Below are 124,982 nucleotides of genomic sequence, written 5' to 3' on the forward strand. Positions count from 1 at the left end.
TGAGAGTTCATATCAGTGCAGAAAAAAAAAAAAAAAATACAGAAATGGCTGAATATCCCAACCAAGGGGAAAAGAATTTAAGTATTTTAAGAGTATTGACAGCACTATTTTGGTGTCTATTGCAATGTGCAACAAAAGGATTAGTGAAGACATTTGTTTAATCATAGCTAATGTTACTGGAGTTTGGTAGCTGACATTTTATACCGTTCAAAATTCTTTCAGATTAGAGGCAACAGAAAAATAATGACAACATTACTGAAAACAGTCTGTAAGCTATCAGGGCATATCAGGGCCCTGTATTGTGAGTACATAAGGTTTGCATGGAGGAAATATCTTACATCAGAACCATGAGGGCTACACAGGAATTCCCACTCTCCAAATACTTCAGGTCCAATACAGACCACTTCCAAACGTCATTCATAAGGGAACTGGGATGTATAACACAAAGCATCTTCCATGTTCTATACAAACTGAACTTACTAAAGCGAAATCCTCTTAACAGTGCAGAAAATGCATTAACAGAACCAGTGTCTAAAATAACTTCCTGCAGCACCAGAAGAGGTATGCTATACAGTGTTTTGGAGTTTTCCCAAAGCATCTCACCAATTCCTCTTTTCTGACTTGCTGCAAAAGCCTGGAGGAAAAGGCATCCTTCACATGCCATGTCCCATTCAATGCTTAGTCTCCCTCCCAAGACTACAGTTCAGCATCCCTTGTGGTGCTCAATGACAGGCACAGCTGCCCAGCAGTCTTTGCAATACAATCAACTCAATTTGCAGTAGTGCACTGCACAGCTCACAGATTTTTCTTCTCCCTGATCCCAGCAAACCTGGGCTGAGTATGAACAGACTTGGAAGCAGAACAGTTCCTCTCAAGGACAAACCTCACCTGAACAATCAGTTCTGACATTACTTTTAGGACAGCTGGCATGGCAAATACATTTTGAATGCTCTTCTTCAAGAGGTGCAATGCTTTAACACATGGGAACAGCTCTGATAAGTAACCATATCATGATGGAATTTGAAACCCTTTCTACAAGGGCTAGTTGAGCACAGGAAAATTTTTACTGGGCCGGAACTGTAACAGAGCAATTCAAAGACCTTTTGTAAAAAAGTAGAAAACCCTTTGTAACTAGAAATCAGCTTAAGAATGAAGCACAAGATTTAGTATCTTCTTCAAATTAATACTCAGCTGAAACTGCTGCCAAGTTAAACCAAAATTTCCACAGCCCATGTGCTATTTGAGGAGACCAGAGTAGCAGTTTCTAGAGTTTTGTTGGCCTTTAGCTTAACCAGAACAAAAAGCCAACTTGTGTCTTTATGACTTACCACCAAGGTGCATGATTCATGGGCAAATGTTTCCTCCAGACAGATATCTCATTCTCCAAGTATGGACGGGAACTTTACTCACATTCATTGCAGCAAAACTTTCTTACAAGGAATAAACTTTGGGGCAAAGCATCACAAACAAGCAGACTCTTTGTATCTCTTTTTTTTTTTTTTTTAGTTGACTTATATGTTCCAAAGTAGAGTATTTTTTCCAAGACCAAGGCAAATACAGCAGAAGCAGTACAGATAAATAGATCTATTAAGCCAAACACAATTCTTTGAAAATTTGCAGTAGTTATTCTAAAGACTGAATATAATTGGCTTTCAAGAAATCAGACCATAGTCTAGACAAAGCAAACTGCGCTATTAGCCAGCTGTTAGGTGGAATAATCTGACCTCTGGCAATGACAGATTTTATTCACTGACTTGATCACCACCTGTTTTTTCTGCAGGTAAAAAATTCAGTCACTACCATTGTGGAAACGAAGGTGTTTAACAATCCTGGCTGTATCAGGAGGAGTAACAATACCATTATGGTTTTACAGTTTCAGTCTTCATTAATTTTTGGCTTGAGACAGCTGACATTACTTACCAGCACTAAAAGTGTTATTTTAAGAGCTCCCAAGACAAATACTTCTACACAAAGAAAAACCTAAGTTTCTACAGAAACTAACACTCAGCATGATTGACTTCACCATATTCCTGCTATTAGTCAGGTTTCAATCAATCCAAAGTTCCACCTAAACAGAACGAACTAGAAAAGGTTTGGTTGAGCATGTTAACCAATGAGCCGCCACCACAAAAGCTTCACAACTTAAGCAGGTCAGGACAAGCCCTCTGGACAGAGGTGAACTTTACTAAATGTAGAGAAATGAAAAGCCAGTCTGTAGGCACTTCACATGTGGGTACTTCACCTCAAACACAGCAGAATACTGTTAAAACCCAAAATCAGTCGCTTTAGTCTTCAGACACCAAGAAAGGTATCTTGTTCATTCCCTGACTTTAGAAATTCAATTCTTTTGCCGGATTAGGTAGCCTTGATATCTTTAAAATCCACCTGTCCTTCAGGAAAGAAGGTAAGTATTTCCCCATCCTCTGCAAACAGAAAAGCAGAAGACCAGAAACTCTGACTTTTAATGAAAATATGGCTCCAGCTGCTGAAGGCTATCCAGTAGCATTTAAAGCAGCACTTAAGATATGTTTTCCAGTGTATTATCCTGTCATTCATTAAACAGCTGAGACAGAAAAAAAAACCAAACCTCTGAAGTGTAGCTGGCAAAAAAGAAAAGGGCAAATAGTGTAGTTGCTTGTGTAGGTTTTTATATGGGTATGAAACTTGTATTGGTGGCCCACTGAGGAGCTCTCCTAAGTCTATCACTTTAAGACCAAAACATAACTATGAGCAGTGAGTTGAGTGTGACAAATCCAGATGAGTGATGGAAATGCATAGGCTGTAGCATTGCTCTTCAATCACAGTGATTAAGACCTTTTCAAAATATGCAGTTGCTCTGGCAGACAAACAGCTCTTTCGGATCCTTGGCAAACCCTGGGCTAACCAAATTTAAAATCAGTTTTAACACATTAATTGAAAAGATGTAAAAGAATCTCAAAATACAACGGGAACAGATATCTGAATGTATAAATAGTTTATCATCAACCTCTCTACCTGACTCATGATTTTTCCCTCCACTCAAATGAAATTTATTTTTTGAACAGCATGGAAGTTTCTGCTCCCCAAATCTGCAACATTATCATGTTTCAAACTTTAGGCCACGAAACTTCCTAGTTTGTCATGGGTTTTTAACTGCTCCATTAAGCAGTACATGGTTTGATGAGGTCAGCATTCTTGTTCTTTTTCTGTAAAGCACCTGGCACAATTAAGTCAACGAACAGATCTTCTAGTCATTACAGTCAACCGTAATTTCTCTGTAAACTAAAAGCCAGGCTAAGAAGCAAACCTGAACAGCTCAATGGGATGCTGATATCAAACTCTTTTACCACTTAATTCTGCAAATGCCACTGGTGCATCATTTATCTCAGGCTCCCATGAACGGCCCTCAGCACATCACTGCAGAAGCTCAGTGGGGCAAAAGAACTTTTTTACTTTGGGCTTTACACCAAGCTGCAGGGTGGGGCAGCAATGCTTGCATCATCCCCTTGGGAAGCACCCACATGCAAACGCTGCACTGCCACAGGAGGCAGAATAGGGAGCACCGGCGGCTGCAAACCAGATGATGGTGTCTGGAGGGGAAAACCAGCAGGGAAGTCCGCCAGGACAAAAGTAACTATGGCTAAGCATATGTAAGTGTGAAAGAGAAAGCTCTTCTTCCAGAAACTGCACACACTTCAAGGAAAAAGAAAAAACCAAAACAAGCAATAAATCAAAAGCTGAGTCAGCCATAAGTAGCATGAGACAAACCTGAACAAAAACCAAGAGCAAGAATACAAAAATACCATTTGACATCCTTCTTACAGATCTAGATATGATAATATGATGAATCACAAACACTTCCATCTCCTTTTTTTATATTAGAATTCAAAAAGAATATACACATCTTCACAAAATGCATTTAGTCACCATATAATAAGTGGATTGAAACTAAATTTGCACTTCGAAAAAATTTAAGAAAAAAAAAAGGTATGAGAATATTCCCTCACATTTCTCCACAAATTTCTTCTTTAAAATGTGACAAGCAAAGGGCACAGAGATTGAACCTAGAAATGCATTTTTTTTCTGATGATATTATGTACATTTTACTGTATTTACACTGAAGTAAATGAGCAGAAGTCTGAAGAAATTAAACACTTTCGAGTGCTAAAATCAAAACATAAGCATACAATTTTTTAATTTCAGTATTTTAAAGTACAGAAAGTGGAAACTATGAATATCAAATACAAATTTAAACAAAGCCACTTGTTCTCCCCTAGAATAATCCATGTGAACTACTTATAGAAACTTACAAATTTAAAGTAAAATCAGAACAAAATAAATACTGTACATACACTTTCCCTGCCTGCAGGCAAAAGAGGATGGGAAATACTGTTATGAATTGAAAAAAATGCTCTTAAAGCTGCAGCATCCCATTTCCCAGCCAAATACTTAACACAGTAGTGCGTTTCTGTAAAAAGGAAGACACACATACACCGACCCCTACTGAGCAGACAAGCTAATATTTTCAGAAACATTAAGAAGGAAAGATAGAAATTAGACTATGAGAGTAGAAAAAGGAGGAAAAGACAAATGGGCCAGCAAAACATTACTACAAAACTAGTAAATATAGCCAAGAACTAGCCCCGTTTTTTTTTGTTTGTTTTTTTTTTTTTTCAAATTCCGTGTTCGTTTTTTAAAAAAAATTCACCAAAGCATTGGCAGCAATAGACATTTCCCAGCAGAAGTGACAATACATATCAATATAATCTCTTAAAGTGATCCCTTTCATTCCCTTCCCACAGCATGAAACTCTTATGGCTTAATTTATATTAAAAGTAGAAAAAGTCCTTTTTATTCCAAACAGAAATGCAGCCTGTGAAGAACGTGCATCTCCTTATCAGTGCTACTTTCATTTCCCATCCACTGCATGACTTATCATTCATACTCTCCCACAAAGAGGGTTACCAGGGTGGTTTTTTTTGTTGGGTTTATTTTTTGGAAAAATGGATGTTGCAGCTTTTCATCTTGTTTCACGATAAACAGTAAGGCCCTTGGTTCCATTTATAATTCTTCTGTCAAAGAGTAGTGCTGGGCTCACTCAGCCCCAGAACCACAGACAGCTTTTAATGGTCTGGAAGTGTTATGTGAATGACACTCTGGAAAGACAAGGCTTGGGGGTCGTGGTGGGAGTGTGAAGGACAGGTGGGCATGTGGAGCCTAAAGAGGACACCAGTCACTGGGTCATTCTAGTTTCAGTTCTGCTTAGTCTCCACAGCTACCAAAAAGGGGTAGGCAAAATTCTTACCAGCTCCGGCTTTCAAATCCTGCAAAAAAAATTTCAGCACTTGCAACTTTATGATCTTGTGAGTGAAGGTAGCTTATGCCTTAGAGCAAAGCCCAGGGAAAGCTGAAGCGTCTAAAATGTGGTCATGACACTGTGCTCTTACATCTCTACCAAAGGTAACAGAAGCACCTCAACCACCAAAAATAATAAAAAAATCAAAACCCCAACCCCTCCCCCAGGTGATCAGAAAACAACAATTTTAACTCCCAACATCTAACCCTTCCAAAATTCTTTCTAAGAATGAATTAATGTAGAGTATTATAGGTTGCATAGGTAATCTACCTCAGAGGTCAACAAAGGCTACCCTGTAGCCAGGGTTTATCAGCAAGTATAGTAGGAGAAGAAAAGGGAAAGTTGCTGGAAGAGTCTTTGATATAGTTTCTAGGTGGTCTTTCCATTTTCATGTTTGTTTCTTTTTTTGCTATTGTAGGAATATGAGAACTTTAGAGAGTTGGAAAATCCCTACAACATTTCATTTCTTATTGTTCTGCAACAACAACAATTTTTTTTTAAAAAAAAAAAAGAGTTTTACGCCAAATGCAAGTTCTCTGACTTTTCAAAAAAAGATTATCCTTGAAAACAAGTTCCCATAGCAGGTGTAATTTGCTGTTGTCCAGACAGTGTTTCCTACTCCCTCCCTCTTCCACCCCAAGTGAGACAGCAAGGAAAAAAACTGGGCTTTTTCTCTCCACTACAACAACACAAGGTTCAGTCCATCCACACGAAGATTGGTGCAGACGTGATTTCAGCTAGAACACAATAAATATATCTCTACATACAAGTACACAAAACAAGTGAGGTCACCACATCCTCTTCATGAGCTACCAGGAGATTTTTTTTGTTTTCTCTTTGTTGTTTTTGTTTGTAATACTGCTCAACATGGCAATTTCTTCTGAATTACTTGTTCTGAGTTGGAACATCAGATTTAATTTCTGCTGGAAGCATGGATATTTGAAGAAAATGGGAATGAACCTCTGCCTGTTGACAGCCTGTGAAGAGACTACTACATAAATTCATAACAGTGGAGAGCCACTTGGAAAAAAAAAAAAAGCTAGAAAATTAGGTAAAGGAACGGATAAAACCAAGAAGAATTATATATATGGGTCCAGCCATATCTATGTTTCAACAGTAAGATACAGATAAATAGCATGGATAGTCAGAAAAGAGACTTTGCATAAATCAATCACATGTACAACAAAGCATACTCTGTATTTTAAAATTCCTTACTCCAGATTCTATTCTGGCATACTTTTACTTCAGATAAAAATCTGTCTTTAAGGAGAGCAAACTCATTCTTTATTCTGCTCTGAATCCGATTGCTGCCCTAAACCAGAATTTTCTATCATTAGAAATTGTACAGCCAGCAGGAAGGAAACAGTTTGGTTCGATAGGCTAAAGCTACAACAGCTTCCAAAGCCTGGCATGCATTAATCCATCTGCTCGTTTAAATGAAGAGAAAATTTATATGCGTATATTATTTTAACTAATATGGACAACATAGTTTATTTCTTTGACTTACTTTGGTGAGAACATATTAGAAGATAGTTAAAATATTCTCTTTTAACTATTTCCATCTAGAAAACATAGCACCTGAGAACAGCAAGTCCTTATAGTCATTTTCAGCACCTGTAGAATACTTTTTAGCTTATCTTCTGCTTTTTGAAATCCTTGACTACCTCCATTCCCAATATTCTAAAGGTTGATAACTTGTGTTAAATTAAAAAAAAAATAAAAAGACTAAAAACTTTAGTTTTGTGAAACATTAATTAGCAAACAAAAAAAAAGCTTAAAAATTCATCCATGCAAGTCACAAAACAAGTCAAGTCGTCATAATGTAAAAGTAGGGCTTCAAAAAACACTCCTAAACTGTAATTTTCAAGCTCCAGACAAAGTAAAGCTAAGAAAGCTACCTGACTTTTTTGCAGTGGCATTATATTTTGATGTGTCTCCATTTAGAAACAGGATAACATAGTGCTAACTGGTTCTGACCCTGCAGCAATAAAGAACACCTGACATCAGAACTATTTCCACAAATTTCTAAAGGCATTCATAATCTAGCCTAAATAAAAATAACTCTGCACAAAGATTCTGGAAAATAAAACTGACTTTGTTTTTAAACCACAAGAGAAAATTATTCCAGTATAGGATATGGAGGAAGGAAAAATTGGTGTGGAAAATTAAAATCAAGGTTTGTGGAAAATTAAAACCAGGCTTGATGACCTGGACAGCTATGCGGGAGTATTTTTACTCTCACCATTCAAAAAAAATCCCAAAAAACAAACCCCAACCAACCAACAATATTGTTGTCACTACCATATTAATGCTTACATTTCGGCTGGACCCGGCAAAATGCCCTTTTTCCAGAATCAAGTAAAAGTATTCCCCCTTCTGCCTTCATCCCCGTCCCTCAAAAGTTAAATATTTAATTTTATATTACAGAAAAATACAGATTTTAAATCAAAATTATTTACAATAATTCAGAATTGGCATTTGCTATCAGTTCTGTATGAAGCCTGACACAAATGATCCTTCTGATACCAGTAAGCTACTTAAATGCTTATATATATGGACCAGTTAAGACTTTGATTTTGCTGTCTTGCCCAGCTTTGAAAGCAACACATGTTCTCCTGCTTTCATGACTCTCCAGTAAAATGTGTTTAACATACAATAACAACTTTAATGCTTCTTCCATGCTACATTAAGTAAAACGCCAAATCTTTTGACTGCAATGTGTATCTTATGAGTTATTTGAGAGCAAGTGCTCTGAAGAAATATTTATCTAAACTGATGTCCCTGTTCCTCCAAAAGATATATTGGGTCTTCCTCCTTTGTACCAACTCTGAAACAACTTGAATTTGTACAAATACAATTTCAGGGAGTCTTTTAACAGAAGAAAACCATCACAGGTGGATCATCAGGAGAAAAATATGTACTCAGATTTGGAGGAAAGAGCTGCAGTTTAAAACAAGTTAGCTACTGGACTGACATAAGAAAATTCTTGTCTTTAGGAGTCTCTTCTAGTCCATTAAATAAATAAATCTGATATTAAAAAGGACAGGTCAAAAAATAGTCAAGCTGGCAGAGAATAAGCAACTTGCAAGTCAACAGAAGCCCAGCCAACAGCTTACAAAAAGCAGGAAAAAAAATAAAAAGATTCCTTATGCCTTAATTTAAAAAATAATTAATAATGCATCTCACCCCTATTTAAGACTATAACCTGAATATCAAATTTAGGAGTCCAGACTAATCACAATTAATGTGGCTCTCCACTGCACCAAACACACATTATCAAAACAATTTAAAACTTTCACATTATTAAATCTAAATTAATAACCCCCCCCACAGAAAAAGTCTTCCAAATAAATAGTTTCTTAAATGAATTTTAAAGTTGTGAAAAATCTATCAGAAATAAATTATTGATAAACCACCTTCATCATCTTCCCCTCATTAATTTAGGTCAGAAACTACCAGCAACAAATGATATTCAAGCCCTGATGAGAGACTATTTCTCACAGTCCATGTCTCTCTGAAGATTTCCCCGTTCCCGTATGGTTATTGCTGAGCAGGTGTGGCACAGTGAAAATGCAGCATTGGGTTGGGTTTTTTTTTTTTGTGTGTGTGGGTTTTTTGTTTTTGTTTTTTTTTCTTTTTTTTTTTTTTTTTTTTTTCTTTCTTTCGTTCATCAGGCAGTGTTTTCTATGGTACATGCAAGTCTGCTTCAAGCAGAGGAATAACAGCAGCTCCAGGCTCTGTTGCCCTCAATACTGGTCTGTGTAGGAAAGACAGCAGTAGTAGAAGTAGCAGCTACATTAAACAAAGAAGCGTGCATGGCCATTCCGGTTCAGCTTCAGGATCTTCCCAAGGCGCTGTTTAGCAGTTGCCATTCCTTTCTTTGGACGTTTGCCTGAAAAACCCAAGCAGGGACTTCAGTCAGGAACTTCAAAATGAATTTTAATCATTCTAGAATAACGGTGAAAGCCAGCTTTCGAGCTGAAGCGGGCAAAATTTTCATCAGAATCAGTTCGAAAAACAAAGAGGGAATCAGAACAGTTAAAAAAAACAACCCCGAGAACTGTTTTCCTTGAACTCTGGCTAGAATTATCACAAATAAAATGAATATATTATTTACAAATATTTCCAGTCTATGAAGGGTGTAGTAGGGGAGAATGTAAACTGAGCTTCCTGAATTTTACTCAAGTTATTCCCTCGAGTGAATTACAGAATATAAAGCAGAAGCTAAAACCTACATAGTATGCTCATCAGACTACTTCTGAAGGGTTAGAGTTTCTAAAACCTTCATTGCAATAAGCAAATGCGACTCAGGCCAGTTAGATCTCTCTTAATTCCACCTCCCCATATTCTGTGCCAAAACGTTGAGTGTCCACAGCGTGCTCACTGCCTATTTTTCCCCAAGGTCTAATCCTGTCCTTTACCTAGTTTGTGCTTTCAGCCTTTTACCTCCCTCCCCCGGCCCGCTCTGGCAAGGGGATGGAGATCAGCGTTACCTTTAGTTGCCTGGTTGCTGATAGGGGGTGGATTTGATGCCGGCCTCTTTGTTGGGTGCAGTGGGACAGACAAGGACGTTTCACCGTAAGGCCTGTCAGGGCTAAGGCTGCCGTCACTCAGCTGACAATCTGCTTGCATCAGGCTGGAATCTCGCGTATATTTGCCATGCTGAAAACTCAAGCTGCTGCTGTGGACTAGGCTTCTGTTTTCCTGAACCTTAAGACTGCCTTCTGATGCACCCTCCTTCTTGATATATTTTTGAGTTTTATTTGCATCCTAGTATGGAAATGAGAAGAAAACATGTTCAAGTTAGCAGCTTCAGGCTACAGGTTCACTCCGATTTTTCTGATTATACTACTGTGTCTTTGAAACAGGTATTTCTGTTCCACCAGTATCTGGTCATTTTATGAGCCACCATTTCTTTTAGAATAGATACTTCTTAAAGATAACATACTACACAGTCTCTGTGCAAGCTTTTCCATATGCACCTAAGGGCAATGCTACACTTTAAGTACACACACTAATGTACTCAATTCCTCTACTTTTTGTTTTCAGTTTGCAGTGAGCAAAACAAATGCAATTGTTCTTGATTAAGCCAGCCACTATAGCAAGTCATACCATGATCAATGACGACTTTAATAGGTAATTTGTTTTCAATATTCAGCTGGTGAAAGAATAAATCCTAAATTTGGAATTACAAACTGTAAAGGAGCACCATGTAGTCAGATATTCTTACAAAGCAAACACCACAAAGCATGCAGTTAAAAACAGTGCTATTTAATGGCCGTAGTTTTGCAACTTTAGTTATTCTCGTTAATTAATTATTCTAATTCTTCTAACACAGACAAGTTCAGAAATATATTTAAAGTTCACAGTGTAGAAAAGCTCAGAGTGTAAGACACACAGCCTTTCATACCTTGCTGTATTCCATGTGGACATCAGAAAACAAAAATATTCCTGACTGCTAGCTGTTGCAATCTATCAGTTTAGCAGTACCAATTTCCTAAGCAAGAAACTTTGCTATACACACTATCAACATGTTCCACTTGCTCTGATTTTCTGGTTGGGAATAATAATGAATAAGCAACAAAGTGCTTCCCCAGTTAGAATTAACAAAAATTCACACATTTTTAATGCAGTACTTTTTTACTTTTCAAGATTGCCCTGAACACCTTAATACTAAGCATTATGAGAGAGAATAATTTGAAAGGAAAAATCCCAAAACAACAGTGAAAAAATGCATGACAAAAATAACCCAGTTACCAGAACCAGAAGTATCTGTCAGATACGCAATATGTAAAGACCTGTCCACCATGCCTTCAGAATTTAAAATTTCATGATCTCTTCTCCTATAAAAATGTGTTCAATATGTTCTAAGTATTACTTTACCTGAGGGCTAATCCTCGAAGCTTCATTCAGGTGTCTAGTCCATGCTGAAGTTCCCAAGTCTCCTTCCTCTTCCTTCACAGACATACCTAAAGAGAAGTTCAACAAGCTTAAATTTTAATACTTTCAATCTAGCCTTAACTTTCCCATTCTTGTAAGAATGCCACAAAACTTTTAGATGGAAATATTTAGAAGGGGTATTCTGATGACAAGCTAAGTTTGTCCTGGTTTTCAGAAGCAGTATTTACTTTTTATAGGAAAAAACCAACAACAAAGCAAAACCACAAAATACACCTTTTTAAATGTCAGTCTGATTTATTTAAATGCTACTAATCTAATAACTACAAATGTAAAAATGTAACTTTAAGTGATTATTCTGAGCACCATGTCCAAAAGCAGGGAGCTGCAGTATCCTCAGTTCAGACACCTACCACATTCTATGGTTTTGTGGCTCTGAGACGGCTGTCTGTCTTTATGCCGACTCCTGGGGTAGCTTCTGTGTTCCTGAAGAGAGGTTCTTTTATTTGTGCAGTCTGTGCTTTGAGTGTGACCTGGTAAACATGTAGTATAGTGCAATCCTGCCATAGAAAGCATGCCCTGAATAGCTTCTTCTTCTGTACTTGTCGAGGTAGGACATTCCCTAGGAAAATCAAGGGAATAGTAAGCAGCTCAAAACAGAACCCTTTGAATGACTGATTTTTAGATTGCTATAAAGGAGAACCATAAATAAATGCTAAAAGGTCTAACAGTTTACAAGAAGTGCCCACAATGTGCTTACTTTTTACTGGGAGTTTCATTTCTGGATGGCTTCTGGGTGTTTTGACAAAGGTCTCTTGTGACCTTAGATTCCTCTTTGAAATTTGATGTTACTTCCTGCTTCTCTTCATCACCTGAGCTTTCTGACTCCTCTGTGGAGGAATCCTTCTGCTGAAACAAGAGGAAACAGTATGCAGAATCGTCACCAGACCTCTTAAGTGGAGACTCTACCTTAGTTTATACTAAATAAAGAATTCAAAACCTTCAAGGTTGAACTTTTTTGATACTCACAGTATCCAGAATGCAGGTAATCTGAATACAGCAGCTGAGATAAGTTCAAATTTTGTAATACTGATAAGTACATGTTCCACAATACAGAAAGCATCTCCAAAACCCAGTTTTTACAAAGCACCACACATATTACACCATACTCCAATCACTGCATCCTCCTTAATAAGAGCATTAATTATTCTTATCTTCAATATTCAAAGTACATTAAAAAAATACAGAAGTATGGCTCCAAGCAGCAGACAGAATTGATGCCTATTATATATAACAGGACATATTCTGCCCCAGAAAACTGCTTCTGGTTCCTGCTCTCACAAAAATATAACTTTCAACAGCACCATCTCTGATGAATGACAGATGCTCTCAGGTAAATCCAGAAGACAGCAGGAACAGAGACACAACAGCTGTTGCCCCTCTTACAGAGGCATTTTCATGAATGAAAGAGCTTTTCAGCTCCTGCTGAGATTACAGCTTGTATGGGCAGGAGCTTCTCAAAGGTGGAGCAACCATATGTGACTCAATATGCCTTTACAGGAAGCAAGGGCTGCAGTACATATGTTCCATCTTGGTAATTCAGACTAATCTATTTTCAACAAGTACAGAGAACATCACAATTATTTTTTTCAAGCTAAGGAATATATGTGACAAGGAACAGAAGCTTTGAAAACAGAAGATCAGAACATGGAGGAGTCATAATCTTTCAAGACTGACACACCATTATCCCCATCATCAAAAACAGAACTGGAATGAATGAAGAGCCTTTTATCACCAAGAGGTTTTTTATACAATAGTTTCATTCACACGAGCAGATTCCTTATCTTTGACCCTTAGAAAGTGACACAAATGGGCAATTAAATGATAACTATGAAACTAGTGTTAGTAATAAAGGTATTATTTTGTTAAGAACCTCTTCAGTACCATATAAAGACATTTAAAGGATTTACAAGTGCTAGTAAGAGAATTAATTTTGGATATGTCATTCCAAAAGACAAATTTCAACATGCAGAAAAGTTACCCCATTAGATACTATTAGAAATTAAAAAGCAGGAGAATATGGAAAGAACTAAGAGAGTAAGTATAGCATAAATATAAAGCATTCACTCATTTACAAAGTCATGCAAAACTGGCTATATTCTCCTGTGAAGATGAAATGTATCACTTGAGTAACTACTGATTCTGTGTCTTAGAAAATGAAACCTGAGCCAAAATTGCTGGCAATGCAGTTTAGGAAACCAGAAGAAACTACACCATGAAGGTTCCTATCACTTACTTCAACATTTAGATTAGGTAATGATGAAATACAGCAAGTATCAAAAAAAAAAAAAAAAATCTTGACTATCATGAAAAAAGTAGGAATTTGAAGACTTCTTGGAAAGTCATACAATAGGCTGATAACTGAAAGAAAGATGAAGGCCTTCCAGAAGCATGAAACAAAAAACTGAGGTAATCACTTCACCTTACTGCTACCCAATAAAAATTTAAATTCCTAAGTACAAACCCAGGAAGAATTGGGTCTGCACTTAGGAATAAGTGCAAATGAAATAAGAATTGAAATACTTATAGACATATACACACATTTCTAAATTCTAGAAGTTGTATTAAAAAATATGTTTGTAAATATCTATACATATGTGTGCATTCATACTTTATTTAATTCTGAGGAGATCACCACAATCTGGACCCTCAAATGGAGGATTCCCATCTATTCCCAATAGTCTAAATCCCTGAACAGGATTTAGCTACTTCAGGTTGTTTATAAAAATGAATGTGTGTAAGATTGTTTCCTATTAACCATGCTCTAAAATGAAACTGTGTGGTAAAGACTCATAATTCAAATGATGAAATTTAGACTTGTTATTAAAGAAATAAATAAAGGAACTAGGATCTGACTTTTCTCAGACTTCGCTTGTTCCAGAGCAGGGCCCATCCTCTGCCAGTCCCACCTCAATGACAAAGAAGGTAAAATTTGGAAAGACAGCACATCTTATCTTTTTCTCAACACTAGAATAAATGAAGAATGAAGCACCATATTGTTTCAGATATTAATGTGAACAAGAATTAAATACTTTGTTATTACTGCCTTAACACAAACTTTGATCAGATAAATCTGAAGTACGTAAGCAAAATTACACTTAATTGCTTCATTAATTTCTGAGACTTTTTTCTGGATGTACCTGTGTAGTGCAATCAGGCTCAGATTCTTCTGAATCAGAAATATCAGAGTACTCTGAGGATCCATTCCTGAGTTCTGATTTCACACTTTCAAAGAACACTGCAGAGAGAAGAATTAAAATAGAAGATACAACATTTACTAGGTTAATATTTAACAATTATGTTTGAAGCAAAACCCAAGAAGCACATATTTCATTTTTAAGTCTGTAAACAAAGGCAAATGCACCCACAGATCTTGTTCATGAGTTTGCTTAGGACGACAGTGAGTGGCCCAATGCTGACCAATGGACTCCTCAAGCAATTGAGCAGATGAAGACAGGAAATCAGGTGCAGCAGGAGTTTATATTTCTTCCTTCCCATAGAGCACCCACCCCAGAGATGGCACCTTAGGCAGTTTCTGCTTTTTTGTACAGGCTGGAGTCAGAGCAGTTCTCACCAGCATGTACCCTAAAAAGACTGCATTTGTCCCAAAGCTCCACAAGCAGGAAACACATTTCTAAGTGCTTGGATTCCAAGGCTCAAGGCCAGGGAGCTGTCTGCATACCTGTGTCAAGGCTGCTGGCAAAAATCTTGATTAAGTACAAATTCGTTAAAGATGACAACGTGCAGGTAGCACAAGATTTTGAAGAAGAGCAAAATGGGGTTAAAAAATGATGACTGAGTGTCAAGAAAATAGAGTCTAAAAAAGAAACATCACTTTAAAAGTATTTATAGTTTCATACAAAACAATGCTGAAAGCAAAGCTGCAGTAATCGGAAATTAACTCTAGAATGAAGACAAGTAAAATTGAAATATTGGTTTGTTTTCAGCATATTTTTGTATGAAACCACAAAGAAGAACATAATTCTTCCTCACTATAATTATGCAAGAATAAAGGATGTACCTGTAACTATGTATACGCTACAATTCTCGTTGAGGTTTGCTCCTATTGAAGACTGTGGCAAAGATCACAATTAGGCATCAAATATATTTCAATTTCAAGGGATATTATTGATTTCTAATTATCACTGCACAGTGATAATTACTTTTAGAGTCAGAAGAAAGCTAACATAAGACTTGTCATCAGAAAATGAGTAAATTGAACAGCTGGGACCAAAAGTTTAGGTTGTCTTCTTTAGTTTAAGATAGTATTAGAACGAACCATGAGGAATAACCAAGCACATTAAATAAGCAACACCACTCTATAGGAAATTAAGCTATATAAAGTAATCTAAACCGGTAACAATAAAATTAATGTTTTTAATTACTGCATCTCGAAACAACCCAAGGGATTTCTGACGATAACTCATGCCGTTGGCTCATTTCAAAAAGGCAATTAAGATTCTAGGATAAGCAACAGCATGAACAATACAGAAAATATGATTTTTAGAGATCAAAAGAATCTTCCTTTAGACTACTGTCTTTTCCAAGAAAATATACGGCTCTGTATGCCTCCAGAGACAAGGAGGAATATTCCCAAAATCGGTGAATGAGAGTAGCCATTATCTGTGAGATCAGGCTAAGACATTGTGAATTAAGAAAAATCTCAAACCACCTTCCCTTAATCCACACAAAGTACCTTGCTCAGTTAAGGACAGCACTTGATCTTTGTCCCTCTACTAACACGGGGTCACCATTTAAAACCAGGATCTCGGCATGACACAAAGCGAGATGGAGCTTGTTCTGTTTAAAGGCATCTGTCTGTGGACATTCCTCTTGGCCTCAGTCCCAGTAAGAACAATGGAAGTTGGCAGCTGTTATAGGAACAGGTAGTTCCTCTTCTGGAATTCTCTGTGGACAATGCCCTTCCCCCTCTCTCTCTAGGGTCTCAGTTAAGGTAGAATAATCACACACAGGTAACAGGGAAGTCTGAAGATGCTCAATGTTCAGTTAAAAATATCAGCAAGAGTCCTGAGTACTCAATTTTTGGAAGAAAAATCTCAACATTCACTTCCAGTTTTAAGTACATTTAATACATTTGGATACTCACTGCCATATTCATTCTGTATCAAATAAGAGCAATGATTTTGAAGAAAAGTTACCGTTTCTCTGTATAATTTAATCTTTGATTCAAGTGTAAAATTTAGTTTGGTTTACTTAGTTTAATTTTGGAAGTGGAAAACCACTACAGTAAGCCTTCACTCAACAAGCTGTTTGCCCTGTTTCAAGAAAACTCGAGAGGGAATTCTTTCATGTGCAGGTTTTCTAATACTGTCCTCTGTGATATCTGGAAGCACAGTCAACAGGGATTATCATTTGCTTTGTTAATGAAAATAATTAAATATTTTATTCATGCTGACAGCAGAGTCAAATGTTATAGACTTTTGTGCAGGAAACTAAGTCTCCAGAGGAGTCTTATCATCTTTTAAATGCTGACTTCAGTTTCCTAGTACACACTTTCTGAGCCCTTTTAAGCTGTACTGTGAAAGGATGTGATTATAATTAAGCAGAGAGCTGAACAGCTACGTCAAGGTAATTCTATCTGCACACAGATAGTGCTATTAAAGTAGGCATTGGCAACAGGCATTCAATATTGACACTTTATTAATACACTGCAATCATCACTGCTGAATACCTGGGAGGAGGGCTTGAGGCTACCAAAAGACCAAAAAAGATTAGTTCCTAGTGAAGGGTCATTTAACTCCACTGGTTACCTAAATTCTTTCCTAACCTTACAGATTACAAAGGCTGAATGTATAAGATTTTATTAATTTTAAATTATGTCTTATAACTTGTGTGGAATAAAGCAATTCATTAGTAAAACATACAAATTTGTATGATCAACTATGAAATTGGCAAACTGAACAGAAAAAGTAAAATATAAGAGAGATTTAAAATTAGCTACCAATTATGATCTTTCATTCTCTACAGTGAAATGATGTGATGAGCTTTTCACAATGAGGTATATTTTGGTTTTAAAAACAAAATCAATTCAGCATTCTTACACCATGAAGCAGACCTAGAGTAACAAATACTCATCAAAAACACTAGTTAAATCTCCACTGTGAAAAATGCTGTCCATAGCATTCAAGACAACACTAACATAAAAATGTGTTTTACTTTTCATCTCTATCCTGTTAGCTTCTCCAGTAGACAGATAACATTTAAAATATTTAAATATTTAAAATGTGTAACTTCTAATACTACTCCTCGGATTTATTTATCCTTTTTATACTTAGTCTGACTGAAATATTACAAACAGTAGTTAGGCCCTCATTGAGACAATCAAAATGTTCATCTGATAGGACTTGGAGACAATCTTACTGTTCAGTGGTTTCTGGGTATCTGCATTCCCTTCTCCTTCAAATCCTGAGGGCTGGTCTTCTACCTTAACAGCTGTCTTTTTCGACCTTGTCCTGTCATCTTCATCTTCACTGTCTGCTGTGTAAAGACTTCGATCTGTAAATGGACGTCTCTCATCTCTTCTCACAAGAAGAAAAATAAGTCAGTTTTTACTCTTAAAAACCTGAAGCAATTGTTTTCCTTTCATTATTTATAACACACTCTCAAGATATGACAGTAATATTCTCTTATGCTCATCTCTTCATTCTGAATTGTAGGTATTTCCATTTACTTCCTATATAACTGTCATTTCCATAAAGATGCAAAGTTTAACACCAGAGTACTTTTAATGAGAAGCACTCTTATAGATGGACACAAACCAGCTTTTTCAGAACCTACTGAGCACGTGAATGAAATGCTGTAACAAAGGAACATGCAAAGAATCCCTTCCTCTTGACTCCCTAACTGTGGCTCCACTAGGGGACAGCAGACACAGACATTCCTTCTGTATTCCTAACCTGACTCTTACTGGTAAGAAGTTAAGAAGCTCTACAAATAGAAATATGAACAACTAGCATACTCCAGACCATAATAACGAGGAAAAAGTATCCACAAGCAATCCTTTATACCTAATGATTCTTCCATTCGACAGCAGAAGGCGAAGATCATTGTCTTTTGTTCTCCATTCAGGTACTGTAGAAGAAGGCTGAAAGGGCTTGTTAAACCTCCCATTCAGTTTTGAGCTTGAGATATCCTAAAGAAGTAAAAGCAATTTTGATTATTGTTTATTCTTATGAACTCAATTGTTTTTTCTGCACTCTGTAAAAGATTAAATTCACTTCTAGGATGGCTACCACCTGGATAACCAACTGAAAAAAGCTCAAACAAAACATGTTTGGATGTAAAGGAGATGACTGCACCTTCTCCTTCCTTGAATCATCTATACTCTCCTGAAGCACCTGAAACAAATACAACTTTCCTAAAATACTTTCATGCTTCCCTTGGAGAAATACCAACAGCAAGCCAGAAGCTGGGCTTGGAAATGCTACAGCAACTGCTGGATTGGGTATGTACTCCCCAATGTTAGTATCTCAGAACTGATTTAAGGAACACAAAACATCAGTAATGGAAAGTAACCTGCCTTAAGCAGAACTTCCTAGCCTAGAGCAATTTACATTTGACATATACTCAAACAGTCTATCTTTATCTCACATGACAAAGAGTTCTAGTCTGTACTCTTACGCATCCATAAACCACTGTCCTTTCAACAGACATTACAAAACGACTCTGGTTTTGTTTTCCCTTGCACGTAACTTAATACTTGCCTCTTCCCACGGCGACATCTCCAGCCTTTTCAGCACCTCCCTAGTGTGGAGTTCCAGGATGTCCAGATTAGAAGGAGTTTTGGTAGCATGGTCTCGCAGCTTCCTCACCCTTCGTCTGGAGTGGTGAGGGGAAGCTGTTTCATGCGAAGATCGTGAAGTCGGAGACACACCAAGAATTCCCTGAGTTTTAACTAATTTGCTGTTTTCCTCCTGTAATTAAAAGCACTTTTCAGAATACTCTCAGAGGAATAAATCCACATATTTAAGTGCTGCTTCTTATTCATCTAATTAAATATAAATTATGTAAGGAAAACTGACAGACCTTTTAGAGAAATAACTACATGTTTCATTTGGATTTGATGTACAAAGTTAGGGTCTAGTGCACCCCTTTCTGATTTAAGGCTTTTATGCTATTCCAAAAGAATAATGCCACCAAAACATGTGGCTTTATTCAGGAATGTAGCACAGGGAAGACATGTATTGTACACAACAGATCATATCCCCTCAGGTCCATTCTCTTCACATGGAAATGTGACAATTTTTCCAGAATCAATAACCAGTGAAGAATAAAGGAGCAAAACACTGATATGGGAAAGAAGAAAAAAAGAAAGGGAAGTCCTCCTGCACTGACTATATAGCACACAGACACAAAACAGAAGTGAAGGTTACAACTGGACCAGAACTAACTAACAAGTAGATAGAAGAATGGAATATGCACAGAATATTAAATTAAAGTCTTTAACAACACAAAAATAATTATTTTAAGTAGTTATAAGTAACTACACTTTAGTAGTTTTAAGTAACTACATTTTAGAAATACTAACCTACAAATAATTTTACCATTAAAATCTAAAAATAAACAAAACATACATAAAGGACTCACTATCCATTTTCTTTATCTGAAATACCCATAGCTTAGTATTTCAAACAGTTCTCCTCTTGATGTTCTATTATTAAACGAATGGTAAATCAATTAAAAGGTGAATATGGTCAATCAGAACCATAACTGTGATGGGAGTTCCCTGCTTCAAAGATTTATTTTCTGGAGACTTACATAGGGCTGTCTCTGTTCTTACCTCTACAGAACGAATCACTTTAGAGAGCTCTTTGATGAGATGCCCAGGCCTAATGTTGTCTGGAATTTCAAAGGCATGCTCTGTTACAAGCTGTATGCAAAGAGGGGAAAAAAAAGATATTTAGTTCTTTTTTTCCTTTTTTTTTTTTTTTCCCCCCCAGATAAAAGCAGAAATAGTCTTAAATAAACAAAACTACAAGGAAAAAAATAAAAGAAAAAACAGACTCATTTCTGTAGTAATGACCACAAACTGCCAGGACTGATACATACACACAGTAGCTTCCATTCCAAGCTTTAGTAGACAGCAGATATCTTCCAATGTCTCCAAGAATCCAAAGAAGAGATAACACAAAGCCATACTGACAGTCACTTAATTTTTTTTTTTTTATCCTCAGTACAGTAATCACCTTTTTTCCCTTTACCCTGGTCAGTATAGAGTAATATTTCTGACATTCATTAGAGTCACGACTTTAAAAACACCTTAAGACTAAGGGAAATTCACCATGACAAAAATTTAATCTCAAGAGCAAATCAAGAATAATCATGGGTAATCAAGATGCAGATTTTGACATCTTCCTGACAACCAATTCTAAAAAATTACCTTCTTAGCTTATTTAAAATCTATCAGGTTGAAAAATGCAACTCAGAAAAAAACCCTAATCCTTACAAAAAACATAGAAAGCCGTAAGAGTTTATGTTCCCTTTAATCCTCTGAAACCGCATCAGAGACAGATTTCATATATATACACACATAACAGAAGTCCAAACACTCTACAGTTAGATTTAGCAAAAAATATTTCATATGGAGTTTAAATGCCCCTCAGAACAGTTCTAGTTAGAATCAAACAGATAAAACATCACTTAACACACAGGCTAGAATGACCGACACGAATTCCTGTTATCAACTATTCAAATGGAAAAACATCCCAAACGCTTTCAGTTACCCACACTTCTAAAATGAGATTCAGCAGCAAAATGATTTCTAGAAGCAATTCAATACTCTGTGTGCATTTCATTGGACCTGGCTTCCTCTCAGTCTTTAAAATGAATGCTTTCTCCCCCTCCCAAAAAAACTCCCAACACCAACATATAATCACGGTATGATTACTCATTTCAGTGCCCCTAATTCTACAGGGAAGATTAAATCACCTGCTATTATTTACCATTGTTCATTCTTTGAATGTATCATACTTCTATGCATTCACCCTGGAGAAAAAAGCAGCTCTGTCACTAAACTGTGTAATTTTTCCATCAAGTTACTGGTCATTTTAGGACCATTCAACTCTTCCTACTTCCCTCTCTCAAAAGAGGATGAGTTTGAAATTCTCTAGAAGATGGCACAAAACAATCCTCTAAGATGATTCACCTATGTTGAAAAGACACGCTCCATGACACAAACGCGAAAGCTCTTGAGAGGGGTTCTCATTTGAGGAGCATGCATTTGCCATTTTTCAGTCACTGTCTTGAAATCCTCAGCATGAGCAGATCAAGCAGCAAGGTATAAAGCTCCTCTCGTCCCCACCTGCCTCTAACTCCAAACCTATCGCACACATGGCCTGCTGCACAGGAAGACTGCCTCAAGGATGAAGCAGTAGCCAGAAAAGATGGATGCAAGGATGAAACAGCATAGCTGGTGGACAGCAGACAACACTGTGGCTAAATCACTGATGCTCTGCGCCTCCCTTACAAATGAGTAAGTCTGTTCATCCAGGATTTGGGAATACTCACAAGTCTCATTAATCAGCATTCAGAATACAGCAAGTGCAATTGATCTTTCTTCCCCAGATAAGAAGAAAACTTATCACATTCCACATGAATCAAAATACTTAATGACCTACTACACAAATGCTACAATACTACACTACAGCAATCTAGAAAAAAGGAACTTGAATCCAATTTCAAACCAAAGTAAGGATTTATATAGGCTATGCTTGATCTCAGTTCAGTAGCCTGATCACTTGGCTTGCTTATTATCCATGCCAGAGATGCAGAGACGGCTTAGATTCACGTGTGGTTTAACAGCTTAGACCTAACATCCTGTAAACACTGCCACATTGCTTGCTAACAAGTGTTCACCTAGAACAGCAGAGACCAAGAGACGATGGAGAACCAACTCAGAGGGCCAGCAGAGCTTCATCTGGGATCAGGAATGCTACACAGGCTGGACCCCAGCACATTCCACACAGTAAAACCACTTCTGAATTTGGACCTTATGCTCACTTCCACAGAGCTCATACTGCTAGATGCAGCATTGTGCAATTATCATACATGTTGCATAGTTAGTACTCTTTGAAGTAGAAGCTGTGAGCAGAAAGAGATCTCAAAGAGCCCGTCCAAGTCTGGCTTGCAATAAGGCAACATCACAGGCAGCAACAAACTAGGATTAACACCCTCAGTCAGAACCAAACTGCCTGTCAGTGAATAGCACTTCCCAAGGAGCACTGGTTGCAAGGGAGCTTTTTAGCACAGGCACATGAAAAAACACATGGAATTAGACCAGATCCAGTTCTGTGCCAAAACAAACAAGCTTTCCTGGAGAGAAGAGCCCAGGAAAGCCATCACTGATGGCATACTTATGATTTTACAAGGGTCAATCAGTGTTGAGTAAGGACAGTATTCAGTTGACATTAATATTCCTCAATCTGAGCCTAAACCGACTCCTCAGCAGCTATAGCTGAAATGTGCTTTCCACACCACTGACATGCATGCAAACTGCTGAACACCATGGCATTCCATCCCTGCACTGCCTCAGACTAGGATTAATTGACCATATAAACACATTTCTTAGAAAAAGACCCACCTTATCCTCTGGCATTCTTATCCCATCCTGAGGTACAGCAAGATTCTACTTCCATCAGCCGCAATACTTGAGCTTATTAAATTGTCTAATAAACTTTATTATCATCATGGAATATAAAATTGTCATTATGATTCTTCCCCAAATCAGCAGTATAAACTTTTGATTGACTTTTTCAGTACTCATTAACAGATAAAAATAATCTTAAACTATAAAAGGGCACAGACCTTCACGAAGTTCTAAATCAAAACAGAGCTCACCAAAATAGCATGCAAAATCACTCATACTTACTTCTTTTTTCATCCATAATTTTAAAGCAGTGAGTAAAGCCTTCACTCCTTGCACTAAATAGCTTGGAGGCTGGAAACCATCTTCCCTCAGTTCTAAAAAGGATGCAGAAACCAATTTAGAAACATATCAAGAGGGAAAACAATAGAATGATACCTACCCTTCAGCCAATACAGTTGCCATTGTGCAAGAGCACAGTAAAGGAAAAATTGGGCAAGCAAATGAAACATGGCATCCTGCATTTATGTGCATACTGTAACAACAAGAATGACCACCAAAAAAAAAAAAAAAAAAAATCTAACCCTAAAGTGATTCTACATAAAACCTCCTTTTTTAAATTTATTCTTGTATGAATTAGAGTTAGTTTACAAAATGCTAAAGGTCATTTAGGGAAAAAGAACCCAGATCTAAAATACAGAACAAAAAATAACATTTGAGGAAAAAAATCACTTCTATTTCATTGAGAAATATTTTAGTCAAAGGGGACCAGCAGGATGTGGGATGTATCTCTAAATTAGAATTTGCATTGCTTATCCCCATACATATGCAAAAGGCTCAGACTAGCATACTTCCACTTCCCAAACATTTTTTGCCACCCTTCCAATTATCACAGTTCTCCCTCACATGGTTTACATCATTTTTACTCCCAAAATCAAAGGGACAGGGGGTGGAAAACACTGCTTCAGAAGCTTCTCTTCTTAGGGAAGCTGGTGTTCCCAACTGATTGCAATTCTTTTTATTCTCTCATTTGCTTCATGAGGGTAAAAAAAAGAAAAGAAGAATCCTCCATAAACAGACAAAAGTAGATTAAAACCTCTCCTCATGTTCCTTACAAATATTTCCACTTGTCAATAGCAAGTGGATCAACACTAAACCACTTGGCTCATTTTATTCCCTTAAAAGAATACACTACTAAAACACCATTCTTATGGATAATGTATTAGGAAGCTGGCAGAAAAAGGAAGGTTCTGTGAGGAAACAGCTGTTCTTCTCTCAAAGACCTCCTACTTGTCAGAGGGTATGAGAGGTACTGACAGCAGCAATCTTCCTGCCCATTAGCTGACTCAGTTAATAAAATTTTAAGAATACAGTGGAGTACCACAGGCTGAATTTTTTAGGCACAACAGAAAAAACTGCATGAACTAAAAGTAATTCAAATTAATGAGTACATCATACATTAACAACAGCACACATTGCCTATTTTGAAACTCCAAGAATTAAGAAAAATATTTAGGTGAATGCAATAATACATATCATGAAACACTTTCTGCCAATGAAAAGTCAAAATTAAAATGTTTGTGACCCTGTTACCAATTTATAAAAAGAAGCAGAAGAACATGCTGTGCTGATTTTGCTTACTGACCTGAATTTCGTAAAAAGTACTGATAACAGCTGGACATCACCATTACCCCATGAAACCAAACTTGTATCATCCTTTATTTATAAAACAATGGATTCTGACTAGCAAACACCTAATTCATATGAGTCTTGAGACCAAAATCAAATATAAATTTCACCCTAGCCATGGAAACACCAATTTTTATTTTTATAGTGTTTATAGGTCAGAGCATTGCTCAGTGACAAAACATCTGCTAAACCAAAGAATAAACATAACATGAGAATAAGCTTTACAGCCCTTCCCCAAGACACAAACCACAAGAGGCTCCTAGCCTATGAACCCAAGGAGCCATGGGACAAAAAGGGGAGAGGGAAGAGTGGGATGAACACACAGCTTAATAGGTAGCTAGATCTTAAAGAAGCGTACATGTTCCACTGCTTTTCCAGCAGGAATACAGTTCCTATGGTTTCTGATGAGCTTGTAAACATTAAATATGCATGAGTGAGACAAACCAAAGCTGTCAAGATAAAAATACTCTTTTTGGAAGGAAAAGTTTTCTGCAAGTTTGTTCTGTTTGGTAAGATTTCTGTGTTGCTCTACGGTCACCTCGAGACTTTAAATGTTCATTTAGGAATCAAGGGTTGTTCAATGCTTTAATCTGTTGAAAGGAGAAGAGATAATTTTCAATAATTTGTAACTGTTTCCACATTAGAAAAAGTTACATGGGATTCTGATCTCTTCCAAAATCGAAATTTAATTCAGCAGCCTCCTCTGAAGGTTGACTTCTGTTCTTCGAAATACATCATATTATTAAGATTAAACAGAGCAGGCAGAGTGCAAGATACTTGTAAAAAGAAGGTGAAGTCCGATAGGCACTCTATCAAACACAAATATACATGGGTACAAATATAGAATTAAGGAATGGATGAGGAAGTTTGGAGAACAGCAACTATTAAGAACTGGAGGTGGTTGAGACACCTCTTGGATAAACACTAACATATGTGATTTTAACACAGCTCATAGGAACCGATGCATCTTTTCTACAAAAGCCCTCACAGACATCTTTCCTTTCACAACCAGGAGCAGAGGACAACAGGCATCATGACTGGAAAGGTCAAAGAAAATTGTAGAAATGCAAGAAAACTTCTTTGTTTGGCTGTGAGGCCACCAAGAAGAAACCCATAGATATAAAACGGTGGGATCATTTCATTGAACTATTTGCTCAAAGTAAAGGCTATGTCAAAGGATATGCAAAGATCTTAAATTATATGAAAGAAGACTGGGAGAAAAAACTGATGCCACAGTCCTTTATCACTTAAGAGAAAAAGAATTATAAAAGCAGACACATGTGCATCTCTTAAAACAAAACAAGCATTACCTTTCAATGTTTCCAGTAAGTTTTTGGCCACAAACCAACAGATGGCTTCAAAGAAAGGAAATTTGAAAAGATCCGGGGTTTTTAGCCTCTTCTCCATTTCATAACACCTGAATAAATGCAAATATTACAAAACATTAACGGTTTAATTATCAAATTCATTATTCAACTATGTAATCATTCAAATTGACACAATGTCCAAAATAAAATGAAATAAAATAACCATGGCCATGATAAATAAAAGAAGTCAAGTACCACATAGTTAGACCACAGACAAGATTGAACTCTGGTCTCATTCAGGCTCTGACCTTATCAAGTTTGACTGCGGCACTTCTAAGAATAAAGTTGGACTTCATAAAACTAGGATACAAACCCAATGTGTGATCTTTTAACAGATGGAATTTTATCGGGATTCCACTGTAATAAATAAAAACAATATGTTTAGAAGACAGCTCTACATCTTGGACAAAAACTAAATATAGCTGCCCTTAGAGCAATGCTGACTTGAGGATGCTCATTTCAACTCTGTGTCGCACACCTGGGCTTCCTTAGTTTTGTTTGACTCACTTATACTAATCTCCAAAGTAGAATTTTTTCTTTTTTTTCTCCTTTTAGTCACTTAAATTCTTGCACAGCCTTCATTTTGCTTTTGAAACAAACTTTGCAGAAGTAAAGTAAGAGAATGTGCTTGATACAATCTAACTGAAAATGCCACTATTGTCTGTTAGAGAGCCTGTACCAATTTGATCCTGGTTAAGCGCATGAAGAAAAACCTCTATAAAAAGAATATCCTACTTACTGGGGAACGAGTACAGGAAGAGCTGAGACTAACCTGAGCTGCATGCCAATGTTGAGGTTGTGCAAAAAATTTCCTCCAAAAGCCATACAATCCTGAGATGTGAGCACAGCGTGAATCCAGCCTGAAATGACAGATTGTGAAACTTAATACAGACGTATGAATTATTCTAAGACTGTTTTTAAATACGCATATAAGTAAAAATGCTGTTCCTGAAAGGAAAAAAAGCAAACAGATTTGTATTCTGTGCTAGGAACAAGTAATCTAAACTTTAACAACATGTAAACTACTGTTTTTCAGAAATCTCGTTGAGCTGCAGTTTTCTGAAATAATTAAGCTTAAAACATTTATCAGTGGGAGAGGCGGTGAGGATACAAAGCCAACTTTTCAAGTAAAAATTCCAAAGGTTTTCACTCCAATCCACAAATATAAACAACTCAGGAGGGGAAAAATATACTGAACAAAAGATCAAGTCATAAAAATAAAATTGTATGCCTTTCAATATTTACAAGTTGCTTACAGTAACTGGGTTGTTTGCACAACATAAAGTCATTCAGCAATACTGAAGCTTCTCAAACAGGAATTCAGAAGTGGTCCCATAAATTATTCTAAATACAGTCATTCTAAGCCAAGTGAAATTATGATCAGCTTAAAACTCAGTCTAGACACGCTATAAAGTTCGTCACATAATTGAAATATTGTCCTTATGAAATCCACTATTCAACATGGTAGAGCATGGCCAACATTATGCTACCAATCTAGCTAATTACTACTGGATAATATCAACTAAGTATACAAAAGAACACATTACATGAGCTTCCTGATTAAAAACAGTTATCTGTGAAATTTATACTGTGGAGCTTTAGTGTAAGTAAACTACAAGTAGACTTTCTCTGTCAAGATCTTTTTTCTGATTCTGCATGCCTACAGATATCTTTGACACAAGGTGAGTTGGCCAGACATTTGCAGATTACTTCATGGTTTCATTGAGTGTAGGCACGATGGACAAACACAGGAAGCTTCCCAATCTGAGGAAATATCAGACCAAATCACAAACAACTACATATTACAAACTAGCATTAAATCCATGCCCTAATTCAGCTAATAAATGAGCAGTTTTATGGCACACCTACATCAACTTAGGATTTTAAATTTTTTACATTCCTGGTTGCTATTTTTATACTACACTTTTGATCAAGGTCTACATAACAAGGAATGAAAATCTTGCGTAGACCACACAGAATATTTTGAATAATATTTAAATAACTCTAAAGAGCCTCCCAGTAGATGCTATTCATCTACATGCAAGATTAATTTTCGATCAGAAAACTACTCTGAACATATTTACAAGACTATAAAATAATTATGATATCCACTGGTATCAGTGCAAGCAGAAACAGCAAGTGGTTTTCACCAGAGATCAGGGTTTCTTTTTCAAAGTCATTACTCAGTCTTAGAGAATTTTCCATTTTTCTAAACACCTGTCTTGAAACCGAGTTTAATTTATGGGTTCTTCCACTCTACTCCATCAGATGTATACGAATATGTATGTGTGTATACACATACATGCACACGTGTAGACACACATTTGTATTCGAAAGTATCTTTTTATGCGTACACACATTGAAATACATGTACACATGAGAAAGCATCATCTGATGATACTTTTGTTTGTGGCCACATTACAGTGATAGCTCAGATTCAGCTGATTACTTAGAATGCAGCAATTATTTTGTGTGAGTCACAATAAAGCTCTTAATTCTGTAATTCTGCTGTCTCTGTTCATAGATATATGAACTTACATGGACAATTAACGCTATCTCTAGCCACAAGTACATGGTTTTAAAAGCTCTGGCTGTTCAGGAATGTTAAGAGCACGTGGAGGGCCTCATCAGGTAGTACTTATTCTGCACAAGCTGTGAACTAGAACAATAAACACTGAACCTCACAGGTACAGAGCTGAGCTATGAAAAAAATGCAGTAGTCTAGAAAGTGCAGGATGGAGTAATGTACTGATCACAATCTTCAAGGCTTCTTCCAGAAGTAGAATTGTAAACCATTTTCTTGCTCCATATACTTAAAGCTTTCTTTCCCCCTCAAAAAAGAGAAGACAGCACCCAGTACAAATTTTTAATAAAAAAATAATAAAAAGCATTTATAGGGATAAGTTGAATAAGCAAAAATACCAAAGCCTGGCAAAATATGGTTTGATTTATTAAAGACTTGTAAGCTTATGGTACTTGGGAGCTTGGGTAGGGTGAGGTACTTTGTTTGAAGCATTTTTCTATTTTCTTCTTTAATAAAAGAAGTTGAATTGTTTTGGCATTTCTCACAACAAAAGCAAACCAAAAAACCCACCCAACTTGTATTCTTAATACTCTAGCCTACAGCATAAGAAGTCTGTGTGATGTTTCTGTAACAATTAGGCCTAGTAGGCCAAGCAATACTAAAAAATAAAGTAAATAAAGTAAATAAAGTAAATAAAGTAAATAAAGTAAATAAAGTAAATAAAGTAAATAAAGTAAATAAAGTAAATAAAGTAAATAAAGACTATGGTAAGAATTTAGTCTGGATACTTATTAAATAGTGAACAATCTGTGCTCTATTAATTGAAACTACTTCCCTGATAATCAAATTCAAATTGAATTTGTTGTCTTCTAATTGGGTAACAAATACCCTTTCATTTCCTGATAATTGTCATGATTGTCAGCCAATCTTAAAAGCTAGTTACTTGTTTTGAAAATCTAAATTTCTGATTTTTTTATTATTCTCTCTTATCCAGAATTTTAGAGGATACCAAATGTTGATAATGCAATTTTTTTATGATATTCATGATTCCTGGTGATTAAACATGCTAAATCCTAATAGCAAGAATAAAATCTTACCTGTTGGAACAAATAAAGTGTGTCCTTGCTTCACAACACACTTGTAACACTTGTCAACCTTGTCCCCAAAATACACTTCACTCTGGGTGACAGATGAACTCCAGGACTCGTAGAGAGCCAAATTTTCATCAGTGGGTTTGATCAAATAGAATATCTTCTCACCCTAGTAGAAAAACATACCAAATAAATAAATTAATATTTTCCTAGAGGTACACTACAACCTCTGAGTCACTTCTAATGAAGTAACAAATTGACCTAAATGTAAAGTATTCCATCTTCCCACTATAGCATGTTCAGGCTTCCCAGCCCAGTGTCTCACAAATGGAATCCACCAAGAGCTAAGATATAGCATATTAACCAGGTGGTGTCTTATGATTTAAAGGAAGCAAACAAATTAACCAGAACTTTTCACTGGAGTTCAAAAAAAATCCAGGTTTTATAAATAATTCATGGATATGCACACACCTACCAAAGGAGAAAATGGAAGACGAAACCACTTTGCCTCTTCTGCGATGTACACACGATGAAATTCGTCATAATAAAAAACTGAGTAAGCCAATGATTTTCAATCAATTATTTTTTTTCCTACTAAAACCTCACTATATCACCCACAAGTCTACTAAAGTAATCAGCCAACCAATTACAGTCTACAAGCCACCAACAGCATGCTAAAATAAAAGCATAAAAATGCAACACCAGAGATCAGTAATTCACTTTCAAGCTCCTCCCTTAGCATTGCAAGCACAAGATTTCATGCAGGTGATAATGCCACAACAGAAGGCTGCACACCGAATAACTTTTGTTTCACATAGTCATAAACATCCAAGGGATGGCTGGGCACTGGAACAGGCTCCCCAGGAAAGAGGTCATGGCATCAAGCCTGACAGAGTTCAAGAAGAATTTGGACAGCGCTCTCAGGCACATGGTGCGACCCTTGGGATGCCCTGGGCAGGGCCGGGTGTTGGATTTGATGATCCTGATGGGTTCCTTCCAACAGAGCATATTCTGTGATTCTGTAAATCAAGAAGCATTCATACCCAGAGAACGTGGTACCAAACTGATGTTCCTCCAAAATCAATATGAAAATCTGTATAGCTGTCCTGGACACCCATTAAGCAATACTTCTGAACAAAAGGCTTAGGGAAGACAGAATCATCTGGCCAATAATTTTCCACCCACGAAAGCTTTCTGGCAATGTCTGGTACTTCCACTAATTCAGACATCCTTTTAAAAAAGCAAACAAAAAAGAACTGTTAATATTAGCAGGAGTAAGCACACCTCTTTTTAAATGACAGCTTCCTACAAAGACATTACTTATGAACTAATAAATATATTTTATATCTACATTACGTGACAGTGGCTGTCTGCATAAAATACACCTCCTCCTGTCTTTCCCACTACAGGCATTATATTCCTACACATATTGCTCAGCTTATGAAAACCACTTCCTACATTCAAGGAATTGAAGTCAATACTCACTTTGTGTCCGAGAATTCCAGGCTGATCACATTCAATACTTTGGGTCGGTCAGGATTTGTGAAGTATTTAATGTAATTATGGAGCTTCATTTTACTGTCTGCTTGTCTTGCTACATCTATGACATCTATCACTTTGTCACCACCTGTGAAAAACAGGATGACTTTCTTAAGGCTATCACAAATAAAAGACATTTCAGGTATTAAGAGAAAATTAACTTTTTTCCAGTCTTTATCAAAACATTTCTGCAGAAAAACTCCACGACTATCTTCTCCTGGAAGAGAGACAGATCAGTATAAACCAACTTTTTATTAGGTTTAACTTTAATTACTATAATCAGCTAAGGACAGAACTGAAAACACTCTAAAAATAAATCATCTTTCCTGTGGTTAACCAAAATGAAAAGAGTAGTATAGAATGGCTGCATCTGTTAAAAAAAAAAAAAAAATTATGGCTGCAATTGCCAAGAGTAGCATGGAAAAAGTTATTAAGGCAGATCTCTTTCTCACTTTTCCTATCAACCACCCTCGAGCCCCCACCTTCCCTACATACATGTACAAGTTGCAATCTCACAGTAATTTCCCTGACTAATTATCAGGGGTGTGTTGCATTTCTGATGACGATAAAGAGGGGGTTACACACTGTATGTTCTGAAGTGATACATTTAGAGAACTAGACAAGCCAAGAGAAAGGACTAACACCACCACTATAAGAGCAATTGGTTTATGTCCTTTCAGATACACAATGGCCAAATTTGACACTTAATTTTGGAATGCTGGAAACATGCCTAGATGTACATTATAAACATATTCACTTTAAAACTGTAGGTTTGTATCATCTTGATAGGTTCCAGCTGAAATAGCACTTATTCAGTTTTCTTATTTTTAATTTCCATAATAGGAAGGTAAAGCTGTGGCATGCCAATTTTTTCCCTGAACTGGAAAACTTGGCAGGTCAAAATGTATGTACAAGGATGAGACAATCAACTTTCTATCTGAATACAAAGAGACTGTAATCCAAAAAAAAAGATTCAGAAACATCACCATGATAATTAATCTTTAAGGGAGAACACACATTATTATTTATCATCACAAACACGACAACACCGCATACTCTGGTGAACATTGATGGACAGAAAACCTACTTTTAGCACACATCATAACATTAGGCAATCCTGAGAACACACTCAGACTTCTCAGCTGTACCATGTGTTAGAGGAAATGTCCTGCTGCAATTGGCTCAGTCTCCCTCTGTACTGCACACTTACATGAGGCTGGCACAATTACAGACTGAGAAGAGATCTGATAAGAAAGAAGTGGTTCTTGGGAAACCTCTCCTGGCAAAGGATGCCAAAGTAGGAAACTTCTCAGGAAGATTTAATTCAGAAAGGCCTAATTACTGAGTCCAAAACATTAAGTTTTGCCATAGCCTAACCAATGATTCAACTTATTAATCCTAAGAGTGATTAATTCAATTCTCATTATCATTGGTTTACATGTAGCAGAAAAAAACCCCAGCATTTCATGTATAGCTTGCATTGAAATTAACAGGTTTGAAAGTCAAGACATAAGGCTGTAGTCCTATCACACATCTACCAAACAGACACACACACACAGAGAATTAATAAGAAAAAAGAGGAAGAAAAAAACCACTCCAAACCATAGCTTTGATTTCACTCTCTGCTAGTCTTGAATTTAGAATAAATATTTAGCACTCTGGAAGCTCTTATAATCATGCAAATATTTATTTTAATTTACAGACAGAATCACTTTAGTAAGTACTCCAGAGTGACTCTTACCTACATAGCGTTCCACATCTAAAACGGAGAAAGTTGGTGGAGGAAGTCTGAGACCCAGACCATCTAATTTAGGAACCATAATGGGAACGTCAAACCCATGCTTCTCCAGATATCTTTGTGTTAACTGGCTTCCATGCATTTTCAAAATTACTTCATCAGCACTGGTGGAAAGAAAGGATGGAGTATTAGCAGAAAAGTAACCTCCAAGCACTACTGAAATAAAAAAAAAGTCACAGTTTGGGGGAAGACAAATGGGAATGGCTACATCTGAATCCAAAAAGAAACACACAAGTACTGTTTTATTAAGCATTCAACTAAAAGACCAAGAAAACAACCACAACAAGCAAAGAATTTTTTTCTGTAATGCAGTGTCTGGAAACTCATAGCCCCTCTGTATGACTGAAGAGTGTAACTTAAAAGGATGGGGAAAAGGAATTCTCAGAGAAGGCATTAAAGTAAATTTTGCTAGCAACAACCACCAGCTGCTCTAAAAAATTTTAAGTCATTATGTTTCAGTGACATAGCCAACCAAGCTCGGGATTAAAGTATAATCATGTTTCTGCACTTTCTTCTAAAGCATGCGAGAATGGGTAGACTACCAGCTCATGTGAATGTTCTGTGTTACTTGGAACGAAACTGAGAACTGTTCTTGAACTAAAGGAATAGACAGACAATATTCTGACAGTTAAGAGCCCAAACACCAAACAAACAAAACCAAAACCCCACCCCAAAACTCAAAACCTCTCAGACCACCCTCAGCAGTCTCAACAGACAACCCATCCCAGCAAAACTGAACAGAGGAGGCTACTGCATGAAAAGGCAAACGTATCCATCTGAAACAGGGATGTGCTGGGAAGAATTCTGAAGGAGGAAGTCATCCTCAACCTTCACTATGTGAAGCAGAGAAATATTAGAGACTTCCTGTAGAACACACTCAGATGACATTTCACCGTGTTTTCCCACCCTAATATGTAAGGAAGGTTCTGTACCTCGGGAAAGATCGAGCCCGCAGCTGTTTAACAAAGGTCCGTGTTCCAGCCTGCACTGGTTTGGAGCCATCATCTGGCTCTGTGTAGTCATGTCTGTGCCAGTTTCTCCTCTTCTTCACTACAAGTTTCAGAAGGATTAAACATGGAATTAGTTAAATCAGACAGCTCAGATTAGCAGTCATCCCATCAGTGACACACATATGCCTCAATCACATTACTATGATCAACAAACCTTATTTTTTTAAACAAGTGACACGCCACCTATTTCCAACAAATGAAATCTGCAAGACACAGTAACTCTGTACTTTTATAGCTCCTTCCAAATGAGAATCTCAGTGCACACTACACACAGTTTAAGACTTCATATCCAGTCCAACAGAAGTAAACAGGTGCAGTCTGAAAGCTGTACAAACCCAAAAAGTCTGCTACAAAACAAACAATTGAACTTAAATTTCTTAAAGCTCTGACTTTTTTTTTTTTTTTAATAAACAAAAGAATCACACCTCTTGAACAGCCATTCATTTTACATATTCACACAAGGTTAACAAGACTTAATCCCAGTGTGCTATCATATCCCATAAGCATACGCATATCCAGGTCTGATAATATTACTGCTATTCACTACCATTTCTACTGCTCATGTCCCCATTACAGTTTTGTGTGCAGGTATGATCTTTACAATACACGTAACAAAAGCATTGCATTCCAAAACATGCAACTTCTTAACAGTTTGAAGCTTTTGAAGTTTGAATGCACTGTTACAGCATTTTAATAAACAACAAAGGATAAATTAAAGTTCTATTACAATTTTGGGAATCTGAAACTGATAGTTCAATAGTACCAAAACTGCATTTCTAACTACTCCTTATACTTAAAGGGCCAAGGAAATTGAAACACTAGAACTTCTCATAAACACTTGCGATCTCCCCATGACAAATGACAGATACCGAAATGAAGAAAAAGCATGCGTAAAAAATAGTGTATGTAGTTTGACAGAATCATAGAATGGTTTAGGGTGGAAGGGACATTAAAGGTCTTCATGGCATGAATGAACATCATCCTGGCAGGATGTTCACAGGGACACCTTCCACTATCCAGATTGCTCAAAGCCCCATCTGACCTAGCCTTGAACACTTCCAAGATGAGACACCCACCACTTCTCCAGGCAACCTGTGCCAGTGTTTAACCAATCTCCCAGTAAAAAAACCTCTTCTTTAATCTAAACTTACTCTCTTTCAGTTTAAAGCCATCACCCATTGTCCTATCGCTAAAGACCTCAGTACAAAGTAATCTCATTTCTTATAAGCCTATAAGCCCCTTTACTTATCGGAGAGCTGTTCTATAAAACATTGTAAGCTGTATGTAGCTTACATACAAAAGCTCCCCATTTCAATTTTTTGACCTTGAGTGAAGGAGAGGACAAAGTGACTTATGATATTGTGGTTAACTTAACTGCCTGTCTTCAAATTTTCATAATTTCACCACAAATCATTTCATAATGGATATTTCATTGATTCAGCTTCCTCAACCACACATTTTTCATCTTCATTTATAAAGAACACAAGCTTACAGCCTTGAGCAGAAGCCCTTGGCTGTATCATCTGTTTGTTAGTAAACTGCTCTTTGGAACACTTCCCCTCTAGACAAATAAACCTATATTTCTCATCCTCAAACTCTGAACAGGCTGAAAAGCACTATGAAATTATCAAGAGGTGCCTCTATGAAAGGGACCACCATCTCACTGTTTGGGAAACAAACTGCAAGAGTGCTGAACTTCCAACCTTTATCACTTACTGTACTAAGAAACACACTAAGGGCCCAGTAACTTTAAGGCTGCATTTCAGGTTCTCCTAAAAAAGCCAAACTCTGTTCCACAGCTAGACAGCTGCTACTGGAAGACTGACAGAAGATTTACTGACACCGGATCTGTAATTTAACCACTAATATTAAACAGAAATTTAGTTGCATATGCTGAGGAAACTCAGAAGAGGAAAAAGGTAGTGTTATTTGTCAACACAAATAGTGTTCTACAGTTGTCTGCCAAACAGCAGACAGTTGCCATACAACATCCAACAAAACCACTGCACTAATGCAAATTTTAACTTCATGGAAGAGCTCATTCTTAAATTCACCTAAGTCATGATGCACCCAAAATGTAAAAAAGCACTAGCAATACTGAAAACATAGCTCACTGTAACAGGAAGCTGAGGATGTAAAACAAGGGTGGAAATAGTTTCTAAAACTAAAAAAAAAATGCTGCTTCACCAGAAAAAAACAATTGGTTATACAGGAATAACAGACATCTAATAGTCATTATACATAAGAGGGAATAATTCCTATTGATGTGCTGTTTCCCACGGACATGACAACATGAACCCTTTAGAAGACTTTTAAGAGAATAAACTGACATTTATAGATCTTTGCTAACCTGAAAACTAGCGCTGCTTAATGAGCCAACTATCCAAATACTGTAAAACTTCATAAATAATGAAGACAGGTTTATTAAGTTTTCAAAGCTATTTTCTCAGTCATAAATAATAATACAAGAAATTAGTGGCTAATACTAATTTTCAACAGAGTAGTTTCCCATAAATTCACTGCTGTTACCACAGCTCATTAAAATTGTAAGATGATACAGCTGCTTAAGAGATTTTATAGCATAGACACACTTTTTAAAGTCTGTCTTTCCAACACTTACAAATCAGAAAATAAAATCATTCTTTCACTTGTACTTGGCAACATACAAAGCATCATCCTTTCATAAGAGAACACTGACAAAAAGGAAACAGTAATGAAAACTTCCTCTGCTTACATATCCCTTAACTCTAGAGCTTTATTAACCCCTTAAGACATTACAGAAACAACTGCAAAAAACCCCAGCATTTTAACTGAATGGATCCTAATGCTCAAATTAAGGAAGGAACCAGCGTTCACCCTTGGTGTTTCTAAGAATTGAGGTAAAACCTGCTGTGGTAACACTAAGAACTACACAAGACAGTAGCAGGGAGGGTGACAAACAGAAGAGCGTGCTGGAAGTTTTCATGAAAATTAAGTGGAAAGATTACTTTTTTTTTTTTTTTTTTTAATTGCATTCCTCCTACACTCAAAACAATGGGCCAATAACTGTCTCTACTTAGGCAAGCACTCCTCCCCGTCTTCACCCACTACTGGACTGTTTCTCTCAGAGACCACCACCTGCTAGGTTTCAAATGGAGACCACCAAGAGGTGGACATATGTACAATGAGGCCCCAGGTCTTGGAAGAGGTACTGGAGATTCCCAGTGACCAAAAAGGCAAGAGAAATGTTGGCACAGGAAGAGTGCAAAATTTTAAGGAGCACACAGTAAATCACAGCATACCTTGCTAAGGTCTGCTGCAACATCTCATTCTCAGCTCAGACCAAGCAGGGGCATGAATACCACAAACAAAAAGATACTGCTTGGAGGATAGTTTCGGAACTGAGAAGGGAAAACCAGATAAAGAAAGTAATGTCCTGACAACTACACTTTTATTAGTATTTACTGAACGTAGTGCTTTCTCAAAGCTCTGTACACGACAAGCTGGTGACGCATCTGACTCACAGCATTCATGCAAATAGAGCATTTTTAGACTTGAGGATCAGTGAGAAAACTTTGAAATTAACAAAATGAATACTCTAAATCAAATAATCCAAAAAAACCCCAAAACCTCCACAGTATATTACTATTTTTTAAACTGTTCTCTTACGATTTTAGGATTCATTATTTATCATTTTATACACACGGCTGCTTCCTAAAGCAGCCGTGTGTATAAAAAACTTATTGTAAAATGGTTGCAAAATTGTAAAACTGTTCTTTCAAATCATGAAGAGGAATTTAAAAAAAAAAAAATGAGAAGAAATTGATTTGTTAATTTCATCTTCCCATCTAACTATGCTGCAGCTTTCTTTTCATTACTGGAACTTTCACACAATTAATTTTGTAGGATACTGAAAGAAACCCCCCATTTGTACTGTAAAGTATGTGTTTCTTGTATATTTTAAATAATTTTTTTGCACTACCTCATTTGATTACATATTCTGTTGAAACCACAGATATACTTGCCCTCTTTAACAGCTGAGTTTTTGTCTCTTTGAAAACTCTTAGACAAAGTGATTTTAGAATATGAAGTTGTAAATAAAAATGCCTTTTTTTTTTTAAATTTACATATGTAATTTCATATGACTGAAGTACTCTGGAACATTTCTGCAATACCTGAAGTCATGAGACATTATCAGTCTCTTTAAAAACCGGAGGAAGTACAGCCCAAACCACAAACTACTATAGACTTGATTCTGACAGCTGAGAACAATTAATGAAACTCAGTGTGAAGACATATTTAATTATATCACCTCTGTTTGGGTTGGTAACTGACACGTCTGAAGCTTCTACTAAATCTACATTATCTACACACTTGAGGCAATATGAAATAACAAGGATAATTTTTACCACAGATTCTTGTCTTTTTGAAAAGACTTCCAAAACAAAAATCCCTCTTATCTCACTGTCTAATTGCTGCAGGTGAGACAGCACTTACAAGAAAGGTTATTTACAGGCATCAGGGTGAAGCAGACTAGTTCCCACTCATCAAGTAAAAAAAAAAAAGTTCTAAATTTACTAGTTTATTATTTTGAAAAGCCTGATATGATCTCTCATCTACCCCTCTTCCTAGTCCCTCTATTCCACAGGAAAAAAGAGACAGAAAGTTAAGGGGAAAAAAATGGCTGATTTGTATTCTGATTTATAAGACAAACATACAGATTTTGAACTGAAAATGATCTGGAGTACTTTGAGTACTGGAGTACTCAAAACTACAAGCACATAAACCAGCATTTATCTTACCTTTTGGCTGACAGACCATGAACTCACATATTACAGAAGCTACATATCATGCAACATGTATTAATTAAATCAGTAATTGATGTTTAATCACTTTGTTCATACTCCACAAGACTATCACTGAGGGTGATTTTAAATTTATTTCTAAATGTGAGGCAAATTCAGATTTGAAAATATTATTTAAGTTGACATTGACTATAAAACATTATGTGGTGTCTTCAAGGGAGAAAATCTGCAAAAAAACCCAAAACAACAACAAAAGAAACAAAAACCAACCAAACAAAAACCCCATCAAAACAAAAACACAAGAAACAAAATCAACAACAAAACCCACAACCCACAACCAAACCTGCACTGGAAAACACAAATGACCAAGCTCAGTGCTTGGAGGGTAAAGACACATTGCTTATATATACACTTTTGAGGTCTGAACATAGAAATTTAATTCATGGTTGGGAAAGTGAAATTTATTTTTAGATTTCTTACAATCCTGTTTTCATTTAAGAAGGGGACACAGAGAAAAATCTGGCGAATTGGATAAAGCAGTATCCTTTCAGTAGTTACCAAAAGAATGTATGTTTCATTTTTTCACTGCAGATCTCCACAGTAAATTTCTCTACTGAAAGGAGAACCAAAGAGATGTCTCCTGTTGCTCTGCATCAGACTCTTCTGGCAACTCATTTTGACCTTGGTGGAACCTCGTTTATAAATTAGAAACCTGAGATTTGGAATTGTGTAACTTTCAGAGACAGAAATGGGGGTGGGGAACAACAAACACAAACAAACAAACACCACTCACAAGATGTTCATATTCTACTGTCACTGGTGAAAAGTTATGTTTGACTACTGTGGCATATAACCTACAACCATCAAGAAAGGAAAGACATCTAACTTGTACATTTTTTCAAAGTTGCCTTCCTAGGTATTTATCAGAACTTTGATAATTAAAACAGGAACCTTGCAACCATCTCTTGTATTTTCCTTTTTTTTTTTTTTAAATGATGATTCCCTAATTTTCATTCTCTCACTCTCTGTCAAGTCCAGATTGTTCTCTACTAACTCTGTGCACTTTGATTTCTCCAATCTATAGTTGTGCCTTATATTTTATTCTATCTGCATCTCCACATCAGGGAATCTTTCAAGATGGTTTGTTTGTTTTGCAGGTTTTTAATCAGCTCAGAGTTAGTCATGTAGAACCAGTACCTTCTAAATAATCAAACTCATCTTGAATATTCTTCTCAACAGTCCTTTGCAGCTGTACATGGAGAGAAAACAGTCCAAACATGTAAGATGAAATTTGAATAACCCATACTTACTAAGAGAAGGTCCATGGAGAATTGCACAGTTGGGACAATGGTATAGATCAATGTCAACAGCATGGTGCTCCTCTACCCCAACGCAGCTGGAATAATATTTTTTACATGTTAATGAGAATGCACACAGGGTTTACTTTTCAAGCTAAAAAATAATTAAATCTTAGGTTTTAATAAAAACGTGCTTACTCTACAAAATGATAATGAGATACCAGATTATCTCAACTACTGGGCTGCCACATAAATTTTGAGTAATAATTTATCACTGAACACAGAATGCCATTAAAAAAATGATAAACAGGAAACAAGAATCAAATTCCTTTAAAAAGGAGCAAATCCGTAATATGTACACCATTACGCCCCAAAACCTTGATCCTAATTACAGGAAACAGTTTATACAAAATCATTCAAGCAATTTTCCTCACAGAAGCAATGAGTTAAAAAAAATTCCAAAGTTTATGTGCCGTTAATTTATAGAAGATGTAACGGATATTTTCCTTGTCTTTCTTTTTCTTTCTGCAAAAAAGCACGTAACTGACTCCTACTCCCCAAGACAAATTAATGAAGAATACTTTCATGTTATTCTTGAAATATTTACAATAGATCCAGCTTCATAAGCTACACAAGTGACCACACAAATAAATTAGTAGAACTGGTTTTGGTTTAAAATATCCACAGGTATTTTAAAGAGCATTTGATAGATGCAATGTTTTCTCGGTGCATATTTTTTTCCCAGTCAAAAACAGTCAAAATGTGATTAAAAACAAAATCTTTACAATAGTCAGGACAAGGCATCTGCTCTGCTGACACCTAAACAACACAATTTTAATGTACATTTTCTTAGAAGCTGAAACACTAGAGGTTAACTGGACAGCACGTGCTTTTGCACAAAGTTCTTAAGGAAAGAAAACAAGTAATCCCTGTTTGCTGGCCTGAATCCTGGCAGAGTTCTTCATTCTTCGTTCTCTGAAAAGTTCACTGACACAAAATTGCTGACTTTACAGTTAATACAGAAAAAAAGAGCACGACCCTGAATATTTACACCAAAATTAGGTATGTACTTTCAGTGCATTCTAGCAATGTAAGAACTGGAACAGTACCCCAGTCACGTAACCCATTTCATATCAAGTGTAATCAGTGCTTAAACACTGAAGCTTTGAAATGATCCAGCTACACAAAGTCTTTTCCTCAGCAGCCTTGTGCCAAAACTGCTGACACGCTCCAGCAAGTGTCAGTACATGCTGCCAAAACAATACAAGGAACAGTCTGGCACTGAAAGCACAATGAGCAAATCCCATCTGAAACTGAAGAGCATCTCCACATAACTATCAATGGGAAGTGCATTCTGAGTTCCCTCTAAATATTCAGCTAGTTCTACTTCCCCATTCCCTGCATACCACATAAAATACAGAAATTAGCTTTTCTTATGTGCATACTATTTTAAAATCTAAATACAAAACTCAGCTGCCATAGTTCATCGCAATTCTTGCAATATTTAGCATCTGCTTTAAGACCACAGTTACAAGAATCATTATTACATGAAAATCCAGCTGACATATAAACATAAAGGCAGGCAGAAACAGTCTTTAAAAATGCATATCCCATTTCCTTCTGCTTGTGTTCTCTCTCTTTTTATAGAATAGATGAATGACTCATAATCCTATGCATTTTAAGAAAATAGTTTTAAAATGTACACTCTAAAAGCCCCAAATCAGAAGGCTGGATTTATACATCTTTAGGAACCTCATTATTTTAGCTAAATTCCTAATTTTTGAACAGCTAAAGATGTCTATGTTGAACTGTATCTTGATCAAGTTTGCACTTCATTTATTCCCTTCCCTTTTTCTTGGTGATTATCTGATACATTCATCATCATTCCAATTAGATTATCTTGCTAACAGTAAGAACTTTGCATAAAAATACAGTAAAAATAGCTCTGACAACTATTTGTCCTATTCCGTTTAAAAATCTTAATTCTATTATTTCTCATAGAATGTTACAGATAACTGAATTTCTGCTTTATTTTCATGCTTAATACTAATGATTAACTCCATAACCTTTCATGAAGGCGCATGGGATTTTGTGTACAGAGACTGGAAAGGTATTATAATGGCAGGAATAGCCATTCAATAAGGGAAGCAAACATTTCCAGTCTACTATTTATGCTGTAAAGTCAGCACTGGAAACACAAAACACCAACTGGAGATCATGGAAGCGAATCCAGCAGCAGATGCCTGACTGAAGCAAAGGGCAAACAAGGTGCCATCACCTGCAAGAACAAGCATTGCCAAGGATGCCACAGAGCACATCAATCACACACAGCACCATTACAAGTCATTTCCCTGAGTCCCTTTCCCCAACATACGCAGATGAATCTGACATTAATCACTCTGGCGACTAGCAAGCAATCAATTACTGTGGTAAATGCAACTTCAGACCTCAAGCATCAAAACAAGGTCACCAAGAGGTAGCAGAGCCCGGAAAACATTAACATACTCAAACACTGCAACACTCCCAATCCACTGATGTTTTCCTGTATGAAATATTATTACCCTTCACCTTGCAATCAACCCAATCCATTTGGGTTGAAATGTCTTGAGTATATATTACGTAGTTTCTGAATTGCCCATCTCCTACAGGGAGGTCACAGACTAATCCCCAGGAACAGTGGAAGCTTACAGTATGAGACAATAAAATACAATAATGCTAATTAAAAAAGCAAAACAAAACAAAACAAAACAAAACACAAAAAACCCCCTGTGGTACAAGACTACGCAAAAATACACCTTTAATTCATGAAGTTCATGAAGGTGGAAAGGCTAACCAGGCCCAATTTCACTTGCAATGCTCTAGAAGGAGTAGCAAGGTAGAAAAAAGTTAGTTAAAAATAGATTCCATGACATCAGTCTCGGAGTGGTCAGACACTCCAAACTCCCCAAGGTACCACCAAGGTCAACAACTGGTAGTAGAAGATTTGGGAAGTGGTAGGTTTTTTCACACACAAGAACATGCCCATCCCTGGCATCTAAAGAAATCCCTTGCTACTACAAGTTCGAGGAACCCATTCCCCCAGCTTAACTCTCACTCGAAGGTGCATGCGCATGTTCTTCATCTAGTCTCAGCTTGCCATTCGATCATTACATTTGTAGCTACGTAAAATAGCAAGTGTAAATCAAAAACAATCAGAAGAGGGACTTCACCTTCTGACAAGTACCAGTAGACCTCCGCTTTTCAGTAAAGGGCAAATAAGGCTACTTTCACAGCACAGGACAAAGTCCTGCAGAGGCTGTTCTCTTCTTCAGTATTGTTATTAATTTAGATTTTAAGAGATGAGTACCGATAATTCAGAATGACAGACTGAACAACTATTTCACAGTTATGTTGGAATGTCTTGTACAAGGAGTTTGCAGAAGACCAAGACAGATACAGGAAGTATCCCTGGAGACTGCATGGCTGTACATTGTAAACCACCCGAGGTACCTGGCACATCTCTCCTAGAGCAGCAGAGTGTGAATAAATATTGGACCCATGTCAGTTACCACAGACCCGCTGCACCTTCTGCATCTAATGCCTGCTTGCTCTCAATCCAGCCGGGATTTCTCTTCCCTGCTTCCGATATTATCAGGCACAACCACAACATTTTAGGGACTGGTTAACTGCCTTTGCTGATACAACTGAAAGAATCCTGGTTTAAGAAAAAAATCCAAAGCACTCTTGATCAAAGGCCTTCTTTTCAGTGTTCTTAAAAGTATATGACTACTTTAAAAACTAATTTATAAAACAAGTAGTATATGATATGTACCCTACCATTATTCAAAATTCCCAAAATAAAAAGGAATGCTTACACAAAAAAGCACTACAAAAGTCAAGAGATGAGCCAAGTGTGGATGCCCATTTACCCAGTTTAATTCGTAGACTAAACCAGGAAGATATTCCTACTAGGAAAATTCCAAAATTTCCTGTATGCAAGGCATACTGAGAATAAAATCTTGAAAACTGAGAGATGTAAGCAATCCTCAATGACCTAATAAAAGGATGGCAGAAAACAGAAGAATCACCATCAACAGGGTAAAGAGCTAATTTGTCAAGAAGCTTGTTTGTACATGGGACAGGATCCTCTTAGATTCCCTCTTCTGTTCCTTTCCCTACTACTTCAATTCCATAAGGTCCTTTTCCACCTCTTTCAGCAGCATGCGCAAAACAATCGAACAGGCTCATTTTTCTAGATGCACTTGGACTTTTTAGGAAGTCTCCCATAACAGCTTCCACTCCTCTTCACACCAAGCCAATACTTTGCACCTATTCAGTTTCACCTAGCAGACGAGGAAACAGGACAGGCCATCACAGGCAGAGATACGGTTGGACAGATATTTTACAATTACATGTTGATTTACAGCTCAAAACTAAGCCATTTTTTTAAAAGTTTTTTATTTATTGTTGGGACACATGAAGTTCAGGCCCCAAGATCTCTTGCTTTTCTAGCGTCTGACCTGAATGGTCTGACTTTTTTTGTGGTCACTGTGCCGCAAAAATGAAGGTTAGGGGCTCTTGCTAGTATGATTAGTTAAGCACAAAACTTCGCATCTTTTCCAAGCTATAAAATAACTAAAAATTACATTTTGCAAGATCCCCTTATATCATCTCTGAATAAACACTGTGGACAACCTTCTTATTTCTCTACCATCCTGTTTCTGAGGAAGAACTCAGCGCATCCTCTTCATGTCCACGCTTGCATCAGCACTCAAAACCATCCCCTGATATACCTCAGTGAGCACTGCAGGCTTTATCCATAAATGGAGGAAAAAAGCACAGGTCTTGACATCCAGTAGGAAGAAAAAAAAAAAAAAAAAAAAAAAATCCTAGAAGAGTGGAAAAATACTAGGAGTATTAAAGCATGTTCCCCGTAACCAAGAATACAGGGCTATAGACAATTACTTGGGGTATAGGCATGTTTCCTATTATCTGACAGAGCGGATTGCCAAAATCCTTTTTCAATTTCCAGTCACCCACAGAACAGCCAAGATACATAGATAGTGACTCTCTGCTGTGTCTTAGCAGTGATGAGGACATGAAGGAGGCAATGCTGGAGGTAGCAAAGATTCATTAGTAACAGGGCCTTTATTGTCCCAAAACTGAAGTCACTACCGCAGGGTACAGTTTCTCATAGCATTAAACTGAACATAGCTGTTGCTGCTGAAAAAAGGTCCCACCCTCCTTCCTCCAACTGCCTGACCATGGGCTTCCATTGTTTCTCTCACCAGATCTAAACCATCAGGCAGCCACATGACAAGTCAGTTCAATAAGCTGATCCAAAAGAAAAAAAACTGCCACTCGACTCACTTTTTCAGATACGTTTTAGAAACCTTAAGAGTAAGATTCCGCAGATAAAAAATGAAACGGTCCAGGCTACACTTGTATGCAAATTACACTTGTTACACTTAACAAATATATAACAATGTTATTTTCAAGAAGACAAATTAAAGAAAATATTCTGTTACTTCATCTCTACTTTGTCTTTCTAAAAATGATTGCTAAACAGCCATCTCCTTATTGTGATAATATACATTTTACTATCAAGCCTTAATATTGAATTTCAAATCACCAAGGATGAGAGCTATTTCTTTTAACCATACTGAGCAAATAACTAAGTAGTAGGCACACATTATAGCAAACTTTTCATTTTACCTGTAACAAGGTCTGCAATTGCTTTCAGTCCTAATCTGTTTGAGCATAACAACCCCCAAAAAAGCTATTGTAATTATTGCCAAAATTAGTTAGTGTGCTTGCAAGTTAGGCGAAGAATAGCTTCTCCTACTCCATCCCCAGAATGCAAATAAAAGTATAGAGTAGGAAATCTGTGTGGCAGATTTTAAGGAATTCTGGTTAGTTGTTTCATTTAAGCCTATGCTTTCCAAGTGGGAAAAGGATGCCAAGTAGGCAATATTCACAGGTTAAAACAATGGAAGTACTAAAGATGCCACTGCCACAACCAAACAGCCACATCTGCCACTTGTTACGGGACAATATTAAAATGCTTAATTAGGAATAGAAAGACAAAGTCAGCATGACAATACTATTGACAGACTCCATACCATCCCAAAGCACAGATTAATAAATGAAATTTATTTGAAGAAGAGTTTAAAACTTAAAATAAGTGTTGTGAGCTTTTAAAACCTGGACTTTAAACTAGACGGATTTTCCCTCCAGCCCCTCTCCTCAAAATGCATGCAGTTACACCAAAGAAAAGAAAACAGACCAAAAGAAACCACAAAGTAACATGAGAAAGCTGGTGTTTCCTTTCAGTGTCTCTTCATCACACCATCATAAGCATGGTAACAGTTTTGGAATCACAATAAACTTACAAGGATTTACTTCAGAAATGAAACCATTTTTGAAAAGTGAGAAACTTCTATACACTAGATACTGAATTACTGCCTTAAATTACAAACAAAATTGTATTATAAATTTTTATAATACATAATATATATGTATTATAAAAATATTTGAGGTTTTGCTTTTGCCATATTATCTTTGCAAAACAAAATACCTTTTAAAAGGAAGCAACTGATATAAACACAACCCAAAGAACATGCATAACTGCAGTTATTCTGTTTTTCTATCTATAGTAATTTTTCCCCTCTCTCAAAGGTACCAATTTTCTCCATTAAAAAAAGGCAAAACAAAAAATATCCAAGCAACCAACCAAAAAAACCCCATAATGTTTTTAAGACATATATAGAATATATGCATGTTGACCCAATAGCTTACACAGTTTTTGTACACACTCACTCATAGACATTCTATGAAATTCTTAAGGACAGAAAAGTGACATGTAAGGACAACTCTCAAAACACGTAAAAATATACTAACTTATTAAATATTGCATCATCCTTCAACATAGATAAGAAACCCAAGAACAACAATGCTGCATGCAATAATATACATAAAACTCTGACCTTTGATTGCTCAGACACATCTGTTCTGATACTTCCAAAGTCCTAAGAGGCCTTGGTCTACTTATGATTAACCATCAAATAGCACATTAAAAATGTTAATGTTCATTACATAGGTTTAGACTTCCCTAATGTAATTCAACCCTACTGCTTTTAAATTATGTAATGTTTCTCTGAAATGAGGTATTGCAGTAACACAAACATGCAGACAGGTATATGATCTATTTTGAATTCCAAAGGACCTTCCAAAGGCTCAGATTTCCTGCACTTTCTGAAATAAAACTTACAAGTTTGATAGTAATGCTAGTGTTGTCCTTTCAGAAAATGTTTTTAACGGCAACTCTTGTAAACTTCTTCCATTGAGAAAGAAAATCCGTATACATAATTTCCTTCGCAAGTAACAGTGCTTTTCACTCCCTCAAAGCACAGAGGTTAAAATAAATAAAATCAGTATATGACATCTTGTCAATGAAAGCTTAATTCTAAAGAATGGATTTTGAAATGTAGAAACCTAAGAGGAAAATTATGGTCAATGGAACAAAGCTATCAAGTTACATAATGAAATAGATTCAGTTACAAATACAACAAGCCTTCTACCTGCATTGCGAAAGTAGCCACATCGCCAACGTAATCACCATGTCACCTCAAATCTCAGGGAAAGAACAGTGATGTAAACAGGGATGTACATTATTTGTAAACTGACTCTTCCATTCCACAATTCCAGTACAGTCTGAAAACAAACTGGTATGATTTTGAAACTCAACAATTTTTTTCCCAAGATCTGTTTTTTAAGTACAGTAAGCTCAAGTCATTGAAATTGCTAGAATGAAGGTAAAATAGAGTCATTACTTTTAGAAAATACTTTCACAACTGAATATTAGGCACAATCAACATGTTCTTATTTCTAATTATTGGTGAAAAGATTGTGTGGAAAGCTGATTTTCTACACAAGCATTTCATGTAACTATTAGGAATTTAAGCAGAATGCAATCAAATTACTGTTCAAACTGAAGTCAAATAATTACATGCTCAGAAAACCCCAACAGCTTTATATGCAAAAATACACACTGAGGTCAAACAACATTTCACTATAATGTATGACTTCTAGGAAGAGACACATAGTCCAGGTTAAACCATGATGGCAGCCACCATCATGTATTATGTGTAGCAGCTTTATGAGAAGTTACTTTTCCTATTGACCATTTCCTGATAGAGCCAAGTTAACATTACTGAAGTATACTTTTGATGTACTATTATCTCTTAAGCATATAGCAAATTCTTCATCCTTCCTATGCCAAATGAGATTTCTCTTATTCTTCCCAACCGGACTGACCGCATCAAGCTGCTTTAAAACAGTCTTACAATTAATTCTGTTTGGGTCATTTTAAAAATACTGTTTTACAGAAATGAAGGTCTGAAGGAATCTGAATCTTCTAGTATAGATTTGGCAAAATAAGCTGCCTCAAGACATTTTAAAACAATAACACTTAAGAAAGCTACAGAAGACCTCAAAACTTGTCAGTGAGAGCAGAGGGAAAAAAAAAAAAAAAAAAAAAAAAAAAAGGAATTTTAAAAGCAGCTGCGATAGCTGAAGGCCTTATTTCAGTGTGAAACTATTGAGAAAAACAAAGATACCAGGAAGTGAATCAAGACACAAAATTCATAGGATTGAAAAAATATATATATACGTTGATCTGACATGAAGAAATTCCGTTCAGCACTTTAAAACCAGTAATCTGTATAACCCTACACATATGAAGCAAAGCACACTGCTCAGGAATTCAGAAAGATTCTCTATAGCAGTTCAGACTCCTCTTTCTCCATTCATTTTCCCAGCTTGGCCAGACTGACACACCAAAGAGAAGAAGGAACAATAGTCCAATCTGACTTCAGGCACTCTGTCTTAGTGAAGCTGCAACAGCTTAAAGCCTGTTGAAATAAATGAGAACTATCCTGTCCTCCCCACAACTGATGCAGGAAAAAGGATTAACATTGGATTTCAATTAATTCTAGGAACACTGGAGTCTCAATATATCTGGCCACAGCCAGCATGAATTTCACTTCTGGTTATAATGCACAGTCTGTAGCAGCAGTATTAGGTACTATGGGCCCTAAACACACAGAAGAAAACACGTATTAGTTATCAGGTTTAGAGAAAGAGGGCATTGAAAGGGAGAAACAAAAAGAGAAAATAACTGCTTCTGTATATGCTAGTGACAGTGGTTTTCTGGTGATTAAGGAAATTCTTCAATTATGTATTTTTATCTCCTCCTCAAGTCTCCAAGTCAACAGTTAACCTCTTCCCCTCTAAAACAGAACCTAGTAAACCACCCTGACATAACTACATTTTATTTAGGTAATTTTCTTTATTTAAATTCCTAGACAGCGTTATTCTAATTGTGCTTATTAAAAAAAAATCCTAAACTTACAATGAGCAAAAATTAAGTACTTCAAATAATACCCTCAAATCAGAGGGTTTAAAGGCAGAACTAACATTCTTGTCTCAATTCTATAAAACAAAAAACCAACCGACAACTACAAAAAACCCCAATCACACTACAAAATCTTCAACCATTTAAAGCAGCCTCCATACCCATCTTGAAACAGGCATCCAAACTGAGCACCTCTGTGTGGTTGTATTCTACTGAAGAACAACCTACTACCCCAAATTGGTACCATTATTTCCCCAGTAGAAACAAGGAAAAAATATCCAAAGTTCTACAGAGATAACAAAAGGGTGGAAAAGGAAAATCAGTATACAAATTAATTAAATGTTCACTCACTGAGGAACAAAGCAACTATGACAACTTTAACACAGCCAATTAAAGCTGCTTATTACATGTCCCTAATTATATATGCATGTGTGTGTATGTATGTGTATATATGTGTGTGTGTGTGTATATATATATATATATATATATATATATATTAAAAAAATAGAATCGCCACCTCTTAGTGTTCAAAAAATGTGGGTGAGGCACTTGGAGACATGGCTTAGTGGTGAACATGACAGTGGTAGTTTAGTGGTTAGACACAAGTGATCTTACGAGGTCTTTTCTGACCTTAACAATTCTGTGATATACAGTCTACACTCATTTGCCTTCCTCAGCTTTTAGATTCTTAGCTTTTTATCCTAATCTTCCTCAGCTCCAACTGGCACACAGACCCCTGTCCACTCTCACTAGCCATCTCAGTGAAGTACTGCATATTATATGGTTTTTAAGATCTACTCGCATCCCAACCAAGTCTTTTGACTTAATCAAGAGGAATTTCAGTTCCATTTCCAGGGCAGTTTCCTCCCAGCTACAGCAAGTGCCTTTTATATACAGAACAGACATATTAGTTACTTGTTTCAAAGAGAGAGGGCATTGGAGGGAAGGAGAAAAGACAGAAATAAACAAAATTATAAAAACACACCCTATGAAGAGAAATTGAGGTTCAATCCAAAATGACAAACAAATCTTAGGAAGCAATTACATGACATAGCTTGCGTTGATTCAATGGCTTGCAGCCACTGGCAGAAGCAGGTTACCCATTCCTTCCCAAGCAAGCACTCCCACTCCCCTTCCCTGCAATGGCCCTGATACTTGCCTGGTTACAAGGTAACCTGTTTTTATCCACTGATCTGACAGAAACTAACCTAGCCAGTCTTTTGCCTGTTTATCAAGTCAGATTACAGCACGTTTGGGCAACGGTCATAGGCAATCCATGAGGGAAGAGGACTGTGTAAGCCAGAGAGAGGGATACGGCAGTAGGACTGCTCCTCTCAGCAGTGCAAGTCACTAGACCTGGCCAGGCTTACTGTTGGGACTTCATTATTCACTAAGACTCAGAACTAGTGTGGCCTAACAGATAAATTGCCAATAGCTTGCCAATCAGATCGAAGGGAACATCCCTGCCAACACCTGAAAAACCTCCTCCACTTTAACCATACATATAACCATAACCCTGCACAACATCAAGAGAGGCATCATCGAGTCCAAGAGAGATGTGAATTGGCACTAGGTGTCATGTGTAAACCAAGGTTTTCTTAGCACAGCACTGAGATGGCCTTAGTCTGGCTTCTTTTAGGCATCCCAGTCTTTCTCTGATGAAGCATCAAATCAGTTATCTGTAGCTCCAGCACGGGAGTAGCTGAGGCAAATACCCAGCAGTTATATGACATTATGCCTCTACCAATATATTTTATTATTTGCCTACAAAACACTCTTTCCAGTAATACACTGAAGTACAACAGGAACTATAAAACAAATAATCCAAACAGTTTGGAAGCTACATTTCTAAACCACATCAAACGTGGTTTTCCATAAAGCAGGAGAGGATCAAAAGGACAAACCTTCAGCTAAATTCCCAGCTTCTAGTTTGAGAGACACATGAGGACCACTCTGAAGTGGGAAAATACCTGTGTTTTTTAGAGACTGATCAAAACAAAATCTCACTAATGGTTCTTGCATACTCTGACTTGCATGTGCTCAGCAGTTTCTAAATTCCATAATTACCTACATCAAAGTCCCACAAAACCCCCACTTATTATATCATCTTTATGTAACAAGTGTCTCTAATATTAGTTCAACCACCTCTTTTAGGCAATCTGAATTCTAAGCATCTTTTAATCCATTTGGGAATTTTTGGTATGTCTTCAGCAGATCCATCTTCTTCTCAACAGCTAGAAGTGTTGAATGCTCCTCATCTACAAAGTGCACAGACTGCAGACTCCTACAGAGAGAGTACAAGCTGGTTATTCTGGTTGTCTAATAAAGATGAGTTGTTTAGAAAGACTATGTTGCCTAATAAAGATGAGCTGTTTAAAAAGATTGTGAAGCCTGACAAGTACTATCAGCACTTTATGCTGTTATTTTATGCAATACACAGTCTGCAGAGCTTACAATATCCTGAGCAGCGCTGTCAGTAGACACCATCAGATCTGTCTTGTTCTCAAGTATCTCAAGTGATAAAAAATAAAGATTTGGAGGCAAACAACAACAAACCCACAACGACTTCCTGGCCTGAGGGGATTGCTTAGGACACTAATGATTGTTTTTAAACTATTTGAAAATAGGACTTTTTGCTAACAGGTACGTTTTTCTGTCTCTCACATCCTAGCACCAGCAATCAGTATTAGCACAGCGGCCTTAAAACTCTGTGGCTGCAAATCCTTTATTCTGTGCGTCTGTTTGCCTATTTTATAAACTGCAGCAACAGTAAACTTGGCTTCAGCCTGCTCTACACACATTTAAAATTGGCTCCTTACACCAAAACCACTTCACCACCTAACTGGGTAAAAAAAATATCTTAATCGGTTTTGGTTTTAAAGGAGACATCTACTAAGTAACTTAACAGTCATATAGCATTCAGGGACTCTACAGCTCTACCTGAAATAAAGCTTCATTTGCCTTCAAAAATCAACTCATTAAATACTTCTCCTTTAAGAAAAATAAAAAATGAAAAATAAAAATCAAGGACATTTTTCAGTTGATCTTCTTCTCAACTGAGATATTCTTCCTCCAGCCTGCAATATTTTTCAGACGTTGCTAGGAACTTTTTAGCAAGCTTTTTCTTAAGCTGAATAATTTCTGCATCTTCTAATCACAATATAAAAAAATACACAATGGCTCCTATAGCTTTGAAATACCTCGCTTGTATAAGGCAAATAGATCTGCAGTCAATAGCAAGTAGAGACAGATGCTTCATTTCTGGAGAAATCTGAGAGCAAACTGGCTCATCTCTAGCTCACCATGCTCCTTTCAAAAGCAGATGGAGTATCTGATTACATTAACTTCTATTTAAGCTATGATACAAGCAAACTGTTTCAGATACACAGATAATGAGTCTAAATATCAGATGTTACATTGGCTGGCTGGCAAAGCAGTAAGTAGAAAAAGCTCCTTCAATCAACTAGATAATACCTATAATTTAGAGACCTTTATTGGATTCTCAGCAGCTTATAGAGGTCCAGAAGGGCATGCTGGTCAAAACTACACCCATGCAGTACATAACATATCAAGAAGTTACTTTTACTCATTATTCTAGCTACAGAAATCTAACTGTTCAATCCTCTTCAGATGGAATTAATGAAGCACAGTAATTTCCAGACCATGTGGAAACTTCAAATAGTGAAGAACAAAGCTAAAAAGAGTTTGAGGGTTGAGTTACATCAGCACTGAATTTTATCTGCATCCTTTATTTTTATTCTGGATACAATTTGACATATTGATTTTAATCTAAACTTCTTATGAGTTCAGATCCAGGTTACCAAAACCATTTTTGCTCTATCACATGCTATTTAGAGTAATCGAAAGTATTTGCAAAAGCACAAATCCACATTTTAATCAAAATTTTACACACACATGCTTTTAGAGTTAACCTTGTCTTCACAGTCTGTGCTACTTAGTTCCAGTGCTTTTACATGAGAAAAAAGAAGATTTTTATCCATATATCAGTGTATGTATAGTGTGCATATAGGTATCTCTTAAAATACCTTATTCAGAGTGGACAAAAGTCCCATGACTCCAACAAGAATGTTCAAAGAAATGCACAGGAAAATTATGAAGCATGAAGCAGAGAGCCTATTGAAAAAGGTCCTCTGGAGATGAATACTGATTTACTATTCCTGTAAAAATTACAGGAGACATTATGTTTCACTTATTGTGAAAAACACAAAACTAATTCTTTTGGAGAAAATTTACAACTTTACCAATGTGTGTAAATATCAGTGTGTGAAAATTGCCTGGATGGAAGGGGAAAGCTAACAGACATTGCTCAGTAATGCCCAAAGACAGGACAAATGCCAATGACCACAGATTAAAGCATGAAATCCCTCTAAACAGGAGGAAAAAGAAAATTGCGAGAACACAGAAGAAATATATGGCTATTAGGGCAATATCCAGTTAAAGATGTTGGTCCCTAAAGCCTACTTAAATTCAGAGGAAAGCTAACCTCAGAAGCACCTACACTGAGATAGCACCTCACCACTTCACCCAAAAATTCCAGAAGCACCCCCTATTGTGCTCACCCTGTGCTCCCACCCAGCATGTGCCACACTCCCTGGTGTTTAAGCCATACTGTCAAAGTGCTGGGCACTAAAAAGTTATAAAGGGAGAAGTTATTCTGGTTTTCCAATTGAGATGGCACCAGTGCTTATTCAGGTTATGAGAGCTTAAGCTCACACATTTTAGGGGAATGTTCACCTCCAGCTCACTTTTTATGCAAAGACACCCTTTATCTCCCCCATTTAGGACCTCTTACTCTACAGAAAAGTATTCAAGAATTATGGGCCCTGAACAGAATGTGACATGACACAAGCACAAGGGTCTGGTTAAAACCCTCAGATACTGACAAGATTATCTTAAGTTCTGGTCCCTGCTCCTGACAGTAGTGAATAAACTGAGAAAGTGAACATGAATTACAGCACAACCTTTTCCAAGTCTTAAGACATACTAATACTTTTCTTTTGTCTTCACATTTAATAGCGCTTCCTACAGAAATATAACAGTCTACCCCCTGAACTAGGAATGCACCTTTTTTCCTTTTAAAAAAGGCAGAACTGTCCATTTCTCTAAATATTTCAGGAACTGGCAATGACTTCAACTTTGCCTAAGACCTGCCTCATACCTGCCAGGCTTTTTGGAGTACAAATAACACTTAATAGGTTCTACTTTTTGGCTTGAAAGCAAAAATGATGCTTTGCTTTTCTTTACAACCTCCGCTTACATAATGTGAAAGTGCCAACGAGGTTCTTCTTTGATAACTAGCAAAAACTAGTAAATATTTGACAGAAGAATCTTTTACCAGAAGTGTTTACTAGATAAAGATTTAGAGGTCAATGATCTCTAAAGAGCGTTTTATAAAAGGCTTTTTGAGATATCACTGAATGTGAACTATTAAGCTATTTTCTTACAATTCTATTACAGAAGTAAAGTTTATTTATCAGTTTGTTTATATTACATAGCACTGGCTATGAAACCAACTGAAACTAAAATTACTAAAAAAAAAAAAAAAATCAAGCTGGTTGAAGAGTGAAATTTCTCCAGCCTTACAATGTGATTTGTAGTACATCAATTTAAATACACCCAGAGTCAGTTTTCTTCAAAAAGACATCTTTTCTCCTTTAGCAATTCAAGACAAAGTTACATAAGACAACCTCAAACTATGTATTCATCTTCAGAAAAAGCAGTAATTAAAAGTGGACTTGGTGCAGCTGATTCAGGTTAGATTCCATTCGGAGAAAGATACAGAAAGTTACATTTCAAATTTAAACTAATGTTACTACTCCTTAGGTTCTGCACACCATAATGTAGTTTCCAGCAATCAAACACTCAATCATGCATTTGTATCAATAAGTATCACCAAGCCAGCTGGCTGCTTTAGAACTTAAATCTTCCTCAGGCTGCTTCAGAATGACTGGTCACTGTTGCAGACATTTTAACACGGATTTTTTTTTCAGTCACAACTTTATGTTGAATGGTCAAATTTAAAACTTCACACACTCCTGCAGTAAAAGTTAATATTCTCTTCTTTGTTTTGTTAAGTTTTCTTCTGCATTGTCCTTATTTTCCTGATCTCTCTCCATCCAGCTTTTCACCTACAAGACTCTTCTATGCAAGGCTGCTTACCCTCTTTGTGAACAGAAAAATCTTCTGATCTCAGTTCCAGTTTTTCAGACACCTGAAAACCATAAGTTCCATTCAATTATTTTGTGTCTGGTACAGTTTTGAAAAGGAAGTATCTACTTTACTCCCATCCTCTTGGCATATAGTCAGTATGTTTCCAACAGTGATCATTTAGAGATTTACAGTTTTTCTTCTAAACACATGGCAAGCATATTAAGGGGAGAGAGCACATCTCCTAACAGAAGACTTGTTCCAAAGTATCATGGTGCACAAGCTTCATAGAAAGCTGATGAATTTCTCAGGGGTTCAGTGCAATGCATATGCTCACACTAGAAAGACGTTTGTTCAGCTTCCTCAGGTTGGCATAAGAAACACAATTTTACTTTACTAGGTTAACCAACACATTTATATAAAACATTTCTATGCTACCTCTATCTCCAAATGCCCTTACAGAGGTACAAGAGAAAAAAGACCTCAGAAAAACAGACTATTCAAAGCATTTAATAATGTGTCATGAAAATCATGTTAGAGTTTAGTACTGTTGCCCTGGAATGGAGTGGAAAACTGCAAATAAGAGGCTTTACTGCTTCAAGCTGCTCTAGCAACTAGCAACTCCCTGGGAATTTTCCATGTAGCTTGCATCAAGAACTGCCATCACACACTGCAGGGATGCATTCACTTCCCTTCTCGCACAAGTGTATCAAAAGCAGTAAAGAATGCATTGCAGGTCACTCAATCACACAGTGTAAATGTACCCGTGCTTGTTTCATGTAAGTTTAGTCCATACAAACAAGATGTCCGCTCAAAATCATTTGGGTGATCATAATGAAAGGCTAAAGCTTTATTTTACCATGTTTTACCACTTTTCCTTGTCCCAGTCCCCACACTGCATCACTGTTTCAGACATCAAAGAAAAAAGAGAATTAGAAAAAGTGCAACCCTATGAAAAACAAAGATCCAGCCAACTAGACACAAGCACTGACATTGATATGCTGGGGGGAAGAAAACAGGCACAAGAGCATTAACATGCAATAAGCAAACAGGGTTGTAGAGAAAGGTTAGATCTTAATGTAAGGAATTACCTTCAGGAAAAGACCACTTGTGTGCACGGCATCTTCATAGGAAGCAAGTAACAGCACCTGACATTGAGGGGCTGAACACTGGTACCAGTGATATTTTCCTTTCACCAATATACAAGATTTTGTTCTCTCTTATAGTGAAAGATCTGTTCAGTATCAGAACTAATCAGGAGTAAAAAGGTTTATCCTCCTCTGAAGTGGAGGGTTTGTGTTTTTTTCATTAGACAATAACTTCATTTCCACAGTCAAAAAAGGACCAGGTATTAGAATGCACAATATATTCTCACTGGTGATGCTAGTTGAACCATCGATTCCAAAAACCAAAGGGAAATTGGAATCTGCCCTTACTGGTAAAATATAAAAGTCAGAAGGTAACATTTGCAGAAGGTCTTAAGACCAAAGCTGCACCTCTGCTGCTGCAATTTCTGACGTACTCAAACAATACTCCTAACCCTTGTTCACACCTAAACCCTTCAGTTTCATGATGCTTCAAGCACAAGCCAGCTGACCATGCTGGAAGCGTAAGGTACAGCCAAGGCATCTGCTTTCACTCACTTCTGAAGTGCTAAATAAGCACTTTTCAGCAAGGACATCAGCCCAATCACTCAATACTACAGCCATCCCATTCGTTCACAGTGAGAGTAAGAACAGCATTCTAAACTACTTCAGTGATACTCGTTCCATCAGGGCAGCATACTTTACCGCACTGTAAGGAGATGCAAAGGGATGCCCTGAGATGTTGTCCTAGCTCTTCACACAGGAGAGCACAGCATCGGAGGCAGCAAGCTGCTGCTCCCCTTTGGCTCACACTGATGCGTCCTCTGGGCAGACAAATACTGGTGGTCAGACACAGCTTGAGATTTAAGAGATTACATGTGTACACCATTTTTCTTGACATGATTTTGGTCCTCTGTTACTTAAGCAATAGAAGCACAGAGAAATGCCCAGGACAGAGTGGGCTTGTGGCTGTGATATGTCAACACAGCACACCTTCATGAAATAGGGGATAACACTATGCTGAGGGGGCAGACTGTTAATATTTTCCTGGGCACAGTGTCCCGTTAGCACAGCTACCTTGCTTTTGGTGCTGTTCTAGACCGCTCCGTCCAGCACTCTGCACCTCAGAGATGTGCCCGGCAGTACCCCTGACAGCCCTGCGCTGACTTGCAACACCTCATTGCTCTTGTTCTGCTTGTTCTTAACACCAAGTTTTGCAAGTCAACAGCATGATGTAATCCTTCAGTGAAGAGATCCAAATGTTTCTGTCATTGAAACAAAACTAAAAATCTGTACGTTGAGCAAGACGACCAGAGGTTTTACACGTACTATTGGGTAATAAGACACAGTAATTTCTTTAGCTGCTCTTCATTTATCTGATTTTGACTTTGTTTATTGGCAAACGTCAATATTCCAAAAGAAAAATGTCACTCTCTTTAGAAAATACTGCCTGGTAAGTGGCAAGAATGACAGATCAGAGCAATCACATATCTTCAATATCAAAGATTCCATTTCTCAGAAAGTCACCTTTCCTTGCACTCATTTTCATGAAAAGTGCTTTAAGAGCCTTTAAGTGAATAAAGTATTAATGTAAATGGAACAAACACAATTAAATTTATGTAATTAATTTCCCAGCCTAGCTGCAATGTCAGCTGACAGTTTCACATGAAAATAAATAGACTTCAGACCACAATGTATTAAAAATCTAGAACAATCATACTTACTTCAACTGGCTTTTAAGACAGAATAATGTAGGAGGCTTTAAAAAAAAAAGCTTTCTTGCTTTTGTGGCGAACATCAGCATTTATGCCTGCCTGAGCAACAATGAACTCAGTATTTTCAAAACGAAACACCAGTTTTGAAGTCTACTTTAGTTAATGCTAAAGTAATGGAGAAAACAGTATTAAATATTAATTCCATTCAAAAGCAGAATTGACCTGAGGAGGGTTACCAGCCACATAAATTCATATTACCACCACACAGCAGACATCTCAAGACAATTCATACTCCATAGTTGTTAGTTCTGTGTATTCATGAGCTAATGTTATAATATATTAGAAAGGACTGACAAAATGAAAAATAGCTTAGCTTTTTTAAAACCTATATATTTCACTAAAATACCTCTCATATGTTGATAATAAAGCAATAGCAATGCTGTTAATTGAATTTTCATAATTGAGCAATGAGACAAAGGTAAATTTTGAGCATGTTTATGGCTTTAAGTATGCGCACTGTACCTTCGGAAATCTTTACTGATTACTCAAGTGTTGTTTTGAGACAATGGTATTTTATTTTACAGTGATGTAGGGAAAGTACCAATAGTTACATGAAGAGTAATAGCTCAACTTGTGCAAACTATCATGTGAGCAGAATGGAGACACCGTATCACTGCACGATCTTTCAAAAGTTCTGACACTTTCAAAGATGCAGAAAGTGCACAGAAACTGCACTGATCATAAAAAAAAAATCTGCTAATGAATATGAAAACTATCCACAAAAAGAAAAGCTAGAAACCACAAACGAAGAATAAAAACAAAATTAATGTGTCTTGCCCACTGGCAGTTAACAGAGTGATACTCCTCTGTAAGGCTTAAGCCATTTTACTGCCAATGTGTTGCTCTAAGAGAACTCATCATTATCAACAGATCAAGGTAAGTTTAAAATGAAAAGAATATATTTCATGTTCTGCACTGTAGCACCTAGGAGGCATACACAGAAATTAGGTGTTCCAAGCAGCAGTCCCCCAGACAGACTCCTCTCACCTCTCTAGTTTTTTGATAGTTCTCTAGTTTTTCTGAAAACATCTAAATTCCTCAAATCCTTTATGTATTAAACATAACAAAGGGAAAGTATGATACTGAAGTGTTTCTTGAGCATGAGCAAATGACATTTTGGAATATAAAATAATCATAAATTAACTAGCTAATAAAAAATTCAAAGTTAACTTACACAAATATTTACAGTGCCTTCATTTGCACAGTCAAGAATGGTCAAAACAATAACAATTACACCAAAAATATAGGTCAACTATAATATTACAGAAAATTAGAGGTAATGTTTAAATTACGAAATCTGAACTGCTATCTTTTAACTAACATTGAAAAGCTAATAATTTGTGCTTTAGAAATTGGAACTATTACCATTTAATAACTGCTTAGAAACCCACTAGAATCTTGCAGGATTCTAATTTAAAAAGCTGAATTGTGTACCATTCAGTTCTCTTACAGATCTTTACTGGACAATATGTTATTTCTTGTCCTAGTTACTTTATCAGAAGGCATAAGCTAAAACATCTGCTATGTTTTATTCCAAAACAAATGAAAAAAATTTACAAAATTACAGATCTCAAGGAAAGGAGTGTTAACTTTCAAAATATACCTACTTCCAAAAAAGCCAGTTCTTCAAGAAAACTATAAAGAGAAAAACTTTTACACAATTCTACACGTTATTACAGTTTCAAAAACTGAAGCAATTTGAATACTTGCAACTCTTCAGTGCTTATTATGGTAGAACACATCAAACTTTAATATATATTAAATAAGTCTTCCCACTTCACAGATGGGAACCAAGAGGAAAAAAAAAAAAAAAAAGGGTTTGTCCAAATGAAGAATATAAAAGGATTGGAAACAGATACCCAGTTACACAAGTGCTTGTCTAGCATCCCCAGCGTAACTAGTTTCTTTTCAGTTTAACCAAAACTGTTTCAGCTTTTGTATTGTTAGAAAAGCTTGAAGTCACTTCAAGTTACTTAATTCTTTGGCAGAGGGTACACAGCTCATTGGACTGAAGCTGAGACTCCCATCTTACTTCTGAGGAAACATGGCTAAGCCAAGGAAAAGTAAGATTAAACACATTAGCTTTCCCTTGAGGTTTAAAACACTTCCCGAAGATCCACCAAATTGCCACATGAAGGATTTAAGGCTTATACAGCACAAGAGCCAGAAAGCCAGCCTGAAAGTTCTCTGGTGCCAGACCAAAGCTCTGTTGACCAGACAAGGATTTGTTGATTCAGTTCGGGTCCCTGATGCTTCTAACTACAAGGCCTTAATTTTCTGTAAAGAGAAGGTCTTTACAGACCAGAAAACATATGTAACAGTCTCTTTGCAATCTCCACATTCCCTGACATGAGCATCACCATGCCTTGTCCTCCAACTCCAAGACAGACACAAGAGTTTCACCTGCTCCTGCAAACAGATGCTCTGGGGTTGCGCTCCTGCAGCTGCACTGGAAATGCTTGGATTCCCTTGGACCCCACTAGATGAGCAACTCAGTCTGGGCAGAATGACACATGGTGACTGAGACACAAAAGCAAGGCTCTACAAAATTGGGTGAGCTATCAATCCCAAAGTGGATGGTGGGGAAGAAAAATGAGCAACTTCTTCTGTCTTTTTCCACCAGTATCATCTCCAACAACACGCTCCTTCAAAGTGTTTTGCAGCACTCTGGGACTCATCCTAGCCTTTGATGAGCCCACTCAGCTCAGTAGCCCAACAAAAAGCTAACCCAGCAAGAGAATGGGTTCTGTCAGTTTTCTGAGCAGAGTTGATTTACCAATCAGGCAAGCACTGAACCAGCAAAAGAGGAATTATGGTCGCATGCAGCCAGGAGTGGGACAGCCTCTTTCAGTAGCAAAGAGTTGGCAAAGCCCATCACGCAAAACCTCATGTATAAAGCTCCAAAACAAAGAACCAATTCAGGAAAAGTAGTCACTATAGCACATGCATTTCCTTCTCTTCTTAAGGAAAACGCCTGCCTTCAGAGTACAAATCAATGCGTTCAGACAGACCTGTACCACGTAACCTAACAGCTGTAAGAGGGAAACCTTGATTTTACATCAAGATCATATTAAGGAGTGGATGGGAAGTTTTGTGCTTCTTCAGAGACCAAACAAAGACATGTTCAAATCTATATGATATCAGAAAAAATATATTCTACGTGAACTCCGCTCAGATGTGACTTTGGCACTGAATTATTCCTGCATGTGAGGAAAAAAGGCCTCAAGGCATCTGCGGTTTAAAGGATAATCTTCAAACAGTACACGAATCACCTTTCTTTTCAAATGATGTTATTAAATGTTTTCCAGTAATGACAAAGCTGTAAAAAACGTCAGACACCTAATGGCAAAATGCCACCAATGAACTGTTGTGGAAAAGGTCAAAGTTAATTCTTTCAAGACTATACAAAATACAGAATTAATCCTGAGCACTAGAGTTATCAATTTAAAAACAATTCCATATAAATTTAATCAATTTGACTTTGCTTTGCAACAGAAGCGTGTACGTATGTACACTACATACAGATTAGTGATGTATTTCCCTGACTGCTCTCTAAGCTGCTCAAATTAAAAATTTATTTCTGTGAACATAAAACATTTTCTTCTTGAGGGAAAAGACAACAAAGTTGACACCATTATGAAATTTTCAGGTAAACTGTTAATTTTGAACAACAACAAAAGAGGATGCTTTCCTTTTCTTATGCCCCACTGCCCTAACTTTGAAGAGTAAAATATTTCCTTTGTTTAATTAAAAAATATCTTTTGTTCATGTAAAAAACCACATTTTAAAGGTTGCAGGCATTTCAAAAGGCAGAGATATGTAAATGACATGCACACATTTGATAATTTCTTAACCTATTCATCACTGAGACATGTTGGAAGTTCACTGTATGTTTGTTGAAAAACAAAACATACCTGTGAAAATGCAACACAGAAGACTTCATAGGGGCACCTGCATTTTTAATTCTCAGTTTACCTGACTTCTCCACATGCCTTTACAACCAGTACAGTACCAGCGCAGCTTTACAAAGCCAGCCTCCTCAAAAGGCCAATTCTGCAGTACTTTAGTCCTGAAATATCACAGACAACATTACACTGTGCAGACAAAAACTGAATTACATGCTTAAACTTCAGTTTGTTCTGACCTGGGATCTAGTCTACAGGAATAAGTCACGTCTACTCAATGCATATGAATCTAGTCGAGTACATGTATCGTGGACAGAAAAAAGGACAAAAATTTCAGTAGGATTTCTCCAAGCTTCACAAATGTATTTCAAGAACAGAGCTGACTGCAAGATCAGCTTAAGAAAAGATATGCAACTTATGCACAGAATCTATCACAGCAAAAAAACACAAACAAGAAAAGATGACAGCATGTTGTTAACCTAATGACTGAGGCAAAGCATCAAAAAATGAAGGAAAGCAGAGACAGCACAAGAAGTACCAGAGAATGATACATATCATTTGAAGATGAAACCAAGAAATTGAAGAGGTTTCAAGAGCTATGGAACAGATCCAAGAAAAAGTTGAACACACAGAGCAGCATAAAGGACTTTTTATGCAACATTCTAGCTGGAGTATATTCTACACAAGTCAGAAAGCAGGAATCAACTTAATGTGACATTTTCAATTTAAAGCAGGTAAAAAGATGGGAAAACACAAAAATTGTCTAAAATATAAATGGATTTACCCATCTGAAAGCTTTGACAGTTTGTCACATCTAAAGCTCTGCAGTCTCTTCACTCTTGCAAGCCATTCAGGAAGGCGACGAAGCTCAAACAGCGCACAGGCACCCGTGTTACGCTCTTTTGTTCACAAGGGGTAATTACACCAGACTGTGGCTGGATGTTAGGCCCACTCAGAGAGTAACTGAAACCCACAATGCAGGTCCACAGCCTTGCCAGGCACAACAAAACATTCACTTTAACAGAGATATTTGCCAAAAGTAATAAAATGTGTATTTCACAATACTAATATATTGATAACAGCAAACCAAAGTACAAATCATTTGAAGACACAGAGTGCAAGAACAACACACAGAAAAAAAAAAATCACATAAAAATTTCAAGGGACTAAGTAACAATCTGTCAGAACAGACTTTGTACAGCCTCCACTGTACTGTTCAGGCACTCTCTTGACTATACACAGGAAGGCAGCAAAGAGTCTGTAATCCTATAATATGTGCTAGGTATCATGCTAGCACACCACAGCCTGGGTTTATATGTTTCTTAAGATAGAACGAACATCAGTCCCATTCCACAGGCCAGGGGAAAGGAGAAAACAAAACAAAACAAAAGAAACTAAGAAGTTCACCAAAATTTTCAAGATTTGAGAGGGTGTGTTTTCTTTCACAAGCTATGTAACAGTCTTCAGACACTCATAAAGCAAGGGGAAAGGCACTCCCAGAGCAGACCACAGCTGGCAGGGGGCAACACATCTCCCAAAAACCTGCCCCTTAGTCATGAGACTGGGTGAGTATGCAACTAAATCCCACAGCAGCACGGCTGTTGCCAACTTTTACTGGTCTGTTTGCTTATTTTCCACTCTTAGGGTTTCAGACTATCAAGGCAGTTTGATGCTAGCAGGCTTTTTCTACCCATTACATGACAGAGCTCAACTACAGGAACCTGTGTGGATTTTTTTGCAGATCCAAGATAGCTACCAAGTGGTCTGTCCCACCTTGGGATCAGGCAACGCTTTCCTCCTCAACAAATTCAGAAATTTAGTCCACCCATACTCCAGCAACACTGACGCACAAGGCTGGCATTTAAGTTAAGCCTGGACAGAACCTGAGCAATTGCCAGGACACTCTGAAAGAGCAACCACACAAACGCAGAAAAAGATTGGAAGAGAAAGAGGCTGTAACTGTGCAAACACTCCAGGTGATGCCTGCACCTCTGCTGCAGGCAGTTGACCGAGTTCTGACAAACTTGTATTAAGTTGCCGTAACCCAAAAGAGCTGGTGTGCGTCTCGCTCTAAACAACAGTACTGGCGAGAGTAGTAGCAGTCTAGTCAAAAACATTAATGAGAGGTTGTTTTTAAGATACAACAATCCTGCTTTGCCAGTTTTTATGGCTTACCAAGCCCTTTTCACACTTTCAGTTATACTGCAATTCGAGCCGGGAGAAGCCCACGTACAAAGAACAAATCACCTCGACGTACACACGAGTAAACATACAAAACGCTGCGAGCCTTCCTTTCCTCCTAAAACGTGGCAAGAAAACACCAGCGCGTAACAATTACTGTTAAGTAACACCTAGATACGCAACCTACATTTTTGTCGGCCTCTTGTCTTTTGCCGATTGAGGGGAAGAAACAGGAAAACAAATAAAGGAAAACCAAACCCAAACAACTACGACCCCGCACACGGCCCCCGCTGCTGCGCCGCGAGCGCCGGGCCCGGCGGGCAGGGCCGGGGGGCGGCGGTGCGGGCCCTGGCCGGCAGGGGGCGCGGCGCGGGCGGCCGGCGCTGTTGTTGTCGCCGCTCGGGGTATTTAAACGCCGGGCTGTCAATCACGGGCGCCGCGCGCTCCCCGGCGCTCCCCGCACGGCGGGGGCGGCACCGAACGGCCCCGCAGCCCCGGCCCGGCCGAGCCGCCGCCGCCACCGACGCGGGCCCCCAACTTGCTCCTTTGTTTAACTGCCCGTGAATCCCCACCGCCGCCGTTTCCTCCGGCTCGCAGCGGCTGGCGACGGGCCTTTTATTATTCACACGCTCGGCTCGCAAAACACACGCGCGGCGGCGGCGGCCGCTCGGGACCAGGCTGGAAACGTCAAAAGAGGCGAGAGGTGCGGGGCGACCCTCTTTCTCCTCCTCCGCCGGCCCCCGAACAAAACGCACGGGCAACCCGGCGATCGCACCCGGCCGGAGACAGCCCCGGCGCTCGCACTTCTCCGCCGGGAGACCGCCCTGTCCCGGGAGAGACACCCCGGGGGCGCGGAGGTACACGCGACGCCTCTGCACAGTCGGCACAACTTCGGGGTGGCCCCGGCCCCGCCGGCCCCGCATCTGTTGCTCTTTCGTAACCAGCCACCCCCCCGCCCCGGCTCGGCCCGGCCCGTCCGCCCCCTCACAGCCGCGGACCCATGTGCCCGGGGACGGCCGCCGGCGCCGGCACCGTCCCCGCGGTGGAGGCGGGGAGCCGGACCGGGCGAGCGCCCGCCGCTCTCCCCGTGCCGCCGCCGCGCAGCCATTGTCCCCCCCCCGGGGGGGAAGGCGACTGCCACCGCCTGTGCCCGGTGCCGCCCGGCGGCTGCCCCGCCGCGCCGCCCGGCCCCGGCGCGGCTCCCGGCGCCTTACCTGCCGTGGAACCAGTCCTTGCAGATGTCGCACTCGATCATGAAGCGGCTCACGTCGTAGGGTTCGCGGCACACGCAGTACACGGGGGTCGCGGCGGCGGCCGTCGCTCCGGCCATCTTTAAAGAACTCCCTGACTGAGCCGCCCGCCCCGCTCCGCTCCTCCCCGTCCCGTCCCGTTCCCCCCCCCGGCTCCCTCCGCCGCGGCCGCGGCGGCGCCGCCAATAACAACAGCGCGCGTGCCGGCCCCGCACGCCGCGCGCGCCCCCCGCCGCCGGCTGGCACGCGCACGGGGCGGGCGGCACGGGAGCGAGCGGACAACAGCGCGCGGGGGCGCGCGCACGTGCGTCACCCGGCCCCCGTGGAGGCGGGAGGAGGAGGAGGATGGGGACGGCGATGGGAGGGGGGTGGGGGGGAAGCACCGCCCCGCCCGCCCCGCCCGGCGACCGTCCCCGCCGCGCCTGCGCCCCGCGGAACGGGCCGCGCCCCGCCCCGCGCCGCCCGAAGCGGCGGGGTCTGAGCGTGCGCGGGCGGGCCGGGAGGGGAAAGAGCGGCGTTCCCCCGGTGAGCGCGCGGGGCGGGGCGGGGCGCGCACGTGCCGCCCCTCACGGGAGGCGGGCCGCGGGGAGGCACGCGCTGGGCCCCGCCCCCTCCCCGCGTGACTCCGCGCGGCGGGGGCGGGGCGGGGGTGCCGCGAGGACACGGGAGGAGGCGGGCGCGGGACGCGGCGCGCGTCGGGCCCCCCCCTCAGTTATGTAACGAGCGCGGCGGCGGCACCGGGGGCGGCCTGGCCTGAGTCCTGCCCTGCCCTGGGCCGTCCCGTCCCGTCCCGTCCGGACACCCCTCTGAGGAGCTGATGGAGTTCTCTCGGAGCAAGGGTCTTGACCCGCGCGCCTCAGCCCGGCAGCTGGCGGGGGCAGGCGGGCGCTGCTCGCCTCGGCACGGCAGCCCGTGCAGGTCTCCTCCTTGTGTTCCTGCCGAAATCTTACGTTGTTCCGCACCTGAAGACCCAGCCACGGGGCACAGACAATCAGTGACGTAGCATTCGTTTGTTGCGGTTTCTGAAAAATGTGTTCACAAAGCGAATTCCATAGACGGAAGGGTAGGGGACGTGCAGTTGTGCTTTCTCCCAGAGGGACCTCGGGGCACGGGTTCATCTGATTTTAGAAAGCCTGGAGAGGCCAGCTTCCAGCTGGGGGTTGCGATGGTTTATTTCTTGTCAAGCTCTCTGCCTACGTGTGCATCACTGTTCCGTTCCATAACATCACCCTTTCTTTGAGGACACAAAAGTGACACTGATGCTTTCATTATGTGTCATCGAGAACAAAAAAGTAGATCTTAAAACAGAGTTGTTTTTTTCCTGCAGCCTTTCAGGGACCTATGGAGATTATATTGTATGAGGGAATGGAGAGCCATGTCCTCCACGCTGTACCAATTTAAAAGCTAAACAATAAATATGTTGAAGTGCATGTTACAGTGATCATAACTGTAATAGACACTGCCTACAGCATTATAATTTTACAACCCGTGGCCTTTACCACCAGTAGCCACAAAAAAGCAAATGCTGTAGGTTTGTTTGGCAGAGGGAACCTCAGAAGTAAATGTTTCCTTTCCAGACTGTTATTGTGAAGCTTGCTAATGTTAACATTTATAGAAGACAAGCAACATGAGATGATGATTTGGCAGCAAAATGGACAGCAAAGAAATGTAAAACAAATAAATCCAACACACAGGCTCTGTGACTAAATGGAGAACGGGACAGAGAAATAAAATGTAAAGGATATCGTAAAGAAATACCAGATTCTCGAACCAAAGCCTGACCTATTTAGAAAGTGCACAAGGTTCTGACCTGCAGGCCATTGTTTGTGGATGTTTCAATACTCTTTAGTTTTCCAACACACCTCAGGATTTCAGCAACTCAAAAAGTTGCCATAGACACATTAGTCTTCTAAAAAGCTGATGTAAAATTAATTAGGGGCAAGAAACACTAGTAAGGAAACAAATGACAGTTTCAGAGTTTCAGGAAATAATATATACCAAGAGGCTCTGTCATTAAAAGTACTCTTTCCCTTTATTAATCTGATTCAAAGACACATGCAGGAAGTTGCTTTCTAATGCTAGGGCCTGCAAACTCTTGCAGAATCAATTACAGATAATGTAGCAACCACTAAGAGAACTGTTCCAGTTAGAGTTGCTATTCTGTGTTTGTGCAACAAAATATTGGTAGATGTAGCCACACTGGAGTCTGAAAATGGACAACTCCTTGCTCCTTAATTGGGTGTTTACATTTTCTCGGGGTCAGTCTTATCTGGAAGCTGCAGTTACCAGCTGGAGTGATGTCTTTATCCAAGATGGCCATAAAAATGCACGTGTGTTGTGTATCAGGAAGTGTCTGCAAATGACAAACTCGCTGAACACCTTGGTGAGGCACCCGGGGAGAGGGTGGGTATTCCTGGGAGAGGTGGGGTGAGGCTGCCCGACATGCGCTGTGTGGGGAGACCTGGCCAGGCTCGGGGCGAGTCCAGCGCTACCAGGTTGGGTGAGGAAGTTTTCTGTTGACACAGAAGAAAGCAACCCATCAGTGAAAGCGCAAAGAATGAGGAAGCAGGCTGGTCTCGGCACCCTGTGGGGACCTGCCCTTCACTTGCCTTGATTATGGAGAAAAAAGTTTTGTTTTTTGTTGGGTTTTTTAAATTTTTTTTTTAACAGAGTAATTGTGATCTTAAGCATGCAAAGTAATGCTCACTATTTAAAAAGCACTTTGCCTACTGCCACAAGCGATGTCTTTTTGCCACTGTGATTTATTTCAGAACAAGGTGTGTTAGTGATTCAGTCTGCTGCACCTTAACCAGGTTGGGAATACCAACTTCATCTGTTGCAAAAAAAGTGGCATAAACCAGCTCCAACTCCCTCCGTCTGACCTACTATCCGGTCTTCTCTTGCCAAGCTTTCTTTCAAACAACAGTAGACTACACTTGAGTGTTAACAGCAAAAGTTCAGATAATCCAAAGGCCACACATCCACACATAGCAATTACTAAACCCCTTTTAATAAGTATCCTTTCCAGAAATGTGGAGAGCTTTTCTATGACAATCTTACTAAACACAGTTCAGAAACAAAAAATGCTATACCTACCTTCAACATAAATAATTAAGTGAAGCAAGTTGAAAGGCCAATCCCAAAAAAGCTTCAGAAGCAAGCTCACTATTCACAGATACACAATGATATCTGAAGACACCTGAGGCCGTAGCACTCTCCATACTTGACTCCCAACCAGCAAGACACACCGATGTGAAATTTAGTGTGCAGACTGCCTTCTAATAGGCAAGAAAGGATTCACATTCTTGGCCTCTGTCTGAGCTCTGACTGCCAAAAACAGACAAGGCAGCAATGACGGAGGGCTGGGGAGGGCTGAAGAACCAGCTCTAGAGCAGCTGGTAGCTCTGGAAATCCAAAGGCTGGAGCAAAAAGTCTGGAGACAGTGATGAAGAGCCAGTGGAAGGGCAGTGAGAATTAAGTAGATGGGAACAATGAAGCTTTTTTTAGGAAAGGAGAGTGATCACTGCCACAGACCATGACTCCCTGCTCGCTCACTGATGTACACACTCACACACCCCCATGCCTCATCTTGTACCCAACCTACCATCCCCTCAGCAGCTGAGCAAGCCAGTTAGTCCTTCAAGCCATGCCCAAAGATAATCTTTCCACCCTAAAATCCACCAAAACATGCTCCATTCATCAAGCCCAACCTCTGAAAAACACAACTTTTACAGCTTGTACACCAAGCAAGTCCCAATGGCTGCCTCCATCTCCGTGCCTGGATTCCAGCAAAAATGTTAGAATCACAGTCATTGGGCTGGGACTGGCAGGGGTGAGTGGCTCTGGCACTCAGGGGTACCGGACTGTAAGCAACGAGTGCTGGATCTTCAGACACTAAAGTCAGGGTTAGAGATTAGCGCACCAAGAGCTAAAGAGCACCACTTCTTTGCTTGCTCTTCAGGGCAAGCCTGAGTGCTGTTAGTAAGGCACAACGCTTCTGCTTGTGATTGGAGGAATGCTGGCTGATAGTTTATCCTTAAGGCTGGAATCAGGTTGTGGGGTAAAAAGGACTTAAAGTGAAGGATTCTTCCTGAATAATGTGAGGACTGTGGAAAAATTATAAGGCCTGCTATCTGCATCTTGTCATTATGAGATAAACCTGCAAAGGCACTTGAGTCAGCCACGTCAAGTGGCTTCCAGTGAGGTCTGTAGGGATGATGGACATGTTCAGGCTTAAGTTTGGGGTGAAATATCGCCATGGTGGACAGTGGAAGGTATAGAAAATGCCAGGAACAGGAAGAAGATCATAGAACTGAGGAACTAGAATGATAGGAAAATTATACAGTTGCCTAGTACAGTAGTACATGCTTGTACATATTTGGGTCAGGTACAGCTCGCTGCTGTATGGGCCAGTATGGAGTCAAGATCATAGTGGGGTTTGGGTCATGGTGCTGTACAGGTCACATTAGGCCATTGCTAGGGACTGACTGTGGGAATTCTTCTGTGGTTGAAGTTAGCAATCAAATAAGCAGAGTGTACAGAATTCATTTCACTCTGCCCACTCTGCAGAATGAATCTACAGGCACATCATCTTCATAGACAACCTTTGCTGTGCAACATCCTTCATCCACTAGTGTGTTATTCTCTAGCCCTTCACAGACCTTCAGCAAGGTCCACAGCACTGAGGGCTGCTGTCAGTAGGGAAAAGTGGTTTACTGGTAGCTCTAGAATGCTGACTTATGAGTACAGGTGTGGGTCTTAGCAAGAAACCTCTTCTTATCAAAGACATAACCACCAGCACCCTGCCCATTAGTAGAGAAGAGAATATGGGAGAAGAGGGCACTCATCATTGACAATAACAGCATTCAGAGCCCATGCCTGGCTTTGTGTATCTCCCAGAGTACCTGCCATATACTGTACATGGCATGAAGGGATGATAAGGAGGGGAGAGCAGGGCAGGGAGGTTGCCAGAAGGGAGAAAGGGGAGTTTTCTGGTACTTCTGGCTGAACCACATACAGGTACCCACAACTATGCCTACTTGTCTCTTGGGAGGAGGGGAGAACTCACAGTCATCAGTCACAGGATGGTGGCTGTCACCCAGCAGGACATGGATGGCCAAATAAACCCAGAGATTATATCCAGCAGACAAAGAGATGGCCCAGCAGCAGCTCAGACTAGGGACAATCAGAAAGAAAAATCAGACATTGGTAGCCATGAAACAATCAGATAAACTGTTGGGAAAAACATGGGGGTAGAGGGACTTTCCCCATGTTTGGTCATTTCTTCAGTGTATTTATGTGCATTTTGGCAAAACGCTGATTTTTAAAATCGCTTATTTTCACATCAACAGGCTTAAGGCTGCTGAAAAGCAAAGCTCTGGACTGAAAAAGTGTTCCAGCTCTCCATAGGAAACTGTCTGAAATATACCCAGAATTGGCAGTATGATCTTTGCATCTGCAGAGAAAATACTGAGTCATGTTGTCAGCCCACACACATTTAACAAAAATAAAAGCAGACCAACGATTCAAAATTCTCCCACTCATCATTTAAAGAAAACAGAAGTCATTCAGTCATGCCTCATGCTTCAGAGACCTTTAGAAAACACCCAGTACAGGGAACATTCGCCCACGTCGTGCCCACGCACCGTTTCAAACCGACGATGTCATTTGCAACTTGTTCACTCACAGGTCTGGGCACTGTTTGCTTCAGCATCCTCAGAGGAAGTCGCCGAGACTTAAAAGGTTTCTGCTGAAAACGTGACACGATAGCTGGAGCCTCAGCCCTTCTGTGAGCCACGCTGAAATGATGTAACACAATGTGCCTGGCTTGAATCTCTGGAGGAGGCAGGAAAGTGCCATGTGCTTAATGACAACACCAACTTAAGCCATAGTTTGAGTGAGGGGCTACTGTCCTCTTCCTTCAGGGGTTAATCTTGTACTGAAGCATTGCTTCTCCTGTCCTGGATTCCCCAGTCTTTCATTCAAAAGGGAGGTATTTGCACAAACATCAAGATTGGGAGAATTACCTAGGCAGTCCTCCTCCCTTTAATTTTTCCCACATAGTCCTCTGGCAGGAAAAATTGGTTTCTGCATTTCACCCAGCTGCTGGCAACACCTCTTCCTCCTTCAGTTCTAAAAGCTGCTTGAAGTATTAACAGCTGAACCTGGATGAGTGGCAGCCAGCCCAGCTCATGACGGAGGGGGAGACGTCACCACACAGAGCACACACAGATGGAGTTACACAATCTCTGTGGTGTTGAAAGCAGTGCTGGAAACTTGTCAGGAGCCCAAAGGCCAGAGCTAATTTGTATTTCCTATTGCACAGCATGATTTTAATCAGAGCAAAAAGCGCCCAGTTGTGTTTTATGTACGGAGTGTTATAAGCAGAGACAACTTAACAGAGCAACTAGGAGCAAGACATGCTCTGAGGAAAGCATAGAGGAACGTTAGATGGGGAATATACCCAATCTATCAGCATTTCCTTTATTCTTCAGGATGGCCATGGGCTATGAAGCAAGAGAATAAGAGGCAACTTTCATCAAAATTCTGTGATTGCCCAATTCTCTTTAAAAGGGGGGGGGGGGGGGAATACAACTGCAAAAACCTTAAAAACAAGCTTATTTAAAAAAACTCTTTCTAAAAGTTCTAGATGTCTCACCAAGTAAAAGACAGCATTCAGGAAATCCATCTCACTTGCAGCCAGTATTTGACCACAGTGAAGTCTAAGTGATCTCTAACAGAAACTGCTTTGGCTGCAGCTGCAGATAAGTGTGTGTGAGTTCCTTGTTACAATTAAATTTCTGCCTCGTTGAGAGCAGACAGCACAAAGGACTGGCACAGCCCCCAAGCACCAGTGTTCCCAGAACAGGCTCACCTCCAACACCCCCTTTCCGTGCTGGAGAGCAGGAGTCAGGAGCCATTTGGTCACCTTGCCCCAGCTGGGCTCGCAGCCATGCTCCCTCCCCAGCACACAGCACTGGGATGCACCTTTGTGTGCCACCAGTTTGTGCCAGAGACGGAATGGGGCACCAGGTTAATAGGACAGTAAATACACCTTGAGATTTCTTGATTGGTTTGCTTTGTACTCCCAATAGATTTACCGGAAATTCAGAGGTGGTGTTTGCTGCTCAGGGAGTGCTATCATAGGAGAAGATCCTTCATTTCAGCCTTCCTCTCTTTACCCTCTGGGAATAAATGCTCCTTTCCCCCTCAGTTGAGCTCTATTCCTTGACAGCTGAGAAAAAGAAAGAAAGGAAAAAGAAAAGAAATCAAAGCTTGGACCTTTATTTTGCTCTGGAGAGCCAACGTCTAGTTCAGAGTGGGATAAACTGTATGTCAGGGATATAAAAGGAAGCCTGTCAGACAAGCTTATCTGTAGCTTTCTATATTCAGTCCGATAAACCCTATCCCCAGAGCATTTTCCCCACCAGCTAGGCCCTTTCTATTGTAGCCCCTGAAATCAGCACCCTCTCTGCTCTCATTCTTCCTCCACATGCTCCTTTACTCCCCTCCCCCATGCACATTTGTCCCCCCAACTCAAACAGCTCCCCAAGGAGCTCAGGCACCACCTATGTTCAGGGATGGGGAAAAGAGAAGAGCGAGTCAGCTGAATATGCAAACAATACCATTTGCACCCCAGCATGCACAATTCAGGTCTTTTGTCAGCATGATGGGCACTCTGTTCAGTTTGTTTTCTTCTCTGCGATTATCATCCACACCCTTCCCACATGAGCATTATCAAATGCCGTACCTGAATCATCCTTTTCGAGACAGGCTGACTGCTGCCTGGTTAATACCTGTCCACCAGCTGCCTATTTGCTTTGTTTGAAAATTATACCCAGTCATAAAATGCAACGTGACATCTACAGAAGCCAAAAAAAAAAAAAAAAAAAAAAAAAAAAAAAAAAAAAAAAAAAAAAAAGCAGCCCACCAAAAGCATTTTTCTGGGGTCACTAAGGCCCCGGATTGGAAGTGGTTTTAGGTGCACAAGCCCTCCTTGTCCTTGGACGCAGCCCTGCCTGGACACAGCCCACCTTTCACTCCGAGGTGTTTGGGGAGCTGCCTGCCGTCCACCTGCCCTCTCCCAGCTCAGCTCCCCGCCGCAGGGACACGCGTGGGGTGCGGGTACCAGACAGTCGCACCAGCCCGGACAGACGGACACGCCGGGCAGCAAGGACGGCGGGGCAAAGGTGCGAAGTGCTTTTGGGGCTGTGGCAGCCGCCGGAGCGGCACCGGGCAGAGCCCCAGGCCTGGCAGACAATAGCCGTCTCCCTGCTCGCTCTCCCCGCCGGCCGCATCCGACGGAGAAGCCTCATGAATCAAGCCGAACATCCAGCGACAGGCTGCAGAAATCCATTAATATGCGCCCGCCGCCGCACGCCGCCAGCCCCCTGCCTGGCGCGGCGCTCACCTGCCTGTCTCACCCCTGGCAGGCAGCGAGGGAACAAAGGAGCGGCGCGGGGCGGACGGCAGCGCCTGCCCCCGCCGCGGAGGGAGGCAGCGGCTGGAGACAAAGGCCGTTTCCCTGCCGCCATGGGTGTGAGGAATTCTCCCGCTCGCCCCATTGTCTGGGCTCCTTTGTGCTCCTCCAGACCTCGGTCCCCAACCGCACGGGCAGGAATGGTGGGAGCAGGACAGACAGGGCTTTGTTGAAGGGAGCCCTCGAAGGCGGAAAGCTTCCTGGCCCGGCCCTGCCGTACGTGCCCGTCCGGCACACGCTGCTCCTGCCCCGCACGGCAGGTAGGGAGCAGGGCTGCCGAGCGTGCAGGCAGATGGCACGGGTGGTTCTCCACGCACACGGGGAACTCGGCGGCCCCTTCCTGAACACCTTTTCCTCTCTCCAGAGACTGACCTGTGATGCCTTTGGGAGATGGAGAATGGTCGTCATGTCCTGCAGAAGGGAGTGTGAGGGCTGCCCTAAGTCCCCATCGCTGATCAAGGGCTGTTGCAGGAGACAGTGAGGGAGCAGATCTGGGCGCATGGACTTTGGGATGCACTGAGCGCCCATCACGCCGCCTGTATCCCTCCCAGCCTTTGGAACAGCACAGACACCTCTGCCAAACTTCCACTGCTTTGTCAAGCGGTAGCTGTGGCATCCCCTGTGCGAGCCATGTCTGGGGATGCAGCATTGCAACCCCCCAAGTCCTGCAGGGCTGGTGCCAGGATCCAGATTGCCTTGTCTCAGGGCAGAGCTGTAAATGCCAAGCGCTCCCGAGTGGACAGTCCCCAGCTGCAGCACACTGGTAGCTCTCCTACCACTGCCACTGAACACTGGCATTGGAATGACCAGGACAGAGAGAAGGGGAAAGCCAGGTCCCTCCAGTACAGGGAGCAGAGTGTCCCCACAGCACCCATGCCACTGTCCAAAGGATGAAGCGCACCCTGGTCCCACAGCAGCTGTAGCACATGGATCAGCTCCAGTAAGAGAGCCCCAGAGAGGTATGGCTCGCCTGGAGTCAGCGCTCTGGCTTGTGCTGTCCCTGTCCTGGCCACCCTCAGTTCCTCTCCACTGGCACTACTCACACGACCAATCTTAGCCAAGCACAGAAATACCTGCAGTGATCTGGGTGTCATTGGAACAATGTGGCCAATGGAACATAAACAAAGAAAGAGAGAAAAGGTCCAAACCTCAGGGAAAAAGCTTGTTCCTGAGGGACAGCGCCTTGGACCACAAAGGAGCACACTCTTGCTCCGCTGTTGGGACAGCAGTGCTGAGAGCTCTGGCATGGAGAACAACAGTGTCCAGGAACAAGAACCAAGACACTTACTGTAGGGATGCTGCTAGTGGAGCTTGAGGCAACACACAATTAAAAAGCCTATTTTTCAGTTTTGTTCTGGGAAAACAGTTTCTGACATTTTTGGTTCAAAGTGCAGTTTCTCTTCCTATTTTTTTTCCATTATATTTTGCATATTTTAAAGAAGTTCTAAATAAATTCTTGGGAAAAAAAAAAAAGAAAGAAAGAAAAAAACAAAAAAAGAAACCAAAACAAAACAAAAAAAAAAAACCAAAGCAAACAAAACAAAAACAACAACAAAAAAACAATAACAACAAAAAAAACAACAAAACCAAAAAACTTCTATGACCACCAACATGGAGGTCTCCAGACAAGCTTTGTTCAGGAATACATTTTTCCTAAAGAAAACTCTAAAAATCTATTTTTTAAAAAAGGTGGAAACCTTGAATTTAAAAAGCATAACTTCCTTTGAGTTTTCCTGCTTCACAGTGAAGCCTCAGCAGATCTTGTAAAGTATATTTGTGATTTTTAAGCAGGAATTTTTAAGCACTGGGTTCGATGGACAAGAGATTCTCAGCAACATCTGATTTGCAGAAGACAGTTGTTGCCAAAGCCACCAAATAAGAGAAGACTGTGAGAGCAGATAAAGCAAAAAGCCAGATAGAAGCAAAAGGCCTTCATCTTCAAAAAGTCAGAGAAAGGGGAAAGACTGGGGTAAAGGGAAAATACCTGGGAAAGAAAGGGGAAAGATCTGCTGGGCAGCAGATTGGTGGCAGAGCTCCTGGCCTCTCCATGCTTCCTCCATGACCCCTCGCTCTTTCCCCAAGTAAAAAGGGACACAGCAACTCTCTTTCTCCAAGCCAGCACCGAGCTGGTGTTCCTGCAGTGGCATTTCAGCAGCTGGAGAACTGGCTGCATCAGCCCAGAGCCGAATTAATACAAGAGCCATTTTGAAATACAAGCTTGGAGGGGCTGCCTGAGATAATGAAGCTGATAGGATTGGGATGAGGTGTAACAAGGTGCCTCTTACTGAAAAGCAGAGAACTTCCCCCAGGCTGCCTTCAGCTCCTGCAAAGTATTCAGGTCAGTTTGTAACTTATTAACACTCACAGGATCAAAGTTCAGCACGTGTTCAGTTGCTCTTCTGGAACAGCAGACTTGAAAAGCGTATTGTGCAGGTTTCCTAGGAATAGAAGAGACATGCAGAGAAAACATCCACTGTCCATCTGCTCAGAGACATCCACTGCACCACTTTGGGTCATGAGACAGGCTTCCTTCACCTTGTGCCTGAGGAGCTACCTCTGCTCAACTACTGCACCCCTCTGCATCAAGGTCCTTCCTCCTCTTGTGACAAAACAGTTTTGCACCCAAGTGATGCCTGAAAGGGTTCCCAGGTTTAGGAGGAAATTTTCTGGGAAGAAGGCAGATTACACTGCATGTTTTAAGTGTCTCCCCTGCAGCTGGAATTGAACCTTAATCTAATTGCACCTCCAGCACTCCGACTTAAAGTGTTCAATATATGATGTCACTTGCAAATTTAATCACTTTACCACTGGACAAGCAGAGATGGGCAGTGGAGTCGGTGTGGCAGCGCAGAGTCATTTGAGAGAATGGGGCTCTATCTCCCAGCACTGGGAGTTGTGTGCAGGGGGCTGCTGTGGTTCCCACAACCAGCCTCACGTCAGGCCATTAAGCCCACACAAGCCAGCTCACCTCCAAAAAAATGTAGAGTTCCCAGGGCTGGTTTTCTATCTGCTGCTCTTGAGAGACCTTTCCTTTGGAGGGAAAAGTGACCCTGGTAGAGGTGGAGCATGGTGACCCCACTGAATGCAGTGAGGGTACACACAGGGGACCTGCGAGAAGGACACAGTGGAAAGGAAGGTAAGAGCTCATTGGTGATCATTGCTGGCAGAGGAGCGATGGATGGAGCTTAGTGCAGTCTTTCAAAGCATCACTGGGCAGGATGACACCAGAAACAAAATCAAATCCGGAGTTTCTGAGCAGGTGGCATGCTTTGAATCCTACCTGGCCTGAGATCGCTGCTACTTACCCTGGTGTACATCTGTTGCAGTGATCAAGTTACCCAGTGAGAAGAGGTTACACAGCAATTTTAAGTCTCTCCCCACCAGCAGAGCAACCGAAGATGCTCTGCTGCCCTTGGCTTCCCTGGAGGCTCACAAGTAAAAGAACCAAACAGGTTTTATTTGCTGTGTAGCTACTGCCCAAACCAGTGTGGGTAACACCATGGGGCCTGACTGTCAACAGACAGGGCTGCACAGAATTGCAGGATGATGCACAGGTGTGCTTATCCCAATCTGCAGATGTCCAGAAAGCATATAGTTCTGTTGTTTAAAGGGGGTTTATGTCCAGTAGCTATGGATTATTCTTTGTAAATACCTGTGCTCTGTGAAGGTCAGAGTTAAAAACACTCGAGTAAGGTTCCTGGAAGCATTCTTCATTTTTAGGCATTTTTTTCAGAGCAATCAGTGATTTATCAACCACTTCTGGCATCAGTTGAGAACACTCTGCTAGCCTATTGTGACCCATAAAGGGCCACTATTTCAGCCCTATTAGAAGCGAGATATTCATTGCTGTTCTCATGGTACCAGTGCCTAGTGCCAAACCTCCACAGACACATCACCTGTCATCTCTAATCAAAGGCAGGATCTGGTGGGAAGGAAGTTCAGAGATGATTCCTTTCTGTGTGCTATTACAAGGCATCACTAAACACACACCGCACTTACAAATGGACTTTTTGTCTGGTGGGAGAAGTAATCCCTTCTCCCTCATGTTTGCAGAAGCAAATACAATTGGAGAAGGAAACAAAGTTCCACTTCTGCAGCCACTTACCAGAAGAAATGATTCATTTTGGCCATCAGGATCATCTGTTTGCCCTGCAAAGATGTATTAACAAGGTTCTTGCTTCTCAGTAACTAAGGAAGAAGGAAGAGAAACCTTGACCACAAAAAGGAACTCCATCTCTGGGAAACAGGCAAAGAGGATGCTGTTAAACATTTCAGGAAACATTATGGGAAAGATGGGGGCGGCCAGAAGTTTTGAAAGTTTTGATTTCCCCAAGAAAATGAACTGCCTTTTCTAACTAGAGGAGAAATGGCTTGTGCGCCCTCTCTCCTTGAGAAGTTTCTCTTACAGTACTCAATACTATAAAGGGCTGCAGAGGAGGGAACACTCTTAACAGGATTAATTTATAAGGTAAAAGTGACTCTTTTTTTCCCCCAGGGAGAGTTAAACTAGACTCATGCCCTTGATGAAGAGTGTTTGAAACCCTCCTGTTTGCACGAGGAGCACAGGAGCTCCTGCACAGGAGCACAGGCATTGCTTAGCCCAGGACCACCCTAGAACTGCCTGAGTGGCATCTTTGTGGGGGAAGTTAAATATTTCAGATTCCCTTTTCAACCAGGCTACTTATGCTTTGGATCTGTTTTTGTTAAAGCCTTCTTATTTTAATTAAGAAAGTACTTGTTGAAAAGCAGTACCCTGCCCCTTTGGTTACCATTAACATGTGTCTGCTGAGACTGCCAGCAAGCCTTTGAGATGCAGCAAGGCTGAACTCAGTACTTCTCAAGGAGTTATAAAAACCTTTTAAATGTAGCCCAGGAGAATGATCATACCCTCAGCAAACTGAGGCTACAAAACAACCCTGAAAAATTCGGCTTTTGGGTCAACAGCAGCCTCATGATGCACAGGAAGAGGAGTGCAAATCTCTGCCCCAGGGAGGAATAACAACAGGCATCTGCATGGGCTGTGGACAGACTGGCAAAGTAATTGCCCAGTGAAAAAGGAGCTGGGAGTTACAGGCTTGCCAAGCAGTTCATGAGTTAGCTGTGTGCTCTCACTGCAAACCCAAACTGCACAGCAGGCAGCATCAGGGGCAGCGTGGCCAGCAGGCCTTGGGGAGAGCATAATTCAGCACTGCTAAGGCTGCATCTGGAACAGAGCTGGAATAACAGGCTTCATGAATATTATGAATCCTAGAAAAGAGTTCATAGAATTCCTAGAATATCTGTTCATTTTTATTATTAGATTAAAAAAAAAAACCAAAACCAAACAAAAACAAAAACACAAAACCAAAAACAAACAAACAAACAAAACAACAACAACAACAAAACCTAAGGAAAAACCCATAAGTTACTATTTTTTCCCAGTTCCCATATCTTTATAAGGGGGCCTATATCACCAAGTTTAGGATGTGTATCTGAGAAAGAAAGGTTTCCTTTCAAAGGAGAGTATCTCATAGGAAGAAGAGTTGAGAGAGGCTACTAAGCTCTGTGTTGTCCAGGACACAAGACAGTGCTGCCAGCAGCCTTCTTGCCAGCAGAACATAAGGAAAGGACAGAAGGAAACAAAGAAAAATAAATAACCATGGTTGACAACCTCCCTGCTCTCCTGCAACCCTACCAGCATCACAGCAAGATTCTTTCGAGACGGCAGTGTACTAATAGGTGGTTTTGACAGGGTAAGGTGGAGAAGATCAGATAGGAGAAAATCCGTCTGCACTGAAATGGCTGTGCAGCCCTTGATCTCCTTTGAAGAAATGCATTGCTTTTAACTGCCAGGTGCCTGTCCCCAGTGCAAGCCCAGTAGGTAAACAGACACAGACTGTGTTTGTAGCAGGAAGCCAAACCAGAAAGGAATTTTATCCACCCAGAACAGGCCCCTGCCTGGGGCAGCTGGGAGACCTCTCTAGCAGTCAAACGCCGACCCCAGTGAAGGTCTCACCTGCTCATGTACCTACTCCTCCTCTGCTCTTACTGGCACAGGGCTGGTTTTCTCCTCCTGGAGCCAAGACATCCATCTGCACTGACCAAAAATCAGTGTTTAACGACAATTTCTAAAGGCAACTGCTGCCAAAGCAGCACCAACAAGCATTTGGCTGGCCATGCTGATACAATACTACAGATAATGTAGATGAGCCCCTCTGCTCACTCCAAGGGGAACAGCCCTCAGTTCACCACAGCCTATAAAGCTCAGCTGTTTGTCTGCTGCTCATGGATTATTAGTCTCCCCTGCCTTCTTGCCTCTCATCCCTCCATGAGCCCACTGTCCTTCCAACACAGGATAGATTTTTTTTTCTGGAGAACATCAGCACTTCTCCACAAGACCTCCCAGGCACCGGGGGTGATGGACAGCAAGACAGCAGAGCTAATCCCCACATGTTATGTGGTTTTTTTCATCCCATTGCCTTCCTTTTAGAGCCTAAGTGTGAGAGACTCAGGCCAGACCTCAGCCTCCATCTGCAGCCTGGGATTATGATCTGAAGCATAATATTTCTTTATGAGCAAATTATCACCAAGACTTCAATGCGCTGTTGGCCTTTTAAAAAACTAAGTGTTTAGTATTTTTATTTCTTTCTGCTCTGCAGTTTATGGCTCCCATAAATCAGATGACAGGCTGTGGCACAGAGGGCTGATCTGATCTGTGGGAACAAGGAAAGAGATAGGAGAAGGGAGCACTGACAGTCATTAATGAGGGGGGACCTCTGCACCCTGCTGTAAGCCTCCCCGTGGGGAAGGCAGGATGCTGCCCACCTGAGGCAATGCTCACTACAATGCCAACTCCTTCTTCTCTGACACTGAGTTTAAAAGCCTAATTTCTTCTATGCCACACCACCTCCTTGTGAAAATTGAAAACCCAGTTCTCTCTCTCGCAGGAGCAGTGATAGATCCACTAGGATTCACAAACTGTTCCATCACTACAGACATTAGGGCTACAGGGTGTCGGGACACACACAAGCAAAGTGCTAATCCACTACAATGGTAAATCAACCCACACATCTGAAACAGTCAAATCTGACCCAGTGTATTGCTGATAAACTAGAAGCCTTACCTTGTAGCAAATTAAGGATGCTGCCATGGTTAAAAGTCCATTTCAGAGCTGGAAAGTTGGTTCTGAAGTCCCGGGCCTCACAAGTAAAAGACCAAATCCCTAAAGACTTTTATTCACTCAGAGATGCACCCAAGGTCATGCTATGAAACATTCCAGCAAGTAGCATTCAGGGAATCCTCCTCCCCACATCTCCATCCTTCCAAGTATTGTTAAAATCTGAACTGTAGTCAGCCTATGCCCTCTCAGGGAAATGGGACCCATAGCCCTTCCTTTCTCCTGCCCCTGCCACCTGCCTCAATGACTTGGACTCTGCTTCAGGACTGACGCTTTCCTACATCACATATGTGCATGTCTAACACCGCTGAGCAGGCCATCATCTTCCCAAAGACTCCACAAGACAAATAATACGTGATATTACAAGGACGTTGTTGGATTGGGGCTTGCAGGGTTCTTCAGTGAGCCTGGGTTTATTGCTAGCTGTACTGCTTTGCTCATTGATAAGAACTGGTCTTTCTTCCTGCTCAATGCTGCTGTGCTAGGGCAGACTTTGGTACACGTACTTTATCCACTTGGCAGTGCTAGGTTTATGGTTGCACCTGATGGATCTTAAAGGTCTTTTTCAACCTAAACAATTCTGTGATTCTAAGTGAAAGGGAACACAGGCAGCTTAATGCTCTTTCAAGTGATGGTCGGTGGCAGGCAACAGGACTTCTGTAAGGACAAGCCCTTCCACTGGCTCACGTAAGACCAGAAGATGATGTAACTTCTTGTGACAATACTCCCTTGAATACTCCCCAAATGCCAGTGCTTCCTTTGGTATTTCCAAAGCATTAGAAACCTCCACTAGGAATTTGAAGTCCCCTGGATGTTTTGCCTACTGAAGCAAACAATGGTGCTCATCATTGCCCTGCCTGCAATCCAGTCTCTATCACTGTTGTGCCCTTTGACCAGTAAGATTTTACCTGCTATAAAATGATGGATAAGAGGCAAGTATTTCTGCCATCCTCAGCAGGGACCTACCCTCTCGGTGAGTGCTGGCAGCTCTGGGCTGTGCATCCATCCATCCATCCCACCCCACTGTCTGGGTGCCCACAGTCATCCATGCAGCACTCAGGGTGACAACTGGAGCCAGGCTGTGACAGTAAGGACACCCAGTCGGAGAGCACAGGCGAGTCAGGGCCCTGCCAGTGCCTCACCCCCATGGCTGGGGCTGCCACTGGAAGTAACAGGATTAGCAGAGAGAAGAGAAAGCTTCCAGGCTAGGAAGAAATACACAGATAAATGCTTTTAAGCAAGTTTTGAGCATTAGAGAATCTTTTCAATAATAATGAGACTCGAGTATTTTTTAAAAAGCGGGGGGAAAGGATAGCAAGAACCTGCTCTCTCCCAGAAAACCGTGTTGCTGCACAGAGCAATTCCCAAACACAGACACCAGTCTGGTCCTCCCAAAACCCGGTTGTAAAGCTAACAACTGCTGTGCTATTAAAGTGCCAGATAAGCCAGGTGACCGCACCAGCCAGGCTCCTGGAGCTTCAATACGTTCTGGGATCACTCGGACACATCGGCCTTTATCCTGAAAGTATCGGAGTGTTAAGGCCAGGGTAAACATTATCAGTTGTTGTTCTGCCCTCCTGCAGGGACTACAGCTGATCTGTTTGGACAGAAGTGCCAGCAGGAAGAAACAGCACCAGTTCCAGAAAGCTACCTATTCTCTCCGTGAAAGAACTTTGGGGAAATGCAAAATTCACTCTGTGCCTCTGAAAATCATGCAGCTGGTTTCAGTGCTGGAAATGTGCATCTTGCTTTCAGTGCAATGTTTTCCCCATTTCACTCTCCAGTCATCATGTTGTGTCAAGGCTGCTCCTCCATGGTGCTGGATATCTTGGCTCCAGGTGGGTGCTGGCAGCCTGGAGACCCTCACCACCCCAGACCACATCCCCTTGCCACGGAGTGGAGAGGCACATTAGGACAGGGGAAGGAAAAAAAAAAAACAAAACCAAAAAATAAATGAGCTAAAGCCAATTAAAAGCACAGGAAAAATGCAGGGAGGCAGGTTGTCATTGCCAGAGCTGGAATTTGGCCTGGATGCCATGGAGATGAAACCCGGCAGATGGTTAAGGTGTACACGGGAAGCATGCGTGCAGCACCTGACTATACATTTAAGACCAATTAATACAACAAAAAAGAAATCTTGACAAGGAAGCCAGAGACCTTCAAAATGAGTAAGTGAACCATGAAAAGGGGAGGCTCTCCTATCCAAAAAAAAAAAAAAAAAAAAGAAAGAAAGAAAGAAAAAGCAGCTGAATGTACAATACCTACAGAGCCATGAATAAACTGAAGTTGGAACAGATGGAGAGAGAAACAAACCGTCGTGTGTAGTAGTTGGCTCCCAAGTAAAAGAGCCAGCAAGGGGAAAGAGCTTCCCCACAATTCAAGAAGAGAACAATAAGCTCCAGTTCTGCAGCAGCCCCTTCCCCAGGTGCTCAGTGTCCTTCCTACAGCTTAATTTAAGGCTCACAAGCTGCAGCACTCTCAGATACAAGATCCTAACAAACAACCAGCAAAGCATATTCTTTTAAATAATGAACCACGTGTCTCTAATTAAAATAGCCCAGGCACAAGGCAGCAGAGACAGGAGCCTTTCTCTGGCAACCCATCAGACAGACACAGATCCCCAGCTACATGGCCTTGCCTCAGACTGCATCTGGAACAGGATCAGGGATAACAAACAAGGGCTTTCCCATGGATGGCGACTGCCCTGAAGTGGCTGTGGTCGCAGTCTGATGGGCAAACACTCATTAAACCCTAGCACTGTTTGGAGGCACAGCAGTGACCTTTGCATTTGCAGGCGTGAGCGGCTTTGCACACAAACATTTCCATTGAATTTTGTCCGTCACCTGTAAACTAAAGCCCTGGCCAGGTCAGAGATGAGGAAAGAAGAAAGGAGGAGATGAGCCAACCCACTCTGGGAATGGGAGTAGGGAGAGGTTAGTGTGGTGCAATTAAGCACAAGGAGAGAAGCCCCTCGCTACAGGGCCATTAAAAATCCCAGCTGCGAAGAAAAGGAGGGATGTGTCCTGTGGAGCACCAGGCACTGCTGCCCCGCAGACACCCTAACCCTGCCTCGAGGGCAGCAGCAGGCACTGCGGGAAGGCTGAGCCCAGGCAGCCCCTCCTTGGGATGAGCGCTCAGCTTTCCCTCCAGGTCTGCGAACACGGAGCTGTCCCGCCACCGTATCTGGGATGTAAATCCCAAAGATAACAAGCCCAGCTCCACGGACAACATTTATCACCCACTTTAAAGACAGGCAGCTTGGGACTAAGCCCTTGAGGGGCAGTCCCCATCCATGGCAAACTCAGCCTGGAAGAAACAAGTTTTAAGTCCTGCCTTGAAGGGGATGGGCCGAAATTTAACTGATTTCACAGTGAGAAGGCTTTTGCGGAGCCACGTGCTCCCTGGAATCCCTGTCCACAAAAGCCCCTCCTTTTGCCCGTGCTCCTCACAGACCCTGGATGCTCATGCATCAGCTGGTTCACTTCTTGTAGTATTAAGGGGACACCAGCATATTTCCCCCTCACTAGAGCTGAGCTTATAAAAGAACACTGTCTGAGGGGCAGCACCTATAATGAGACAGGCACAAGCTATTAAAACCTCCCCCCATCTCTACCCCCACCTGTTTGCTTCTCTGGCTTTAAGCAAATCACATAACTTTTCCTCTTTAGTTTCTGCACCTGGGAGAGAGTAATATTTACCTATCCCAGAAGGGTGTTGAGAGGATTAGTTAATGTTTGCCCAGCATTTTAAAGGATAAAATATTCTGTATTAATTCCCGGCTGCTGAAAAGAATTGACATGTGCGACTCTCATTAGCTCCAGCGGAAGTTTTTTACTTGAGCCGGGCTTTACCATTTCAGAAAAGTAGAAGCAAGATGATGTGACACGACACGAACATTTCAGAAAGCGCCTGCAGCGCGGGCTGTAAAACCCCCTTCTGACCGCCACCAGCCTCCTGCAGCACCGCCTGTTCTGCACAGGTGCACCCGAGCCTGTTAAACATTAAAGCAGTCCCAGGCCGGCACGGGGCTCTGGGCTGTGCCAGCAGAGCTGGGTCCCCTCCAGCTGGGGGTCCCTTTGCAGGATCCCCCAGCAGGGAGCTGTCCTCACCTGCAAGGTGGCCTCTTATGGATTAAACACAGCCACTGCCCTTCTGCTCAGATTCGTCAGCCTTGCTCAGCTCTTATTTGGAAGCCAGGCTTGCTTGCCGTGACAGCTGCGAGCTGCAGGTGGGATGGTGCAGCACCACATCTGCTGGTGGGTGTGCCAGGGGAACACGCCAGGTGGGTGGGCACCCCCTCTGCCGCTGTGCCATCGCTCTGCTTGTGTCCCCTGCCACCTGGTACGGGGCAGAAAGAAAAAGTATCAGATAAGAACTGGGCTCCAGCAGCACCCAGCTGTCTCCACAGGTTTACAACCCAGGACACCCATAGTGCACGGGAAAATTCAGCACTGCACTTCCCTCAAATCAGACCACCCGCTGCTCAGGCCCTTTACATTCCCCACGTGGCACCAGCAGTACCACAACGTTGTTGTTACCTCCCTGAGCACTGGACACCACGTTTTGCAGGGTGAGGACAATGAGGTACCACCCTGGGTTAATTTTCCTCATCTGTTTCTCACTGCACTTCACCTCAGTGCTGGTATCCCATATGTGATGGGTCCACATGGGGTCTCCACTCACATGGACAGCAAGTGGAAATGCCAGTAACCTCCACTTGCTCCTAGGACAGAACAAGGGGAGGAAAGGGCTTGGCTTTGTCCCGTGGTATCTGCAGTGCTCTGGGGTAAACAGGGCTCTGGGCACAGCAGCTAGCAAGAACCCAACTCCAGCAAGCCCTGAGGCCGTGGTGGATGCACTTCTGTAGGCCTGTCTTCAAAAGCAGCACAGCAGGGCTGAGCTCCAAGCAGTGGGGAGGGGGGACAGGGGGCTCACGCCGCTCTCCGGAAAGGGATTTGGATTTAACTGCTGGTTTACTGCCTGCCAGTAGAAGTATATGGCTGTACAATAAGGAAAGGCTGGAGGAAGGTGTTTGAAAACCAAGCTAACCCACTTCAGACTCATGAAAGAAAACCACCACCAAAGCAGCCCCCCACTGGCCCCACAGTTTCAGGGAGGGGAAGCTGGTTGGGAGCCGGAGAACAATGGAGCAGCCTTCCTTTCCTTTCTTCTGGCAAAGGTAAAAGACCTTGTGGAGGTGTCCACTCTGGGAAAGGCACTGGGCAAGAAGCCCCGTGCCAATAAAACATCCCCTTGTGTCTTCAAAGGCCATATCCATGCACTTCCCAACCTCCATCATTGCTGTCTGCTGGCAGCACCAGGAATTCTTACCCCTTGCTGTACAAATCCCTGGCCATGCTGGCATGGAGGGCCGTTTGCCAGCGCTGGTCTGTGCGCTCCCCACCCTTGGTGGGGCAGATCAGAGGGCTTAGTTTTCCTTTCCAGAGGCCTCCCTTTGTCCCCATCACTCCCTACATCTCCTGTCTTGCCCAATGTCCAGGACAGCAGGCAGGGACCAAGGCACTGCAGATAACTGCTGAGCAAAATCAGAAACGCAGACTGAAACATGACTAATTTCTAACACATCACAGCCTACGAGTCATTCTGTTTGTGAGCCTAAACTGCTCTCTGCTGCTTTCATACCAGCTCGTTTCAAGGGTGAGTAAGCAGAGAGTGGCAGACATGACTTTTATTATTCCCAGAGCTTTGAAGCTGTACTATTTCCCTGTGGTTAGCCGGCTGCATCAGCTGTCTGTAGTGGCACATTTTGAAGAACTCAGCAATGAGACAGAGGTAGCCAGACCAAGCCGAGCTGGAGCTCAGCAAGCTCCCTTGGCAGTATTTCATTGTGACTCAGTAGTTGCCCACCCTCTATTATTCATTGGTTTTATACCACCATTTTATTTCAATATTCTTGACTACTTCCAAGAAAGCCCTTTCACAAGCAGAGGTCAAAGGCACCAAAAACAGCTTCAAGTTGTAAGTGAAGCCCATTTCTGTTAAAGTGAATTTTGGAATGAATATCCTCAGAGAATAAGCAACACCATTTGAAGAGAGAAAAATACAGAAAAACTGAGCTACAACAGTGTGAGCATTTATACATGTTTATATATTCATGCATATGCAAAAGTATAAATACAGAAACATGCATCTCTTAGACTAGAAAGTGAAACTTCCTGCATTTTTGAATGACTCCCTTAAGTCACCTTATTATACAGGTGTATTTTAATATATATATATTTAAAAACATAGCTCTTGCACACACCGGCAAAAATTTTAAGTCTCCTTCCCATCCCAGGCTAAACTTCTATGGTATTTTCTTGCTGCTCTAGAACTTCCACTGTTCTTATCTATATTTCTACATTTAACCACTTCTAGTTTGAATGGCTGAACATTAAAAAGTATCTTTGCATAGCATGAAACAGCACGAACATCAATGTCTAAGCAAAAGCACCGGATTGTGACTGTGGGGTTTTTTTGCACAGACTAGTTCAAATTCTACATTTAATTCCACTGCCAAAAGTTTAGAGCTTGAGATAAATCACTCCTTCCCCTTGAAAAGGGTTGATTGTATTTATAGCTCGTTTCGGAATCCAAGGGCCCAGGCTGAGATGAAAGGCTGGGGGCAGAGCAGGGTGATGCCTCACATCCAGTGCCACATAAGAAAAGGGTGAGGGCTCTGGCCACAGTGAGAGGAACTTCCAGATGTAGTTCCCAGCAGTGCTCAGCCCCTTTGGGTAACCTCAGATGTGTCATTTAGCCTTCCTCTGACTCAGTTCCTCAGTACTGGGGAAATAACACCACCACTGCGTTACGTAGGAGGAGTTTTGGGTAGATAGACACCTTTTAAATGAGTATTGGAATCCACGCTAGAAGTGTAACTAAAATAAAGATCAGTTGCAATTCTGAAGAAGTGACACAAGTGTGGGCTGGGAAGAAGGGATGAGATGTATGGTACAAACACAGGGAGCTCCCCACCACTCTCAAAAGGGCTTGATCATGAACTGTAGCATGGAGAGATGCAAATCCTGGGTTAGGAACCCAGCTGGGGTCCTGTTTTGCGGCAAATCCTTGGGTGCCCTCAGTGGCTCCACAGTGCTTTCACCTCCTGGTTGTGAAAGAAGCACCAGCTGCACGGCTCCCACGTCCCTGCTGGGGCTACTCAGTCACCCAGGAAGGGAAACAAAACACAGTAGCTTTCCTACAAACCTGGTACACCTCTGTCCATACCCTACAGCTCCCACGAAGGCAGGCGACCGCGCCTGAGTTCCCGTGTTTGAATCTCTGGGCCATGCCAGGCTTTTGAACCAATGTCATGTTTTGGCACGCCACACACGACCCAGATTCTTCCGCCTAACCGCGGAGCAGATGCAAGGGCAGGTCCCAGCCCTGTTTGTCTGGCGAAGTGTGATAGGATCTGACACCCGGGGCTGGAGGGGCAGGGCCCCCGGGCCTCACGCTGTGCTCTGCGGGTGTGGCGGCCGCGGCGGGACCGGCACGGCCGGGCCGGAGCTTGAACAAAGTCACCTCGCGGCCTGCCCCCGGCACTGAGGTTTTCTCCTGGCACGCTGTGGCTGACCGCAGCCCCCCCTCTCATCCTCAGCACAGTTTGGTGGGCGAGCCACGGGAGGTAACAATACTCTTTTTTTCCCAAGGAGACAAAGCTGTGGAAGACACCGATTCCCATGGCAACAAAGGCAAAGAAGTGTCCCAAGACGTGATTTGCTGTCACCATACCCACCTTGTGGCAGATAAGGACAAGCGATGGCTCTGAAAGGAACTGTTTCCATGGGACCCTTCCCAGCAAGCCCCCGCAATGACAGCCAACCCTCAGCCGCAGCTCTCAAACAGGTCTGACTGGAAAGGAGCAACGCTGCTGCCCGCTGCAAGCGCTGCGGCATCGCGTCCTCTCGTGAGGGACGGGGCTCTGCTGCTCCCTCAGAGCCCGCCTAACCCCGAACAAGCCACGCTGCTGCTCCCTAATCCACTTACCCGGGCAATTACACTGGGAGAGCAGCCTGCAGGGAGCCATGCTCAACTTCTCAGCTAAACATTCTCCTGGGCTTTTTAACCCACTGGGTGGTACCTTAAGCAACGGTGAGAGCTCCTCACAGAGCGCACGTTTGTTCTTAGGTAGCGTAGCCTGTGTAAGTGCATTTTCCTTCCCACACTTTCATTTATCATAGTTCTCCCCTCCCAGTCCTGCCCCTTCAGTTCCCTGGGGAAAGTCAGTGAATTTATGAAGGAGCAAAGTCACCTTGAGCCTTAATCCACACCCTAGCAGAAGGAATACATCTGTCTGCAATCACATCCACCCACTTACAACAGCATTAGAACAGTGCTCACTTTGTTAGCACAGAAAATACTGTCTCTTCTCTGGTCCTGGAGACAAGCTACCACAAAGGCTGGAGCAAAGAAAAGACTGGGAACAGGAAAAATGGCCCTGTACATCCAGGGTCAATCAGGTAAACTGAGGTGAAATAGTGGAATTAGGAAGGGCAAAGAAGAGAGTCAGCAAACCCAGCCCTTGCGTTACGATAAACCCTCCAAAAAACTCCCCACTCCCTTTCTCTGGAAGAAGTGAAGGCAGTTGAGAAAATTGTCCTCAATAAAGCTGGAGAAGACAGGCAGAGATCCTCATCCAACTGAGTGCAAAACAGCGACCAAAGCAGGTGACTAAGTACTGTGGAACGAGGTGCATAAGGCGGTTGGGATTTTGCCATCTGGGAGCAAAGGCCAGAGTCCCTCATAACCAGGCTGGCACCCAGCTTGCTGGAGCCATGGCTCCCTGTTCCCCTTTCTCCTTCCCTCAGAGAAACCAGCCCTGATGCCACCTGAGCACACAGGACCAAACCAGAGTCTTAAAATGGGCCCGGGAGCTTAAGAGATGCACACAGTGACAAAGCTCTCTCCAGCAGAGGCTGTCCAGCCCTGCACAGGCACTGCCTGGACGTTTTGGGGATGTGGGCTGATTCCCAAGTCCCTGATGCTGACACAGGGTGCTCTCACAGGCAGGGCTCCCACCTTTGTGTCCATCCCCACAGAACAGCTCCTTTGCATTCCACAGGAACAACCACAGCTGCTTGTTGCCATCTGCCCTACTTGTTGCCAGGACTTGATTATCAGTCCTGGGATGAACCTGCTACTGCCTGGAAGAACAGAAACCTTACCATTCCCAGAAGGATGCAGGAGTTAGAGCAGGGGGCAAGGAGGCTGAAGAAGGAGTAAATGGGGAGTTGAGCCAATCCCAATGAAACTGCCACCTCTCAAACACTCCCATCCTCCGGCTAGATGGTGCAGCAGGCTGAAACCTGATTGCTTTGTCATCTTTGGCACGTGTTGCAGGCAAGCACCAGTTTTGTCAGCCCAACATCTTTTTCTCTGCCATGCACCTCTGAGCAGATGAGTGAGAAATGTTTCTAGAAACAGTCCCACCTGGCAAACAGGAAAAAGAGTGAGGATGCAGGTGTCCTGGTGTAGTTCTCTGAGCTAGTGTTGGAATCCAAGAGCCCAGAGAAATCAACCCATCCTAAATCCCCAATGCTTTGCTAACTGCATTATAAAGAAAGAAGATTTCATTAGCACACCTTAGTAACCTCCTCCTTAGAAATGTCATTCCACTGGTATACTCTGAATTCTGTTGCTACTTATGTGGCCCTCAAGGACAAGAGGTGGTGTTGTGTGGATTTCCTTTGCTTCACAATGGGGCAAGAAGACCAAAATGACAGAGACTTCACCAACTCACCTATAAGTCCACCAACTGCCCACTCCCACTTCAAAATCTATTCCCAAACAAAATAGATTGTCCCCAAATAGCTAACCTGGACTTTTCTATTCTCAGCAGCAGACTTCCTTCTCCTGGCAATACTCTTAAACTTTACAAGAGAGTAACAAACTTGTCCTCTGCTCCAGGAGTAGATTCCAACTTGCCTATTGCACCTGCATGCTCTCACAGCCCTGGTCAAAGGAGGTATTCCAAGAGAAAATCCAGGGATCCAAATGCACGGAAATAGCATCACCAGTGCAGAAGAACCAAAAGAAATAACCTCAGTAATTGCCTAAATTTGTCTTTGTACTAAAAACTCTTCTAAGCAACTCTCATTTAGTGAGGCTTTAATAGAATCACAAAATGGTTTGAGTTAGAAAGGACTTTAATGTTCACCTAGTTCTAATGCCCCCCCTTCTATAAGCATGGACACTTTGTACTAGACCAGGTTGCTCAGAGCCTGTCCAACCTGGGCATAAACACTTCCAGGGATGGGAGATGCTTTCATGAGCATATATATAGCCCAGGGAGCCCCAGTCCAGCCTCACACAGTGTCCTAAGAGCTTGTATTTACAGGCTCCTGCGAGTGGGAAGCTGTTTACTAAAAGGATTAGATAAGGCTTGACAAAGATGCAGGAAGGTGGGCATGCTGTGCCTTAGAAAACTTTTGCAATACAGAACCCAAAACATCCCTGTAGGCAATCCCAGTTAGAAAAGAACCTAGAAAAGAAGAAGGGGGGGAGAAATTTCAAACAGGTTTGGCAGAGCACTTTGGCCACAGCTGGAGAGAGGGTTGAATGACAGGAGGGTAACCAAAGAGCTGTGTGTCCAAAACACCCCTAAGCAGCCACTGCTGCTACTGGAGAGATCTGTGGGACTATCTCAAAATACTTTCTCCTTCTATCTCTCAGAGAAAACAACCCCTAAAGCACACTGCTGCATCTCCAACTCTCCTGCAGCAGGGAAAGCTGCTCTCCTGGGTTTGGGGAGGACAAGCTACTCACATGCTCTGTAAGGCAGCCCAGCACTTAGAGCAGAAGCTCAATTCTCCCTGCTTTGGAGAGCACGGTGGTACCTACTAGGCAGACATCCCTACCTTTGGGGTTCCAGACTTCCAAGAAAACCAGGACACAGCAACATTGCTTGTAGGGCATCTATTGCAAGGACCTTCCTCGATACAGAAAAGCATCGTGGGGCAGAAGCACACCTTTTCTTTATCAGTTTGGTCACATCCTGGTGTTCACTCTGAAACAGAGATCAGTTCCTTATGCATTCCCTTTGCCCTTCTGAAGTTAAACGATTCCTCCCCTTTTGCTTGCCCACACATTCTGCTCTGGAGATCAGTTACAGTGGTGGTGATGCGGTTCGCTACTGTCAGCATCTTCAGATACTCAAGCAAAGCTCTACTTCTCAGAGTACCTCCAGAGTAGGCTGGGAAGTTTCTCATGAGTAGGTGGAAAAAAAAGTGACAGAAAAGGGGTAAAAACATGAACTGTTAGTTTCCTTGAGGAATAGAATGATAGCACCATCAAAATACTTAATGTTGAGAGACCAGAACATGCAGGCACAGGAGATTCTCCAGTGATCTGGTATTGTGCTCGACTTGGAATTTATTATAAAGTATAAAACACAAACACAATTACCACATTCCCCACTGTGTCCGTTTAAACACAGCTAAGCAAAGACGTGGATTCATGTTTAATGGAACGAGCCACTGGAGAGAAGGCACAGCAGGGCCCGCAGCCACATGGCACATTTAATTCCAGGGGAAGAACACCTGACTTCTACATGCAGATCAACAAAGAAATAAGTTAATAAAACCAAGTATATGGTCTGGTTCCTTCATTTAAGACCATTAATTACACCATTATGGGCATCTCTGTTAGGGACCTCTCACAAAACCTCCTGCGAGCCTGATCAGGAAGTATGCCAAACCACAGCCCTGGGAACATGGTCCCCTTTTAGGCTGGGCTGAGGGTTTGGTTTCAGCACTAGTCAGGGCTCAGGTCCTCACAGCAGCTGAGTAAAAAGCAGCTGCTAGAGCCAGACCTGTGAGGAGGAGGAAGAGGAAGATGCTCAGCAGAACTGCACCGGGGAGAGTGGAATAAACACACGGAAGAACAAGCCCAGATCAAGTCAAAGTATGTTTATTCACGTGAGGTCAGTTCAGACATGACCAGATTGAACACCTTTCTTCCCCAGAGCACCCTGGAGAAATACACAGAACTGAAAACCCAGGACAACAAGGACGGCAGCAATCCCGAGGCCTTAGGCACACCTCACTAACAAAGCGCCGTGCACTCGGACGCAGCGGCCGGGCACTCCATCACTTCTGACACTTCTCAAGAGGGGACAGAACTGTTTACAGGAAGCCATTTGTTACAGGGGCCAGCCTCTCCTCCCCCCAACCCCAGCAACGTCCCTTTCCCACCCCACCTTTCATCAGAAGCTTATCTGCTAACCAGAGAGGCAGCCAAGAAGTTCATCCAGGTTGGAATTTGAAACCAGAGATTCTCAGACGCTGTGGCTGGGGCAAACGGTGCCACCATCAATTTTAGAACTAAATTTCAGGGAGTTTTCATTCTATATGTACAGGGGCTAATGAATAGCTTGGGATGTGAACGCTAACCCCAGGGCACAATTCTGAGAACAGGATGATAGATTCTCAGTCTCCTGCTCTAATTATACAGGCAAAAATTGGAATGGGAATGAGAGCAGTCAAGAGCGGGACTCAGGTTCCATGTCATCTTAATGGCACCATTTTCCCAAGCACTGAAATATTTCGAGGGTTAACAAAAATATGCAACAGCCACCTCCACCCAGAGAAAAAGATTCAAAAAAAGTATAAAATGGGGCAACTGAGTTCACATTAAGCAAAGTTATGCATGGAGACATAACTACAGAAGCAGCAATCACCAAGCAACCGTTCAAAACTGTAAAACCGTAAGGCACTAATGATGTTCCACTCGTTACAATCAACACATGACTAAAAACTGACATTCATCAATTAAAAAATAAAATAAAATCAATGTACATTTTGAAAAGGCAACTGTTCCCATTTAAGAAGTTTCAAATTCTCAGCTCCAACACTTTTGCTGCTCCCCACCTCCATCCAGGCACTGCTGACTAGTTAGACAGAACTGCCTGTTCACAAGTCCTGCAGGTTAACACAGACCTGTTACAATGAAACATCTCAAGGCATAAACACAAAAAAATTTTTTGAGAATTTACTCAGTGATCCCATTAAGATCACCAACAAATGTTAGAGGTTTCAGTGGGTCACCCCACTTACCACAGTACTGCAAAGCACTCAAACACCACCACACCAAGCACACCCACTTGTCTTTAGTGCTTGCAGGCAGACTTGCATCTACCTTTCCCTTCAAGGTACAACTCAAGCTTCCAAGCCCTGGAGCCTGAGGTCCCCTATGCAGCCATAAACACAGGAGCATGAGGAGACACAGCAGCAGCTGCTCATTAATGCTACTCCACGAGTAGGCTGCAGTCCCTGTTCTGAGAGCAGCCAGGTCCCTTAAATTCCTTTAATTCCATTCTGTTCCTTCTTTGCTAGAGATGAGCAATTGCCCAAGGAGTATGAAGTCAGCGACACCAGCTTCCTTCAGAAGGTCACCTCACACCCAGTTTGGTCAGTATTGGTCAGGTTCAATAAACAAAGTAGTGAAAGTCTTTGTGTCCCATTACTGATCCCTGAAGCCATTCAAGGATCCTTTAGACACAAAGGACCTATTAAGGCTTATTTCAGAGATTACAGTAAAGTATTGCACACTATTTGTCTGCTTCAATAGTTAAAAAACAATGAAATCTCATTTCTCAGAGATTAGTAACATTATTAAAAAATGTTAAAAACAAATACAGAGGTAACTTCTTCATGTGACTCTACTGGAATATGCAACAGTTAATAGGGGATAGCAGAGGTCCATCTGTGCAGAGATTTAGCAACAGCAGTTTTTAAATAACTGGACAGTGTAAATCCCAAATAATTACTTTTGCCCTTTCTAAAAGCTAAGGTGGTCTGAAATTTAGGACTATCCATGAACTGCACTGTATGATTTCACCACCACAAAAGAGCATCAAGACACATTGCAAGACGGCCTCCCAAAAACTGTCAGTTTCAAACAGCTGACTTTGGTCAGCACAACCAGAAATAAATAAGAAAAGGTATAGGAATGAGACACCCAACAGGAGACCCTGGTGTGACTGATGTAAGAGTCTGGGAGGCTGGGACCATCCATCAGTCTCATGGATTGTCTGGCTTGGGTCAGCAGCTCCGTGACACAGGTGGTCTCAGGATGAGTATTTAGGGCTTTACAACTCAGTTCACCTAAGCAGAATCAATCAAGTCTTGTGGAGTCGTTTTGAATCAGTCCAGACCTGGAGGATGTAACAAACAAGTCTCCCAGGGTTTTGATGAGTGTCCCAGCTGTCAGTTCCATGCAGCAGTCCTTGCAGGGGAGCAGAAGTCACTCTGCCAGCATCCGCAGGCGCCGCTCGTGCAGCAGCAACCTGATCTCCCTCACTGTCAGCGGTGAAATGAACAGGATTGTTGAACTCGTCTGTGGAAAGAAGCAAAGCCAGGACAATTAGCACAGAGCAACCAGAGCTGCAGCCATCCCCGGCTCCAACGTGCATCCAAGGCCATCCCAAGAAGACACAGGCCAAGAGAAGCAATGACAGAGTGGCACAGCAGAGGAAGGACTGAGCTTGCAGGAAAGCTCGTACAACTTCAGCTGTCATGATCACCTTTTCATAAAGATGAGCTCTCCAGCTCCTCAGTGACCTTCCTCCTCACCATCTCCGCTGGCTACCAAAGTGGCTTTCTGCCTTGTCAGCACAGATGCCAAGACAACTCCTGGCACTTCCAGCAGGGAAGACCAAGTAAATTGTGCAGCGTTCACCACTGTGGTGAGGACATCAGGGCCTCAACAGCTCTCTGCCCCAGCAGCAAAACAGGGCCAAGGCATTTGCATTAGTTTCAATACCCTCATCACTCTTTCCACTAATCCTCAAGACCTAACAAACAAGCAGCTTAACTTCAGCTCTCTGAAAATATTAGAAACTACATATCACAGAGATGAAGGAGGGAGAAGTCCTGCCTTGGAAGTCAGGTGGTATGAGCTTTAGGAAATGCATACAGGTATTTTTGGGCAAGTATTTTTGTGTCTCTGCTACAACCTCAGTTTCTGTTGGGTAACGTGACTTTAAAGGATCCAAAATTAACCCATTTGACTTGGATAACCTGAGGCAAAGCCACACCACAGGCCACTTTGAGAATGGTATCAGAACTCAAAATTCTCAGGTTCCCACAAAAACATCCCATGGCAAATTGAGCATTGACAAAGAATTTTTAAAAAAGGTGATTTCTTACCATTAGAATGAAGAAATAGAAAACCCACATCCATTTCAGGTTCTCCTGGATCAAAGACACTAGATACTAAGCAGAAATGAAAAAAAAAAAATCATTCAAACTGGGAAGATAAGCATGACTTTCAGGCATGGCACTATCATTTTCTAGACTTTGTGGGCTGTTGGCGCTCCACACAGAGCTGATCACAAAATCTTCCAACTAATCTTTTCCTGTCAGAAGAGATGACTCAGGACAGCAGCCTTTTTCTGTATGAAACCCACAGTTTCAGCAAAGCAGAGACACCATCCTGAAGCTTTACAGTAAGTCAGAACAGTACAAAGACAGAAGTGAACTAGAGTTTCAAAGGGTGACAAATTGACTCTGCTGAATACGAGGTTTTTGCACAGAACACTGGCACATAAGTGGATGTAAGTACTCTCAGAAGAACTAAAAGCTCTAGAATGGCTTATAAATTACACAGGACACATTTTCAAGAGCTGTGCAACCACTAACTACTTAACCCTTCATCTAGGCAAGACACTTGAGACTACACTCTGTTCTGAGCTGCACCCTGGCCCAACTGGACAGCCCAGGCCACAAGAAAATGTATCCCTTATGAGCAGATTTATACTCAGATGCTGCACAAGGGCCTCCCTTCTTCACTGCTGGGTATATCAAAACAGGATCTGAATTTCTAACACGCTCATTGTGCGTTTGCTGTTATCCACACACCCCCGGAATGACGTCGGGGTTGTCTCTGCTGGAATAAATGCAGTGTTGGAAGGGGAGGCAGGTGGAATCTCTCAGAACCAAAGCCCCACTTTTTATGATGACGTGAGTTTGGATGGTATGTGTGTGGGAAGACAAAAACACTGAGACAATGCCAGAAGAACACTGAGTGTAACAGTGCACTGATATCCTCAAAGCACTTGTAATTTTCCATGTTCAGGGGAGATAAGCAGCATCTATCCCACAAAACAGTGAATGATTGTAATTTATCAGGCAATCAACGGCAAGCACAAACCCAAATCTCTTTCTAGAATAGGAACTCGCATGCCTCGCCTGCATCCTTGATATTTTGCCACCTCTGGAGGATGCCTGGAAGAGAACTGGCTCCGATCTCTCTACTGAATCCTCCCCAAAGCACCACTGTGTTCTTTCACGTAGCTAACGCTTGTATTTGAGAAGAAAACATCCCCAGTGGGCACACTGTCAGCTTCCTCCTCTGTAACACTCTACTCCTCAGACCTCTGGCAGCATATTGTAAGGACTGTTGAAGCAAGTGGGGCTGGATTTACAAGGTGTTAAAGACATCCACAGATAAAAAGAGAAAGCACAAACAAGAGCAAATTTTAAACCACCTCATAAACACTGTAACCTTCATAATAGGTATTCCAATTTTACTCAGTTATAGAGGTACACTTTTCTGTAAGAGGTTTTCCTATTACCTCAAAACAAAAAATCTCAAACTTCAAAATATTTTTTTCACTCTATGCAAAGCTTTTTGGAGTTCAGGATATGAAAGTCTGTAAAATTCCCTTGAATTACTTTAGTGCCTTAACATTAGCACTATGAATACTTAGTTTAGTTCTTAATTACATTGTTTCTACTGGAAACTTTGTTAAAACAGAGAGGTTCCTTTGGTTGGTTCTTAAGTAATTATTTTTAAAAAGCCCCCAACCCTCTCTTTCTCTCCCCACACAACTTGGGATTGAGGAAAGCACCAACCTATCTGTAACCACAACAGACACTTTTCTTCCCTCCCCACACCTCTCTCTCCCTTTGGCAGCCTCACCTGGCCCACGGCAGCACCAATACTGCCTGTTCCATCCACAATTCCTGTGACCGTCGCCAGAGCCTCGCTGCTGCCTTTCACCAGATCCTGACGCCCCAGGTCAGCAGAAATTGCAGAACTTATCATGTTAGAAGGGCCTCCGATGAAAAATCCTGCAAGTGACAAGGAAACAGCCTTGGTGCAAAACAAATAATCAGATTCTCAACAAAACATCTTCAAAACATAGATTTTCCACTATGAAAGCTCAGGACAAGAATTAAGTCTAGAGACAGTGCTCAGAGATTAACTGCAGGTAGAGGGTTATTTGAAACACACAGGCATGGAACACCCTGAATATCTGGAGTAGTCACACAGAAATAGCCAACAAGAACATTTTAATTAGTTTGGAGCAGCATATGCCCATGCTACGGCCTCAGTCTCCAAGGGTTCATGGAGGAGATGGCAGGCAAAAAAAAAAAAAAAAAAAAAAAAGGACCCACAATAACAGGACAGAGAGTTCTGAAATAAGAGTGTTGGGAAAGAAAGGCTCTATTCATGCAGGCTTAATTCCATAACACAGCACAGTATGTGTGGGAGCACAAAAAGCTTGTGACCTCTCACAGCACACAGGGTATTTTGGATTCTGACAAACACCCTCAAGTTTGAGCTGCAGTTCATGACTCTGCCATATACCCATTTCTTCAGACACCAGACCACTGCATAAATCCATCTCCATCATACTGAGCCAGGGCAGATCCCCTCAGCTCCAGGCCCTTGTTCTATACAGTCTGTATTCTATACCTCCCTCTGTAAGGCAGTTTTCCTACAGCCGTTTTCCAAAGCTAACAGAAACTGGGGGCCAGTTTCCACCCTTTCTGCAAAACCAGCATAGATGGCATCACACACAAACACCTTACCAACACCAGGCTGGTGTTACTGATTGTTCTGCAATGGATTTAGATGCCTACCAGCATAAGAGTGGATTTTGAGAAGTTACCTGTAATTGCCATGATCACAGCATTGATAGGTTTGCTGTTTGGGGAACCTGCAAGAGAAAGACCAGAAGAGTGTAAATAAAATTTGAATGGTAAGAGAATCCTTCACCTATCTCTCTGGGGAAGTCAGACTCAGCTCAAACTCTCTCATCATAAAGTACTCAGCACTTGAATCAGCCCTTTCACTCTTTCTCCATTTTCCAAAACATTTTTTAGAGAGATTGGACATGGAGGTAGTAACCCAACAACTTCTCAAACAATGCTGCACAATAAAGCAGAACATGCAAACCCCCATATCCTAATTCCTCCTTACAAAGCCATTTCTGAACATCTACAGGTTCTCCTTGCATTTCCAGCAGCACGTGTACATGGAATGTAATGGAAAACTAGCTGCCTCAGTGCCTTTCAGACAATTTTCCCTGGTATCTCACTTCCAGGCATCATCTGAATTCTCACTCCCTTCCACTCAGGGTGAGTTACTGCACAAGGCATGGTGCACACTCTTCATGTATTCTCAGGCCATTATTACTCTCATGTGCAACACACTATGGGCATAATAAGGTTTCCTGTTTTGGCTGATGGAAGTTGAATTATCACACTGCAGGAACTTTGGATCAACTGAGACGTCTGTATCTGCCTGGACAATAGCACATTTTGAGTTAAGCACAAGGCACCTGGGGCTCTGGCTGTTCTGCTACCTAGTCACAAACTTCAAACCTCATCAGCAATAATTTCATGTTTACTTCTAATTCACTTTTTAAAGCAGTTATCACAGGAGCCTACAAATACTCTACCAAACCCAATCCTTGCTATTCAATGATATTAACTTACTGACCTTACTTCGAGACCATTTGAGTAAGCCTGCATGCTTCCAAAAGCCACAGTTTTCATGTCCAGATACAGCAGAGATTTCTACCCACAGATCTCAAGGTGCTCTATAAAAGTCTGTCTGGACCACCTCCCCATTTTGGAGGATCACACTGAGAAGTGAGTTAAATCACCCTGTACCACAGGACATTGTCTGAAGACACAAACCTGTCACCCCTAGAAATGCTTCATAGATGTTTCATAGAAATTACATCTTCCCATCTCCTCACACCCTGTGTTCCCGAGATTCCTTCCAAAAGCTGGACACCAAGAACTGTATCTATCATAAAAGAGGCAGAAACTCTCCAATTTCACCATTTTCAGAAGTGTAAGTAGTGAAGTCTAAGAGCTTTTCCTGCCTCTAAGTATATATACTCCAGCACAGATCTGTCCACAGATTCTCTCTCCTCACAGTATACGGGAACACCTGGGATTTCTTGCTCTGCCAGTTATGGTGCAGACACGATGACAATGTCAAAAATCTCACTAACACTGGAGAAGGATCAGTAAATAACTCACCACTATAGAGAAATCCAGCCACTTAAGAGATTTCATTTCCACCCCATTAACCAGAGAACAGATTTCTTTCTGTGCAGTGCCGCACTTTAGCAAAATAGACCAAAAGGCACCATTCTGATCTAGCAGCAGTTTCAAGACCAGAAACTGTAATGAGAACAGGCTGTGCTCTGGTTCTCTCTAGGAGGAACTGAATGAACCTCTTATCCCTGCTCAGCACACATGTACTCACGGCTGTATCCAAAGAGAGAGCCCACAGCAAAGAGCAGGCTCACTGCTAGCACAGGGGCTCTCTTCTGCAGCACATCAGAAATCAAGCCCTGGATAGTCCCACCTGTTTAAAAAATAAAATCACTGTCAGGCTCAGGATGCTGATACCTTGAACAAAGCTCGTTTCACTGAGTGCAGTGGCCTCCTCATCAATACACACTCCCTCTGAAATCCTGAGAGCTAAGCCTCTGACCCTCACTGCCCCAGACAGAGACAACAGTAAATTTAAGAGTCTCAGACAAAGCAAAGAAAAGTACTCATACTGCTTTACTGGGAATTTATGACTTCTTTTTTTCTGGCATGCCCCTAGCCAATGCTCCTACTTTCCTTTCTCATCTCCTACAGGACCATCACAGCCCTGGATGAAGCAAGCTGAACACTGTGGCTGGTTCCTTTAACTGAAAGTGCAAGACAAGGCAGCTCTTTCTCACAGGGAAGACAGTATCACACAGGGGCCTCACATTCCCTGCTGTCTCACCTACTTAGGGCAGGTGCAACTGAATAAAACAAATGCCAAAGGCTCAATAAAAATCATCTTCTGTACCACTGGTACCTCTGCAGGAACTGCTCTGCTGGTAAAAGCCAGAATGCTGAGAAAGCCTGATGCAGAAAAGGCCACGGAGACAAAAACAGACCCTGAATGGACCCAAACAAGGATGTCTGTTATAGGAAAGCTAATGGGACAAGGGAATAAAGCTAGAACCTGAGCATAGGAGAGTGGAAGTCTAAACATGTATGTAACATATTCTTTATTCTGGAGGAAGTGGGTCAGGTTTCGCATCCAGCAGAAAAATAAGAGCAATGATGGTGAATTTCTGAACATAACAGAGTTGGTGCCTGCTCCGCTGAGATCTGCAATGAGTCTGTCCTTGGAAACACAGGGCAGATGGGACAGGATAGAACCCATGAAAGTCCAGATCTAAACCTTCCCCAAGGGTACCTTTCACAAAGGAAGTAGCAAGCAGGGGCCCCATTTTGTACACAGCACTTTTCAAGGAGTCCCAGTGAAGAAAAATGCCAGCTGGGGTTAATTTTCAAGAGTAAGACAGTGCCCTTCAATTATGTATTAACTCTTTAGGGAGTAAGGAAAAAAAGGTAATCCAAGCAGCCACATTCAGTGAACAGCTAGATCCCACAGAGCTCAACTGCTCTGGCTGCATTCACTGTCTTCCATTCTCAAACACTATGGAGGCAGCTGCAAGAAGCTGTTACTTCCCTGCTCACTCACCTATGATTCCTCCCACATCATACCAGATCGAGAGCTGGTCAGCCTCTGCTTCTTTCCATCCAAAGTTGTTGCTGAGGTAGAAGGGCAGCCAGAAGAAGAATGAGTAATTCACCAGCTTCAAGCAGGCATAGGCCAAGGAGTACTGGAACAAAGAGAGGGCCAGCAAGCAGTTAGCACTTGAGAAACACAAACAGCATTTGTGCTTATTACCATAAAGCTCTGGGTACAGCTAAAGCTTTCAGGGCAAAGCACTTCTGAATTTCATGTAAGAAGGCAGCATCATGAAAGTTTAATGCTGAACAACAAAGGGAACCCAGGAATACAAAAATCACTGTCAAGGTCGTTTTTTTATCACTCAATGCAATGGGTTAAAACACTTTCAGTGTAATCTTGAGAGGAAATGACACCAGGCTTCAAAAAAATGAAGAAAATTTAATTCACCTTCTGAAGAGAAGGGAGCCAGCCATGTGACACAAAACAAGCTTGAGATTTAGTCATCTGTGCATCATGCTGAGAAAGGTTATGTGAAGTGGTTCCTCTGTGCTATCTCGTGCTGCTCAGAAGGCTCATCTGCTTACAGCACCAGAAGAGAAAACTTTACTCATAATCCCCAGGCAGGTATTCCAGGAGACAGGATGAAAGGTCTGGCCAAAGCTGAGCACAGGTTTTCAAACCCAACAGCTGAGACAACCTTCTTTTGGCTGCTGGGCTCAATTTGTCCTTAGCTAGCAGATCTCCAAAGCCTTCATGTGTGTGCCAAAGATTAGCTCTCAGGGACTGCTGGCCCAGCATGCAGAGGGACAGGCCACTCTATTTTGGTAAAGACAGCAGTTCAAGGAATCCATTGGAAGAGGCAAACAAGGATGAAGATGTTAAAGTACAGCCTTTGAGGCTCTGTGCATATCAGCATATGGACACTAAACCTTAAATTTCAAGAAGCAGGTCTTTTTATACATTAAACTCCACAAAATCATCTCTTCTGTATTTATACTATTTTAATAGGTACAGATGTCTTAGCTGTATTATTAATGCTTTTTCACTCTTACAGGACACAAACTAATTTCTGCCATACATGGAAGAGATGGGGATGTTTGGTAGGGTTCTCCAGACTCTGGGTGTGAAAAGTGCACAGTACAAAGTAATATTTATTACAACCCACTAAGAAATTGTCTACCAGATTGTCTCAATGATTAAACATTGAATTCTCAGAGGCTCAGGGGAAAGCTATCTGTACTAAAACTCTTCCACTGTATCACTCTGCAGGCAATGAGAGGAGCTATAGAAAAAAATATGTCAAATAAATTCTTTGTAAAATCTCGACAAGGCTTTGGAGATTCTCTCAGTATTTGGTCTCTCACCAACCTGACATGGTATCCCTGTCTGGCTGGGCACTAGGCTGACATCTGATAAAACTCAGAGGTGTTTGGGTTGCTGGATTAGGGCGTGGAACGTGTCCCCAAAATCCACAGTTCAAAGAAAGCAACCTCAGTTTCTGCCATGTCCTTTTGCTCAGGCCAGTGAAAAAAGTCACACATCAACTGAGGCAGACAGCATCGCTAACAGTTTGTGTGAGGCATTTAGCCAGAGTATGAAAGAACTCAATATGGGTTTGCTTTCTTTTGCCATCCCTCAACTAAGGCCTTAACAACAGGACTTTGTTGTCCTGCACTCAACACACTGGCAATGAACCCCTCCTTTCTAGGTTTTCCGTTGCCTTAATCACAAGAGCCACCTGCTTTGCTCATTGAGGGTACCTGACACCACCGCCCATGCAGTTGTTCTGCTCCACGACAAATCCAGGCAGCTCCCACCGTTCTGCTGAGCAGCCACTCTGCCCCCTTTCTTGTACAGGTTCTAGTATTCAGGGGGCACACAGCCCACTGATGCAGAAGGTTAGCATTGTTTTTTAATGACAAGTTAACTTTTCAGCTGAACATGAATTGGGCAATACTGCTGAGATACAGAAGCAAAAGTTTTCAAGGGACAGGACAAGGGTATGTGGAAACTGCATCACCAGGCCTTGTTTCTTGTTGCTCATAAAACACCCTGCACACTTTGCCAGATGTTACATCATGCTGATTCAGGGTTTTCAGGCGAGCTTTCTGCTTAAAGATGACTAAAAAACTCCAAATCTCAGTATCAGTGCCACAGAGCTCTGTGTGATGCTCAGTTAGGAGCGAGAACCCCACTCCTCAGGGCAGGCATCTACCTTATCAAGGAAGCATCCTACAGCCACCTTTGCTCATGCCTCCCTTGCAAATTCACAGCAGGAAGGGCAGGATCTCTGCTGCCCTTCAACTGGCTCATTAAATGCACTCCATGAAGCAGGATGGGAAGAGCAACACGCACCACACACCCAGGCAGCATCATCCACACACACAAGGATAACAGGCCCAACCCCAACATTTTAACAGCATGAGATGACAGATGTCAACCACTACAACATATGGTCAGCACATTAACAATGATGTGAACAAATCCTGACAACACAAAAAGCCAGCTTTATGTTCAACAGATAAGTCAGCTCTTAAGAATCTGTGTCCTCACCAGCACTACACCAGGAAGGCAACAAGCCTGGAAAAAGCCAATGGCCTTGGGCTGGTTGTCATTGTCAGTTGCTTGAATGGAGTAATTCCGGTCATCATCATCTGCATCATCATTGCCCATTAGGGGTCTGTTGGCATCTTCTTCCACACTGACTTCGTCTTCATCTGCTCCAAGCTCAGGGAGACCTAAGTTTTACAAGGAATAAGCAACAGGAAAAACAGACCAACAGCCTGTTCTCCCTCTCCCCACTCTAAAGCTATGCTCCCTTCTTTTAAGCAATTCTACCTTCTAGCAATTCCCTTGCTCTCCCATACCTCCATCCTCCTTTGGCTTAGAAACTCTTCTAGATGGTGTCCTGCAGTGCCTCCAGTTTCTACCCTTTGTCTTCTAGGGCTCTTGAAAGTATTGTGTGATCCTGGCGTCGGCTTTGTTCTGAGTGTCTGGCCATTAGTTGGAAGACACAACAAATTAGTGCATTTCCCCCCTTATTGAGGGGTTGGGATCCTCAGCCCTGGCTCCTGGGTGCCACCTCCCTCGAGCGTGGAGGCTGGGAGTAGCAGCAGGGACTCAGACACCTGCTGCCCGTTAACGCCTCTGCTGGGAACTGCATTGTGCTTCCTGGGATGCAGAGCACTCTTATGACCACACTTTATGGCAGCTTTAGAGCTTCCAACTTTACAGCCTTTGCAGGCACCTGGGAAACCTCCTCCACGGCCCTGTCAAAGCCCCAAAGTTCTTTTGTTTTCCTGTTGCACTCTGACTTGCCTGCCACCTTCTCAGAGAAGAAACACGTCCAACCCAAGAGTTATTTATCTGGCTGTGGGAGACCTGCAGACCAAAACTACTTTCCCTTCCCACTGCACACTTAAGACTTGCCATAGTTTTCTCCTACAACAGCCAGTTATCAGTTTGCCTGCTGTTCCTTTAACAAATACTGATGTTTCAGGTGAAGAAAAACTGATAATTAAGTATATCCTAGTGGAGATGTTAGAGCCAGGCTGTTTTATTTTGCTTCAAAAAATACCCAGACCCTATTCACGTGACGCACGGTAGCATTTAGTGTGATCCTGGCAAGTAAAGCACTTGCTCCATTAAATGCACTAAGGTGCAGAACCATTTGATAAGAGCCCTGAGGATAAATGCTGTCAGAATGAGTAGTACTACATGGAAAGCTGCAGATCTGCACAGCTCTTCCACTCACCCACTTCCTTCGGCGACGTCAGGAGCCCGAAGAACACGATGACTCCTCCAGCAAACTGGACCGAGGCAGTCACCAAAAAAGCATACTGAGGAGAGACAAATACAGCATTCTTTTTTAAAGCACTTTCAGTCGCATACACCTCCCTCTCTAATGAGGGTTTCTTTACATTCCAGCCTCATGAGAGAGCAAACACAGCTACAACAACCCAGAGTGCATCCATGACACTTGGAAACAAGTGATGTCTGCACCTCCTGAGCAGACTTGGTCCTATCTGTAATGAGGTGACAGCAGTGAGGAAGGAGCTGAGCCAACATAACCAGAGATCCAGCTCTATTGAAAGGACTGCTCAAAGCAGAGTCAAGCACCAAATTCAGACAAGGCTGCTCAGAGCTTTGGTCAATCAGATTCTTGAAATCCTCCAAAGACAGATCCTCCAGGCTCTGTCCCCTTGTTCCATTGCTTAACATACGTCATAGGAAAACGGTTTTCCAAACATCCAAATTGAACCACCCCTGCTTCACTTTATACCCACTGCCTTATTGCTCTCTCACAGTGCACTCCTGGAAAAACTCTGGCTCTGATTTCTCAGCAATCTTCTCCCAGGCTTTGGAAGGCTGCTCTTGATACTCTAAGCCTGCCCATGTCCAGAGGGACCAGCGCAGCTCTGCCAGCCTGTCCTCAGAGGCCTCATGCTGTGAGATGTGCTGGTCACTCCCATTCCCTATGCTCAGCTGTCCACTGCCACACGAGAGCCCGGCCTCTTCCCAGTCACAGCCTCCATGCCCTTCCAGCTCCAGGGACTCCAGTCAACTCAGAACCTGTGATGGATGACTCTGAAGAGCACTCGAAGCCACACACATCAGAAGAAGGTATAATGTGACATTAGAGCTCCTCAATAACATCAATCCCATTTACAGAGGAGTCTGGGGCTCATTTCTCCCAGCCTGAAAGAGTCAGGAAAGGATGAGCCTTTCTATTCTGCCAACTGCTTACCTCCGCAGAATTCAGAAAGACAAAACTGGACACATGAGGCTGTTATCTCTCAAAGACAGGGTAAGAAAGCAGTGTCTCATAGCCCCTGCAGACATGCAGGTGTAGCTAGAAGCCAGGCAGCGATTCCTACCTCATAGCCATATTGGAGAACACAGGAGGCCAGGAATGCCCCAAGGATATTTCCCACAGATGCACAGGCACTCCAGAGTCCAAATACAAAACCTCTCCTGAAGAAGGGGGAAAAGATTTGAAGCAGGCAACGCTAGGACAGATGACATTAAGAACAAGACAAAAACAAAACATTCAAGTAAACTTTAACTTATGAATAAAGTTACACCATTTTCCCTGACCACTTCAAAGAGACTCAAAATTCCTTTAGAACAAAACACATAATAACTTGGAGATGTCAAATAGATCAGCCAGGAACCCTGAAACATCTGTGTTAAAGCAGAGTGAGCTGGCAACAAGGTTACAGACTATGATTAGAGCTCATCTGCAATACCCCAAAGTGAGAGTAGAATTTAGGATGACTCAGTTACCATTTGCTCTCTTTATTGCTAAGTAGACAGACATGAGTTTTTCAGTGATATGAAAATTAAAATTCAGTCACTCTACACTCTAGGGTTTTTGAAGTTTGAACCTGTGCTTTTAACACACAAAGTAGTGTTCACACCAGGCTGTTCTGTGGCTTGAGGAAAAAGTGAACGAGAGAGAGAAAGACAGAGAACATAACAAGTAAGGCATATTTCATCCTACCTAATTTTAATTATGATCTAACACTTGACCTTTCTGGTTTGAGAATTTCAGCTCAATCTGTTACTCAGCAGGTCAGATAAGTAAGTCACTGAAGAAAACTCAACTTACCCAGCTTTTCCAAACCAATTTCCCATGACAGCAACCACACAGGGCCAGCCAGTGGACTGCAGCAAGCCATTCACAACCCAGAGACAGCAGTAGAACCACTTGTTGTAGAAATGCAACCATTCTGTGAGTGTGCCAAAGGAGAATACCTAGAGCAGAGCAGGGGGAAAACAGAGAAGACACCCTGAGGCTACTGCCGAAAGACAGGCAGGAGTGGGGTCCTAAAAAAGGAACAAGCTTTCAGGGAGCCATGCAGGGGCCAGGGCAGAGGCCAGGCTGGCATTGTTTGAGACACAGCACAGGGCTCACAGCACCCTCTGCTGAGCCAGCACAGCTCTGACTCCAGAGACAAATGTGTGTCATGGCACTTCCTCTCCAAAAGACTTTTGTCTCCCCAAACAGCACAGTTATTACAGGAGAGGAGAAGGAAGACACAAATAGTTTCAATGACAACACTAAAAATACAGTAGCCTTTTGATCTGCTGATGTACTGACATCCTAACCCGTGAGGCGCTCCGCAAACACAGAACCCTCATAGGTCATGCCTCTTCACCAAATTTAACACAAATACTACAGCCAGGTCTCAAATTACTAAGTGCTCTAACCCAAAATAAACACACATTGTGGCACAGAGTGCTTGATGCACACTTGTAGTCATGTGTCTGCAGAGCCCAACAGGCCACAGTTCGTAGCCACTGGGTAAACAAAACACACTCCACACATTTTACAGCTACTTTAATAACCAGAAAACCACGAGATAAAACTGATTTACACTTAACTGAAGTGGCTTGAACTTGAACACAAAGCATCTTTTGTTTTAAGCAGACATTCTTTTTTGACACGTACCCTCCTAGCAATTAGATAAAATAAGTAAATGAGTGCCTGGTATTCTTAGGATGTCCTTTAAAGAACAGAGCAAAGATTGTGTTTGGAAGCAAAAGCCTCAATAACAACATATATGATCTAAGAGATTAAGTTATACTACAAAACAGTCCCCAAAAGCCCAGATACACCAATCTTGAACAAAAGCTGTTCATCAAATTTCTAGATAGTGTCTCAAACTTAGGAATTTCCTTCTGACACAGTGTCCAGAGCTAGACATTTCCGGCAGGGGAGAGTCACCTATGCTCAATGCTTTAGACAGCGCAGTAGTTAGAGCACTAAGTTAGACCTGTAGGCTTTGAAACCACTGAGGTAGAGCTACAGCTCATGAGCAGATTCACACAGACACAGAGCCTCTTCTCCCCTACAGCAAAACCCTACCCAGAAACCCTCAGGCAGATTTTTAAACTCCACTACTATGTTCCAACTTACCACCAGAGCAGAGGAACACATGCCAAAAGACAAAACCCAGCGTAAATTCAGGCGGTCCCCAACTATGCCACTGACAAAGAGACCCTGAGAACAAAATACAGCATTAAATGAAGCCAGGAGATTCACACCTTACAACTGTGAGAATTAAAATAATGTAGAAAGGCCAAACTAATCCAAACACTGCTGTTATACCAACAAACAATTTGATTCTAACCACTTTTCCAGCCACCAAAGAAACCCTGCTTGTAGCTGCTCATTACATTTCTGGTTTAAAAGAACTCAGCTGAGAACTCTTGGAGAGACAGAACTAGTCCATCCCGGTGACAGGGGTGTAAGAAATTCTGAAGTGACAGTATTTTCCTTGTGTTTGTTAACAAGCATCTTCACACAGGTGACAGGCATAGGCAGAACTAACAGAAACTGAAAGAGAAAAGGTTTGCCTCTGAACTAAGCTTTTTGCTGTGGGTATGATCTTCCCAATAAGAGACAACCAAAGCTGAGCAGCTGGGGATTAGTTTTACTCACCACAGCATAGGAAAACAAAAAGATGGAGTCCAATGTCCCCAGGAAGAGAGTTGCTTCTTCTGCATTTGGGAATAAATGGCTGCTGTTCCAGAGCTACAGAGGGAAAATTTTGACAGGTAAACAGGGAGAGGCATAGCTCATTCTACTCTTTCTCAATGGAAACCCCAGCTCCAAAGCAGAACAGCATCTGGCCCAAGCAAGCCCCCATTTCTCCAACACTTTAGTTATCAAATCAAGAACAATGTTGGCATTATCTTCTGGCAGAAAATGTCCACTGACACTTGGCTTCACTTCTAAAATGCAAGCTAGCAAACCAGAAGTGAGAAATGCTCCTCCCACCTGGAGCAAGACAAATGAGTGGTAAAACAAACCCTACTTCTAACAAGCATGCAACTGTTAGACAGCTTCTTACTCTGAAACACTGATGAGCATTTTAATGAATAATACAATAAAGGCATATTCTGTTTTATGTGCAGCATCTCTTCTGTACTCCTCTTGCTGTCTTCACTAAATGAATAATTCCCTTAAAGCATTTGTGGCAGCAGCCAAAATAAGAAATGACAGAAAACAAACAGAAAAGAAAGACCACAAAAGGAGCAAGGGGAAGAAATAGACTGGTTGGAAACTATTTACAACAAACTCCAGTCACAAATGTTGCTGGTTTTGTGCTTACCCTGAGTTTCATTTTAGTTTCAATATGATCAAAAAAAAGGAAAAAGTCTCACTTGTCCCCAGAGAAAGATTAGTGACATCAGGTGAAAAAAATAGCAAGCTTTGAGGAAAACTTGAAGAATTAATTAAGTTAATCAGAACAAAGTTTTCTTCCCTTCCCACCATTCCTTCATTAGAAAACAAACAAACCCAACACAAGCCTGACCTAGAGATGTGCCTAATTCAAATATCATCAGTTTCAGCTTGATTCTACCTCTCCAGGAGAACATTCTGTACAGACAACACTAATCATACATCCACTTAGTTTAACAGATGTAACCTAGATTGGTACCTAAAGGACCAGTTTGACCACTTTTCTTTATCAAGCACATGCATTGCAACATCCAGCAAACACCAAATCATTTATATATTAAAAAAATCAAAAAAGCTTTCCAAAATATACTAGTAGCTTGAATGTTAGTTAAAGAACTAAATATAAACACCTGGCATTTCATTTTAGCATCCCTGAGATGCTCACTCCTTTTGGCCATACTATGAAATCCTGAACATATTACAAGCCAAATTTACTGTTTTCACTGATCACAAGAAGTCAGCATTTATCATCCTTCTGTTAAACATTCAAATAACCAATGATTTCTAATGCAGGCAACGCTCCAGCAGCTGACTTGGAACTCCCACCTCTAATAGATCTCATGGACTGTGACCAAGCTTTTAATGTGAGATTCCTTCCACTTCTCAAAAGCATCAGGACAAAACATTACTAAAAACAAGCATGGCCCTAAAAACTCTCGTAGGAACCAGGAGGTAGTTCTTGCATTCCCACTTGAGAGAACTAAGCAGTTTAAAGCTTCCTTTCCTGCAAGTAAGCACTGCCAAAACACCCACTGCTTTAACTGAAACCAGGATTTTACAGACAAGGGGTACTGGATGTTCAGCATGGAAATCAGGCCTTTTAGATGCAAGACAAAATGTCATTCTTCACTATCAGTTTAGGATAAACAGCTAGCACTGTCAGACAGCTCTCTTCTCTCCTAGTCTGGCTATCCTTTTAAGAGGGTGGCAGCAGCACCACTGCCACAGAGAAAGAACAGCCAGGATTTCACAGAACTCTCTGTAAGCCCATTAACTGCTTTGGTTTATTGCCTCCAACACTTCAGAGGAAGAGTCCCTCTTCCCCCTGCTCCATGCTACTGGGTATTGCAGACTCTCCTGGGGCCCCCATTTCCATTGGAACATTGTAGCTTCTTGAGAAGTTTCTCTTTGGGCACCACTAGAGAAGATTTCAGCATTGCCTGGTGATCCGTAAAACTAGAGTGCCAACACCTAAAGTTTCCATTCCCATTCTGAGAAGAGAGGAACACCTAAAGGAGCCTCTTCAGTCCCACAAGCTCAGCCCACTGGCTGCTGCCCACCTTTCCTAGCATTTCCTTCTCCCTTGTGTCCTTACCTCATATGGCTGGAGCTCTGGGGCCGTGCTGTTTTGGCAGAAAGGAGTCCATTGTCTCGAAATGCTGACTTTGACATTGCTGAATGTCTTTCTGGAGGCATGGAGCAGGGAATAACTGCCAGAAAACATACAGACACGGGGTTTGGCCCAATCTCCTCTGGAAGTCAAGGGGGAAAGGGTGGAAATACAAATCTCTGAGCAGAAGTACACTCAAACTACCTGAAGAAAGTCAGCAGGAACACAACAATATGATGGTGGGTGCAGCGGGACACAAGGCCTCTGTTGGCAGGCTGCCTCCGTAAGCTTCCAGGCATAGCCATGCTCCTGGCAGCCCTACCCCTGCTCCTGCCTTGGCCACGAGGGCTGGATGGTGATTAAGTCATTTTTCTGCTCACTGAAATAGAAGAAGGTGGGAAGGGAGAAACATCTTTGAATTAGAACACACGTATGAAGCACAGCTCTGCTCCCAAAACAGCTCAAATTGAGACGGAACAACTCTATGCCATACCTTTCCAACTTGTTTCACACCACTACCCATCTCACCAGTTGTACATTCCTCAGTAACTTCTATGGCTTAAGGTGTCTTGTTATTCCCATGCTCCTGGTACCCTCATGGCACTTCTTTTTTTGTTTCTCTCCTAGCAGATGCCTCTTCAGTGCCCAAGACCAAAGGAGTACTCCCTGGATCTACCAATTTCCAGCACTGTCCCATTAAAGACCACTGTGCACCTCTTACATACATGATGCACTACAGAGTGGCCATAAATAAGAGCTTTCTGCTGCACCTGGCTGGACACAGGCAGGTGATGAAGCCACAAGAGCAGCATTTGGTATGGGTGGAGAAAGGTTTGGGATCCAACTGCCTCATTAAGATGTTGTTGGAGGAATATACCCAAGAGTGGACTTGCACAGATGGAAAAAGGGAAGTAACTGTGAGGACAGTGCTGGAATCCAGCAGCTGGAATCCTTGTCTGTTTATTTTCAAGCCTGACATTACAGCTCCATCTGCCCCTAACTCCTTAGTACAGCACACAACCAGTCACACCTTCCTGTCCCTACCTGCAGGGCATGGGTGACACCTGCCTCAACCTCGAGACAACCACAAACTATCAGTACTGAGGGAAGGCCACGATAGACACGCAATTTCCTCATGCTGCTCCATGTCACACCACTCCAATCCCCCACCTGTGCCATTGAGGGACAGTGTCTACTAACAGATTTTGGGAAACAGCCCCACTGGGCAGCGAGGGGCTCTCCACGCATTTCAGAAGACATGCCAACACCACAAACATTCTGAATGCTGAGGAGAGGTAAAATAAAGCACCACCCATGTTCCCCCAAAGGATCAGCACTGAAATAAGATAGAACATAATGCCTTTGCATCCTTTTGTATCCACAAGCACTGTTTGTAATTATTTGTACATCTGACAGAACATTTTTCAAGTTCAGGTTCATAATCTTACTTGGAGAAAGCAGAAGCCATTGCCCAGTCTCTCACCCAAATTTCTACTGCTGAAAACCCTTTATTTCACACAGACTTCCCACTCCTCCTTTCAAAGGTTTCATCAAGACACCTTTCGCTGCAGCCTCCCTTCCCTGTTCTCTCAGTGATGACACATGCCTGACCAACAGCAATATTCAGCTACTCCTGCATAGGTGAACCATCGTGGAAACTGACATCACCTCTGACCTCCAAAACAGAGTGTGGCATAGAGATCCTCTGAGTAACACAGACCCAGCTATGACCGCTTTGAGACACTGGGGTCACATTTATCCTACACCACACCTGAGCACCTCCATTCTCATCCAGGACAAACGAGTCTGTACAAGACCTGACACTGCACCTCGGTGTGCCAGCATCTCCTTGTACGGACATGTGTCTAGACTGCTTGGGATCACACAAGGTAGAAACAGTACCTAAAAACCAGAGCTGTGAGAAGGCAAGACTAGCCCTGAAAGAGGCAACTTTGCAAGTAGTCTTGATACTACCTTCACCTGAGGTCCCCAGACCATTTCTCAGCATCAGTGAATGGAGACAGCACCCACACACAAGTATCACTCAGTGCTACTCCCTGTGAGGCAGGAGTAACCCTACAGCTCAGGGCTGTCCGCCACACAAGCTGCAGAGAAGGGAAGCCAAGGCACTCCAGTTTCCCAGCTCCATGGTCCTTACAGGCCTGTGAGCCACACGGTCTGCTGGTCAAACACAACAGCTTCCTTGAGTCTCCCTCCCCTCCCACCAGGCAGACAACAGAGCTGTCCTGAGGAAAGCAAAACACTGCCAGCTGTGCAACGTTGTGGGGAAAAGTTCCTTCCTTGGGTAATCAGCTTGCAGCCCAAAGCACAAGATTTACTACTTGCTTCATGTCAACATACGCAAATATAGGCCTTATTTGTTCAAGATACTGAGTCCTTTTAAAACTAAGACCTGGTTTAACCTTAAAGTCACCTATTTTTTCAATGAGCATTTACTACTGAAACAATCTGTTCCTCGGAGCTTCCCAATCTCAACTAGCTTTCTAGAAGACCTTCTGGAACATTTCTACAGTGTAGAGATAACCACAAAATATTTTGTTTTCCCTCCTTCTTCATCCTGCCCTTTCAATATGCAAAACTGGCATTCTTCCTAGGCTAGAAAAGTTTGCAACCAGTTTCTTCTTTAAAATTAGTCTTCTAATTATTGTGAAAACACCACAGTAACTTTGTGGTGGAGGAGGAGCAAAAGCTCGGGAGCAGGATGTCCCACAGAACTCAAGACAGTCAAGCACATGCCTTTAAGAAAGGAAGAGGAGTGCTTTTAGAGTGTTAGTCTGCCTTGTCTAACTATTTAGCATTATTTACCTTCAGCCAGCTGGTATTTTGAGTAAGCTTTTGATAGGCTTTCACCCTTACTTGTTAAGCTCTCCTCAGCGTTCTGCCTTATCCTTTCACCTAAAGTCAAAATAAGACACCTTAAGTTCAAAATAAACACCCTTAATGCTACCTTACTGCCCTCCAAAGCCGGCAGGAAAGCGCAGCCTTAACATTCCAAAGGGCAAAACAAACGAAGGAATCTTTTCTTCAAAATAACAATAATTTAAAAACCAAACCAACCAACCAACCAAACAATCAAAAAATGAAAATCCAAGCCTACAAACCCCCACACTCCTAAGGCATTTTTCCACAGACAGAAGAAGAGTGCTACAAGCCCAAACCCACCCAGGGCCCTCCGCAGCCAGCACAAGCAGCCCGTCTGTCACCACGGACGCCCAGCCGGATGCTGCCCGGGAAGGAGGACAAGGGGCAGCCCCGAGCACCCGAATGCTCCGAGAACGATCCGGGATGCTGGGGAGGCCCGGGCACGGCCGCCAGCCCAGCCCAGCCCAGCCCAGCCCAGCCCCGCCGCTCCGCGCCCGGCCCGAGGAGGGGGCGAGAAGGAGGACGCGGCTCCCTCCCGGCGCTGGGGCCACGTCCTCGGCGGGGCGGGGAGCGGAGCGGAGCGGGCAGCGCAGCGCAGGGCAGGGCAGCGCAGGGCCCGGCTCCGCCGCCGCCGCGCCCCGGCCCCGCACCCGCGCCTCAGCCGCCGCCTCACGCCCCGGGGAGCCGCCCGGCCCCGCGTACCGTGCGCGGCGCCCAGCGCGGCCGGAGGAAGTCGGCGGGAGGAGGCGGCTCTTCCGGGCGGTCCCGCGGAGCGGCGGGAGCTGTAGTCCGGCCGCGGCCGCCGCCGGGGCCCTGCCCGCCCCCTGCGCGGGGCGGGAGCGGGCGGCGCCGGCCCCGCGGCCCGGCCGAGCCCGGGGCGGGGAAGAGAAGGGAAGGGAAGGGAAGGGGCGGACTACAGCTCCCGCCGGCCCCGCGGCAGGGCGGCGCAGAGCGGCGCCACCTGTGCCGGCAGGGCAGGTGAGCGCCTGGGACGGGGCTCCTTCCTCGGGCCCGCGGCTCCTCCTCCTCCTCAGCGCCTCGCCGCAGGCCCGCCCGGCAGCCGCGATGCCGTTCCCCAGCTCCGGCGCGGACGATGCCTTCGACTACCTCTTCAAGATCATCCTGATCGGCGACTCCAACGTGGGGAAGACGTGCGTGGTGCACCGCTTCAAGACAGGGCAGTACAACGAGAAGCAGCAGAACACCATCGGCGTCGACTTCACCGTGCGCTCGATGGACATCGACGGCAAGAAAGTAAAGGTCGGTGGCGGGGGCGAGCCCGAGCCTCCGGGCGAGCGGCGCCTCGGCCGTGCCATCCTTCCTTGCAGGTGCCAGGGAGCGGCGGGACGCGCAGCACCTGCTGGGCCCTGCTGAAAGCAGCTGGCAAAAGCCGACTGCCTTCCTAACCAGGGGTGCTTCCCTGTGGAGCTTTCTCTCGGGAAGATGCCCCGGGGGAAGCAGTCGCCCTAATTTGGGTACATACGTGCTCTCGTGACTTCTCCGCGCCTGCTTGAGGAGACGGCTTGTGCTTTGCCTGCGGGGAGCTCTTTGGAAGACGGCTGTAGTTTGGAGGGGATGTCTCCTCCCTCCAGAGATGTGTGGGTTTGAGCTGGGACACCAAAGAGGGGAACCCCCAAAGTTTGCAAAGGCTCCACTTTGATGTGTGCTTAATTTGAGGGAAGAAGACTTCCAAGACAAACACCAGAAGAAATTGTCAGCTAGAACTTTCCTCTGTGTGCAGATGAAAGTTAGAATGCCTGGCTTTTATATATAGATTTGCTCTACCCAGTCCTGTATTAGGGTTCTTCTTCTTACGCTATTAAAAGGCTGTAATATTCTATATCTTTTACTACAGTTGTTGAAAATTGGTTTCTTGGCCTCTTTGCAAAGCTGGGTTTACCCTTGGAGCTTTCTCTTTGGTCTATGTAGACGGACTCTACAGGCTTATAAATGGCTTTTCTGGTCTAGAGAAGGCAGAGCCGCACCGGCGTAGTAGAGTGTGCTGGGACAAGTCTGGCTGTCTTGTAGACAAAAGGCTGAGGGCAAGCACCTAGGAAAGTGGTATTCACCGGTCTTTACAACTTCTGTCCTTTCTCTTACAGATCCAAGTGTGGGACACAGCCGGTCAAGAGCGCTTCCGGACAATAACCCAGTCTTATTACAGGAGTGCCCATGGGGCCATCCTTGCCTATGACCTTACTAGGAGGTCCACATTTGAATCCATTCCTCATTGGATTCATGAAATTGAAAAGTATGGTGCTGCAAACTTGGTCATGATGTTAATTGGTAGGATTTTAGTTTTAAATATTGTGTTATGTAGATTTTTTAATATGAATATAAAATCTCCCTCATTTCCTACCACTACTTGAAGCATCTATGCACTATGCATTAAGGAAGAATTCAGTTCTAATTAAAATAGATCATAAAGTGTGTCAATTCAGCCTAAGCTGAAAAAAAAAGGAAAGTCATAGCCTGGTCCTCTCAGGACTAAACCCATTGCAGACAGCAAAACCTTTTTTCAGTTGTTCCTTTCCTGTTGGAATAACACAACAAGCTTTGCTGCCAGGGTGGAGGCAGGGACCACCTTCTCGAGGTTAGGAATTGCAGTAAGCCTGACCCTATACTGCTGATGCACAGGAATGTAGCAGCTCAATAATTCAAGATGAAGGGGGATGCACAGACTCCTGCTTCTCATCTTTCCTCTCTGTTCTCTTGATATGCATGCGCATTGCTCTGTAATGGGATTCCGAGCAGGTAAGACAATAGATGGGGAGATGGCTTTTGCAGAGCGTGGAGTAGTCTGCTTGCATTCCACTAGCGCTCAGGAAACTGCCTCTTTGAGGAAAGCAGCGGCTGGGAATTGCCGGGAATGAAGCCGGTAGGAAGCCGCGGTTCCTTTCCCTTGGGTGCCGTGGTTATTATTGCTCTTCCTTCCCCCGAGGAAGAAGCTGCGAAAGAGAGCAGTGGTGTGGTGAAACGCCAGAGCCTTTATTGCCTTTATTTCCACTGCCGGGGCTGGGTCTGTTCCCGTGTGCTGAGAGCAGCTCAGCAGCCGGGGCTGGGGCAGCGCTGAGCTCCAGGCAGGGCCCTGAGCTGCTGCCCCTGCTCCCAGCACACTCCGTGCTTGTGCTCGGAAGGTTCCTCCCGTCCTTCCTCGGGAAGAGACAAACGAGAAATTCTGACCTGCGTCTAATGCCGTGCTTGGAACTGGGAGCAGGGGAGGTGTAAATCACTGCACTTTGGTCGGGTTTTTCTAACTTCTGTCATGAATCTAAAGAAAGAGTCTTATCTCTGTGTGTGTGTGTGGTGGGGGATGGTGGTGGTTGTTGGGGTGTTTTTAAGAGATAAGTTCTGAAATTAGCAAAAATAAAGCTTTTGTTAAGGATCCAGCTTGGTGCTTTCTTCTGAGGCTGGTGCTGTTTGCTTTACTTACCTTGGCATAAGTCATTGTACATTTAATTACATTTAGTCATGTTATACACCTTTCTAGCAGGAGGTTAAGGTTAAGAAACCTAACTTTCCTATCTGGAACTGAAGGAGGGAAAAGTGGGTGTGCTCCTTTTAAGAAGGCAAATAACTCTCGGGGGCGTTTTTTGGCTGGTTAGTTTGGGGTTTGGGTTGTTGGAGTTTTGGGTGGGGTTTTTTTTTTGTTTGTTTCGTCTTTTTTGGTTGGTTTTTTTTTTTTTTTTTGGAGGGAGATGTTTTGTCGTTTTTGTTTTTCTTTTGTGGAGTAGGTTTTTGTTTGGTTTTTTGTTGGGTTTTTTTTTTTCTTTTAGAAATAATAAAAGGGACTTTATGGGAGGGTAGTCAGTTTATATATATTCAAGATATTAATTTGATGAAGGGTTGTCTTGAAACTATGAATGTAGACTTCAGCTAGCTACTAGAACTGATAAATCCACATGTGCTGCTACTGCCTAAATATACAAAGGTATTTTATCTGAGGTATTTCATGACAGATTTTTACTAAAGTGCTGCAAGTAAAAGTTTATACATGCAGAAGCAACTTAATATATATTTTAGGCATTAAGGTAACTGATCTGAATTCTTGTCTTTCTTTTTACATCACCCTAAAAGATTTTTGTAAAAAAATATTCAACTTAAATTATACTTAACATTTAAAACCACTAGGGAACAGGATGAGCAGTTTCTTCCAAATAATCCTTTACATCCGCTAAGTAATAAGATGAACACAGGTTTTTAGTTTTTGCTTGGATCTCATCTCATTTGCTATCATATGATTTGCTGCAGTTTTAAACCACGGTCTGTATGTGTGGCTCTGATGTATTCACATGTTGTTCTACCCAGTAATTCTTACTCCAAACATAAATCTATTGTTTAACAAAATTGAATTCATGCATCGCATTTAAAAATAAATTTTTGACTAAAGACTAAGTGATCGAAGTTTTCTCTTTGCCTTCTTTTAAGGGAACAAATCGGATTCGCTGGACAAGCGCCAAGTGCTGTTTGAAGATGCCTGCACCCTGGCAGAGAAGCACGGGCTCTTAGCTGTGCTGGAAACATCAGCAAAAGAAGCTCAAAACATAGAAGAGGTGTTCACATTAATGGCTAAGGAGCTGATAGCCCGGAATACCTTACAGCTTCATGGGGAGAACCCTCCAAACAGCTTCAGTCTTGACTCCAGGCCAGTGATTGCCAGTCCAAGTGTGGAGAAGACCCAGTGCTCCTGTTGAAGGGAGACTTCAGGGAGAACTTGGAAACTGCCATTCTTCTGAGGCAGTTTGATTCAATTTTGTTCGGTTGTTGAAAGTGTTCTATGTGGCCTCAAGCCATCTCTCTTGATATTTCTACCTTGCAGTTTGGCTTGTGAGTATTTTCAGAGATTATTGTTGCTGTTGGTAGCACAGGTTGCTTTGAATGTAGCAATGTGAACTTCTGAGATGAGAGGACTCAGGAAGCTGCCAGCCCTTGCCTTAACCAAAGAGAACTATAAAAAATATTGCCTTTAATTATTTCCTTACATGTCTTTCTGGCTGTGTCAGAAGATAAATTTGCACCAGAGTTCTGCACTGACCCTTCTAAGCTGTGTTGCTGGTTTTAAGTACAAGCACTTTCCTCTCTGCCAGTAGGTGTAAAAAGTCTGACACATGCTTGGACACCACTAACCCTCTCCTGCCTAAACTTTCATTTAGGAGCTTGTCTGACGTCAGGCAGGTAGCCACCCATCCCAAGGAGCTTAATAACGTTTGTGAAAGTACAGGATTTCCCATCTGCCCTGAGTTCCTCACCAGACAAACCTGGAGACATCTCTGGGGTGCCATAGCAGGCAGAATATGATACACTTCTTCCTGGGGTGAGAAAATTGCCTTTCATTTTGCTTTGTAATAGTCAAGATTATTTCCAGTACTGATCTCCGTCTTGCTACATGGACTTGCTGGGAGCAGCAAAGCTTCCAGTGAAAGGATCTCTTTTTCATTCCTCCCTGCTAACCTCATCTTGCTTTTGATGTGCTGATTTTAACCAAAAGCCTTCTGTAGCTTGTGTGATGGGCCAATGGCAGCTTGAGAGTATCCCTGTAGATTTGCAAGGGAGTGTAAAGGATGGATGCAAGTTCCTGTAGAGGTCAGCAAGGGTTTAAATTAGATAAAAAATTAATTTAGATGGTTAGAGCAATTAGATGGTTTAAATTAGATAAAAATTTAAAAATTGAAATTGTGTTAGAGCGGTAAGGCGATGGTAATGAGGTGCACCAGAGAGCTGCCCTAGGTGAGTATATCTGCTGCTGCTGTGGAGACTGAACATGGTTGTAGCAATGGAAGGTTTTGGATTGCTCCCCCCAGCTGCAAGCTCTGCTACTTGGGGCTCACTTTCCTGTATACCTGAACTGAATGAAGGGTTTGGGCTGGGTTGCCTATATATATATATATATTTTTTTCTGTTGTTTGCAAGTTTTTGGGTTGTTTTTTTTTTTTTTCCAGTAGATGGAAACAGGGAAGGAGGAGGGGGAAGGAAATATTAGAGGAAGTTTTTGACTGCAGTCCACATGTACCAAAGTGTATCCCTTAGTTACTGTAAGCTATGAACTGCAACTCAAGCTCTGTAAGGATAAAACACAGTTTGTGTTACATGCAAAGCCGCCTTGGGAAGGCTGGGGTGTTGACAGCTTACCCAATGGCTGGCTGCCCCTGTTTCCTAAGTCCTTGAAAAATAGGGAAAAACATGTAGCAAGTATTGCTGGAAAATCTTGTCTTAGAAGCACAAAAAATAAAGGAGAATGAATCATTGAATAATAGTCTTGGAAATATTTCTAATATTCTTAATGCCTTCTCTGGCCAGATTCTTTGCTATTACATGCAAAGAACAAAGGTTAATTCAGCTCTGTGTAAGCTGAGGAAAGAATCTTACCTGCTACCCTCTTGCTATAGCCTGCTGTGGAGAAAGCTTCATCTTCAGGCATCCTCCTTCTCCTGTTTACTTTAAAAATCTTTATTCCTTCTTCATTTTTATTAGCCTAGTAGTTGCATTTTGGTTTGCACATTTAAGCAACAGTAAATACCATAGCTTTTCAAAGTGGCAGGCGAGCTTCCAATTAGTTTCCACAGTTCTCTACAAGAGCAGTCAAATGTAATCTTAATATTTCTATTCCTGGTAGTAGTTTGTAATTCATAATTTTTACTTCTTATAGTATCTTCCAGAAGACTGCAATGGAAAAAGTATTGTTTTCACCTCCAGTTACAATCTTTCATTGGTCAAGAATTAGAGGAAGGACGGTACTAGCAGAGTGTTAACTTTGCATGGTTCCTTTGTTTTACCATCCTAATTAGCCACTCCTGTATGAAGTTATTTTGCTTACCATCAGTATGGAGACTTCTGCAGGCTGATGTGATCCTGAGTGCCCAGCACTGCCAGGTTACAGGGCTCTTGCCCTTCTCTTCCCTCACATGTGGAGCTGCTGGCAAAGCAAGACCTTGGCAGAAAGCTGTGCAACACAGGATCAGGGAGAACAGGCTCGTGACTGTTCCCTTTCCTTTAACAGGTCTAACAGGCTTCCCACTCCTCCAAGAAACTTAGACACCTACCCATGGTGCAGCCAAACCAGGAGCGTGACCTCTTCTGGTTGGTTCTGTTTGGCATTTTCCACAAGGCCTTTGGGCAGTTACACTGGAGGGTTTCCAGAGTTGCTTTTCCAGCTGTCCTCGCATGAGTGAAGAGCCACACTTGCTAACAAGGTTTTTTGGAGTATATTGGTAACGCTGTTACTCATAAGGTAAAATATGGACTTTGAAAGAATCCCTAGTAGAACCTGTTACTCTAGACTGTAAGAAACACTAGATTAAAATACAAGCTCAGCATAACCTCTGTGGTTCTGCCTTTCCCCATTAGAGAGCAGATAGGAACACCCAGCAATGACAAGGCAAAGTAGAATTAACCACTATGGAGCTTTCTGTTAATGGTTTGTTCCCCAGCATCATATGCAAATTCCAAGTGCTTCTTGAGAGCATCATTAATGCATTTGTACAAAGGGTTGTGAGGGTGTCTACAATACTGTTCTAAAGATTACTACTGCCCCACAGATTTCAGTTTCCAGAACAGCACATTCAGCATGAAGATGAGCTCATTTGTGAAGTTCTAATCTACTGGGAAGTATTTGAATCTTTGCTGTGGCACATTACTTGCACTGGTGTCACAGCCAGGCCAGATGAGAAGCAGCATTACCTATTGGTGGAACAGGGTAATAAAAATAGTTAGAAATATTTTAAAATGCACCAAACTGACACCTCCCAGAAGCTGACTAGTTAAAAGCAGACACAACAGCAGCCCAGTGATGTGGAAGGCACACAGCACTGCCTATGTGGTCCAGCTTTGCTTTCTATGCAGGAGACAGGCTCTCAGTTACAAGAGCTGAGGTTCTTACCTAATCATTCCAGCTAATGTTTAAGGATAGTTGGAAGTGAGACAATTTTCAGATGCTGAACAGAGGTGGAACACTCTATCCTGGGGCCTTCTTTCAGGAAGAAGATGCATGCCTGTGGTTTTGGACAAGGAACTGAAGTGAAGCTTCACCCAGCCAGGTGAGTGCTCCAACAGCAGCGCTGTTACAGGTGCCCCTTCCCCATGTGGGTGCCAACAGGCATTTTCCTGGCTCTCAGCTCCCAGAACCCATGTTTGCCTGCAGGTGTGTGAGGGGCCCAAACAGTCATTGCCCAGCAAACTGGCTCCTGAAATGATTTTCAAGCACCACTCTTAAGCAACTGTGTTAAGAACTGGAACTACACCAACAGGCAATGCTGGGATATCACACTCTTTTGAGAACAGTTTTAGACAGGCCAAGAGCCCCTTTGTCCTAGAGTACTTCCCCTTGAAACAGGAATTCAGTTTCAGATGAGCAGGGCTTTCAAAAATCTTTTAAAGCACTTTTTCTAAATGCTGTTTTAAATCAAGCTTCACACAGCTGCCTGCACAGCTTCTGTCAATGCAGTCATATCAAGCTGTTGCCAAGCAGGAGCTGACTGGTTTAACAGTGAGTGACAAACAGCACATCCATGGATAATCAGAGTTCAGCATATTTGCAAGCCTACATTTCCTTGCTGCTGCTGTGTCCATGAACGTCACTGCTTATACAGTTTTCACTCCCAAGTCTAGTTTTGCTAACCTGAAGTGAGGCTCACCACAACTACAGTTTAATACCTTTCTAATGCTAGCAATTAAACTGACTTTGTAGCTACTTGATCCCTGCAGCATAGCCCTGTATTGTATCTCAATCCTAAAGGATTACATGAGGATTCCCTCATTTTAAGTTGCTGCAGCATTAATAATTTCATCTATACCAGTTTTGTTCTAAACGTGAGACACTCCATAGCTCATGGTACCCTCCAAATGCAGATCTTCTCTATACCTGCAGTAGCAGGAAAGTTACTTTGTATTTCTTTAAATGAACCAGGTATTTCCTCAAAGATTACAATCCACCTTGGGCCACAAAGGCCAGCTGTGCTACCACCATTTGAACTAAAGCAGCACAAGTTGTAACAAGTGCTCTTACCTTGTATGATCACGTTCAGAGCAGAGAGAACAGGTAGCACACTTACTCTGCACTTTCCATAAGAGGCAAAGGTGCGCATCAAACTAAATATATATATTCTGGCCTAGGGAGTGAAGTCAAGGCACCTCAAATGACAGCATCGATCTTTTTCTAAAGATTTTTGATTTGAAATTAAGATTCTGCTGGTGGAAGTTTATGGAGACTTTATACCTTTTGCATCTCGACACTACTCTCATTGGCCTCTTCAGTTTCTGTACCTTAAGTATCTCCCTGAAGAGAATGCAGTACAGCTTAAGTTATCGCCCTCCATCTTCTTACAGTATAAGCTTAATTCTACTGAATTTATTGCTGTTCTCACAGAGGAAAAACCTAGCAGCCTACTACCATACTTATTTCAGAGGCCCTGTGTTCAGCTGTCCCAGTCTGATGTTGGGGGTTGGAACCACAGTGCTCCAGGCAGCTTAGAAACCAGCCTCACACAGCACGGTTCAGACGGGAAGTGGCAGCCAGCAGCACTGGCTTGGGGACAAATACAGGCAGTTCCTGAACCTGCACAACAGGAACCACAGCACAGTTCAAAGCAAGAGGAACTACTTGTCATGCTGTAAGAACACAGCAGCGCCTGTGCAGCTCCACCCACCACCAGAGCACATCGCTCATCTGGGGATTCTCAGCCTCCCGTGTAACACGTACAGGAGGAAGCGTACAGGAGGAAGCATCAGTTCACCCAGGCAAGGGGTAAAGCACACCATTCCTGACCTCCTATGAAAGCAAGCTCACCTGTGTGTGCTCTGGCTGCTAAGTTCATTACCTTTTTCAATCTTAAGAGAACACAGCTTTGTTAAAAACTCACATTTAAATGAAGCTTTCCAATAGGATGTTACAACTTAAGTACACCACACAGGACACAGAGGCTTGAAATTTTTTGTTTTCTCCCTTTTATCAGTTTAAAGTGTCATTTGCTCAAATTACATTCCTTTCTTCCCTCTGCTACTTAGCCCCTGTGAAAAAATAACCGAACTGAACCAACCAAAAACGGCTTTACTCTGTTCACTTAAACTTTTTTTTTTTTTAAATCATATCCCCCAGCATCTGAATATGCTTCTAGCAGTTTACTTCCAACTTTGTGTATTTCTGCAGAAAAATGCTTCTGAACACACACAGGCTGCAAGCATGTGAGTCTCAGGAAGCAGCCTGTAGCAGTGCTTGGATTTGCTGTCCAAACAGCATTACGATAGGAAACTATGGGTAAGAGTATCCTGCAGCTGGCTTTGTCCAGGGCAAATAAAATAAACACAATAGCGGAGGAGTGGCTTCTGAGAAAGCAAGACACATCAGACACATCCTTACTAAT

General features: G+C 42.0%; 3 protein-coding genes and 1 long non-coding RNA gene across 7 annotated transcripts; 1 reads left to right on the forward strand and 3 right to left on the reverse strand.

The window, feature by feature from the left end:
- Positions 1-3,976: 3,976 nt before the first annotated feature.
- KDM7A (lysine demethylase 7A) lies at positions 3,977-65,881 on the reverse strand. Of its 2 annotated transcripts, none has more exons than XM_040061963.2 (20): positions 65,718-65,881; positions 40,008-40,093; positions 33,836-33,953; positions 32,847-33,007; positions 31,052-31,193; positions 30,610-30,796; positions 29,573-29,735; positions 26,724-26,811; positions 25,895-26,001; positions 23,181-23,272; positions 20,094-20,183; positions 19,018-19,227; positions 18,322-18,446; positions 17,675-17,832; positions 14,434-14,531; positions 11,994-12,142; positions 11,647-11,855; positions 11,219-11,304; positions 9,829-10,105; positions 3,977-9,227 (listed from the first exon to the last, which is right to left on the reverse strand). In XM_040061963.2, the coding sequence occupies exons 1-20, from the start codon at positions 65,831-65,833 to the stop codon at positions 9,133-9,135; spliced, it is 2,757 nt and encodes a 918-aa protein (XP_039917897.1). In that variant the 5' UTR covers positions 65,834-65,881; the 3' UTR covers positions 3,977-9,132. The 2 variants fall into 2 exon arrangements, with proteins under 2 accessions (XP_039917897.1, XP_039917898.1); XM_040061964.2 differs by having other exon boundaries at positions 11,994-12,139; positions 65,718-65,848.
- A 1,880-nt stretch (positions 65,882-67,761) lies between these two features.
- Positions 67,762-71,867, reverse strand: LOC120752271 (uncharacterized). Its single transcript, XR_005700652.1, has 3 exons — positions 71,399-71,867; positions 70,822-70,928; positions 67,762-68,266 (listed from the first exon to the last, which is right to left on the reverse strand). It is a non-coding gene; the product is annotated as an uncharacterized LOC120752271 (long non-coding RNA).
- A 21,418-nt stretch (positions 71,868-93,285) lies between these two features.
- SLC37A3 (solute carrier family 37 member 3) lies at positions 93,286-115,388 on the reverse strand. Of its 3 annotated transcripts, XM_058420283.1 has the most exons (16): positions 115,330-115,388; positions 114,571-114,660; positions 111,949-112,123; positions 111,730-111,844; positions 109,611-109,703; positions 109,086-109,169; positions 107,775-107,920; positions 107,041-107,137; positions 105,918-106,002; positions 104,717-104,901; positions 102,170-102,311; positions 100,904-101,005; positions 99,291-99,338; positions 98,315-98,466; positions 96,541-96,606; positions 93,286-95,728 (listed from the first exon to the last, which is right to left on the reverse strand). In XM_058420283.1, the coding sequence occupies exons 3-16, from the start codon at positions 112,047-112,049 to the stop codon at positions 95,636-95,638; spliced, it is 1,509 nt and encodes a 502-aa protein (XP_058276266.1). In that variant the 5' UTR covers positions 112,050-112,123; positions 114,571-114,660; positions 115,330-115,388; the 3' UTR covers positions 93,286-95,635. The 3 variants fall into 3 exon arrangements, with proteins under 3 accessions (XP_058276266.1, XP_039918519.1, XP_039918521.1); XM_040062585.2 differs by lacking the exon at positions 114,571-114,660 and having other exon boundaries at positions 115,330-115,362; XM_040062587.1 differs by lacking the exons at positions 114,571-114,660; positions 115,330-115,388 and adding an exon at positions 114,928-115,020.
- Positions 115,389-115,555: 167 nt separating this feature from the next.
- Positions 115,556-120,872, forward strand: RAB19 (RAB19, member RAS oncogene family). Its single transcript, XM_040063147.2, has 3 exons — positions 115,556-115,887; positions 116,730-116,913; positions 119,056-120,872. Exons 1-3 carry the CDS (start codon positions 115,693-115,695, stop codon positions 119,319-119,321), a joined length of 645 nt encoding a protein of 214 aa, XP_039919081.1. The 5' UTR covers positions 115,556-115,692; the 3' UTR covers positions 119,322-120,872.
- Positions 120,873-124,982: the final 4,110 nt, after the last annotated feature.

Source organism: Hirundo rustica, chromosome 4, assembly GCF_015227805.2.
Source record: "Hirundo rustica isolate bHirRus1 chromosome 4, bHirRus1.pri.v3, whole genome shotgun sequence".
In the NCBI taxonomy this organism is placed as follows: domain Eukaryota; kingdom Metazoa; phylum Chordata; class Aves; order Passeriformes; family Hirundinidae; genus Hirundo; species Hirundo rustica.

What these genes read in the sequence shown, in the direction of transcription:
- RAB19 (XM_040063147.2), top strand. Translation starts at nt 115,693, where the DNA reads ATGCCGTTCCCCAGCTCCGGCGCGGACGATGCCTTCGACTACCTCTTC. An exon ending in TCGACGGCAAGAAAGTAAAG is followed by an intron (nt 115,888 to 116,729) that starts GTCGGTGGCGGG and finishes TTTCTCTTACAG; the next exon opens with ATCCAAGTGTGGGACACAGC. An exon ending in CTTGGTCATGATGTTAATTG is followed by an intron (nt 116,914 to 119,055) that starts GTAGGATTTTAG and finishes CCTTCTTTTAAG; the next exon opens with GGAACAAATCGGATTCGCTG.
- SLC37A3 (XM_058420283.1), bottom strand. Translation starts at nt 112,049, where the DNA reads ATGGCTATGCCTGGAAGCTTACGGAGGCAGCCTGCCAACAGAGGCCTT. An exon ending in TGTGTTCCTCTGCTCTGGTG is followed by an intron (nt 107,921 to 109,085) that starts GTAAGTTGGAAC and finishes GCTCTGCTCTAG; the next exon opens with GTATTCTCCTTTGGCACACT. An exon ending in AATTGGTTTGGAAAAGCTGG is followed by an intron (nt 107,138 to 107,774) that starts GTAAGTTGAGTT and finishes CCCCTTCTTCAG; the next exon opens with GAGAGGTTTTGTATTTGGAC.
- KDM7A (XM_040061963.2), bottom strand. Translation starts at nt 65,833, where the DNA reads ATGGCCGGAGCGACGGCCGCCGCCGCGACCCCCGTGTACTGCGTGTGC. An exon ending in TCGAATGGAAGAATCATTAG is followed by an intron (nt 17,833 to 18,321) that starts GTATAAAGGATT and finishes TCTTGTGAGAAG; the next exon opens with AGATGAGAGACGTCCATTTA. An exon ending in CAGCAACCAGGCAACTAAAG is followed by an intron (nt 9,228 to 9,828) that starts GTAACGCTGATC and finishes TGGGTTTTTCAG; the next exon opens with GCAAACGTCCAAAGAAAGGA.